The 138,140-nt window shown below is 52.0% G+C and overlaps 8 protein-coding genes and 1 non-coding gene across 18 annotated transcripts; 6 read left to right on the forward strand and 3 right to left on the reverse strand.

Moving 5' to 3' along the window:
- Positions 1 to 10,165: 10,165 nt before the first annotated feature.
- On the forward strand, positions 10,166 to 51,522 carry LOC102516314 (carcinoembryonic antigen-related cell adhesion molecule 6-like). Its single transcript, XM_014550920.2, is given in 11 exon segments — positions 10,166 to 10,261; positions 12,395 to 13,266; positions 37,101 to 37,288; positions 38,209 to 38,568; positions 39,553 to 39,605; positions 39,607 to 39,832; positions 46,002 to 46,122; positions 47,099 to 47,151; positions 47,466 to 47,497; positions 47,915 to 47,956; positions 48,213 to 51,522. Coding segments are annotated over 10 exon segments (1,230 nt in total). The 5' UTR covers positions 10,166 to 10,261; positions 12,395 to 13,201; the 3' UTR covers positions 48,303 to 51,522.
- Positions 10,200 to 13,103, reverse strand: TEX101 (testis expressed 101). Its single transcript, XM_032485905.1, has 6 exons — positions 13,042 to 13,103; positions 12,319 to 12,420; positions 12,051 to 12,191; positions 11,739 to 11,921; positions 10,588 to 10,716; positions 10,200 to 10,429 (listed from the first exon to the last, which is right to left on the reverse strand). Exons 2-6 carry the CDS (start codon positions 12,380 to 12,382, stop codon positions 10,221 to 10,223), a joined length of 726 nt encoding a protein of 241 aa, XP_032341796.1. The 5' UTR covers positions 12,383 to 12,420; positions 13,042 to 13,103; the 3' UTR covers positions 10,200 to 10,220.
- A 3,720-nt stretch (positions 51,523 to 55,242) lies between the features above and the next one.
- On the reverse strand, positions 55,243 to 60,412 carry LYPD4 (LY6/PLAUR domain containing 4). Its single transcript, XM_032485904.1, is given in 7 exon segments — positions 55,243 to 55,445; positions 55,708 to 55,981; positions 55,983 to 56,035; positions 56,495 to 56,638; positions 56,857 to 57,041; positions 59,219 to 59,338; positions 60,274 to 60,412. Coding segments are annotated over 5 exon segments (741 nt in total). The 5' UTR covers positions 56,924 to 57,041; positions 59,219 to 59,338; positions 60,274 to 60,412.
- On the forward strand, positions 58,436 to 65,874 carry DMRTC2 (DMRT like family C2). The gene is made up of 8 exons (XM_032485901.1): positions 58,436 to 62,020; positions 62,108 to 62,265; positions 62,545 to 62,621; positions 62,864 to 63,047; positions 63,182 to 63,308; positions 64,086 to 64,146; positions 64,284 to 64,458; positions 65,316 to 65,874. Exons 1-8 carry the CDS (start codon positions 61,797 to 61,799, stop codon positions 65,426 to 65,428), a joined length of 1,119 nt encoding a protein of 372 aa, XP_032341792.1. The 5' UTR covers positions 58,436 to 61,796; the 3' UTR covers positions 65,429 to 65,874.
- A 4,080-nt stretch (positions 65,875 to 69,954) lies between these two features.
- RPS19 (ribosomal protein S19) lies at positions 69,955 to 77,476 on the forward strand. 2 transcript variants are annotated; one of them, XM_006175048.3, is made up of 6 exons: positions 69,955 to 70,042; positions 70,486 to 70,556; positions 70,816 to 70,916; positions 75,791 to 75,974; positions 76,498 to 76,552; positions 77,411 to 77,476. In XM_006175048.3, the coding sequence occupies exons 2-6, from the start codon at positions 70,486 to 70,488 to the stop codon at positions 77,435 to 77,437; spliced, it is 438 nt and encodes a 145-aa protein (XP_006175110.1). In that variant the 5' UTR covers positions 69,955 to 70,042; the 3' UTR covers positions 77,438 to 77,476. The 2 variants fall into 2 exon arrangements, with proteins under 2 accessions (XP_006175110.1, XP_032341794.1); XM_032485903.1 differs by lacking the exons at positions 76,498 to 76,552; positions 77,411 to 77,476 and adding an exon at positions 76,075 to 76,210.
- On the forward strand, positions 74,293 to 74,429 carry LOC116666134. Its single transcript, XR_004322983.1, has one exon. It is a non-coding gene; the product is annotated as a small nucleolar RNA SNORA2/SNORA34 family (small nucleolar RNA).
- A 3,328-nt stretch (positions 77,477 to 80,804) lies between the features above and the next one.
- Positions 80,805 to 84,322, forward strand: CD79A (CD79a molecule). 2 transcript variants are annotated; one of them, XM_014550921.2, is made up of 5 exons: positions 80,805 to 81,107; positions 82,461 to 82,757; positions 83,013 to 83,131; positions 83,693 to 83,761; positions 83,898 to 84,322. In XM_014550921.2, the coding sequence occupies exons 1-5, from the start codon at positions 81,014 to 81,016 to the stop codon at positions 84,009 to 84,011; spliced, it is 693 nt and encodes a 230-aa protein (XP_014406407.2). In that variant the 5' UTR covers positions 80,805 to 81,013; the 3' UTR covers positions 84,012 to 84,322. The 2 variants fall into 2 exon arrangements, with proteins under 2 accessions (XP_014406407.2, XP_006175111.2); XM_006175049.3 differs by having other exon boundaries at positions 80,814 to 81,092.
- Positions 84,323 to 85,151: 829 nt separating this feature from the next.
- On the forward strand, positions 85,152 to 104,327 carry ARHGEF1 (Rho guanine nucleotide exchange factor 1). 8 transcript variants are annotated; one of them, XM_032485914.1, is made up of 32 exons: positions 85,152 to 85,281; positions 85,471 to 85,560; positions 89,821 to 89,866; positions 89,952 to 90,035; positions 90,531 to 90,644; positions 92,586 to 92,684; positions 92,871 to 92,913; positions 93,126 to 93,372; positions 93,815 to 93,844; positions 94,120 to 94,219; positions 94,363 to 94,459; positions 94,539 to 94,574; positions 94,811 to 94,948; positions 96,066 to 96,171; positions 96,813 to 96,824; positions 97,433 to 97,600; positions 97,883 to 98,028; positions 99,633 to 99,779; positions 100,115 to 100,197; positions 100,411 to 100,536; positions 100,632 to 100,746; positions 100,867 to 100,967; positions 101,105 to 101,182; positions 101,400 to 101,475; positions 101,564 to 101,731; positions 102,264 to 102,351; positions 102,471 to 102,557; positions 102,896 to 102,963; positions 103,050 to 103,136; positions 103,415 to 103,578; positions 103,663 to 103,765; positions 103,987 to 104,327. In XM_032485914.1, exons 3-31 carry the CDS (start codon positions 89,834 to 89,836, stop codon positions 103,744 to 103,746), a joined length of 2,925 nt encoding a protein of 974 aa, XP_032341805.1. In that variant the 5' UTR covers positions 85,152 to 85,281; positions 85,471 to 85,560; positions 89,821 to 89,833; the 3' UTR covers positions 103,747 to 103,765; positions 103,987 to 104,327. The 8 variants fall into 8 exon arrangements, with proteins under 8 accessions (XP_032341805.1, XP_032341801.1, XP_032341800.1 ...); XM_032485910.1 differs by lacking the exon at positions 85,152 to 85,281 and adding an exon at positions 85,308 to 85,355; XM_032485909.1 differs by lacking the exon at positions 85,152 to 85,281 and adding an exon at positions 85,331 to 85,378.
- A 601-nt stretch (positions 104,328 to 104,928) lies between these two features.
- On the reverse strand, positions 104,929 to 110,931 carry ERFL (ETS repressor factor like). The gene is made up of 5 exons (XM_032485916.1): positions 109,915 to 110,931; positions 106,799 to 107,033; positions 106,197 to 106,392; positions 105,955 to 106,072; positions 104,929 to 105,535 (listed from the first exon to the last, which is right to left on the reverse strand). Exons 1-5 carry the CDS (start codon positions 109,979 to 109,981, stop codon positions 105,087 to 105,089), a joined length of 1,065 nt encoding a protein of 354 aa, XP_032341807.1. The 5' UTR covers positions 109,982 to 110,931; the 3' UTR covers positions 104,929 to 105,086.
- Positions 110,932 to 138,140: the final 27,209 nt, after the last annotated feature.

Consider the following 138,140-nt stretch of genomic DNA (forward strand, 5'->3'; position numbering starts at 1 on the left):
TATGAGAAGCTGCAAGAAATTAGACTCATAAAATCTTCTGAAAATATGACTGTCTGAAGGCCTGCTCTACCAGTGTTTTCCCAGAGCAGAGAGTGTCTCATTTCTGATCTCAGCCCTGAACTCCTTTCAGGGTATGTTGAAGGTCAGTGGCTGCAATGGCTAGTGGCTTCATTCTTGTAGAACCAGATGGCAAATGACAATTTTTAGTTGGCAGGGCCTTGGAAAAGAATGTGGCTTTCTATGGGGATGAATGGGGTTTTCCTCTGGTTAGTCCAGGGCCTGGCTTAGAAAGCGCCTTGATGAGCCAGGATGGCACGTGGGCCCTGGGAACACTTGCCCTGCCATTGTCACCAGGGCAAGGTCAGGGTGGGAGCAATGCTGTTTTATCAGTAGAGTAAGAGGCAGAACACCGAACATGACAGGCCTGGACTTTTGTCCCCTGGCTTAAACAGGATCTGCTCCTCAGTGCCCCAGTATGTCTTGGAATGTAAGTTTACTTTATGTGATTTATATTAATGGATTTAAAAATAAAATAAACCCTGTATTATATTATTTATCTCCAATCCATTCAATGTCAAACTCAGCACATGCTAAAACTATCCTTGATGTACCACGAATGTGGCTCAGATAATCGTTAAGCTTCCCTTTGATGTCAGGCAGAATATTAACAACAATAGCAAGAAATCACCTGTGCTCACAGACATGCAATCTTTTTAGACTTTTGATGTTGAATCTGGTGAAGAAGAACCTACAGTTCCAGATACAACAGATCAACAGGTTACAAAAAATTAAGATCCAAAATCAGGCTTCTTTGTGGTCTGGCAAGCTCTTCTATTGCCTGAAGCTCCAATCTTCATGAGAAATGTGTCTGGGTAAATAGCCTATCATTGGAAGCTAAGGAATCCTGCCTAGTCCTGAGGGCACAGACCACACCCACATAGACCTGCGTATCCCTGGTGCTTGGCAGAGTGTAGGCCCCCGCCTGAAGGCTCTAGAGAATAAGCCATGGGCTGAACTGATAAACAAGCTGTGAGAGCTGTCACGTAGCCGGCTGGATAAGAGATGGCCTACTTAATGTATCCAGTATGGACGGCTGGATAGCCAACGACGGGTAAGATCCTCAGAGGAGGACAACCTCAGACAGGCACAGCCGGCTGGATGAGAGATGGCCTACTTAATGAAGTTTTGTGACGAACTTTAAAACAGTCTGTCCTTGATCATGTAACATCCTGTGCTTACTGCAGGAGCCTGGGAACCTGGAGCCTGGGAACCTAAATAGCTGAAGATTATTAACATTGTTATAACTTAGATGATATGTGAGGCACCATGCATGTTCTATATAAATCCTTTTCTAAAAATCAATTAACAGAGAACTGCTTCGCTTCTCTCCGCACGGTGTTCGTGTGTACATGATATCGCGCCACCGACACAGAGGGCTCTGTAATGATCACCAGGCCCTTGGTGATGATGGGCTGGCTTGAACAGAAACTTGCCAGTGTTACTGCAGAGATCGTGAAACACTAAGAGCCAAAGAAGTGGACAATGTCTTTCTTCTTTCAGAAAATGAATATATTTTCCCGTTCATCTACAGAGGTGAAATGCATTTTTATTTGTACTGACTGTAGTTCCATATACAACTAGTGTTCTCTAAATGCAGATTATGTAGGAAGATGGAAATACTGTAGCAGGAAAGGTGAGTGTGCAGCTTGTCCTCATGGGAGGAGCACGTGTCTTCCCAGATGAGAAGGGAATGTCCATGACTGCCTCCAAATGGAAGCCTCAGGCATCTCCTCACACAGCTGCCCACCCACCCCCCACCCCCATGTTCCATTCATGTCCCTTTCTCCTGATAAGACTTAAAAGAACCCTACCAGAATTAATTTTCTCACCCATTCCTCCTACTTTTCAGACTTTGCCCAATGTTCTCTTCCCTTTATCTATCGTGGCGAACTTTATAACTGTTGCACAAGAGCTGGGAGTATTATTTGGAAGCCTTGGTGCTCACTGTCTCCAAACTATGACGAGGATAAAGTTTGGAAGTATTGCTAGCAATCAAAGGGTAAGAGTGTCCGGGGAGGATGGGAAAAGACAGGGGTGAGCCGGGAAGAGACAGAGCTGGATAAAGAGGTGGAGTGAGGTGCCACGGAGAGGAGTGAGAAGGAAAGAGGAGGCAGGTGGGAAGACAGGATGAGGTAGGAAGGTGCAGGAGGAAGAGTGAGGAGCAGAGGTCCAGAGAGGGGGGAGAGGGGAAAGGGGAGGAAAGATGGAAAGAGAGTAAGAGACAAGGGCAAAATGCGAAAGATGGAGAGAGGAGAGTCCAAAAGGGAAGAAGAGGGTTTGCAGGAGGAAAATGGAAGGAGGAGGATCTGGGAAGGATTCGTGACCAGAAAAGGTGGAAAAGAAAGTGAGCGAGGGGCAGAGAGAGGACAACACGCAGTCTTCTGAGCAGGGGTGAGACGGCAGTCGATGGAGAGATAGACCTTTGCCCTCCATGGGACTGACTGGAAAACAGGCAGAATTCATTGCCACTGACCCCATGACCATGTTCCATTGCTGTGCAGTGCGCCTACCCATGGCCTTGGGTGCCGTCAAGCATTTGAAAATCAAGAAATCTCAAGTATGAAAGTGATGCCCTGAGTGACAGAGGTGTAATCCTTTCCCTGCGACGCCACCACGTTCCCGCTGTGCATGGGTCCATCAATTAAACCACTTTCTCTGCAGGTGTGGTCTTTTTTTCATTTTTTTACAGAGAAACCTATGTTTCAAATGAGAGTCTCTCCCAGATACAGAGAACAAACTAGCAATTACCAGTGAGGAGAGGCAATATAGGGGTAGGGGATTAAGAGACACAAACTATTAGGTATAAAATAAGCTATAAGGATGTATTTGTACAACATGAGGAATATAGCCAATATTTTATAATAACTATAAATGGAGCATAACCTTCAAAAACTGTGGCTCGCTATACTGTACGCCTGTAACATGTAATATTGGTGTCCCCAGTACGAGGATCTTTGGTCATACCCTTCCAGTTCTTTCCCTCCCAACTTGCAATTAAACTGTCCATCCTCCCTGGGGGAATGTAATCTTTGGAAGGACAAGGTGGACTGGCCTGTTTGTTCTGGCATCTGTCCTAAGTGCAGAACCTGGCACTGACTTGGCCCTCAGACTGTTTCAGAAGACTTACTGCCCTTAAGAGAGAAAAAAAAAGCAGATATTCTAGAAGAGTAATATTTCAGTTACTAGCTGGTCTTGAATGAGACGTTAAATTCACAGGTGCCGGAAATAAAGAAAGTGCCTCAAAGCCAGAAAACCTACTCTTTATTCTGGTGCATGAGCATGAGATATGTAATAGTGACTGCGGGACCTGGTGATGCCCCTTTAGTCACCGTTCGGAGAGGTCATCGTTCGTGGGTCTTTATGATGTTGGGGTTAGTAATTAAGACTAAAACTAAAAACCAGGTGATTGTAAGGGCTATTCAGTTAAGGAGCCTAGAAAAATCTTCTTTTTAAAAAAATTTTTTTTAATTCTTAATTTTTATAGAAGTGTAGTCAGTTTACAATATTAGTTTCAGGTGCACAGCAAAGCAATTCAGTTATACATATACATGAATACCTTTTTTTCAGATTCTTTTCCATTACAGCTCATTACAAGAAATTGAATATAGTTCCCTGTGCTATGCAGTAGGTCCTTGTTGTTTATCTATTTTATATATAGTAATGTGTATCCATTAACCCTAAACTCCTAACCTATCCCTCCCTTGCCCCCCACCTCCACCTTTCCCCCCAGGTAACCACAGTTTGCTCAGGAAATCTTCTCTTGTGGTTCCAGAAAAGTAAGAAAGAAATTTCAATTTTTGCCACTCTGAATGGATTTTAAAGAGACATTTATTCACGAAAATATACTAAATATCAGTAAGAACAGCAGAGGGTCTGGTTTTTGAGCTCTGATTCCCCACCTACCTCTAGCTCTGGGTGATGAAAGTAACATTATGAGTGGGTGTATCCAAAAAGAGAGGTTCCCTCTTGCCCCATCTCCCAGTCAAGGACTCCAGCATCACTGCCAGTGGGGCAGGCTGCCAGCCTTACTCACCCACCTCAACTCCATTCTGCAAAGGAAAATTTCAGGCAAGTGTGATTGAGAGGCTAGAGACTCTCTCCTCCACCCAAATGTCAATCATAGGGCCAAGGCTCTACCGAAAAACAGCAGGCTGAGGATCCTGGGATCTCCATCAGCCTTGCTCCAGCTTGCTTGTGGTGAAGATTTTCCATGCTGGGAGAAGCAAGCCAAGAAGACCAGAGGCTACCACCCCTACCCATGCCCTGTTTGTGAAGCAGGAGTGGCATTCTGAGAAAAGTTCTCCACTGTCCTTGCCTGTGGCTCTCAAACTGTGGCTCAGAGATACAGATAAGAAAAGAGGGATTTAAAGTTCTTTCCACAACTTCATTTGGGACAGAATGGTGGAGAAGTTCATGACTAAGGGCCCTCTTGTAAACAACGGAGATTTCAGTTGTAAGCAATGAAGAGGCGATTGGCAGTTCCATGAAGTCAACAAACTAAACCCTAGGCTTGCTGTCTAACAAAAGAGAACTAGGGAAAGACACAGCTAACTGGAGTCCTCCTGGGGTCCGAACAAAACCTCAAAGCTTGTCCTCAGAAGCAACCCCTGCCTGAATTTAATAGGATCTGATTGTGAGGCAATTTATGTCCCAGGGCACTGTTAAAAACAATAGAATAATCAGCCAGCAACTAGTGGAACCTAACAGCTGGGTGTGATCACAGCAGAGGCAGACAGCTTAACTGGGAGATCAGGGGAAAAGACAGACAAGACAGCCTTGCTGGAAACACTGTCTTTCCAGGGAGACTGGGTTGTATGCTCAAGGAGATGCCCCGTGACTACCAACATCAGATGCTCTCTGCAGAGATGAAAGACATCACTGAAATAGTCTAACCAAGTCACGAAACAAACAACAAGAAGCCCAGGGCAGGTAATAATCAGTTTTCAAAGCTGGGACAATACATTATATAAAACGTCCAGGTTTCAATAAAAAAAAAAGTTGGACGCATACAATGATACAGGAAAGTGTGACTCACACACAAAATTGCAGGGTACAAAATAAATTTCAAAATCAATTGTATTTCTAAACAGAAACAGACTCACAGACTAGAAAACAAACTTATGGTTACCAGTGGGGGAAGGGAATGGGAAGGAATAGATTGGGAGTTTGAGATTTGCAGATACTAACTGCTATATATAAAATAGGTAATAAGTTTCATATATAAAGGGTACAATCTTTTGACTTTTGACATATGTAATCACCCCAGAAACCTCACTGTTCCCACAATCAAGAGATGAATATATCTATCACTCCAAAAATTTGTGCTCCTTTGTAATCCATTCCTCCCCTCAGCCCCATTCTAGATAACCACAGACCTGCTTTCTGTCACTGTAGACTTCATTCTCTAAAGCTTAATATAAATGCAGTCATACAGTATGGATTCTTTTTTTTTTTTTTGTCTAGCTTCTTTCATTTAGGATAATTATTTTAAGATTCATCCATGTCACTGTCTACATCAATAGTTCATTCCTTTTTTCACTGAGTAGTATTCCATTATGAAGATGTATCATACTTTATTTATTCTTTCACTGTTGTTGGGCACTGAAGTTGTTTCCAGTTTTGGGCTGTTATAAATAAAGCTGTTAGGAACATTTGTATAAAAATCTTTGTATGGATACATGCTTTTGTTTCTTCTGGGGAGTCCTTGGGAAAGGAATGGCTGAATCCTATGGTAAGTGTATGTTTAATTTTTTAAGAAACTTCCTAAGATTGGGAACAAACCCAAGTGTCCACTCTCATTACTTTTACTCATTGTACTAGAAGTCCTAATCACTACAATAAGAAAAAAAAAAAAAAAAGCAATAAAAGGCCTACATATTGGAAAGAAAAAAAAAAACTGTCCCTATTTGCAGATGACATGATTGTCCACTTAGAAAATCCCATGAAATTCACATACACACAAAAAACATAAATGAGTTTAGCCACATTGCAGGGTATAAGGTCAATACACAAAAATCAATTGCGCTTATTTCGTAAACTAGCAATGAAAAATTAAAAACTGACATTTAAAAGTACCATTTATAATAGCTCCAAAAAGGTGAAATAAGAATGAATCTAACAATATATGTTCAGGACCTGTATTCTGAAAAGTATAAAACTGGAATTCTCATACATTGCTGGTGAGAATAAAAAAAAAAAAAGATACAAGAACTCTGGAATACAGTTTCTCAATTTCTTGTAAAGTTAAACACACTCTTTGCCATATGACTGAGCAATCCTACGCCTAAGTATTCATCCTAGAGAAATACAATTTTATGTTTCTATAAAAACTTGTACACAAATTCTTTTAACATTTTTTGAGTTATAGTCATTTTACAATGTTGTGTCAAATTCCAGTGCACAGCACAATTTTTCAGTTATACATGAACATACGTATATTTATTGTGACTTTTTTTTTCGCTGTGAGCTACCACAAGATCTTGTATATATTTCCCTGTACAAATGTTTATAGCAGTTTAATTCATAACTCCCCCAAACTAGAAACCACACAACATCTTCAGTGCATTAATGGATAAACAAATGGTGCTATGTCCATACAACAGAATAATATTCATCAATAAAAAGGAACAAACTGTTGATATACATAACATGGATGAATCTCAAAGGCATAACTGGTCTCAAAAATTTCCATACTGTACGATTCCATTTCTATGACATTTTAAAAAAGACAAATCTATAGTGAAAGAGAACAGATCAGTGGTTGTCAAGGGCTTGGATGAGGAGAAATGTGACTACAGTAGATCAAGAGAGTTTCTGAGGTAAAGAAACTGTTCTGTATTCTGACTGTAGCATTGCTTAATTTATACAAGTGATATTTTGCTGCAAAAGAAATTTCTTACTTTTTTAAAAAACATAATGTGATTTGAATGATAAATGTTGCCCATCCAAAGAATGTGTCTGCCACATTTTGCTTATCTGTTCCCCTAGTAATAAATATTTGAGTTGCCTCCAATTGCCTACAAAAATGCACAGTAGAATCATACAAATTGCATTTCTAAAGTTTTTGGTATAGAGCAGGAAACAGATTAATTGCCCAATAAGTGATAATTATTTTCAAATAGTAAAAGAATCTGAACAGCTGGTTTCCTAGCTCAGGCTCAAAACAGACCTCCCATTCTGACATCACTGCCCCAAACTAGGGTGTGACTACACAGCCACTACAACATCATTGACAAGATAGAGGAATTTTCAGATTCTTACCTTTTTGCAATGCCCATTCTTCTTAAAGTCTTCTGCCTCTCTTCTTGTCTACCCTCCAGAACTTACTGCCTTTTTTCTCCACATCAGCATCAAGTTTAAGGTAATTGACGATGGTTGGTGGTGGTTCGTTTAGCTGTTGGAGAGGAGTGTGTGTGCGTGTGTAGCGGAAGTTTGGCTCACTTCCATAAGCAGTTCTGGAAGGCTCATAACATCAAGTTGCCAGTCACATCTAATGGGTGCTAAGTTATAAAGCAGTTGCAAATGATGCCTGTCCATAAAGTGCTGTTACCTTATCAGACAGTGCATTGTGTGAGAAACAGTCAAATATTGAAGTAAGGCAAGCAGATGTGCTGGGGCTATGCTGAGGGGGCTCAGTGGGTGCCAGAGAAGTCAGGAATGGTCTGCTAGAGTTGGCAGTGAGCCGTGTAGTGGAGACCTCTAGGGTGGGTAGGTGGGAAGAAGAGATGGAATTTCAGAGAGGAAAGAACACAAACACAACCCTGAAGGGAGTAATGAATGTCATGTGTAACGAGAGGCTAAATCCAGGTGGGTGAAGGAGTAGGCATAGGGCAGGGTTATATTTCGCTATGACTGTTGTCTCCCCACACCCTGGTTCTTTGTACATCCCCCTTCTCCCCCAGTCAGTAGGCCTATTACCGTAGAAATGCAAAGAGCCGGAAATACCTTCGTGTTCAGCCTTGAAGTTTCAAACTAGGCTATGTAAATTGAAGTAGAGGTAGATGGAATTCCAAAGGCCCAACCTTTGACTTGTTAGACTTGGAATTTTCAAGTTTCAGTCTAAGAATGAAGGCTTTGTGGCATGATTGTTGCCAAAAAACAATAGATTTGAGAAGAACATATGATAGTGATCTGTATATGGTAGGTGAAAAATTTCAGAGTCTAGGTCCCATTTTTTCCCAAGTATCTTGGCAGAAAAATAAGTCCCTATGAAATTATCTTTTCTCCAGATCGTGGAGGAATTTCACCAGCCACATGGGATGCCTATGCAGCCTCAGATTCCTGAAGCACCTCAGGGGGCTTTGTGAGCAGTTGGAAGAGGCCCTGAAATAGCTGAGAGGGCCAACAGAGCTTACAGGACCTGTGTGGATGTCCACGAATGCCCAGACGGGGTTGAAGGTTTTCCAGTGGAAACCAGCAGGAATGGAAGCCAAGTGCCAGGCTTCAGTAAGAACTTGATCATGAGCAGCATGAGAGGTGAAAACTAGACAGTCACCCCCTGCTCCCCACCAGCACTATAGCAGAGCCCTGGGTGAGGAGAGTGGAAAGGATAAAAAGCCCTGAATGGACTGAACTTAAATCTGAAGTGACTGAGAAAACCCTGACATGACTGAATTTTGTTCAAACTGGCTAAGTTTCTACCAACCACTAAGTAGGATGGGAGATTGTTATAAACAAAATTATCATAAAAACAAATAACATAAATATTTTATATACTTATATTAAAATATTAGAAAGTTTGCACACGAGTTTGTGGCCTGAGAAATGTGTAAATACTGCATAAAACCCTTTGGCATATGATACATATAATTTTTTAAATATCAAAACAATTCATAGGCCACATTTTTGAAAACTGTTACCCTCCTCCATTCACTCAGGAATGTCTTCTGCAACTGTCTTCAGTGCCATTAAAAAGCCAGTGTCCTATGGGAGACACCTACCCGGCTTTTCTGATTTTTTTGTTCTTGATTTTGTGTTTTACCCCAAATAGTATTTACCAGCCATAGCTCTGAATGCTTGGAATTTCCCAGCTTTATATGTCCCCTCACTAAGTTAAATTTTTATTTGTTTGTGCTTCCTCTCCCTCTTTGGAGAAATTCACCAAACTGACACAGTAGAGAACGAACTAGATGCCTAGGAACAAAGATAAAGTATTAGCAGGAGTGGGGTTTTACCTCAAAGAGTTAGTTAGAACTAGAGAACTTTCTAGAAAGAACTTGGCTGGAATATACCGTGAACAGACTTCCCTGCCCTTTGTGAGAGGGTCAACAGTTTGCATTAAAAGCCTCTCCTCCCACCCCCATTGTAGTTTACTGTATGTCAATTAAGCCTCAACACAGCTGTTTTTTAAAAAAAATGAAAAAAGTCTGTTCCCTTTACTCTACCTTTTACTTTGCTCTGTACATTTACAGCTCCTATATCACTGGAGTCTTTTACAATAACATAGACTTTGTGTATTCCTGAGTAATAAGTAAATATATAAGCATAAGAATCTGAAAAAGAATCTCCCCACGCAATAGTTCTAGGCCCACATTCCTCATACTCTACTGAGCCCCAGCTCCCTCCTAAGTTCCCCTGTCCACTGACGAGGCATTGAGTAGGCAGCAGAGGTGGGAAGGAATGATGTGAAGTGGACAAGGGACAAACAGGACAGAGGGAATGGGGCCCATTATAATTGAAGAATTTAGAGTCTGATTTTTCTCATTCTGCCACACTTCCCAGGGAACCCCAAAGCAGATGACTCTGGCCTTAAGAATTGGATTAGGAATATTCTAGAGGCGGATAATGTTAGTCTCTTGTCCAGCTGGCAAGAGAAGGGAGCCCATTAAAATGAAAGAAAAACCAGACTCTGGGTCAAAATATCTAAGTTCTGGTCTTGGCTCTGCCCATAGCTATGTAAGTGTGAGAAATTCACTGTGCTTTTCGAGATTTCTGATTCCCTTCTTGCAAAATGTGTAGGTTGGAGAAGATGGATTTTGAGGGCCCTTTCAGCATTATAACTCCACTTCTAGTCTTGAGGCATACACAAATCACAGCAGAAACTTTATTAGAAATATCAAATACATCCACAGAAACTCTCTGTTCCTCAGATCTCCACCTGTTCCTCAACCTGCTGATGATGTCAAAAGAGGGGTCCAGTGACCGGGACCAGAAGCACCTCCTCAACGGACAAGCAGCAGCAGCAGCAGCTCTAACCTCCAAGGTGAAGTGGGAGGCCACATGGCTGCATTTTCAACCTTTCGGGGAGTGAGAGTCTTGAACGGACATACTTCCTTCAGCCACATGGGGCCTACTGTGTAGACCCCAGACATCAGCCTGCAACCAGTTATGGATGTACAGCCTTTGATCTCCAAAGGTGTGTTGAGGCCTCCTATGGAACAAGAAAGATGGGGAGACACATAGATATTTTAGGAAATCAGAGAGGAATCCCATCTTCCCTATTCCTGGGACCCTGAGTGACAGAATATTTTGGGCTACACTCAGATGTCTCATTTTTTGGCCTCTGAAACCATCAGATATTCAATTTACCTCCAGTGACCTGAAGTTTTCCTTGATAGCATCGATTTGTACCATTGGGACAGGGAAGAGAAGGAGCATTCAAACAGGTCCCCAAAGCCACACAGGTTGGGCAGAAGAGGGTTGCTGACTCGCTGGAAGCTGAAGGGGGAAAGAGAGGGACAATTAAGAGTGAGTCCTGCCTCTAGTGTTGTCTCGCCTTGCTGCTTTCACTTCCTTGAGTCTTCCCTGCTGGTGCCACTCTAATCAAGGCCTATTACTACAACCCCCCCACCGTCTCCAGCTGAACCCAACATGACTTCCAAAGTCTGTGATTGGGTGTGGAGCTACAGAAATGAAAAGGACACAGTTCCTGCCATCTAGGGTCATTGTCTTGATGGAGACAGACATGTAAGTAATTAACTACAATACAACTCAGTAGGCATGGTGTCCAAGGTGTAGGGGCAAAGAAATGGCGGAGTACCTAACTACCTAAAATAACTCAGTTAAGTATTTTCACACAGCTGACACTTGAGTTGAGATGGAGGATGAACAGAGGTTAGCTATGTGAAAATGGGGGTTGGGTGAGGGTAGCAAAAGAAACAACAAGGACAAAGGCCTGGCGGTGGGAGCCAACTTGATGGATTGATTGGGGAATTGTGAGAAATTGCATTGTTGATATTCATCTGGTGGGCACAGGTAGGGCTGGACTGTTTTTTATAGCCAGCATCCATTCTGACTGGTTAAATATTTTGAATACTAGCCCAGCTAGAACACAATAAATGAGAGTGGGAAGAGAAGGCAAAGAGCTGAGAAGATAGACAGGGCCAAATTACTATAGGCCTTGGGGACAAATGGGGGAACTGGGCTGGGGTCATGCAGCAATGGAGAAGCAATAGCTGTTAGTTTGCTGGTGCCACTGCCCTGCTCAGAAACCTCTACTGCTTAATAAACACAAAACCCAATTTACACTCCAGCCTTTACTGATTTCCCTCTGCTCAGAGCAGTTTATGGAACTCAAGGTGACAATTTAGAAGAAGAAAGACGGGCAAAAAGGTCTGAAGTCCTTTTGTCTGTGGCCCACTTGGACCTAAGCCAAGTAAGAACACAAAGAAAGAAGACCTACCATTTTTCAGGGGTGCAGAGAGTTCCTCTTAGCACCCGTCTCTCCCCTCCCAAGGTACCTGGGGTCTCTTCTGGACTCCATATCTCATATAAGTCCTTTCTGTTGTTGCAAAGGGGCTCCTCACAGTAGTTACTGTAGGAGACCACGAATATGCCAGGGGGTGGAGCGTGCTGGACAAACAGTATTTCTGGTGTCCCCTCCGAGCTGCAGCCCTTAGTGGCCAAAATTACCGTGTTGATCCCTGCAGTGAGATAAAAGGGAAGGAAAGTGGGTGGGGGGCCTAAAGTTTGACCTGGGCAAGGGGGAAACAGCATTAATATGGACATAATCACCTCCCCACCTCAAACCCAACTGCCTGTTTCGCATTTACCTGATTTAATCATTAGCACGGTTTCCTGGCACAATGCCCCATTGTCACAAGTCTCAACTTTCTCTGTGGTCCAGTTAAAGGTGTCTCTTGGATCCTCTTCTATACCCTTGAATGTAGCCTTTTGACATTTCAAATTTTGTACTAAGGGGGAGAACGTGAGATAAAGATAAGAATTTGCCCTTCTCTGTGGGCCCCAAAATCACTGCTTTCTCACTAGCAATCTATCCTCTGTGACCCAGCTGCCTCCCCCAACTGCCCCAGTACATACGGGTCAAGGTCGGAGCTCCTAGGAGAAAGAGGAGCAGCAAACCCTGGTTATAACAGGTCCCCATGGCTTCTTTTAGAGACGTTTGGAAGAACTGATCAGGATCTGCGATTTGATGGAGAAGAAACTTTTCAACCAGATGGAATGACGTTAAATCTAGGTTCTGGCAAGTACTGACTTCAGGACAGAGCTTATGGGCATGTAAAACGATGACGTCTAAAGTCAATCTGTCCCTGTCTAGCTTGTGAGTTCAAGCAAGTTAACTAGTTAACAAGCCTCAGTTTCCTCAGCTGTAATTCTCATACACAGCCACCTAGACCAAGGGGTTCAACGGCCCAGTGCCCTGCAACCTCGGGATCCGTAAGTCTGGCCCAAAGGCTCCCTCTCCCTCAGACTCAGGCGTCCAGGTTCAAACCTATGCTCTTTTGAGGCCCAAGTATCTCAGTCCCCAGCCCCCAACTTCATCAGAACCTGGGATTCTGAAATCCCACGCCTGTCCTGCCTAGGGTTCCAGTCACCTTTTCTGGCAGGACACATGATTCTGGGCACCCAGCCTCTCCGTCTCTCAGACCCGCGAGTGCAAGGCCCCAGCCCCCCGCCTCCCCCTCAGATCCAGGAGTCCTAGTCCCCAGCCTTCTTTTTCCTCAGGACCCAAGAATCTGAGTCCCCAGGGCCCTTTTTCCCTTTAAGGGACCAAAATCCTTCCTGGCTTTCAGATGATCTCACAAGAATCTCACGGTGCTGAAGGAACGGCCTCGAACGCCCCACTCGCCCAACCTGTCCTTCACCTACAGTCTCCTCAAGGCACGGGAGGCGGGGCCTATTTACCGGACAGATCATTCGAAGCCCCATTGGTCGACTCGAAAGCATCTGATGAGCTCATTGGATGAGCCTGGAGGAACGCCACACCGCATTGGCCCGGGAGAGGCCTATTCCTGGCAATCTTGGAAGGTACGCAGGCGCGGAATGTCAAGTGTCCGGTAAACTGGGGGGCCGAGAACCCGGTTGTCTTTGCAGCACGAGGCATGAGGTGCGGGGCAGGCAGTGTGTCCGCAAATGACCTGATTTAATTGGGCTATGGCATCTCAACTTCTCCAGCCACACGAGGAGGTCACACCCTTGGCCTTCATCCTCTGAACGTTTCTCCCTGCCTAATTGCGTCTCGCACTTCCAGCCTGGCCCCTGCCCCAGCCCCGACCCAGTGGCCATAGCCACTGGGAGGCAACTTGGCCTCCTTGCCCTTCACTTGCAGTGGTTTCTGCTTAGCCCGGGCCTCATCCTCTGAACACATCATGGCACCAGCCCCTCCGTGGTCTTCTGGAAGACTAAAGGAAGGAAATGCCGGCCTCAGCATTACTTTAAGTAACCTGAATGACAGATTGCCGCCTTATCTAACACACGTGCAGGTGTCAGTACCATGAACAAGATATGTCATTCAGATTTCTTGTTCGTGGCTGAAAATCCTATTTTATATATATACGTACATACATATATATACATTCACACACACATACACATATACATACATATGTATACATATATATGCTTTCTAGATGTAACGTGAAGTAAAAATGCTCTTTGTGTTCTTTCAGACTTAGTACTGTTTTTGTGAGTTCTACGGCATAAAGGAATATATATTTTTAATAGAGAAAATGCCACAATAAGAATGGTGTTGGTACCAGAAATTGACACAACATTGTAAATTGACTATACTTAAATTTAAAAAAAAGTTAAAAAGAAAAAGAAGGGAATAAAAGAATCCATGTTCTAAAATTATTTTTAAAAAAGAGTGATGCTGGTAAAACTCTAAATTTTATGTAAAAAATATTTAAGAACTTTCAACTGGGGGCTGTTAATATTAAGAATATAATTATTAATATTATTATTAACATAAATAGTCACAGTTAATATATATGCTAAGAGGTAGTTCTAGTCCCAAAGACCCTGCTGTCCCTCAGGACCCGGGGCTCGGAGCCACCCTTCTTTTCAGGACTCAGGCCTCCAGCTCTCACTTCCCATGATGTGTAATAGTATGTGGTTTTCCTGGGTCATTGTGTAACTATAAGTGTGGGGCAAGGTCTCAGTTCTTGGCTACAATTGCCAATGCAGGACCAGTGGGTTAGGGGGAACTGGAGGGCAGAGAGGGTGGTTGGAAGCTACATATTCACCCGCTTCGAGTTCCAGTGTCTTGTTTCAGGCTCCTCGTCCTTTCCCATCTCCCTGACTAGCACTTGCCCTGCCTCTTCAGTCCTAACCCCACAACTGGCTTCAAGCACCTGTAGTGAAGTTCATCTTATTTTTTTTAATTTTTTTTATTGAAGTACAGTCAATTACAATGTGTCAATCTCTGATGTACAGCACAATGTCCCAGTCATGCACATACATATGTATATTCGTTTTCGTATTTTTTTTCCATTAAAGGTTATTGCAAGATATTGAACATAGTTCCCCGTGCTATACAAGAGAAACTTTTTTTAAAATCTATTTTTATATATAGCAGCTAACACTTGTAAATCTCAAACTCCCAAATTTATCCCCTTCCACCCCCTTTCCCTGGTAACCATGAGATTGTTTACTAAGTCTGCAAGTCTGTGTCTGTTTTGTAGATGAGTTCATAGTGTCTTTTTTTTCTTTTAGATTCCCCATATGAGTGATACAACATGGTATTTTTCTTTCTCTTTCTGGCTTACTTAGAATGATGATCTCTTGGTCCATCCCTGTTGCTGCAAATGGCATTATTTTATTATTTTTATGGCAGAGTAGTATTCCATTGTAGAAATATACAACTTCTTTATCCAGTCATCTGTCAATGGACATTTAGCTTAAATAGACTCTTGGCTTGTTAATTAGTTTGCTGGGGCTGCTGCACAGACTGAGAGGCCAGAAGTCCAAAATCAAAGTATCAGCAGGGTTGGTTCCTCCTGAGGGCTGTGAGGGAAGCGTATGTTCCAGGCCTTTCTCTATGGCTTGTAGCTTGCTGTCTTCTCCTTGTGTCTTCATACCATCTTTCCTCTATGCGTGTTTCTGTGTCCAGTTTTTCCCTTAGTATAAAATACCTGTTATATTGGATTAGGGTCTGCTGTAACGACCTCACTAAAACTTCATTATGTCTGTGAAGATCCTATTTCTAAATAAGGTCACTTTCTGGGGTATTGGGGTTTAGGACTTCAACATACGAATTCAGGGGCAATTCCCCCCATAAGAGCATGTTAGAGAGACTTGTGTGCAGATGAAGCAATGAGTACAGAACAGCGAGTGCTGCAGGGGCTTCCTGCTACCATTTTGTGAAGTCTTCTGCATTAGTGTCATTCCCGATGGAGACTTTGCTTCCCATGGTGGCTACCTTGATGGCTGGTGTTGGGAGGGTATGAAGATGTAAGATTGAGGGGGTGTCCCCGGAGCGAGTCAAGGGCTCGGAGGCTGACTCGGGGATTGAGAATAGGCCAGAGTGGTGAGCTGAATTCAGGGTACCCTGTTAACACAAGGTGTATATAGTGCATCCCACTGGGTGAGTGTGCGGAGGGAACACCCCTTTCTACCAAAGCCTACTCACCTGACTCTGTTATGAGAAGAGTAAGAATCAGATCTGATTCTTCGGCGATGGGGAGAGGCAGCCAAGGGATATTTTCTGCCTTCAGGCTTACCCTGTCTTTGACATTTTTGAATGATTCCATGTCAAAGAATATGGGAAGAAATTGCCCCCATTCTCAGCCCATGTCTGTCCCTCCAGGTCCCAGGCTTGGGAAGATGATTACATTCTTGAGTCATACTCCAGGCGACCTGGCCACAGAATCCCTCAATCTCAGATTTAGAAAGAACCTTGAAAGTGTAAGCCCCCCTTCTTCACCAAATTTCTGTTTTTTTTTCTAATTGAAGCATAGTTAATTTACAATGTTATGTTCATTTCTGGTGTACAACATAATGATTCATTTATATATATCTGTATGAGTGTGTCTCTGTGTGTATCCTTTTTATATTCTTTTTCATTATAGGCCATTACAAGGTATTGAATATAGTTCCCAGTGCTATGTAGTAGGACCTTGTTGTTTATCTATTTTATAATTAGTAGTGTGTATCTGCAAATCCTGAAATGCCAGTTTATCCCTCTATCCCCTCTTTACCCCCTGGTAACCATAAGTTTGTTTTTTATATCAGTGAGTCTGTTTCTGTTTTGTAAATAAGTTCATTTGTGTCATTTTTCTAGATTCCACACATAAATGATAACATATGGTATTTTTCCTTCTCTTTCTGGCTTAATTCACTTAGTACAACAATCTCCAGGTCCATCCATTTAGCTGCAAATGGCATTATTTTATCTTTTTTATGGCTGAGTAGTATTCCACTGTGTATATGTGTGTGTGTGTGTGTACACCACGACTTCTTTATCCAGTCATCTGTTGATGGACATTTAGGTTGCTTCCATGTCTTGGCTATTGTATATAGTGCTGCTGTGACCATTGGGGTGCATGTTTCATTTCGAATTAGAGTTCCCTCTGGATATATGCCCAGGAGTAGGGTTGCTGGATCATATGATAAGTCTGTTTTTAATTTTTAAAGGAATCTCCATACTGTTTTCCATATTGGCTGCACCAAACTACATTCCCTCCAACAGTGTAGGAGGGTTCCCTTTTCTCTACACCCTCTCCAGCATTTATTGTTTGTGGACTTTTTAATGATGGCTATTCTGACTAGTGTGAGATGATACCTCATTGTAGTTTTGATTTGCATTTCTCTGATAATTAGCGATATTGAGCATTTTTTCATGTGCCTATTTGTCATTTGTATGTCTTCATTAGAGAAATGTCTATTTAGGTCTTCTGCCCATTTTTGGATTGGATTGTTTGTTTTTTTGTTCTTGGGTTGAATGAACTGTTCGTGTATTCTAGAAATTAAGCCCTTGTCAGTGGCATCATTTGCAAATATATTCTCCCATTCTGTAGGTTGTCTTTTGGATTTGTGTATGGTTTCCTTTGCTGTGCAAAAGATTATAAGTTTAATTTATGTCCCATATGTTTATTTTTGCTTTTATTTCTATTGCCTGGATAGACTGCCCTAGGAGAACATTGCTACTATTTATATGAGAGTATGTTTTGCCTATGTTCTCTTCTAGGAGGTTTATGGTGTCTTGTCTCATGTGTAAGTCTTTAAGCCAGTTTGAGTTTATTTTTGTGTATGATGTGTTCTAATTTCATTGACTTACATGTTAAATCAGAGCTTTTATTTCTCCCTTCTGGGAAACAGTTGCTAAACATTTACCAGCACATCACGGGTGTGCCTGGCTTTGTGTTCAAGTGTGGATTTATGTAGAAGGGAGCTCTCTCCTCCTGTTTCAGTATTGAGTCTTCTCATACCAATCATATAGGAATGAAGTGTGTGTCACCCCCTAGATGTAGAGCATTTGTGCAGTGCACACCGTGACCTAGATTCACAATGGTCCTGACTCCTTGTTATCTGTTGTCACAACAAATGATATGTATAAAATACATAATTACTCCCAACTCCTGCACCATCCTTTGTGGTTTCCCTGGATCCAAACTTGCCAACTGTAAACAGCAGTTCCTTTAACAGATTCTACTCAAGTTACCCAGTTTGGGTGTGCCATTCATTTCCTGCTGGACACCTGACCAATTCAATAATTAGGATCAGAAGTGGCACCCAGAAACAAACCAACAAAATTGTATTCTGGGATCACGTCTCCATCACATAGGAGAAGCATAGGGGAAGCATGCAATAATTTCACAGTTGCTCAAATTAGCACTGGTCATAGCAGTGAAAGAAGTGTAGGTGAAGCAAGGTTTGGGGAGTTGAAGAGGGTGTGGCACTTTGTCACTGTGGCAACAGTGGTGCCTAGGTTGATTGTGGAGCCAGCTGGTTTCTTCGGATGACCCTAAAGAGCAAACATGGGGAAAAGGAGCAACTGAAAGATGAGGCTGTCCAAATGGAAACTTGATGGACAATCAGAAAGCTTCCTTGGCAGAGCATCCCTTGTCTCCTGTAGTCACAGAGCAGATAGGGCTGAGGACCAAGCCCAAAGCCTGAGGGAAGTGGTTACAGAGTTGCACTGCCAGGTAAATGTTCAACCCTGCCAGTGTGTGCTAAGGGAAAGGCGCTGGTGGGGAAGGGAGTGTGACCCTCAGACATGGGACAGAGTCCCCATAGGCAAATGCTTGTCCTCCAGACCCACAAGAGTGAGTTTCCAACATAGTCTAGAGAAGCACAGGGCTTGGTCTGTCATAAGCATGCCACACACTGAGAGCATTACAGGACATCACCCGAATTCACTGGCAGGAGTCCCGGAGCATGTGCATGAACAGATTCTATGCCATTTATTCACTGATTGCCTCTCAACTCCACTCTTTACTGCCCTGCTGAATCTTGCAAGCATTTTTCGTCTCCCTGGCACAATGCTAGGCTTTGCCAGTAGAGGGTGCTAGAGGGACACTGCAGAAGGAAGCGCTTGTCTTGCAGCCATGGGTATAGAGATCGCTCCCTAGATCTGCTGTCCTCTTTACCCCTTAGTAACCAATCCCTTCTTAATCCTAATCCTCTGTTACTAGTTAATGATTCTTTATATTGAACTTTCCCTGTTAAAATTAGTTCGTGATTTCTGACTCCTGCCTGGACCCTGACTGATACAGATTCTAAGGATGTGAGACCAAATGGGACCAAGAGGAAGGCTTCATGGGGCCAAATTCTTTTACATGGGTTATAGGATTGAAGGTATTGGTTCACGTATCCAGGAAATATTACTAGTCAGCTAGGTTAATGAGTTAATATCTGGACTCAATGCTACAACTTCTCTGGCATATCGGAGAGAAATAGAGTCCCAAGTTTGGGGACCCGGGAAAGCTGGAATGAGTTTGTCATGAGCAGCCTCCTCAGTCACATCCTTATCCTATCCCCTGGGGAGGCATTAAGAACAGAGGAGGGGACATCAAGAGCTTGGTGGTGGCTCACCTCTGAGGTAGAAGTTGCTTATGGGAATTGCTGGAAAAAGAGGATTGGGAGTGGCCAAGTGGTGACACTGGGTATGCAGAGACAACATGGCCCCAATCACTGGAACAAGCCACAGAGCAAAAATGTCATCAGAGTGTTTTGAGAGGCAGGGATCTGTGGGGAAGCTAAATGACCAAGGGGTCCCTAAAAGTGCAGGAAATTTTCTAGCTCTGATGGAAACATGGGTCACCATGATGAGGATTTGTGACTTCTTTTTGTTTTTAATGGAGGTACTGGGGATTGAACCCAGGACCTTGTGTATGGTAAGTATGTGATCTACCACTGAGCTAGTTCCCAGACCAAGCTAGTTCATAGACCTTGAACCCCATGAATGAAAGGAGAAGCTGGGTCTGTTTGAGAAGGACCCTGTAATGCAACCATGGGTGTAGACAGTGAATCTTCCCTTACACCAGAAAGACTGGGGGTCATTTATCTGGAAGAGCTGAGCACTGGTTAAAGGGAAATAAGTGCTCAGACCCTGGGAGTATTATTTGGATGATGGCTTTGGGTGGATGCTTATTGCCGCAGTGAGCAAGGTCCTGGTGTAGAAGGAATTTTGGCTCAAGTCTCCTTCCCAATGGGTCTCATAGGACCACAGACTCATCCTGTTATTTATGTCATCCCAGAATGTATAATAGGAATAGGTAACTGGTACACCCTCCCCCCTCGTAGGTTCCCTGACCCATGGAGTGAGGGTTATTATGGTAGGAGAGACCAAATGGTGTTTCTCATCTGGTTTCTGGGTTTGGTTTTTTTTTTTTTTTTTTTTGAGGGAGTGCAGGTAATTAGGTTTATTAATCCCCACAAAGCACCATCAAATGAGATGTGCCTATATTCAGGCTCCCGAGAAGCACTGAGAGATGTCCTCAGGTCCACTACTGCATGGACCTATGGTGAGCCACTTGGTCAAGTACTTGGAAAGAATTAAAGCAAAAAATGAAGACAGAGAAGATATGAGAATGGTCCTCTGCAGATGGGCACAGACTGTGAAGATGTTCACATCACACAGGAATGCCCACCAGCACTCATTCCCTGAGCAGGAAGCTCTTGGTACCCAGTGGACGGTGTCAGACAGCTTCTTTCCTATCGGTGCTTGCTCACTGAGCCCATGTGTAAAATGGTCATGTGGGTGGTGGAGACACCACCCTGTGTCAACAAATGGGCTCACTCTCCCCAAGGTGACCGGCCTGCTGACTGTGCTCAGTGCCCAAACCAACAAAGGCAGAGGCCAACCCTAAGCCTGGAAATACCCCATGCTTGAGGGGACTGAGCTTTTCCCGCACAGGGATAAATACATCCTGCAGGGTCTGGTTTGCCTGCCTTGTACTCAATGCTTCTGTCGACACTGTCATTTGGGATCTTAGAAGATGTCTGTTCTGTTGCTGTAGTATCCCATGAAGTATTGCTTCCAACTAGGAGACATATTTTAAGGCAAAAGAAGTGAGGCAATGAACTCACACCCATGGAGCTCACTGATCTTCCAAGGTGCCCCACTACACAGAGACAGTTGGCTTTTCGGAAGGGTGGAGTGGCCATGATTGCTTATGAGGGCACCAGGAGAGAGACAGTACCCTGCCACCCAGAAGGAGATGCTGTATGACTCGAACCAGTGGCCAGTCTATCATGCCGTCTCTCCCATAGCCAGAATGCAAGGGGAGGGTAAGGGAGTGTCCCCTCCCACTAGTATACCTAACAACCCATTTAAAGAATTTTTGCTTCTGGTCTCTGTACTTTGGGCTTGGTGTGGGTGAGGAACCCTATCATGGCTCTAATCAATTGGAAGCCAGGACTGCCCCCTTGCCATTTTGTGCTCCTCGTGCTGCTGAAACAGTGGACAAAGAAGAGGGCCACTCTGCTGATCGCCAGAGGGTATCTGACTACCAGAGAGAGGTTGGCTTGCTGAGTCAAGGAGGACTATGAAAGCCAGGGGACACGTTGGGGGTAATATTTCCTATGACCATGGCCCTGTTCAGCAGAAAGTGGCCAACAGCCAATAAGGACAAGATCATCAAACACTCACTTCCCATAAGAATGAAAATTTGCATCACACAATTGTCCAGAGAAGGTGTTGGCAGCTGGTAAGAAAACATAGAATGGGTGGTAGAAGATGGCAGCTCTGATTACCACCAGTTATACACTTTGCAGCTTTGGTTGATGTTTTTTCCCCATCTTCCTCTCACTGTGGTACATGAAGAATTGGTCATCTAATGCTGTGGATGTATGACTCCTTGATTGGTGTAGTGCACCATAATTAAGTAATGGATGTGAATTGTGTGTCTTCTATGTTAAGGACTCTGATTTTCATCTGGACAAAGGAAAAGACTCTTCTGAACACTTTCTGCTTCCTTCTCTGGATTCACTGTCTCCCCTTCTCCCCTTGTGGGAACTGCCATTGAGATCTCCTGCCTCCCAGCTGTGTTCAGTCCACAGGGAGCTCCAGTAGGAGACCAGAGGGAGGACATTGACTGATAGTGGAGTACTAATTCCCCAGCTCCCTCCCTGTAGTATCACTGTGGACTGGAAAGATTTTCGCCTGATGTCACAGCTCCTGTCAGGCAGCCCTCTCTAAACACCAACCCCTCGAGATTCTAGTAATAGCAATGACCTCTCCTCAGCTTTTCAGGCCTATGATGATGACAGACCCAATGATATCAGCCTCAGGAAACTGTGCAAACCCTCTTGTTTCTCTGCTTCATACCAACCCTTATGTCAAGTTATTCAAGTGGGGTGAGCCCCCTGTTTGTGCTGGGGTATAAGCCTTATTGGTCATGATGCACCTTCACCTCCCAAGTCACAGTGATACCCAAGTACTTTTGGCTGCAGCATCCTGATGGCTCTGCTGCCACCAAGCTAGTCCAATGGGGATGTGGACCAGACCAGTGAAGGAGCAGCCTGAGATGGTGAATCTCTCACCAGATTCCTCTCCTTCTTTGTGCCAGATCTCTGGTTGTCCTGCCCTCCCCTCACATAGAGAAAACCCAGCATTTAGGGAAAGGACAATGTCTTTATTATCACTCACATGTGGCCACTGCTTGACTGTCCAGTCACCCGTGGGGAAAGTTCAGCTGCTTCCAGACCTTTCCATATGTTGTCATCAGGTCATATAGTATGTGATGGGGGGCAAGGCATGGGGGTGGATGATAATTCGTGTAGAGGATGGGGAAATAATTCAGTGTCCAAGACTGTTTAGTTATGAGGTCAGAGGGAGGGTTGGGGACTGGGGGTCAGCAGGAGCTAAGAATCGTGAGAAAATGGGATGAGCAGGGAGGGGGCTCCACACCACAGGGCTAGAGATAGCCCCAGCCCTACCACCCAAGCCAGGTAGGGGGCAGGAGCAGCTCCAGCTGGGAGTAGAAGCTCATTCTCTAGAGGCTCATTCTCGTCATCACGCTTCTCAGCCACGGAAATGACCCCAATATTCTGAATACGGTTCAACAAGTAGCTGGAAGGTTGAGCCACGCAGCCCTGAACGTTCAATGAGGTGCTCAGCCCACCTAGAGAATGAACATGGAGTCAGAGAGGGCTCAAAGTTCCCCACACTTAAATTCCTGAACCCTAGGACTCCTACACACCCGTCTCCCGCCTCAGACCAGGAGATCAAGCTAAGAGCCTGATCCTCCCTCAGACCTAGAACACCTGGGTCCCCAGCCCCTTCTCCCCGTAACTCAGAGTCTCAAACACCCTCCCACCTGAGGACCAATAAAGCCAGGTCCCAGCCCCTTCATCCTTGGGACCTTACCCGCAGCACTCACCTCCCTGGAGAGCAATGTAACCCTTGTAACAGTGAGTGGTGCCGCTAGGGCACCTAACAGTTTCAGAGTTTTCTGGGCAGGATCCAAAAAGCGACACACAGGCTGGACAGTACAAGTCTCCTGAGGCAGGGGCAGCTGGAAAGCAGAGAGAAGGTTGGGGTGCAAAGCTCTGCTCTTAACAGCAGCCACCCTCCTGGAGCCCCAGAGTCTGTGTCTCTGGGGCCCCACCTCTCCATACCCCTGGTCCCACCTAGCCCGCTGGGAACCCGTACCTGGACGAGGGAGGGAGTTCAAGAGGACACTGCTGCTGCTGGCGCTGTTGCACTCGTCAGAGGAGCAGAACCGGGCATAGGAGGCAACGAGCACTCCTGGGGGTCCCGAGTGTATGGAGATAGTCTGGGAATCCTGTGTCCTGGCTTTGCTGCAGCCTTTGCTCCCCACTAGGAGTGATTTGTGTCCTGAGAGATGAGAGAGTGAAAGCTGGGCTGGGGGAGGGGCAAAACCAGGGATTCCTCAGTGCTCAGCAGGCGGAGGGGGACGCCGGTCCCCCCAAATCAAGAGCACAGGTCCTGCTGAGTGCAGGGCGAAGACTGGGGCCAGAGCCCAGATCTGCCTCCCAGATCTGCCACCTCTCAGTTCTTGCTCAAATGTCACCTTCTCAGTAGAGCATCCCCAGAGCAGCTGTTTTCAAATTGCAACCTTTACCTCACTCTCCCTATCTCCTTTTCCCGCTGGATTTCTTTCCATAGCTCTTATCTTCACACCCGTATCTTACTCTTTTTTTTTTCTCCTGCTTCCCCACTGGCAGTAAAGCTGCAAGAAGGCAGATGCAGTGGGATCTACAGCATCTAACACAGTGCCTGGCACGTAACAAGTCGCTCATTAGACCTTGGATGAAGTCATTGAGTTTACTCTGTGCGAGCTCTGTTCTTAGCCCTTTGCCTGGACCATCAGATATATCCCAGCAACTACCCAGCAAACTATTATTGCCATCACCTCACCCCTAGTTTTCTGAAAGGGAAACCAAGGCACAGAAAGAGGAAGAGTTGAGTTTAGAACTGCTGGGATGAGGAGAACTGGGCAGGAAATTCAGGAGAAAGAATCCAGGGTAGGGAGACCCAGGACCCCGTGCAGGGGTCTTGCTGTCCTGCACAGCTCACGTACCTACATCTATGAGCAGAAGTGTCTCCTGACACACCTCCCCAGGATCACACAGCTGCCTCCCATTCGTGGTCCATTCAACCGGTTCCTGAGCCAGGTTTACAGAAGTCCGTAACATGACTCCCCGATGACAGGACAGAAAAGCTGTGGACAAAGAATTACCAGGGTCTGTGTAAGCCAGGGATCAGCTGTGTCTGTCCTTCCAGGGTCCTGTGCTTGGGGAGGTCACACTGTTAGTCACACTCCAAGCAATCTGGCCATTGAGTCCCTCAGTCTCAGATTTAGAAGGGACCTTGGAAGTCTGAGCCCCACCCTCATTCTTTACCCTGCCTTTTTTTTTTTTTTTTTTTAATGGAGGTACTGGGGATTGAACCCAGGACCTTGTGCATGCTAAGCATGCACTCTACCCCTGAGCTATACCCTCCCCTCCTTTACCCTGTTTTTGCTTGAACACCTGCAGCGTCCTTTCTCAACCCCCCTTGAGGACAGCTGTTCTTCCCTGTGGAAATGAGAGAGACAGATGGCTCTTCCTTAGCCTGGACCAATCTCTGCTTCTCTCTCTGGGCCTCAAAGTCCTTATCTGGACATTGAGGAGGGTAGCCTGACATCATATATTCCTTTTAACTGAGAAATCCTGTATTCCAAACAAAAATACTCAACTGCCTCGTGTGCGCTAAGCATTTACTGTGTTCCTGGCTGCCATGATTACTTTCCATGGATTAACCCATTTAAGCCTGCCAAAGAGCTCACCTCACCTGGATCGCCTCATTTCCTCACAGCGACCCCCTCCCTCTGCAAGTAGATGATGTCATCGTCATCATCATCCCCATTTTCAGGCTGGCAAACAGAGGCAGAGGAGTTTTTAAGTAGCTTGCCCAGTGTCCCTGCTAGCTAGCCATTGGCAGAGCTGGGCTCAGAACTCAGGCATTCTGGCTCCTTGGGGTGAAAGATGGGGAAGGGGGGGATGGATGTCCGTCCTGAGCCACTTTAGCCCCTGTGGCCATCGGGAGTCTAGTTGGGAAACCATTAGACCTTCTCTTAAGGCCAGCACACAACCAGCCGTGATGTATCCCATGACGCAGAAACCCCAGGGCTGACCATGCAGCACCCACAAATGTGTAACCTTCCTCCACAACAGCCCCTGCGAAGGTAGGCCACTCATTTCCCCACTTCATGGATGGCAAAATCATGGCTCCCGCTGTCCTCCCAGCCTCGTCCCCAATCTCCCCACCCACCCCATCTTCCCCAGCTTGTCAATGGCAACCTCCTTTCCTACAGTTGCTCAAGTTGAAAACATTGCTGTCATTCTTGACAATTCCCTTTCTCTTACACCCCATGTTGCGCCCAGCAGGAAATCCTGTTGGCTGAAGCTGCAAAATACCCCCAGAACCTAACCACTTCTCCCCACCTCCACTGCTTCTACCAGGGGCCGTACCCTGAGGCTCTCACCTGCTTCCTCCTGAGTCTCCCTGGGGGTACCCTCCCCCACGCCCACCTCCTCTTTACACTATTCTCCAATCAGCAGCTAGAAGGATGCCCATAAAAAGAAGACTTCAATAGATCCTCATCCCACTCGGAATAAAATTATAAGTCCTTAAAATAGCCCCAAAGGCTCTGCAGGATCTCCGCTCCCACCCACCCCCTGCCAACCTCTCCATCCACAAGTCCTGCTCTGCTCCTGCCTAATCACTCTGCTGGAGCCACACTGACCTCTGGATTCTTCATTGAATGTATGGCAGGCACAAACCCACCCCAGGTCCTTTGCATATGCTCTGTCAACCCCGACAGTCTGGGATCATCGCCTCCTTCCTGAACTTGGTGAAACAGGCTCAAAGAGGTGGTAATCCTCAAAAGTTGGTTCAGCAGCAGAGCCTGGACAGAAACCCACATCTTTTTTTCCCTAAGTTTTATTGAGATATAATTTACACGCCATAAAAACTACCCACTTATACAACTTAACAATTCTTAGTAACTGTATAGAGTTGCACAACCACCACCACAATCCAGTTGAAACCCACGTCTCTCTGATTTAGACACTAAGCTCTTAACTCCCGTGCTCTCCCTGATTGTGGCTACCCACTGCTCTCACTGGGACCATCATCCAATTCCTTAGGAAGGCCGTCATGGCTATATAAATTCCAGCTCTTTGGTTCTTCTTCAATATGGGCTCCTGCAGTGGCCCATTTGGGGTAATCTGGGCTCTTGCACCCAGTCCTCTCTCGCCCCCATGCCTTCCAGAATCTGTTCTATCTCCCAGGGACGCCCTTCTGTCCTCCACTTATTCCCTGCTATCTTTTTTTTTTCCTCTGCCATCTTATTGTACCCCAGCTCCTGATGCCTGGCCTTGCTGATGCTCGATAAATATTTACTAAGCTACTGAGCTGAACTTAACCAGGAAAGGCAAATCCATCCCCTAAGATCTGACTTTGATGTCAAAAGCTAGCAGTATATGGACATATATTAAGAATAGCAGGGGAGGGTGTAGCTCAGTGGTAGAGTGCATGCTTTAGCATGCATGAGGTCCTGGGTTCAATCCCCAGTACCTCCACTAAAAAAATTAAAAAGGAATATCCTGAGGCTGGAAACCTTGGTGTCAGTGACATCCAGGCTCTGACCTCAAGGCTCCCAGTCTAGCCGGAGAGATTCAAATAAGAGGAACGTTTGCAGAACTCACTCAACTCTTTCGCTGAAGTTCGGACAGGGAAAGCCCTTCTCCCACCTTCCCAAGGCCCCGCTCCACTCATCACCCTACTCCTCTCCTCACCACGGTGGATGCTTCACATCAAGACAGTCTGGGCTGCTCTCATCCATCAGTGTGTCAGTTAGACTGTGTTTCCATGAGTAAGTGGGGGCCCTTCCTGTGTCCCCATTTGCCTCTTGCTTTCCCTGTTATACCTAGGGCATCCTCCATATTTTCTCTGATCTTTTTTCTCTTTTGCTAGGGTGCTCCTGTACCATGAGTGGGGGATGGGTGAGGGTCGGGTGGGGGTGGTCCAGGGGAAGTGGGAGATCCAAGGTTATCCAAAGTCAGGGGTGTGGAAAAACAGTTCGAATTGGAAGCAACGAGTCACTCCCAGTATGGAAACCAGCAGGCACTCCATTCTGATACTCACTTCTGCATCCCATGGATAAAGTGGTGATGTGCGATGCAGCCCATCCTCTCTGCCCTCTGACCTTCCTCCCTGCTCCCCTGCTCCCCTCCCACCTGGACAGGCTGCCCTAACTTGGTCAAGCTCAGCATCATTGAAAACACCTACCAGTGGGCTCCTGTCCTATAGATCTGTCCCCTGGGCCACACATCCTCTCTCTCCCCTTGGGCTGGACACCTCTCACTGGCAGCCTCACCTGATGCACCTACTGGGAGAATCCTTCCCATCACACCCGCCTGAGTGAGTGATAAACATCTGAGTGACTTGGGGAGCTGGTTTTGTGGGGGTGTTGGACAGGGTCCGAGGCTGTGGGACTGGGCACTTGGTCCTGTGGGGGTGATACTCACCTTGAGGATCACAGGTCTCCCTCAGAGTGATGGGCCCTATTTCCCGAGTCCCATTAAGCAGGTTGCAGCCTTCTTGAGATGTGCATCCCTGGACTTTCAGACGGCTAGAGATGGCCCCTGTGGAAAGAGAGAGGGAGGGAGATGCTGCCGCTGGAATCAGCCAACCCTCTGGGGGAGGCACAGCTCTGGGAAGCCAGGCCCATCTTCCTCTGGGTCCCAGGACTCAGCTACCCTTCCACCCCAGAGACTCAGATCATGGTCCTCAGACCCCCTATTCCCATTCAGTGCCCCACAGGGCCCCCATGTCCCACTCACCGCTGAACAGGAGGACCCCACTGTAGCAGTGCGAGCTCTCGATGGGGCAGGGCAGCTCCGCTGCAGACCCACAGCCTGCTGTAGACAAGCAGACTGGACACCGCACAGACCCCATGGCTGGGGAGGTGAGAGAGAAAGAGAGGGAGGGCTGAGAGGGCTCTGGACTCAGACTGGACGGCTTGCCTTTCCTCCTTAACCCCTCCACTCCACACCCACCCCCCCTGCGCTGTTTTGTTGGTCCTAAGAGTCAACCTCCCTAGTCTCCTGAAATGTGCCATCTTAGGGCTCCTCCTAAGAAGGCCTGGGATGCAGGGAGTTCAAGATATGTGACTAGAGAGAGAGCAAGGTGGGGAGGGACCCTGAGATCTGGAAAGGGGCGCCTGGGACTGAGTACAGGAGGAAGTATGAGTGGAGAAGGGGTGCCCTGAGAGGAACCATTGGCTTCGCCCCACAAGTTCCACTCAACAGTCCGAGAAGACAAGCGCCCGTGTTCACAGAGTATGCCACAGAGTAGAGAAATGCCAACCATCGCTCCGAACCCGACTTAGGATCTCAGACAAAAAAGGGCAGTGGGAAGTTACAAGCCGATTTCACTTAGGAAGAGGAAGTACCAAACCCTGAATAGAACACAGGTAAACCAAATTCAATGGCATAGACAAAAGGGGCGGGCACCGCGTTTGGGCTGTCGCCACAGTCGAGTCAGAGGTGGGTGATTGAGCATCAGACAACCAGTCCAGTTTGCTGCTCCGGGACTGTTAGAAGCCGTGCTAAGGGAGGGAGTGCTGGGGAGGGTGGACGGGGTGGATGGGGTGGGAGAGGCAGGGAGGGATTCTAAATGAACTGTCCCTGTGTGCTCTCCCCCTACCCCCTCAGTCCCGTTGCTCCCCTCCTCCCAACAGCCCCTTTCAGTTCCTCCTCCTCCTCTCCCTCTGGCACCTGTGGGTGGGGGCAGGGCCCGGAGAGGGACGGTGGAGGAGAGATTGTTGCACAGATCCTCCCTGCACACGTGGGTGTAGGATAGAGCGGAGAGTCCGGGGCCTGTCCTGTGCTGGGTGACGCGGGCCTCCTGATTCGCCGCCTGGGTGCAGCCCTTGAGGATCATCAAATTCACTTGGAGTTCTGTACAGAAAGAGAGAGAGAGGGAGAGGTCAGGACTCTGGGGTCCTGGAGGGAGGGTCTGCATCGTGGCCTGGGATGAGAGGCTGGACAGGAGGCCCCTGGGCAGCCAAGGAGTTGCTCCTGGTATTGGGGTTGGGGGGGGGGGCTCTTCTGAGTTTCTACACAGAATGCAGGTAGGACTGGGTGGGGATAGGGGTGTCTGCACAGGAGAGGGTGGGGGTCAGGCGTGGGGCTCATGGGGCCCTTCTCACCATTCTCAATGAGCAGCAGAACTTCCTGGCAGCCCCAGCCATCCTCACAGGACTTCTGGCCGGTCGTCCACTGGAGAGGCAGCTCCGATATGTCCCTCACTGTTTCCGCGCTCCCCTGGTTGCAGGTGAGGGCATGCACTCCTGAGGCGGGAAGAGCAAATCTATCTTAACCCATCCTCCAGGGGAATCCGCTCCCGGGCTGGGGTCCTCACGCACCGGTCAGGGTGTGGGTGATGCCCAGGAGGGCCAGCAGCAGGGCAGGGCTCATGATCAGGGCAGCAGGAACACTCTCCTTTTCTTTCTCCCAGGAAACAGCGCTTTTATAACTTGCCTCACCTGAGGCAGCCTCACCCAAGGAAAAGGGTGGGGAAGGCAGGGTCTTGCTAAATAAAGCCTTGGCCCACCCTCTGAGTCTCAACAGCTTAATGGCAGAGGAATCTGAGTCCTCCATCTTTTCCCGGACCCAGGATCCAGGGCCTCAGCCCCCTCAGCAACATTCGAGACTGAGGCATCCTGGCTCCTAGTCCCCACTGGTCCAGATCCCCAGCCCACTTTCCTCCCGGGCCCAGCTATGTGGGTCCCCACCCCCATCCTGTTGCGGGGTCATTTTGGAAGGCAGTTTCCTCATCTCATAGCAGCTTGGCCACCTTCTGGCCCCAGGTGGTGAAATGACCCAACTGCCTGTGAGGACACTGAGCAGTGGGTCTTGGCTGGTCCCTAAGCTCTCCTTACCCTAACCTCTGTCCCCACAGATTCCTACTTCTGTTTTCTTTTTCCTTCTTCCCTATATTGCTGTCCTTGTTACTCTCTGGTTCACGACTTTCCCTCCTGCTTTCTCTGCCTCTGTCCTCTTCCTTCCCAGCACAACACAAGCCCTAGAATCTCTGCTTTCCTGCCACCCAGGAGGGAGCTGACTTATGGCAGGAGGAGGGGATGGCGGCAGAGACTGAATGTCTTTTGAAGAATTCAGATATTCCTTGTCAAAGCAAAGTTTCTTTGCCGGAAATAGATGGGAAGACTGGTGTGATAGAAGATTAGCTTTTCAGAAAAACAGCATCAACAAACCAAGCCTCATAACATTGGCCTATTTCTATGGTGTAAATACTCCTACCAGGTCTGATTTTAAGCTACCAATCATTTAACAACCAGCTCACCAAATCTCTAAATATTTAACAATTGGCTTCTGCAAACCTGCACAAAGCAGCTCTAGCACACTGGAGAGGAGACAGACAGGGAAAAGTAAGGGCGTGTCCCTGGGCGACCACAGAGGCCAGATGTGAGAAAGAGAGGGGAAAGAGAGAGAGGAGGAAGAACAATAGTAAAGGAGAAAGAGAAATGAATATGTAACTTGCAATTATGTTTACTTTGATATCTTTTTACATTCCATTTTTCTTTGTGTTTGCAAGTTTAACATTTGCTACAGGGACAGAGGCATGTTCCTCTCACTTCCAACTGTGTCTCCACCACTCACATGGCATAGTATAGGTACTCAATCAATATTTATTGGAGCAAGGAAGGAAGGAAGGAAGGAAGGAAAGAAAGACAGCAACAGAGCCATCACTACATTTGTATGGATTGTGCATCCCCTCCCCAGTGATTCACATCATTGCTGTGGGCACCCTCTGGAGTTGTGCATGGCCTAAAGCAATGTCCCTGAAACAAAGGAAGAAGGGAAGGAAGAGTGGGCAAAGAGGTCCATAGGGTCATAGGTGGCCAATTAAATAACAAGAACAGAAATACTAACAGCGATGGAGCCTTGTGCTAAGTGCGCCAAGGCATCCACTTGCAGCACTGCCAGTGCTGATTCTTTTCTTTTCTTCTCTTATTTCTTCTATATCTCTTCTTTTCTCTTTTCTTTTCTTTTCTTTTCTTTTTTCCTTATCTTTCTTCTTTCCTTTTCTTCTCTTTTCCTTTTCTTTCCTTGTCCTATTAGGAGCAACAATTGCAACAATTCCTTGCTCCTCTTATAGAAGAGGATCAGAAACCAAAAGAGGGAGAGAAGCTCACCAAGTCCTCTGATTCAGGCTGTGGCTGAGCTAGGAACAATTCTGGGCCCTTCAGCCCACATTTTGACTGATTTATCCTGCTTTCTCCCTCTGGACTAGCCAATGGGTTCATCAGGTATGAGAAGCCTGAATTATGCTGGAATTTGCTGCAGATATTTACCTATAGAGGACAAAGGAGACTGTGTAGCACTTGGGTAGAGCTTCTCCACATGTATCTCCAGCAAACACCCTTACTTCCCCCTTGGGTCTCTATAAACCTGGCTTTGTTTCTGCATGATTAGCATCATTTTAGTTGTTTTTTTAAAATATATTTTTATTGAAGTATAGTCAGTTTACAAAGTGTCAATTTCAGGTATATAGCACAATGCTTTAGTCATACATGAACATGCGTGTACTTGTTTTCATATTCTTTTTCACCACGAGTTACTAAAAGATACCGAATATAGTTTCCTGCGCTATACAGCATGAACTTACTGTTTATCTATTCTGTATGTATCAGTTAGTATCTGCAAATCTCTAACTCCTAATTTATCCCCTCCCACCCCTTTCCCCCGGTAACCACAAGTTTGTTCTCTATGTCTGAGAGTCTGTTTCTGACATTCTTTTCCATTATTGGTTATTATAAGATATTGAATATAGTTTCCTGTGCTATACAGTAAATCCTTGTTGTTTATCTATTTTAAATAAGCTGTGTGAGTCTGTTAATTCCATACTCCTAATTTATCCCTCTGCCTCCCCTTTCCCCCTTGGTATCCATAAGTTTGTTTTCTATGTCTGTGAGTCTGTTTCTGTTTTGTAAATAAGTTCATGTATTTCATTTTTCAGATTCCGTATGTAAGTGATATCATATATCTGTCTTTCTTTTACTTACTTCACTTAGTATGATAATCTCTTAGGTCCGTCCATATTGCTGCAAATGGCAGTATTTCATTCTTTTTATGGCTAATATTCCATTGTGTGTGTGTGTGTGTACACATCTTTATTCATGCATTCGTTGATGGACCTTTTTAACATTTTATTTTTGTTTGGCTTTTTTGTTTTGTTTTTGTTTGTTTTGTTTGTTTGTTTATTTGTTTTAATGGAGGTACTGGGGATTGAACCCAGGACTTCATGCATGCTAAGTACACACTCTACCACTGAGCTATACCCTCCCCCCGATAAACATTTGTTTTTAGTTACATTCTCCCAACACCCCCGACCTTCCAAACTGCTAAGGCATCACCCTGCTAGCCACTGCTTCTTCTTAAGCTGCTTCACCTAGTCTGTAAATGTGGCTATTCCCCAGAGTTCATGCTGGTTCCTTTCTCTCACTATTCACATCCCCTTCTATCCACATTGTTGGCTTCACTTCCCTTCCATAAGCTGATACCTCTCAAATCTCTAACTCTAGGCAGGACCTTCAATTCCAGGCTCCCATTGGACATCTCCACTGTGATGTCCCATTGGAAACTTTTGTGATGGACACAGTTCATGTTCTGGCTGCCCAGCACATTTCAAAAGCCTTTGCTATACTGTATTTTGCCTTGTATTCCAAGGCAGAATCCAGAAAGCTCATTTCCCCAGCATCCCTTGCAGGAATGACACAGAAACGGGACCCAGGTGTTCCCAATCAAGACACAAGATTGTAAGCACACAGCACCACAAAGCAAAGGGTGCATGACATTTATTGCTTTGAGTGAGGCTGGGTAGTGGTGGTGGTGGTAGTGCAGAAGTTTCTGGACTCCAGGGCCAGCTTCAGTAGTGCAGTGTATGTGTGGTTTCTCTGCCTAGCAGTGTGGCAAAAGATCTTAATTGAAGCTGCCCAGAGACTACAGTTTCGGCATTGTACTGGGCCATGTGGCCTCCAAGCCTGCTTCTCTGATTCCCATGGAGCTCTGTGATCTGCCTAAAATATTCTTCAATCAATTCCTTTTCTGCTAGTTGGAAGGGCATTTCTGCTTAGTGCCCCTCAACTATCCTAACAGTCAATCACCATTAACTGTAAGGAGAACCGTTATTTACTGTCATGAGAGTTGCCTTTACTTATTATAACAGTCAACGCAAATTGTCATACAAATCTTAGCATCATCAATCCCCATGACTTAGCATCAAAAATCCCCATTAATCATACAACAGCATTAATTGAGCCATTACTCTGTGCCCAACCCTGGTAATTCTTAACATGGATTATTGAATTGTCACAACCCCCATTTGAGGTTGGTAATATCATCCTCTCCGTTTTCCAGAGAGGAAGCTCTGCTAATACGTTGCAGAGCTGGGATTCAAACCTAGGTGGTCTGACTCCAGGGCCAGGTGTGCAGGGCTCCTCCCAGGTGTACAAGGTCTCATTCTTGGTCTCAGAGGTATAAGAGTTTCCCAGACCACTGATAACTTGGATTAAACCCCAGTTTTTCCAGCTTCAGTGTTCAGAGTTTGAATTCACAGACACACTCCAGGAGACAAAAAAGCATTTTTGCTGAAATCCAGACATTCTAGGGAATTTATTGCAGAGATGGGGGCATGGTTCTCATCTTCATTCTGCTCCTCTCTGAATATAGATTAATGAATGCAAAAAATGTAAAATTTTATGTTTCTCATATTCCTTTTTTTAAAAAATCATAATATTATATCCATTTCTGTCCAATTTTAAGCTTCTCAGCTCTGCGTCTTTTTCTCTTGGTGCTAACTAAAGAAATAATATACCCACATCTTGAAACTAGAGCCTTTTCTAACTGCTGGCAACAGAAATCTCAGCAAGGTAAGGAGGTGAAAATGTCCCATCTTCCTAGACAACTTTCGATCAACAGATCCTATTCAGTATCCTGAAACAGTCTTCACAAAGATAATTTCTAACAGCTGAGTCTTATAAGACACCCAGGCCCTAGTGGTCTTCACTTGGTCCTGTGAAGGTAGCTCTTAATCTCTCAAAATCTAAAATTCTGATTAATTGCCTTAAATCCATTAATCCATTGCCTTGGACATAAGATTTAAACTGACAAATTTGTATTCTAGAAGATACAAATACCTGTAGGGGTTTGTTTGTTTGTTTTGCTGTGGAAGAGGGCCTTTTGGTGAGGAAACTCTTTTCTTCTAACCTCTTAAGTTCAGAACCTAAGGGCTGTAAATTAAACTGACAAAAGTCAAATTAACAGGAGAAAAGGCATACAATTTTTATTATTTATATGCATGGGAGTTTACATAAAAAATTGAAGCCTAAAGCTAGACTCAGGGCTTATGTACTATTTTAACCAAGGAAAGGAGGTTTGGATTTAAAGGGATGATAAATTGTGGGGAAGTTACTAGAAAATATATAGAGTAATTAATGCGAGATGAGGGTTATTTTAAGGGAAATTTGTTTATGCAAACTTGTCTGTGCTGATTCCTTGTCTCTGGTGATGAGTTGTTCTTTTTCTGGTACATAGTGGGAAAATACCTTCAAAAAGGGAAGTTTATATTCTATCTTTGGCAATAAGTGGAAGACAAATAACTCGTCCTATATTTACTGGTTCTCAGTTGTCTTTAGCTCAAAATAAACCTTATGCCAAAGTAGCAAATTTTGGGGTGTCATTCTCTGATCCTCTTCAGGTCATTGATCAGCCCATCTTTTCTCTTACTTGTGGCTGTAATATAAATCTAATAGACTGCCAGAGAGATTTCTGATTTAAGTGTTTCTATATTAGCATCTCACCCCTTTTTGAAAGAGGGGAGCATGCTTATACACAATCCTCTATACTTTCATTTTAATCTTCCAACCTTTTCTTTGAAACTTTTCAAGTCTATGGAACAGATGAAAGAATTGTACAATCAACGTCCTATCCCCTTCACCAAAATTCACCAATTGTTAACATTTTGCCACATTTGCTTCCTATCTCTCTCTCTCCACATGTGTATGTGTGTGTGTGTGTGTGTGTGTGTGTATACACATGTATGTATCCCCACACCCCCATCATAGGATCTCAGCCTAGCTGAACAGGCTTATGACCGGGGCAGCTAGTAAAGCAGCATTTCTAAAATATCACCTGGGCATTTGCAGTCTTTATAATAAAGTTCCACAGGTGATTCCCATGCCTAGTGGGGGTGACATCCCTGTGACAAGATTTCCTGATGTAGCCCCTGCTCTTTCTCTGAAGAGATAGCCAGATGAGGTGAGAGAGAGCTGTGAGGGAGGCTACAATGCACCCCAACCTGACGTGACTCTGAGGCCCCAGGCTTGGGGTTCTCCAAAGTAGTGTGTTGTGTGTGTGTGTGTGTGTGTGTGTGTGTATGCAAGTAGGCAGAGAATCACTGCTTTAGCAGGCAGAGGACTCAGCACTTCCCAGGGGCCTGAATACAGGCACACCTCCTTTGTTGGTGCTTTGCTTTATTGCAATTCGCAGATACTGCATTTTTTACAAATTGAAGTTTTGTGGCAACCCTGCATCAAACAAGTGTATTGGCACCATTTTCTAACAGCATTTATTCACCACATGTCTCTATACCATATTTTTGCAAAACCTGTAAATTTTCCAAAATTATTATTATATTTGTTATAGTGATCTTTGATGTTACTACTGTAATTGTTTTGGGGCGCCACGAACCATGCCCATATAAGACAGCACACTTAATTGATAAATGTGTGTGATCTGACTGCTCCACCAACTGGCCATTTACCCCGTCTTCCTCTCTTTGGCCTCCCTATTCCCTGAGACACAACAATATTGAAATTAAGCCAATTAATAACGCGACAATGTCCTCTAAGTATTCAAGCTAAAGGAAGAGTCAATCAATGCAGCAAACTTCATTGTTGTCTTAGTTTAAGAAATTGCCATATTGAGCATTTTTTTCATGTGCCTATTAGCCATGTATACGTCTTTGTTGGAGAAATGCTTATTTGGGTCTTCTGCCCATTTTTGGATTGGGTTGTTTGTGTTTTTGTTATTGAGTTATATGAACTGTTTGGATATTCTGGAAATGAAGCCCCTGTTGGTCAAAATATTCAGTATCTTGTAACAACCTATAATGAAAAAGAATATGAAAAGGAGTATATATGTATGTATAACTGAATCACTATGCAGTACACCAAAAACTAACACAACGTTGTAAACTGACTGCACTTCAATTAAAAAAAAATTTTTTTTTAAAGAAATTGCTGGGGCTAGGGAATAGCTCAGTAGCAGAGCACGTGCTTAGCATGCACGAGGTCCTGGTTTCAATCCCCAGTCCTCCATTAAAATAAGTAAATAAATAAACCAACTTAATTACCTCCTCCATCATCAAAAAAAAAAAAGAGAAATTGCCACAGCCATCAACCTTCAGCAACCACCACCCTATTCAGTCAGCAGCCATCAACTGCTCCAGCCAAGACCCTCCAGAAGCAAAACTGATTATGACTCACTGAAGGCTCAGATGATGCTTTATTTAGCAATAAAGTATTTTTAATTAAGGTATGTACGTTTCTTTAGGAATTATGCTATTGTACATTTGACTGACTACAGTTTAGTGTAAACATAACTTAAAAGGCACTGGAAAACCAAAAAACGAGACTCTCTTTATTGCGGTGGTCTGGAACGAAATCATAATATCTCAGAGATATGCCTGTACCCCTGTACGGAGAGAAGGAAAAGAGAAAGAGGGAAGCAGGGAGGCAGGACTGAGAGGGGAGGGAGAGGGAGTGTCCTGGGCACAGACCCCGCCCCCAGCCCACACGACCCATGATGTGCTCCTGCCCCAGGAGGAGGCCCAGCACAGAGAGGGGAAGGACAGCAGAGCTCACACATCACACAGCAGTGCTTGTGGGCGTTTCTGGAGTGGAAACTCTTCTCACAGAGGGAGGGACACAGCAGACAGCAGATACCATGGAGCCCTCCTCAGCCCCTGCCCACAGAGGGCATGTCCTCTGGCAGAGGGTCCTGCTGGCAGGTGAGAGGGGACAGTTTTCAGGGAGTGGGCAGAGATGGGAGAAGAGTCTGGCTGGGGTCTCGTGGGGAGACAGGGCTCTGAGAGGGGACAGAGGGCTTCTGTTTGGACCTCAGTGGGGCAGGGTAGGATGGAGGGATGGGGTCAGCAACAGGAAAATCTCAATGAACTAGAATTGCTAAAGGGCAGGAAAACCTAAATTACTGTATGTTTTACAAGTTAAACAATAAATTTTGAACAATAAATTCCTGAACAATAAATTTTGGAAACTGATGACAATACTAAGCACAGTTATTGTCATGGGAAAAAAAACAACTTAACCAGGGACATTAATATTGTCCATACCGACCACCCTTAGAAATTGACAAGTAAACACCAGGATGTGGAGGGACCTGGGAACACACCTTCCTTCATCACCAGGTGTTTGGCGCCTGTTCCATGCACTGAGGGTACAATAAGATCAGCAGAGTCCTGCTTTCACAGAGCTCACGTTCTGTGGGGAGGAAGACAGACAAGCAAAGAGATCTAGAATGTGCTGTCAGGTGCTGACAAGTGTCATGAAGGAAACAGAGCAGGGGAAGGTCAGAAAGTGAAGGCAGAGGGTCTTTAGAGCAGGTGGTCAGGGAGGGCATCTCCTAACACGCCCCCCCACCCGAGGGTGAGCAGGCGCGTGAGAGCAGAGAGGGAGTGAGCCGGGCAGGCACCTGGGGAAACAGAGGAAATAACAAGATCAGAGCTGCTGAAGTAATGGGGGTCACACTGCCAACTGTGAACCAGTAGGAGACACACACACACACATACACACTATAAAAACACATAGCAAGGCTGAGGGATGAAGAGACCTGCTCAGGACCCAGGGCTTCTTTTTCCCATCCCAATTTATAGGTGAGATTATGAATTGCTTTCTCTCCCTTCCCTCCTAGTCTCACTCTTAACCTTCTGGAACCTGCCCACCACTACCCAACTCAGTATTGAATCAGTGCCAGTCAATGCTGCAGAAGGGACGGATGTTCTTCTACTTGTCTACAATGTGACAGAGGATCTTCTAGGCTATGGCTGGTTCAAAGGAGAAAAAGTAGAAAACAGCCAACAAATTGCATCATATATAGTAAGCTCTCAAGTAAATGTACCAGGGCCTGCATACAGCGGCCGAGAGACGATATACGCCAATGGGTCTCTGCTGTTCCAGAATGTCTTTCAGAACGACACAGGATACTACACTATAATTGTTACAACGAATCACTTTGACTCTAAAGCAGCATCTGGACAACTCCGAGTATTCCGTGAGTGATTCCTCTCTGACCTCTGGGTGCAGGGTGGTGTGATGTCACACAGGACCTACAGGCCTGGACTGTGGCTCCATCCCCCTCTGCATTACTCCCATGTTGGGGTTTGAAAATTTAGTGCAAGACACACACTGGAGAAAAATTTCAAAGGTTTAGAATCCTTTCCTGGAATCTGGACCCTGCAGACACCCTGTGCAAAAAGAAGGACCAGTCTGATGGGAGTACTCAGCAGAGGGAGAGGAGTCTCAGTCCAACCCCCTGGGCCCCTCCCTGTGACCATGACCCTGAGGAAGACCCTGTAGGACTCAATAAGGGCCTGGCTTGAGGGTCCCCTGGGATCCTCACAGAGACACTCGGGTCCCCCCCACCCCCGCAGCCCCAGTCCCAGGGCTCCTGACTCCATGGCCCTGGGGAGCTTGTTCCAGGTCTCCAGGTTTCTGAGCTGGTCACCAGCCAGGGCTCAGCCCTAAGAGCCAAATCTGGGCAGCAGTCCTTCACCTGAAACTCAGTATGGAGAGCTTAGATGGATGAGATCCCCAGGCCATCAGCCAACCACCCTGGGGGACTTGGAGTCTCCAAAGGAAAGTCAGTGTCCCCAGGGAGGAGCAGAGGAGAGAAGATACTCCTGGCAGCAACTTGTCCATGAAGACTCAGCCCGGGGGCCCTCTCATGAAGCTGGTCAGTGAAGAACCAGGACAGGCGCCAGATGGTCTCTGACTCCCATCTTATTGTTTCCACAACTAAATGCTGCTGCACAATTGACACTTGAGGAAGTCTGTGCTTCCTCCCAGACATATAGCAGGTGGCCGTATGTTCAGTGAGCTCAGAGTTTCATGCATTTGTCTTGTGATACACAGACCTGCCTTATTCTTTAAGGACTCAGTTTGGCTTAGAGGTTAAGAGATGACGACTCTGATTGAAGATGCTTTTGGTGGAATCAAAGTTATAAAAGAGGCAATGTTCTCTCTGTTATCTTCACAGCGAAGTTACCCACACCTGTCGTCACCAGCAACAACCTCAACCCCCTGGAGCACGAAGGACACGGTAGTGTTAACATGTGAACCTGAGACTCAGAACACCACCTACATGTGGTGGATCAACAATCAGAGCCTCCCTGACAGCGCCAGGCTGGAACTGTCCGAGGACAACAGGACTCTCACTTTACTCCATGTCACAAGGAATGACACTGGACCTTATGTGTGTGAAACCCAGAACCCAGTGAGTGCCGGCCGCAGTGACCCATTCACCCTGAATTTCCTCTGTGAGTAATCTCTGTTTCTATGTGGCCCAGGTAGCCTGCCCGAATCTACACAGCCAGAGGCCAGGCCACACCCACTCCCCTCAGGTCCAAGTACATGGACCCTCACCCGTGGATACCAGGCTGGCCATGACTTCCTGGCCCAGGCAAATCTGGGCAGGCCTAGCCTTGAGTCAAGACTGGGAGGGAACAGCTGCTCCTGTCTTGAGAGGCTCAGGATCACCATCCTGTGATGGGAGAATCAGGTTAATGTCTCAGACTCAGGGTGAGTGAACATGAGGGGTCTGGTTGGGACTTTTTAAGACAAGGTTGTGACCCAGCTCAGAGGGACACTTTGGCCCTAACACAAACCAGGATCCTTCCCTTCCCTCTGATTGCATCACCCATGGTTTTATGCACTTTGCTGCAAGTGGCAGGGACACCCTGTCATTTCCCCCTCAGACTCCTATTAACATCCAGAGGCAAACCTCAGCCTCTCCTGCCACAAGCTTCTATCCCAGCCACTAATGATCTTGCTTTATCAACGGGAGACCCCAGCAATCCACACAGGAGCTCTGTACCCCCGCATCATGCCACACAATAGCAAATCCTATATTCTGTGACTGGCCTGGATAGCACCACTTATGAAAAGTCAGTCTCTGGCAAGTGGTCCCTGGACTACTTGGACTGACCTTGGGTGGAGATCTCTCTGATTTTCTAAAAGTACCCTGAAATTAGTTATGTACCAAGCTGTGTGCCACAGGACAGTGGCCAAAAAGTATAATTTATAGGAGGATTAAGTGTACAGTCTTTTGTTAAAACCATAACCACTGCTCTCTAGAGACATCTTTCACTGTGATATTCAATCCACAGACCTGGAATAAGAGATTTCTTCAGATTAAGAAATCATTTAGTTGGAAATTCTCCAGGTCCTAAGGTCATGAAAACTAACTGGACCATCTTCATTTTCTACTAAGTTACTTCGCAAAAAGGAACACTTTCCCTAATAATGTAAAGCTGTTCTGGCCCGATACGTGGAGCGCCTGCCTCCCTGACATACACAGATGTGTATATACACTAGATGAGAGGGGCTGGCATTATGAAGTCACAGAAGACCTTAGGAAAGGGTCACATGGAGGCGTGAGGGAAAATTTCTACCTGATGATGAGGTTCCTGGGCACATGGGCTGAAAAGGGGTTCCCGGTGCTGATAGTACAGAGATGTCTAGGGGGACCAGGCAAGGGTCACCCTGAGGTGATCTGGAGGTCAGAGGGGATGTGTAATCATCTTTCAGATTGTCACCTGAATGAAGACTCAGGGCCTTCTTCATAGGTTCAGGCCGTCCTTTGGGTCACCTTTACAGAATTGACTGGATCCCAGGAGTGGCTGAGATCTCTCGGGAAGGAGCTCAGCCCCAGGCCACAAATCCTCTCTCAGCCAGTCACCTCCTCTGTTTCTCCACAAGCCCAGTGGACAGCCCTCCATCCAAGCCAGCAACACCACTGTCACAGAACATGGGAATACCATGTTCTTGACCTGTCTTACAAATGACACTGGGATCTCCATCTCCTGGCTCTTCAATGGCCAGAGTCTGTTGCTCACAGAGAGGATGAAGCTGTCCCAGGGCAACAGCACCCTCACCATACACCCTGTCAGGAGGGAGGATGCCGGGAATTATCAGTGCCAGGTCTCCAACCTGGGCTATTCCAGCAAGAGTGACGTCCTCAGCCTGGATGTGACCTGTGAGTGACCCTCATCACCTCCTATAAGTTATTAAAGTCTAAATCTCCTTTTTCTAGGGGGAGGGTATAGCTCAAGTGGTAGAGCATATGCTTAGCATACATGAGGTCCTGGGTTCAATCTCCGGTACCACCTCTATAAATAATTAAGTAGGCCTAATTATCTCCCCTTCCACAAAAATAAGTAAATAAATCTCCTTTTTCTTATGTGTACAATAGTGTTTATGATGCACTTTATAGAACTGTTGTGAAGAGACAGTCAAGTGAAGGTGGAAAGCATGTAGCAGACATGTATTCAGGCAGTAAGCATTCAGTATGTTACTTGGCTTTGTCATTATTATTGGCTTACTGTCACATTCAACTCCAGATCCCACCACTTGTCTTCCTCACTTGCACCGTCATCTCTGCAGGGGAAGTGACACCACTTCCTCACAGGGATAGGCGGTGGTTGTTTGCAATGAGAAGTGAGAACACTGAGTACTATGCCCTGCACAAGATCAGTTCTCAGGATGGTGTGTTCTGTATCCATCTATTAGATCTCATTGGTTTACGGTGTTTTCACATCTTCTATTTCCTGTATTCAAATTCTGTCTTGCTATTCTATCCAAATAGGGTGTTGAAGTCTCACTCTTATGATAGAGCTGTCTATTTCTCCCTTCAGTTCTGTCAATTTTTGCTTCACAACTTTGGTGCTCTGTTGTTAGGTGCATATATTCTTATAATTGTTATATTTCCTTGATGAATAGAAACTTTTCTTGATATAGAAGGCCCTACTTTGTCTCTGATCATCTTTTTTGACTTAGATATAATTTTATCAGATATGCATATAGCCACCCTAGCTCTCCTTTTGTTGTGTGGAATATTTTTTTCCATCCTTACTTCCATCTTCTGTGTCTTTGTACCTAAAATGAGTCTCTTAAAGAAAGCATAGGGATGGGTCATAATTTTTATCCATTCTATCTTTAATTTGAAGATTCAATCCATTTACAATCCAAATACTTACTGATAAGGAGGGATTTCTGCCATTTAGCTATTTGTTATCTGTATGTCCTATGTGATTTTTATTCCTCTGTTCTTCCATTACTTACTTTTCTGCTATTTAGCTGATTTGTTTTTGTTATTTGCCATTTTGATTTCCTTCTTTCCTTTCCCATATTTATTCTAGTTTTTTTCTTGGTGGTGACTTGGAGCTGACAATTAGCATCTGAAATGCTTAACTACCTAGTTGAAATAATACCAAATGAGATTCTGTAATATACAAACACTGTATATTACATCTGCATTCCTCCCATTTTAGACAGTTAGGGATCATAAGTTTCATTCATACTTATACATTATGTGCCCATTACCATAGATTTATAAATGTTGCTTATGAAATGCCTTTGAAATAAAAAAGAAAAAGAACAATTACAAGGAAGAGGCAATAATAATGGCTTAAATAATATATTTACCTATGGAATTGCTTTACCAGTGTTCTTTATTTCTTCCCATGGCTTTGAGTTACTGCTTAATGTCCTTTCATATCAGCTTAAAGGATTCCTTTTACATTTCATATATGGCACATATCTGAGTAACAGACTCCTTTGCCTATTGTTTATCTGGAAATGTCTTATATTACTCCTTCATTCTTGAAGGGGAGTTTTTCTGTATATAGCTTTCCTAGCTGACAGTCTTTCTTTTAGGATTTTAAGTAGGTCATCTCTGTGCCTTCTGGCCTCTATGGTCTCTGATGAGAAATTGGCTTTTAGTCTTACTGAAGATCCATTGTACATGATAAATCATTCCTCTCTTGCTGCTTTAATCATCTCCTTCTTTCCTTGGCCTTTCACATTTTGATTATAATGTGTCACAGTGTGTACATCTTTAAGTTATTCTTCTTAGCATTCTTTAACATTCTTTGATGTGTTGATTCATAATTTTCAATTTTGAACATTGAAAACTTGAATGCATTATTGGCATGTTTGTCCACTTGAATGGAGTTCTGCATATTCCTATGGCTAGGTTCACTTTTCTTCATTTTTTTCCCCTTCTACTCCCCAGTCTGGATAATTTCATTTTTCCTATCTTCATATTCAATGAGCCTTTCTTCTATCTGCTCAAATGTGCAGTTGAACCCATCAGGTAAACTATTAATTTCAATTCTGACACTTCAGCTCCAGGTTTTCCTCAATCCTGAGTAAATCATTTAACAAAGAGTAAGAACATTTCCTTCTTGAGAAGGAGGTTCTCCTCAGACAGGCCCAATATGGGGATAGCCATCCTCCCACCTTAAGGACACGTTTTAGTCATGGGCACTGATTGTAACATGATCTGGGTCAATCTCAGACAAGTACATTTGGAGTAGGAAAACAGGACAGAGAGGAAAGCAGTTGTGGACACTGTGGAGGAAGGTGATGGCTTATCTCAAGGAGCTGTCAGATGGCATCAGTCAAGGGACTGGCCTTGTCCACAAGGCTGGCATACACTCTTCCCCTTCTACATGACCAGGAACCAGACAGAGATCACCCTCTTCAGTAGTCAAGCCCTTCCCCTCAGAACTCCCCTGAGAGCCCTCCAGCCTGGACCCAAACTGGCCCAGTGATACAGTGCTTGATCAATCAGTGACCAGGAGTTTATGGCTCTCTGAGAGGATGAAGCTGTCCCGAGACCATCAGCAGTATTAGGAGGGAGGATTCAGGGTCTTACCAGTGTGAAGTCTCCCCCAGGTCAATGTCTGCAGTTATGACCCCATCTGCCAGCTGAGTGCTGTGAGTGACCTTCACCATCTTTACTGCTTCTCTCGTAATTTCACTGGAAGTGGATGTGTAATAAATGCAAGTAATGAAAACGTGGGTAGTCTCCATTTAGAGCCTCTAGAACGTGCTTAATTGAGCATGGGAAACCTGGATAATGCTGTCATTGTTTGGTTATTCTTTGTACCAACTGTTTGACTATGGGCAAGACACTCGACCTCCTGAGCCTCAGTTTTCTCATCTGTAAAACCAGAATAGAACAGCTGGATCTTAGAGCTATTGTAAGGATATTTCTAGGAAGTTAATGAGATTAAAGCCTAGACAGGGTCCTACACAGTCAGGGCTCAAGTAATGTTTTATTTTTTGTTTGTTTGTTTGGGGTTTTGGGGTTGTTGGTTTTTTGTTTGTTTGTTTGTTTAGATTTGGCCATCTTTCATTAGTTACCTTAAAGTTCAAACATAAAACAAGGAAGAATGTAAGCCTATTTAAAAATACAAATACTCTAAGCAATAGTTTAAATTATTTGGCCCGCAAAACTATTGCTTAAGAAATCAAGTTCATGGGAGTGGTTATAGCTCAGTGGTATAGCATGCAGGAGGTTCTGGGTTCAATCCCTAGCGCCTCCACTAAAATAAGTAAATAATTTTAATAAAAACAGAAATCAGGTTCAGCTTAATTGTAAGTAAATGTAATTATGTCCGAGGCTGGGATATTTGACTCTTCTTTTGGCTGCAGGTTATACTTCTGTGGCTGGAAAAAACGTTCTTCAATAGCACTGACTAATTCATTTAGTTCTTTCTTCAGCCCCTTGGGATCACTGTTTCTGGGGGACCACACGGTTCCAAATAATATGATTTTGGGCTCTGTCTCACTGGTCCAAATGGTGGCCACGCCTCCACTAGCAAAGGTAAAGGTGATCATTTGGCTGCTTTTACTAGTGGGAGAGCCCAGGGGACATAAAAGCTGGTGGCAGAAGTCTGGGGAGAATTCAGCCGCATGAACTTTCCTGGAGGCTGACATCTTGCCTGGGTCATTGGCACCAAGACCTGGCCCCACCCAACAGCCTGTAGGCTTAAGTCAAGTAATGTTTTCAACGAGTATTATTTTGTTTCTTAACATTCTTGTTATTAGCTGTAAAGTCAAGCAGAACTTGATTAAAAATTTTTTATCACTTCCCAGTTCTATGACCTACATTGGTTGATTTAAGCACTGTGGGTCTATGTGTGCACACCGGGGATGATCCCGCTCCTTCACGGGGGTGGAAGGATCAGAGCAGATGAATGTGCTTGGCACACAGAAGGCAACTGGAAACAGTCAGCTAATATTATTATTACTGATAAGCATTGAGAGGACTGGTAAGGGCCTGCCCTCTAAGATCATCGAGAGTGATGGGAAAGAAGATACAGAGAGAAGGGACATGATGTGAGAGAAGAAGAGACTTTAAACGGCAACTGAACAAGACGTGGAACTCACTTCATGTGGGAGAACGAAGAGATAGATCAAGTCCAAGATTTCAAGTGTGAGGAAGAGAAAATGATGCAATGCCCTGCGGTGAGAAAGTCTGGAAGAAATTGTGATGGCAAAACACACGCTGCACACAGACCTCAGTTGCATTTCCTTCCTCCCTCACCGGGCCCTCTCCCCCAGAAGGTTTCTCTTGGTTTTCCCTCCAACAGAGTCAGGACTCCACTTCCCCTCACTCTCTCTCTCTCCTCCTTTTAGGGCAAGAAATCACCCCAGCTCTCAGCACGGGGGCCATTGTTGGCATCGTGGTTGGGATCCTGGTTGCAGTGGTACTGGTGGCTGCCCTGGGGTGTTTCTATTTCCTTGCAAGGATTAAAAGGTACAATGGCATTTCCCAGATGCCACTTCTGTTCCCCAGTCTGACCCTAGTTGAGGAGGAAGGACACCCAATCCTCAGATTCTGAGCCTTACTCTCCACGGCCTCCTAACTTCCCTGTGGATATTCCCTGTCATCCACTCACTCCTCCCCACCAGATGCTGACCTGGGACGTCTTCTCAACACCTTCCTCATCTATAAATTAGGCTCAGTGAAGGCCCCGCCTGCTCAGTGTTGTCCTGGAGCAGACATGCAGCTGTGTGGCAGAGAGTAAATACTCAGTAAACGGGACCTCTTGCTGTTTAATTAAATACAACCACCCTGATGAAAGGGATTCACAGCATCAGGACTTGAGGGTCATCCTGGCCAAGGTCACACAGCAGGGAGTGGAGCCTGGACAGACTGGGGCGGGGGGGGCGGTCAAATGTCCCCATGTGGCAGATGTGTTAACCATAGCCCCTGACATGTGAGATAGAAAAACGTGCCAGGACAGCAGATCGTGGGATAGTCCTTTACACCTCATTCCCAGGCAGACAGAGGTGGAGGTCAAGGCCATGGCCACATTTTAGCATCCCCTGGTCTGAAGGAAGGTGGTCAGAGCAGCGGCACTGCACTCAGAGAGATCCAAGAGGCACTAGCTCCCCACTTGGCCCTGCTCTCCTTTGTGGGCCTTACCCTCCCACTTAGTCAAAGCCTTTGGTCTAATTCCTTATTTGATCCTTTGTCCCTTCTCTGGCCACTTTCTCCTGGACCTGCTTTGGCCTGTGGGTCCTTCCCCTCTGGGACCAGGACAGGTGTGGCTTCTTACGGATTTTCCTCAGTTCCCCTCTATTGGGCCCTCCTCTTCTAAGCAGCACTGGTGGAGAAAGGAGGTTCCCCCACTCCCTGCTTGGAAAAGGGACCTTCCTTGTCCCATGTTCTGACCCCAGAGCTGTGCCCTCTCCCTGCACTGCTCACAAAGAAGCCTGATCTTTCCTAGCCATAGTTGCCTGCAGAACAACAGAGTGCGCTGCCCCCCAGCGTCCACCCCTGGTGAGTATCTGTTCACCCTGGGAGTGGCCGGTCCTGCCCCATGGTGTCCACCGCTGCCAGTCACCCCCAGGGCCTCTGACCCTTCCCCTGGGGCTTCAGCGCGGGGCACCCCGATTGGCTATTCAGCCTGACCTATGCCTTCTGAGTCATGGGTCATCTCCTTGCCCTCAATGGACCCTAAAATTGCAGAGGGTCTCTCCCTGGGTGGTGCTCTTTCTCTCCTGGTTTTCTGGGAGCTGGACCCCCAGCCTCTGCTGGCTGGGTGGGTCTAAGTTTCCTCACCCCTGGGTGCTAACTCCTGTCTCTGTTCCCAGGACATGGTCCCTCTGGCAGCTCTGTCTCTCTGGTAAGTACATCCCTTCCGTGTCTCTTCACCCCAGGGTCCCAGCTGCACAGACTGAGGGCAGGAGGACTGTCCAACCCTGCAGCACAGCACAGATACCCCTCACCCTGGAGTAGCCAGGACAAGACAAACCCACCCTGGCCAGGACCTGGGCCCACTTCAGGGGCAGGACCACCCACCACCCTGTCCTGAGGTTGCACTGGTCCCCTGTTGGCCTCAGGAGAACCCTGGAGTCCAGCTAGAAGCACAGTGGGCATGGGGATCCTCTGGCAGGGGTCCCAGGATAAGGACGGGGGATACAGCCCAGGTGGGGCTGGTGGTGGGGGCTTCAGGCTTGGAGACAGCTCCTCGGGAGGCAGAGCTGGTCACTCCTGAGGAGAAATGACTCTCCTTCCCTGTCCTGCTCTCTCCCTTGCCCAGGCTTCCCAATCTGACCCTAAGCCAGCTGTTCCCATCTACCAGGTGAGTGTGGGGATGAATGTTCTGGTCCCACGGACCCAAGGGGCCCAAGGAAATGCCCCCTGGTTGTGTTTGGAGGTCCAGGAAACAGCAGCAGAAATGGAAAAGGGATGAAGAGGAGGGAGGGGTCTGGGGCAAGAGAACCTCCAGCACAACTAGGCCCCCGGCAGAGCAGCCCTGGGGGCCCAGGGCCTGGGAACTCCTAGGTCATGTTCTGAGAAGGTTGCATGAGCTCAGAAGCCTCTTCTTTCTTTTACAGGAACTACTACACTCTGACAGAGACATTTACTGTGGGCTCAATCACAAAGCAGATGTGGTTTCCTCATCTCTTCCTAGAAATGCTTCTTAAGGGCGGCAGAGAGGGACCCTGCTGAGACCCCAGACTCCAGGTAGGATCAGGAGGTAGAGCCTAAGCCAGATAACCAGCTCTGAGCCTGGAGGATATTTCGGGAACCTGGGCCCAGGGTCAGGGTCCCTCCTGGAATTTGGAGACCCCACAGGCTGCCCTGAGCCCTGGATGGACCAAGACTCAATCTCCCATCCCCCCCGGAAGTGGGTGCTTCCCAGGTTAGTGAGGAAGTTAGTGTTAGTGAGAAGTTAGTGGCCTGCAACCCACTGGGGCCCCCTGAGAGATCTGAATAAAGAGCTCCTTCTCATTTGCCCTTTTCCTGCCCATGGGATCTTGTCTGGGCAGAAATTCACCTGAAACTCTGCTCCATTCTCTCCTGGGTCCCACAGTGAAAGTATTAGCTCTAAGTTACCCCACATCCCTATCTATTCCCTGGAAAAGAGTTTGGGGTGAGTGTGTAGAGATGGGGTGGGACCGTACTAACAGGAGAGGGAGGATCCCAAGAGCCCCTGCCCAGCCAGGAGGGCTCTCAGCTGTCCTCACACTGGCCTGGGGTCATGAACACCTCCCAGTGTTTGCTCATTGGCAAATGCTCCTTGAGTCTCTGAAACACAGAATGTGGAGCCATCTGAGGGCCACTAGAACAGAAGCCAGGAAGGAGCAGCCATGGGCTGGGCAGATATGATTGGTGAGGCCCCTTTGCAGCCTCTTGGTGTCCTGAACACATTGGCCCTCCTCACCACGCCCTGGTGGCCCCGACTGGTGGCTGCCTCAGATGAACTTGCCTGTCCCCAAATCCAAGATCTAAGATGCCTACTCTGTCCATGGCTTCTGTTGTGTCCCTAGGCCAACCCTCAGGACATCGTACCCTCTGGGGGAACACAGAAGTTATCAAAGTAACCAAGGTGGGTGGGACCCAGAATTCATGCCCTGAGCAAGACCCTCCAGGCACTTCCCGTGGCCTCTACCATCTACTTCCCATGGGTTTCCAATTTGCTCTCTGATGTGGATCTTAGTGAATTCAGCCTTCTCCCCACATGTGAGCCCACGACTTAGTGCGGGGCTCCTTCTACCTAAACTCACCCTGGCTCCCGTGGCAACGGGACAAACTGTCTCTTCCTTGAAGTGTCCCACAGGCCCTCTCCACCCAGGCCTTACCTGCAGCCCCCACCACACACCAGGGTCAGCATTTCTCAGTCCTTCCCTGAGGGCCCTGGGATAGGTGCTGTTCACTTGGATCAAGGTTCACTTGGATCAGGTGCCCACAGTTGCACAAATAAAGTAAGTCTGCCCACTAAGGTGCAGAACCCACAGTTCACAAGAATGTTCTCTCAATGCCCAAGTATCATTTTTCGTAAGATGAGAGGAAAGGAAAAAACCTGCAAAGTTTCGCATCATGATTTAGATATAAATTACTGCTGACTCCACATGCACACAATCTTGGATTAGACAAAGTGACACCTCTTGTGGTTCCTCATTGCTGCTGTAACAAATTATCACAACATTAGTGGCATAACTCACATGAATCAGGGTGTCAGTATGGCTCTGTTCTTTCTGGAGACTCCAGGCTAGACTTTTGTTTCCTTGCCATTCAAGCTGTTAGAAGCTGCCTGCTTTCCTTGGCTTGTGGCCGCTTTCTCCACATTTAAAGTGCCAGCAGCAAAGCATCTTGAAATCTCTTGGTGCTCTGCTTCCATCATCACATCTCCTTCTCTGGCTCTGCCTCTCCTATCTCCCTCTTTCATTTATAAAGTGATTATATTGGGTCTAGCCAGATATCCACTGTAATCTCCCAATCACATGATCCTTAATTTAATCTATAGGTTTATTTTATCATGAGGCATATTCTTACATTCTGGGAATGAATGTGGACACCCTTGACGGAGCTTTGTTCTGTCTACCCCATCTCCCAAGGCCATGGTCATCATCTTTTCTCACTACAAACTGCTCATGGGCAGCCTGGACTTGGTCATCCTTCATGGAAGGTGTCACATCCTTCCATGAAGTCTACAGCACCCTCACTGCCCCCCAAAAAGGAGATGAGGCCAGTCCACACTCCCTGCAGCTCTCTTCACCTCTTCTTTTCTAGTGATGCTCATTTTTTTAGTAATGAAAAGAAAGCAGATGCAAATCAAAGATCACAACAGCCAAGCCCTTGGGTAGTTCACGTTCGTCAGCACCAAGGAGAGTGTCTCTGCTGTGCTCATCCCAGGGGCTGGAGCAAGGAGGACACAAGGAGAAGGGATGGCTGGACATGCTCCCCACCCCCACCCCCCATTTCTCTTCTTTCTATGAGAAAAATACAGTGAGGCAGAATGTTTAAAGGGATAATTTGACTTACTCTTATTTATTAATTGTGAACCCTTTGCACCTGTCTGGATATTAACTTTTTGGTACATCCATTACAACTTCCCACATGGCTGAAGGCTGCACCCAGAGTGTGGCCCTGGGGAAGCCGAGAGCTTACACAGGCCTCCCAGGGAATCTCCCCACCCCTGAGTGTCAGGAAACTGTCTTACCTACAATATGGAGGGACCGTTTCATGATTAACACCTGACCCTCAGTGCCTGACCTTAGAAACATACCTATCACCCAGCCTGGAGCACCCACTGAGCACAGCCTCCTGTTCTGGAGCCCCAGCTGAGCTCCCCAGACAGCAGGGCTGAGAAGAGCCTCTGGAAAACTCTCTCAGGCTGAGCCCCATACCTGGTGTCCTTCTCAGCAGAGCAAACCTTTTTCCCGAGAGACTAGTGGAACATGAAGACAAATCTCCCGGGTAAAACCTAACACCTGAGGGCTTCTCCATCTGCCTGTGACCCCCCCCCCCGCCAACGCCAGGTGAATGAAGAGGAAGACTGGGGCCCTCACAGGCATCCCCTTCTCGCTCATTCCCAATCACATCCCACCCACAAAACCAATGCTGACACTCCAGACTCAGCCCTACCCCTCCCAGTGGCTCGGGCCCCGTTCGTCCCCTTGTGGTATCTAGTGTAAGGGTCACCTCGGTGCTTCTTCTGGTTTGAATTAGGTTCCTTTTGCTCTCATTTGTCTAGTTTCCTGTGGTAGAAACTTAGATGATTGATTTGAGCACTTTACTCTTTCCTAATGTAAGCATTTTGTTGTGTAAATACCCCCTCTCAGCACTACGTAAGGTTCCATCCTACAAATGGTGGTGTTATTTAAAATTCATATTAATTATTTTATTTTTTATTCATATTAATTCTGTGTATTTTTTTAATTTCCTTTGAGACTTCCTCTCTGGCCCATAGATTATTTAGAAATATGTTGTTTACCTTCCAAGTGTTTTGGAGATTTTCCTGCTGTCTTTCTGTTACTGATTTCTAGTGTGGTCTATTATTGCCAGAGATTTAAATTATTTTAAACTTGGTTAGGTTTTAGATATAACACTAAGCCTAAGCAACAGAAAAGGATGAATTGGACATTCCTTCTCTGGGCTATTCTTTAAGGATAGGTCAGCTAGCAACAAATTCTTGTAGTCTTCCTCCATCAGAGAATGTCCTGATTTCTCTTTCATTCCCAAAAGACAATTTTGCCAGCTATAAAATCCTTAGCTGACAGTCCTTTCTTTTCAACACTGAAAAATGTGCCACTCCTTCTGGCCTCCATGTTTTCAGATACAAAATCTACTGTCATTTAAATTCGAGTTCCTTAAGAGGAAATGGGTAGTTTCTCTGGATTTTTGAAAGAAGTTTGCTATGTGTCTTAGTGTGAATTTCATTTAGGTTTATCCTATTTTGAGTTTCACTCAGTTTCGTGAACCATTATTTCTTCAAATACTTTTTTGGGGGAGGGTGTAGCTCAAGTGGTAGAGTGCATGCTTAGCATGCACGAGGTCCTGGGTTCAATCCCCAGTAACTCCTCTAGGAATAAGTAAATAAGTAAACCTAATTACCCCCCCCCAAAAAAAAAAAACTTTTTCTGTCCATGTCCATGTTTTCTTTTGCTCTGCTTCTGGTACTAAAATGGTACCAAAGTTAGAGCCTTTTGTTTTTGCCCCACAGAGCTCTGGGACTCTGCTCATTTTCTTCCTGTCTATTTTCTCTCTATTTTTCAGTAGATTCTATTGATCTGTATTCAGGCTCATTGGTTCTATCTTTTACCATCCCCATTTTACTACTGAGTCCACCAATGCAGTTTATATTTATATATATGTGGAATATGGATGTATCAGTTACTGTATTTTTCAGTTTTATAATTTCCATTTAGTTCCTTTTTATAACATATTTTTCTGATGTTTTCCATTTTTTCAAAGGAATTCATAATTGATTGTTGAAGTATTTCTTATGATGATTGCCTTATAAAATCTTTGTCAGATAATTCCAACATCTGATTCATCTTGGAATTGGAGTCGGTTGATTGTCTTTTCTCACTCAAACTATGAGTTTCCTGTTGTTTGGTATGATGACTGGTGGTTTGGTTTGTTTTTTTCTTTGGCTTTTTTTTTTTTTTTTTTTGAATCTTGGACATTTTTGCTATTGTGTTAGCAGCCTTGATTGTATTTAAATCTTCAGTTTTAGCAAACAGTATCCCTGTTTCAGTTCAGCATGTAGATGGATGCTGGCCTACTTTCATGGGCTTTCATTCCCATGATGGTATAATCACAGAGCCTTTGCACTGCTGTCCTGGTCTACTTTGGTCTCTGGCACTACCATAGCTTCCGCTCAATCCCTGCCTGTTCTGTGCAGAGGTGGAAGGGGTTTCCTTTGGCTGCGTGTGGGCTACCTTTGGCCAGTGGGGAAGCGGGGGAGCAGAAGTTGTTGAGCCTGAGTTTCCTATGCTGATGGAAGGAGGGCAGAGAAACCCTTGTAGGTGGATCAAACCACTGCCAGTGACCTGGTTGTCAAGTGGGGCCTGGGACTGTCTACCAGAGCTTCTTGCTGCAGCTGCTGCAAAGTCGATCACCATCCCGCAGGTGCCTCAGTTGTGGAGCGGAGGTTGAGGCTCCCCACTAGGTCTCTGTTAGGCTTCCCCCTTACCAGTCTTTTAGCCAAAGAGACAAGGCTTTGGGGGGTTTCCATCTATGTCTGTTGGCAGTTCCAAGTTGCAGGCTTCACCCACACCTATTCTCAGGCATTTGGGAGATAAAAAAGAAAAGCCAAAGAACTCACTACCTGTCTGCCTTCTTCTTTCCAGCTATCAGAATTCTGATGTCTATTGAACAATTCCCAGATATTTTGTTGTATTTGAAAAAGAGGAGCAGGGAAAAGTGAGTGTATTAGTGGGGGTGGGTTGGGGGCAAGAGGGAAGCAATCTTGTTCCAGAATGGGAAGCCTGGGTTATCTCTTCGTATTAATTTTCTATCACTGTTATAACAAATCACCACAAACTTAGCAGCTTAAACAGTGAAGTTTATTCTCTTACATTTTTCTGGAGGTCAAAATTCTGATAAAGGTCTCACTGGGCTAAAATCAAGGTGTCAACAGGGCTGTGTTCCTTTCCAAAAGCTCTAGGGGAGAACCGATAGCCCTGCCTTTTCTGACTTCCGGAGTCTGCCTGCATTCCTTGGCTGGTGGCCTCCTTCTTTCATCTTCAAAACCAGCAATGTAGTATCTGGCTGACCCTTCTTCCATCATCCTGTTTCCATCTGACCACAACCAGGAAGAGTTCACTGCTTGTAAGGACTCATGTGATTAGATCAGACCCACCTAGATAATCCAGCATCATCTCCACATCTCCAGGTCCTTAACCTAGTCAGATCTGCAAAGTCCTTCTTGCCCTGTAGAGTAACCTATTTACAGGTTCCAGGGACTAAGACATCACTGGGGAGTCATTATTCTTTGGACCACATTCCTAAACTACCTTTTGATGTTTCCGTAAGTGGATTTCATCAGTTCATTCCTTAAGGAAGATGTCTAATAGCATACATTTTTAAAAATGCCAAACCTCTGAGAACTCTGAGCCAGGAATAGTTCATCTAGTTACAGCTTTGTCTAAAGTACTCCAGAATGCCAGGCCCAGGGCTTTGCAAGGGGCTGCAGGATGGGAAGCAGGCAAGGATCGTTATAAGGCAGCAACTTGGGAAAACAAGTTTGGGGTGCTAATGCTGAGGGGTCCCCCCAAAAAGCTGTGGATACACACTCATATTAACAAGTCACTCTCGGTCTCCTCTTCTGAAAAATGAGGGAGATGATAATAGTATTTACCCCTTGTTATCACTGTGAGAATTAAGAAAGGTAAAGTGCTCAGAGCAGTGCTGGGCACATAGTCAGGCTCAATATTTGTCAGTATCATTACTGCTGTATTGTCGTTGTTACTCGTCCCCATGTGATTCCAGGTCTAAAGAATTAAGTTTCCCCCTTTCCACCTCCGAAGGAACACCTTTAGGCTGATATCACCCCATTCTGATATTTTTCTCTTGATTTTTTTAATATTTTTTATTGTTTTTTAAATTTTGCTTTTGGGGGGATGTAATTAGGTTTATTTATTTTTAATGGAGGTACTGGGGATAGAACCCAGGACCTCATGCATGCTAAGCTTGTATTCTACCACTTGAGCTATATCCTCCCCACCAATCCCCAAGGCCTTCATCTTAAAGGGGAGGAAATGGAGGCCCAGAAAACAGGAGAGATTTGGCCAGGATCTCTAAGTCAGTGGCATAACCCAGGCTAGAGCTCAGGTCTCCAGCAGGAGGAGTAGAAGGGGAATGTTTGGGTTCTTCTTGGATGCTGGGCATGACACTGTCACTTGGCCAGTGATCCTCGTCCCCAGCTCCCTGCCCCCTTCACCACAAGCACTGCCCATTGCCCTTCTCCCACCCCACCCCCTGCCCCCACCTCCCTGGACATGCCTCGCCCTCCTCAGATGTGTCACACCTCCATAACCCTCATGGACCACAGGACAAAGTAGGAAGGCAACTCTATTATAACTTTATTTGGCTACATGAAAGGGGTATGGGTGCTTGTCTTGTCCAGTTGGATAGTCAGTCCCTGAAGGCAAGCAGGAGCCCTAAGAGGATGCCCCAAGCAGGACTCCGACTAGAGGGCTCCGCACCAGCAGGCTGGACCCTTTCTAAGATGTTGATGACCTCAGTCACTCTGATGCTCCCAATATGGTGAAGATCTGCTAAAGCTCTGGTATGTTCACGAGTACAGCCCATGAGGAGGAAGGTGGTATTGAGGGAACCTGTAAGGAAGAGGAGGAGGAGTGAGGGACACTTTCAAGATTCAAATGCCCTCCTCTTCCCAGACACCCCTCACAAACTAGGACACCCACGCTCCCAGCAAAGACTTGGGCACCAGTCACCTTCCCCCCTCCTCCATGGAATGATGTGCTGCAACCCCAATGCCCTGTCCAAATTCCACCTGCCTCCCTCAAGGCTGGGAAGGCACCAGACTGCACCTAGCACAGAGTAGGCTTTTCAGAAAGAACATTTCTTTCCTCTCACCTGCCTGAAATTTTAAGGTGGAACTGTAACACTTGGTGGCGTCCCTGGGGCAAGGCTCAGTGTTGACAAAATTTGGGAGGCAACTCTTAGAGTGCTCGCCCACACAAGTTGGGCAGCCATGGGAAGAAAATGCTAAAGTCTTGGGGGTATTGGCCTCAAGTTTCACAAAAGAATCCATGTTGGTGAGGTTATTGCAGAGATACTTCCGGCAGATGCGGCTGTAGGAGGCAATGGACAATCCGGGCGGTGAAACAAGATAGGAGACTTGCGCAGGGGTAAGATGAGGCTGGGCTGCAGCCTTTAAAACCCACAACTCCCTTTCTGGTCCCTGAGAAGCAGAAGATGAGAGAGCTCTGATCAGTGTCGCTGACCACACCTGGTCCAACCTCCCAACCTCCCCCTCCACCCTGCTCCTCCTGCTCACTCTGCTCTGTCACCAACTTTGCCTCCCCTCCCCCAGTGTCCATCCCCTGCAGAGACACAGGGCCCAGATCCCCAGGTCTCCAGCTGTCTCTCCTCACTCCTCACCCCACAGGAGCCCCTCTGCTCCTCTCTCCCTTGTGTCCCAGACTTTTCTTCTCTCCCAGAGTTCCCCCCTTCTCCTGGGTTCTGCCCTCTTATCCAGCCCCCATCACAACCAGCTGGGTTGGTATCTTGATGTTGTCCCCAAAGATATAACAGGGTAAATAACTGGAACTCAAGTCCAGGGCCCCTGGGTGCTGGCAATGAAGGTGGGGGTCAAAAGAGCAAGCGAAACAAAAAAATGAGCACAGTCACTCCCCTTCACCTGTCTCGATGAACACCAACGTCTCCTCACAGCCCTCGCTCAGCCTACACACCGCACTCCTCATCAGAAGCCACCTCCAGTTATGGAGACTAACAGCTCTGAAGAGTGAGGCTGTTGCTTCATAGCACAGAAGAGCTCGAGCCCCTAAAGAGAGAATGTTATTCCAGTCATCTGCCCCTCACATTGCCTTCTCAGCCCCTGAACTGCCCATCAAGAGCTCAGCCTCCACAGATCCCGCCCCCGAGGAACCTAGATATCCAGCTTTCCTTCCCGCCAGTGACATGAATCCAGCACCCCGCCCTCCACCCCCACCCCCATCCCCACCAACAGGGTCCTTAAGCATCCAGCCCCTCAGGACATACGAGGCAGAGTAGAGATGGCCCCTAGGAGACAGAGCAGCTGCACAGGGCTCAGATGCTGGGGTCCCATGTCCTGTGCCTGGGTCCTCAATGCTGAGATCAGTCTAGAACCAACTTCAGTCTAGGTCTCAAGCTCGGTTCTTGTCAGTCCCTGAATTCGCTGTCCACCTGCCTCTGGGTCACTGTTTCTGGAGCAGAAAGCTGATTGTCAGTTTCTGTGACATAGACTCCCTGAGACCTTCAGGGACACAGGTCTTCCCATCTCCAAAGTCACCCTCCAACCTAACCCAAATACCATGTTAGCTTCTCAAGTAATGACTTTCTCTCTCCTGCTTAGGTCCTGCCACTGAACATGGGGCTGGCTTATTCAAAGGATCACTATTATACAGGCTGTTCTCTATCCAGAGACAATGAGACCAGAACAACAAATGTGTGTGTGGAAGTTAACTGACATATTACTAAATAACTCTTGATTTGAAAAAAAAATTTTAAAGTATTTAGAACTGAATAATAGCAAACATACTACATTTCACACACACACACACACAAGTGTATGTAAAATCTGGTGAAAACTGAATAAGAGCTGTAATTTAGTTAAGTTTAGTTACAATGTCAATTTCCTGCTTATTACAGCTATACAGAATGGCCCCATGCGGGACCAGAGGAAGGATTTAAGGGACTCTGTGAACAATTTTTGCAACTTCTTGTGAGCCAATAATAATTTCAAAATCAAAAGTTTTTTTTAAACTACATGTCAAAATTTGAGAAACAACTAGATCAGTATTTAGATGTAAGTCTAATTTAAACACATTTATCAGAAGCATTAAAATGTTTATGAGTTAACTCAAGAAGTTATATAAGGAGCAACAAAGCATCCCCCCCAAAAAGGGGGGGGTATAAATAAAAATAATGGCAGAAATCGATGAAATAGAAAAACAACAAAAAATTACAAAAAGCTAACATTCATTCTTTGACAAGATTATTGAGATAATTCTCCAGCAAATCTAATCAAGAGGGAAAAAAGTGAAGATGCAAATAAAATACAAAGTGAAAAATAGGAATTAACAGACATCATATGTTCTAAAAGTAATAAAAGTATCATTAACAACTCTACATTTATAAATTTGTAAATCCAGATGAAGTGGATAAATTTCTAAAATATATGAAATGCCAAAGTTGGCATAAGAAGAGCATATGCAATGTCTTAAACCAATGAAAATGGCCAAGGATCTCAGGCAAATTGACAAGAAAAAAGGGATCAAGCCCAGTAGGGAAATGGGCCAAGCGTGTGAAGAGGGACTTCTCAGAAGAGCAAACCAGAAAGGCTAACAAGCATGTGAAGAGACACTGGCGCTCAACAATAATCAGAGAAATGCAATATATCCCAACGTACAGCCCTCAGACTGGTGAGGACTCAGAAAGCTGGAAGAATACAAGCACTGGTAGGACTGCGGGGCTAGAGACCCCCGTGCACTGCTGCTCATGGGAGTAGTTGGGGCGGGGGATAGGGTCCTCTCCTGCCCCTGAAGAATGGGGGAGTTGAGAGTTCGGATCAATGTCACAGGCCCAAAGTATCATTCATCGTATGGAGGAGTCTGGCAATACTTAGTCAAATTAGGTTTACAAATAGCCATTTCTGATCATCCGAGGTACACAGAGCAGCAATTTCCACCTTCAACTACAAAGGAACACATATGAGGATGCAACATTGTTGTGGTGACAGTGAGCTGAAGGCAACGGGAGACCTAGTAAACACCCAGCACGCAGGGGTTGTACACCAGCGAACAGCATGCAGCGCTTAGAAACAACTGGTTAGATGTAGGCATCACGTGCACATGCATGGACATCAAGGCACAGTGCTGATTATTTTAAATAGTAAATAACACTATCACTTGCATAAATTAAAACCTCATGGACATAAAACACTGCACATCTCGCAAGAACACACACAAACCAAAGATATGCATCACCCACCTGAAATGAGTACCTATGGGACAGTTAGGGAATAAAAATTGGGAATTGAGGATTACTGGAAAGAAATAAAACATTGTAGGTGATACAAATTCATAGGCTTTGGACTCAAAGGTAGATCAAGGTTGAAAACTTTACCCCTCCACTTACTAGCTGTGCAATCTTGTGCATCATATTGAACTCATTTATAAAATGTATTAATAACACATTTCATAGAGTCACTGTTGAATATTAAAAAGATTATTAGTATGAAGTGCCAGGCAAGTTCTAAGCTCTCCAAAAATGTTGGTTCCCCTATCTCTCCAGTATCTAAAGGATCAAGGTTAACCTCTTTGCTGGCATTCAAGCCTCACATACACCCCCACCCTCCACCCCTAGATTGGCCCCAAACAACCTTGCCAACTGTTCAGTACTGCTCCCTTGTGCAGCAGTCCAGCTAGAGGTCGCTTCTGCCACACTTTTCTGTCCAGAATGCCTGGCACACAGGCTCCGTAACCAAGAAATCTGTGGCAAACTAAGAGGCCGAGATTTGCAGAAAAGATGGGACACAGAAAGGGGGAATGAAGGCTGATGAAGGATCACACAAAGGCTTTGGGCCGAGAAGATGGCCCACACCAGCCCAGACCGCAAAACGACAGGACCCAACAATCTGAGCACAAACAGGGACACAACCAGAAGAGTGCGATGAAATCCCCAAGGAAAAAAGGACAGAGCAGTGGTCAGAGGAGATGCTACACCTACAAAAGTGAAACCACAGAAAGAAAGAAGAGCAAACTGATAGAACGGAAATCTGCAGGAAGACAGAGGAGGAGCAGCAGAGAGCTCACAATTGGGAGTGGCAGAAAAGTGAGGAGCTGGGCACAAAGACCGGGTTCTCAGGGAAAAGAGGAGACAATCTTAGAGGCTGAAAGACAGAAAAGGAGACAGGGCGAGATGTAGAGAAAAGGGGACAACACAGGATGGCAGGGAAAGTGTGAAATGGATCTAATAGAGGGGCATGGAGAAGGCTAATTACAGAGTGGAGCCCTGAGAATGGCGTGAAATCGGGAGGAAGATGAACACAGAGGGTGGAAACGGCTAAGACAACAGGAAAACTACAGAGCGTCTCAGGAATGGAAGAAAGGCGGAAAGGGGGCCAGGCTATGAGGGAATGAGAGACGAAGAGAAAGGGGGTTGGAAAATCAGCAGGATGGACAGGCAGAGTCTCTGAGAGAAGGAAAAGTCAAATTTAGCAAAATCAGCACCGACACGGACACGGATGACAAGACACAAGGAAAGGGGTGCAAGCTGAGAAGGTGGGACTCGGGAAGGAAACGGGGATAGCGCAGGATGGGGAGCACAAAAGGAGAAGGGTCGATCGGGAGCTGGGACACCGGGAGAGAAATGAGAGAAAACAGGCGTTCACGCAGCGACGAGGACTCCCACCCCCACCGAGAGCGGAATCAAGACCAAAGGCTGAAGACACGCAGCCCTGCAGTGTAGGCGGGAGAGCGAGACTGCGCGTGCGCGAGTGGATCCCGGTCAACGCCGGATAGCCGTTCCTGGGGGGAAGGGCCAGACTTGTCCTAGAAGCCGTATTCGACGCCCCATTGGCCACCTCCCTCAAAAGGCGAAGAACAATCTGGAAAGGCAAATCACACGGGGAGGAAGAAAGGGCATAAGATTCAACTCGACGCGCTATTGGCTGGTCTGATAGTCCAGCGCGAGGAGAAGTGGGCCAGAGGTAAGGGGCGGGCTGTCAGTGCAGGATTTTGAAGCGCATTGGCCGCTAGCCTGGCAGCAGGAGGCGGCGCTTAAAGTTCATTGGTTCTTGTGAGAAGGGGCGGGAAAAGTGTCGCGAGTGCGGCGGTTTCTAACGCCACAGGCTCATTGCCACCTTTCGCCTCTTCTTGACTGAGTCTGACTCCGCTGGAGGCTGTGGTAACCGCGGGCAGACGACGCAAACACGACCCCTCCCCTCCCTGTCCCTTCCCCTCCCTCTCTTGCGCTGGATCCGGGCCCGAAGCAACCGCTTGCCTCCCTCTAGAGCCCCTGGCGCCCCCTTCCACCTCCGCCACCCCGCGGCCCCCCAGCGCGCTCCCCGAGCCCCGCCCCCTCCCTGGGACCCTGGCGCGGGGCGGGGCCGCGGGCCCAGCGTTTATGGGGACAGCGGCAGAAGAGGGTGCACGCGAGGAACAGCTGCGTGGGGAGGTGGGGCGGGCGAGGCGTGAGGCCAGTTGTTGCGTGTGGGGATAGGCTCGTGAAGGCCGGGCGCAGCGGCTGCACGAGCTTGCCCTTGTTTGGAAGGCATGTGGTGCAAGAGAGGAATTCGGGCCGCAGGGAGAGGACTAGGGTCCATATCAGGGCCTGGCACATGGAAGCGGCTCAGTAAACCTTTGCTGAGTGAATGAAAATAATTCTTGAAAGTGGGGGAAAGGATCTATGAAAATAATGTAATTACTGGGATACAAGGGAGTGATCTGATTAAAAGAGGTGCTGGGAGAAATTGAATTGCAGCTCATACATAAGGCTAAGAGTTGAAAGGTGAGCATAAAAATATGTGTAGAAATTGGATAAATGCAGGAGGGAAGGATGATCCCTGTTGAAGAGGACACCAGGGAAACTGCTAGAATGGGGTGTCGGTGGAAAGCGGGTGTAAACTGTTGAAGGGGGCACGAGAGTACGGAAGTATGCCTAAAACTGGGATTTGAGCTTGGGAGGATACAGGTGAGCAGAGGAGAATAATGTTTGGGTTGAAAGAGCCTTAAGAAAGGAAAAAGGAGAGAGGTTCTTGGGAAGGAAGAGTGCCTGGGAAGAAGGATGCCCGAGGAGGAGTGAAAAAGGGAGAAAGCCAGGGGAGAATGAGGGTGAAAGCTGAGTCCGGGGGTGGGCACAATGGAAAACCCTTCCGGTGTGGCCTCTCAGAGACAGGAGGGCTGGTCAGGAGAGGGCCCATGTGGCCATCCTGACCCACCACTCCTGCCCCTAGATCCATGGAACCCAATGAAATGCCTGCTGTCCACCACTGCCCCTCAGACTCTGCCACAGAGGGTGAGACCAGAGCCCCCCAGGGCATGGAGCTGATCCCCAGGAGAGCTGTCAGTCGCTCTCCAACCTGCGCCCGCTGCCGCAACCATGGTGTTACTGCCCACCTCAAGGGCCACAAGCGCCTCTGCCTCTTTCAGGCTTGCGAGTGTCACAAGTGTGTCCTCATCTTGTGAGTATGAGGTCCAGGGAAGGGAAGAGGATGGACCTCATGTAAAAGGTGACTAACTTAACTTTTGACTTGCCACCCCTCCTTTAGGGAGCGCCGAAGGGTCACGGCTGCCCAGGTGGCCTTGCGTAGGCAGCAGGAGGCACAGCTAAAGAAGCACCTGGCTGAGGGACTAATGAGGAGAGGCGCAGCCCCTCCCAAAGTTCTCAGCCGAGTCAAGAAGGGAGTCATTCGAGCAGGGGTCCACTGTGAGTTTCTCTTGCCAGGGCCGGGGCAGGGATTTGGGCAAAGAAAGCATAAGAAGGGGAAAGAGTCCCAGTCCTGCCACTGAACTGGTGTGTGACCTTGGGCAAGCTGTTACTACTCTCTGGGCCTCACCCTCCCCAACTATAAAATGTGATCAAGTGTTGGGAGGATGCAGTGAGATCTGTGGGTAGAAAAGGGACAGGGGGAGATAAAAAATCAGTTTGGGGTTGGGGTAGGATGGGGGGAAAGAACTCACCAAAGCTCTCTCTGGTCCCTCACAGCTGGAAAGGAGAACATAGCACCCCAGCCTCAGACCTCCCATAGGGCAGTCCCACTGGCACTGACACCCCCTGGGAAGGTAAGGAGAGCCTGGACGCTGCTCGTACCCTTTCCTCTGTGCCCTTAACACCTGAGTTTTAGGTCCGGCCCTGACTTCTTATAACATCTTGGGCAAATCACTTTTCTCCCATGAGCAAAATGAAGGGGTGGGATTTGATGGCCTTCCAAGCTCTGAAGTTTTGGGATTCTACTCCCATCCTAGTACATACTTATTCCTTCCCCAGCCTACCTGACTCCAGCCTATGCCCCCTGCCCTTGCAGGAGAACTTCCGGGGGCCTCTGCTCCTCAGCCGTCCCACAGAAGCTTTGCCTTTGCCCTGGACTCCACTGCCTCCAGGCCCTTGGGCCCCTGGACACTGGCTATCTCCTGGCCTTTCCATGCCAACCCCAGTGGTGTGCCGCTTGCTATGCCAAGAACCTGCTGTCCCTCTGCATCCCTTCCCTGGTAAGATGAATTCAACACTAATCCAACAGATAGTTGAATGACTATACCACTGTATCAGAAAGCGAAGAGGAGAAGGCTACAGGGTAGAAAGTGGGAGGACCTCTATACACTGCACATTCTCTTATCCTCTTCAGGTTTTGACCCTGGCTCTGCCCTCCGGCTGCCCACTCATGGGCCCTTCCCAGCCTGCCCAGGATCTCGCCCAATACTGATGGCTCCTCTTTCTGGAGAATCCCAAGGGCCCTCTACCCTGCCCCACACGTGAGTAGGGAGAGAAGGATATGTGTTTATGATGTACTATGCTGGACACCATAGTAGATGAGAAAAAAGAAAAGGTCTCAGACTAATGGGTGAAGCAGAGCTCTCCTAGCTCTGCCATTGCCTGGCTGCGAACTTCTGTACAAGTATCTTTACCTCTCTGAGCCATGTTTTTCTATCAGTAAATTGGAGGCACTATTACTTCTCAGGTTGTCACTGAGAATTAGCAATAATGTATGGACTACACCTAGCATAAGCCCTGGCCTTGACCAAATAGTTGCTAGGAAATCTGCTTAAATAGATAAGATGGGGTCGAACTGCCTGCTGAAATGGGGGCATGGGGTGGGGGACATGGCAAGAGCCTCAGAGGCCTAGGAGAGAGGCCAGAAGCCTTTAGAGAAAGCTTCCTAAAGGTGGCCCAAGCTTCTTCTGGAGTTCCATGGGGACCAGGGAACTAGTGGGGAAGGAAACCAGACTCTGGTAGGACAGGAACAGTCATCTATTCGCTCTAGACATTTTGTCAGTTTTTAAAAAACTGGCACCAGTGATTTCCCATAACTCTCACAATATCCCTGGGAGGAAGGAACTGGCAGAAATTTTCATTTTATAGAAAACAAATCAGGCCAAGACAGAGGAAGGGACTTGCCCAAGGCCACAAAGCCTAATGACACAACAGGCACTCAGATTCCCAGATCAGAATATAGCAAAATCCTGCCCCTCTTTCTATGTGTACATCTGTCCATGTTTAATCCCCCTGCCATCATTTCTCCTTGTTTCTAGATGCTCGACTCTGATACTGCAGCCCTGTGGCACCCCAGACCCTCTTCTGCTGCAGCCACAGGTCCTGGGAAAGAAGTGGGATCCAGCACCCTGGGGGAGGGAAGAGCAGGGGATAGTGAAGTAACCAGGGGCAGAGGGAGCACCTGGAGGATGGGCAGAAGTGGGGTTCCCAGTCTGCTTCTCTCCCTTCCTTTGCAGGCCCCTGGAGCCTCTCGCCTGGCCTGGACCTCTGCCCACTCTGAGAGGCAGCTGCAGCGGGAGGCAGCTGAGGCTCTTGTGGGGCTGAAAGATTCACCTCAGGCTCCCCGCCTGACCCCTTCTGTTCCCCCCAACCCTGCCTGGATCTCCCTGCTCCATCCCTGTGGCCCCTCAGGTAACCTGTTCCCTAAAAGGAGAGGATGGGATAGGCATGACTGGCAAATGGAGGTACTGGAGCAAACAGGGACTAACTAAGGAGATCAGGGTGTCAACAGGTTGAACATCCCAGGCCCCAGGCTTCTCAACTGGAATTGCAGTTGAGAGTTGTTCAGTGGATCCGTCTTATCCTTTTTGTGCTCAAAAGCAAATATTCAGTGCCCTGATGTTAAAGAAAGTGAGGCCCAGAGAGAGATAGGGACTTGCCAGAGGGCATATAGCAAGGCAGTGGCAAACCTGGTCTCCTGACCCCAGCCCAAAGCTTTCTCTCTGGACCCAAGCTGCCTGCTGAAGTCTGGAGAGGGGCCTGCCTTCAATGAACTTCCATTCTATTTGGGGAACCTGGGTGCCTTCAAAAAGCTCAGTGGCAACCCTGGAGAGAACTAGAAGGGACAGAAAAGAAAGGCTGAGAATTATTCTGTCCAAAATGGTGGACTGGGCATGGTGAGCAGGTGAGGCTGAGGCCTGGAGGAGCTGCTGGAACAGGAGGAGGTGAGGCTGAAAGGCTTCTGGTCATGGAGGTCTGGCGTGCCAGGCTTAGCAGTCTAGACTAGCACCCATACATGAAGGGGAGCCAGGGAATGTTTCTGGGCTGGGCGGGGACATATCCAGAGATCCTGAGCTTTAGAAATACAAGTATGGTGGCTGTGATAAAAGGACTGGAGGAGGCAAGGCTAGAGGTGGGAAAACCAGTGAGGAGGAAGTGTCTGCTCTAATCCAGGTAAACAAAGATGGATGGATGGGTTAAAAAGAGGGGGGTTGTTGGGAGGGGAAATGGATATGACTTGGTCCTGCCCCCTTCCTTCCTGCCTGTAGCTTCTGCTGGAGGAAGAGGATTCCAGCCTGTTGGCCCCTCTCTCCGACCCAGCCCAGTGCCCTCTGTGGCTCTGCATATTGGACATCTGGGGTCCATCTCCCTCCTAAGCTAGAAGCTCAGAGGTGAAGGCTTCACTTGGGCAGAAGGCAACAGCCCGTAGGCACTGCATATTTGGTATTTTACTTGCAGATTAATGCATGGAATGTAACGTTGTACAAGCTTCAGGCTTTTAAGCTTTTAGGTGCTTTGTTGGCTTTTGGTTCCTGTGTAGCATGGGCATTTCCTTGGGCAAAGGTGGATATTCTCTTATCCACCTTGGTTCCTGGGACCTTTTTAAATCTCCAGCAAAGAGAGAGTTGTGCGGTTTAAGCTAACCAGTATCTAAATAGATTTTTGCATGAGTTCATGTTCCAGGGTATTTATTTGACACATGATCCTATACATACCTGTGCACTCATGTCTGTCTCCATGCATGCAAAAACAGAAGAGTATTTCTTTTCATTTGGTGTCTAGGTTTGTGTGAGTAAGCAAGAAATAAACCTGTGTTGTTTTAAGCCACTGAGACGTGGAGATTGTTATTGCAGCCTAACCTAGTCTATCCTGACTGACAGAAAAGACTTGTTCAATCCATGTCTCAAAGTGAAAATCAATTATTCAGTAACTACCACAAAGAAATACAAACTTGGATTTCTTGTTATAGCCAAATAAGAAAGAGTGGTAGAGGGGATATAGTTGGTGATTCACTGATTCCATAATTAAGTGACTGCTCTGTGCCAGGCATGGACAGTTTCCAGCTGTCCAGAGGGCCACAAGTTGAAATGCCTGCAGAACCAAGCAGACCCTGTAAATGAGTAAGACCAGAGGCACCCTAGAAAACTGAGAATGCATAGAACTGTTCCAAGCATGTGAAGACCTGCTGAGCTGTTCCAGCTAAGGGGGCAGCTTCCTTTTGGCCCTCCAGATTGTGCCAGGCAGGAATGTAGGTTCGGTATTACCATATCTTCTGATTTTTCAGGAGAAGCTGGAAAATTAGATTTCTATGTAAAACATCTTAATTTTAAAATGTTGGCTCAGTTTTCTTTAAATCCTATTTGAGCCAAACAAAACATATCCTCAGGCCAGCTTTGCCCAATGGAATGCCAGTTCAATCTAACATAACATTTTTCAAATGGGGAGACTGAGAGCAATCAGAACAAGAAAAATCAAGTTAGTCTTTATCAAGGGCTTGTCCAGAATTAGGGAGGTTCATGTATCTAAATTTTGAAGGATCTATAAAAGGTTAGCGATAATTACCATTTATTGAGTACCCACTGTGTACATTTCATATACATCCTCAGCAACTCTATAAGCTATGAATGATTACTCCAATTTTATGAATAAAGGAGCAAGCTTAAAGAGATAAAGTGACTTGACTAAGTATTTTAGGGAAAATTTCTAGGCAAGTATTGGAGGACGGTTGTTTTTCCTTGCCAGGCCTCAAATCAATTAGCAGGTAATTTTTATAATATGTAGAGTGAAAGATCCAAGACTCCAGGAGACAGACACAAGTCCCAACAGTTTTTCAAAAAGTCTTTATTTTTCTACTCAAGATATTGGTAAGTAATAATATGATCTTACTCACATTTGTTTCTTCATCCTCTGCTGTCAAGTCCTTCTCTTTGAACCATTTCAAGCATGTGAAGACCTGCTGAGCTATTGCAAAAACAGGAAGACCTGGAGACCCTCATCCCCATTCCCACCCTTAGAAGGGCCAGACAGAAATTTCAAGGGTTGTGCCTGAGCAATAATTCTTTTTCCTGATGTAACCTACCTACCTACCTCTCTTTTTATTCAAGATAATTGATGGTGATGGAATCCAATTACAACTTGCTCTTTCTTGTCTGGGGCCTTGAGAAGGCGGGCTTCTTCTAACAGTTTAGAGTAACAGATCTGCAGCACATCTCGGAACTCAGCACAAGATCATCAAAGGACTGAAATCTGCTTCACACCTTCCTTCCCTACCCTCATTATAACTTAGATATATGATTGCCCCTTAATAGACCTGCTTAAGCTTTGCTGTGCCATGCTGTCCCAGTGATAGATGATCAAACCCACACAGTCACAGAAGGGAAGCATTGCAATATGCAACATGGCCAAGACCCTGCTACTCAGGGCTGACCAAAGGTCCCCAATACACCAAGGTCACACAGCTGGAAAAAGTAAAAGAGAAAGTGTAATTTGGGGTTAAAGGATGACATGAGAAAATGGAGGAAAGGAGAAATAAAATGATGGAGACTGGCGGAAGGAGCTGGGTGCAGGCCCCTCTTTACAGGCCCTTCTCATTTCTCTGCAGCCCATCTCCCCCTTTTTGTCCTGGCAGGGCTTTTCACACTACCTGCTAGGCCTACTTTGTCTATCATGTTGTTAGGGCTACCTTTTTGGTGCCTGAGAGAGAGAGGCAGAGGCTCTGCAGACATCATCAGCTTTGGGGAAAAGAGCAGATTTAAGAATTGCTCATGCTCCCATGTGGCTGCAGCATCCTTCACCTGCGTTTGTGGGGAGCCAGTGGGCTCTTGGCTTCTGACCAATCCTTGGAGATTACAGCCAATGGACTATGAGCACTGTTTCATATGCCACCCCTTTTCCCATTACAAAGTGAGGAAAGATGTTGCTCAGGTCTGATAGGGTATTAAGTAAATCATCCCCCTTCTAAGCTTCCTTCGTGTACCATCCTGATTTTCTGCACAAATAACCAGTGAGGTTCCAAATTTGAAGCACCATCCCTGCTTCTCTCTCCAAACAAAACTCCTCCCTGACAGACACCTATGTTTTTCTTCAAGAGCTCATTTCACATTCTGCCCTTTGGGAATCCCTGCTCCCTTCACTTTAGCCCTATGTGAGCCTGGTCCACTCCTAACCACATTCCTTGTCCAGTGTTTAACTGACATCATACAGTAGATCATCCCCATACAGTTTTTGTACTCAGACCCTCATTGTCTGGTCCATGTAGGCCTCGTTCTGCACCCCTGTCCCATTGTGTAGCTGGCTCTGCAGCCCCCATAGCATAGATCCTCATGAGAACCTGAGCTCTTTACAAAAGCAAGATTCATCCTTTTTATCTGACTTTAAATCTGTGATAAGCCTCTCAGGCAGAGTTCTTTACATTCCATAGGGCTCCCTGGCCCCTACTTTACAGGCCTGATCACCCTGAGCTATGCCTATTTCTGTCCAACTATGTCTTCCTCTCCAAGAATAAGCACTCTCAGGGGGCAGGGCCTGCATTCAGTTCCTCTCTTGAGTGCTCAGAATAAATGTCTAAACACGTTGTATTGATTACTTAGGAACTGTTTTTTTCCCTACAAAGTTAACGCACTCTAATGCCACCTCTCCCCTCGTCACAACATGAACAATGTCCTGACTGCAAACCGATTTTTATGAGTTGTTTTTTGGGGGGGGTTATGGGTTTTTTGTTTTGTTTTGTTTTTGGAGCAGTTTTTCAGTTCACAGTAAAATTGGGGAGAAAATAAGTGTTCCCATAGTCCCTCTGCTCCCGCAAAAACACAGCCTTCTCCACTATCAACATCCCACATCAGAATGGTGCATTTGTTACAATCGATGAACCTATACTGACACATCATCATCATCCAAAATCCATAGTTTGCACTGGGGTTCACACTGAAATGTTCCTCTTTGCAGCCAGTTAACAATTTTATCAGAGCACAGGCCTGTCCCTTGTGTTCTTGGTTATTGGACCTGGTAAGGATTAAACTAGATAATGCATATAATACTAAATAATGTTTACCAGTGCCTAGGACAGAGTAGGCACACAAAAAATGTTTGTTGATAGAATTAGTATGTGTTCACTATATACAGAAACAGTCACTTTTAAAGGGGGCAAATAATCGGAATCCCGGCTGTTTCCACTACATCTTTTTTTTCTTATTTTTAATGGAGTGACTGAAGCCCTGAGAGGGCAAGTGGACAACCTAAAGCTGCACGGGTCAGTAAGGCAGGTAAATCTAAGTGGGCAAAATAAACCTAAAGGGCTGAGAGAACATACTCAGGCGCTAGGAGGCAGAGCAGCACTAACTTCTTCCAAGGTCCCGCCTCACTCTCTTTGTCCCTGCCCTTATCTGTTCCCCGCCCCCAGAGCCTCCTTCCGCTATCCTAGGCCGTGGTGAAGCAATTTCTGCCCTAAGAGGGGTGGGGCTTCCGTCTTCTGATCTCGCGAGTACTAATGGTCACGGAAGGAAAGGTGGTGGCTATAATTTCTTCCTTGCCCTTCCCCTGGGCTCACAGTTCCGCCCTTACTAGCGCCACTTCCGGCCAGAAAAGTAGTCGTCCCGTTAGGGGTGCCAGCAGTGGACAGCTCTCTTTCATTCCCGCCCACCGGTTGCCCCATAACTTCCGCCAGGAGATACAGTCTGCGCCCGCCGCTATTCGTTCCACCCACGATCGAAGAAAACGAAGCCAGATCCCTCCAGCTCAAGACGGGAGCTCTCCTCTGTTACGCTCCGGGAGAAGGAAGGGCGGGGAAGGAACAAGCCTCCACGCCCGTCCCCTCACGCCACACCACCCACCAGGTTCGCTGAGGCGAAGCCGCATTTGCCCTGAGAGAGGCGGGGCCGCCTTGTCCAACTTCACTCTCGCGAGCTCTCAGAATTCTCGCGATAGCCGACACCCGACTTGTGCGCCCGGGAAACCCCGTTGCTCCCTTTCCCCTGGCTGGCAGCGCGGAGGCCGCACGGTAAGGCCAGTGCTCCTGTTCGGTCTGGGCTCGGGGCATTGGGACCCGACTCCGGAGCCCGGAGCGTCTCCCTGGGGGCTCCGGGGCACCGGTGTGGGGCCGCCCCGCCCCCTGGAGCCGCGGCCACGTGCGAGCGGCAGGCCCGGGCATGCCTGATCCGCACGGTCCGGGAACCGAGACGGCCTGGTGGACCGGGGTGGCCCCCAGAATCGGGTCATATGGTGTTCTCACTAACGGGGACAGGCAGCATTCGTACTACCCAGAGAGACCGTGGGCGTCGGGGAACTGTAGGGCCCACAGACGACAGGGCTTTTAGGGCCCGGAATTGAAGATCTTCCGGCGGTAACGGGAGCGCGGCGGTTTAGGTTGTGTGGGGGCTGAACCCCGACCCTTGTCAGTCGTCTCCACCGGTCCTGTATTCACGTGCTGGATCTTTCCCGCAGATGCCTGGAGTTACTGTAAAAGACGTGAACCAGCAGGAGTTCGTCAGAGCTCTGGCAGCCTTCCTCAAAAAGTGAGTGTGGGGACTGGGCTTTAGAGTGGGTGGAGGCCCTCATTTTTGCCTGACCCTTCAGGCTTGCTCTTCCCTGGTTTAGGAGACTTACCGGAGGTCGCTGGAGCCCACCTGGCCTGGGTTGCGTTTCAGTTTAAGTCTCTTTCTATCTTGCAACACATCGGGCTCCTGTTAACGTACAGTTGTGGTGACGGTAGGGAATTGGGATAAACTTTGTGGGGATTTTTGATTTGTGCCTTTCTCACTGTCTTGATCCCAGGTCCGGGAAGCTTAAAGTCCCTGAATGGGTGGACACTGTCAAGCTGGCCAAGCATAAAGAGCTTGCTCCCTACGATGAGAACTGGTTTTACACACGAGCTGGTGAGGAACTGGGACCTTGGACGGGGCGCTTGGTGGCCCATCTGTGAGCTCTTACTTGTCCCCAGAAGTTACAGGAGAAAGAAACCTTTGACTGGCACTGAGCGCTTTGTGTGACTTTAAATAATTCCATATTCTGAATCTGTCTTTTTATTTGTGAGAGGTTGATGTGAGGACCTGTGCCTTTCTCTGAGTCTCAAGGGAAAACCAGGGACGAATGAGCATTCATACTTTGCCCATAGATGGTTTTCGTTTTAGAGAGGGGCGTTGTGCTTTCAGTGTCTGTGGAGTCTTTTTGCTGTTCAGGTCATCACACTAGACATCTCTGTGTATAACAATTTGTTCCTAACTAAGGGGTTGGGGGATCCGGTCAGGTCACTCCTTGCTCTAAATCTTGACAAATCTCAAGTGCCCAGAAGAAACCTTATGGTCATCCTGTATTGATATGTCAGCTTCTCTTACGTTATTAATTCTCTTGTAATGATTTGGAAGGGTTGGTTTAAGTATAGCTCCTGACTGTACCATGCTAGTGCTGTCTCACCTATCCTTAATGTTTTTAAAGTTTCTCCAAGCTGTCACCCCCATGGAGGCTGACCCTGGGGGATGGGTCTCAGTGCTGGTTGTGCCAAGGTGGCAGCCCCTGCACAGGCCCTCACTAAGGGCTCTCAGCCTCTCCAGTCTTCAGCCTTCCTCCTCTGAAGTGGGGGCTCTATCCTGACCAGAGCTTGTCTCCAAGTAGGAAGTAGGTGGGAAGCAGAGTTTGGAAGCTGGCAAAACTCAAGAACAACCTTGAGAAGAATTAGCGTTGGTACAGTTGCCTAGCACTTCAGAACATGAAGTATTTTGTAGACTGCTGGTGCACTCCATTTCAGGCCCTAGACTGGACACAGAGGCCAGAATGACTCAGCCACAGCCTTGACCCCTGAGGACTAAAAGGTCAAGTCTGTGAGGTGAGCAGTGGCTAGCATCCACCCACCCACTTCTGTGCTTTTAGAAAGAAAAATTGGGCTGGTGAGGGGAGCTGACCTGACTCTCCTGGGCACACAACAGTCAATGATGGACCTGGAGAAGACCACCCCTGTCACCCCATCTTGGGAGGCAAGGCTGCCTGGTCCCAAGTGCTCTTTGGTAATATGCCCCAAGAGTCAGCACGTCAGGGCAGCTTTGGAATAGGGGAAGAAATACAATAGCTTAATCTGTGCCTAAGAAAAACCTCCCAAGTGGGACTGGTGGTTGCTGATTTGCAATTGATGTCAGGGAGGTGAAGTAACATGCTTGGGTTCTGCCAACTAGTGATGCCACAGTCCCCCGACTCTTATCATCACCTGGAGCGGTAGGGGGCAGCTGTTTTCCTTTGGTGGCATTTTGTGCTTTATTTTTCCACTATGGGAAATGGGGGAGAGGCCCTGAGTGATACACACCTAGTTTAGCCTTCTAGTCATCTTCACAGTGGCTGTGGCCCTTTCCCCAGCACCTCACACTGGGTGGGCCTGCTCTGCTGGTCTCCCTTTGGGTTTCCGAAGCTCCCTTCTGATTGCACTTTCCCAGCTGCCCTAGTGGCATAGGGTCGTGGTTCTAGACCCAGGTGTGTGGTGTACATTTTTACCGGGACACGGGCACGCCCATTTGTTTACATCCATGCAGTTGTGGCAGACTGTATGGTCTACAAAGCCTAAAATGTTATCCTGTGACCCTTCGCAGAAGTTTGCTAACTTCTGTCCTAGAGTCTAGAGTGCTCTCACTTAGTTTGGTCAGTTCATACGCTGGATGAGTTGGAGTCATGGCAGGTACTCATTTACCCTGGGAGAAACAGAGGTACAGGCAGGTGACGTGATCCTGGGAGGGTGTGGCAGGCTGTCTCCAAAACTGGAGTCTGCCGTATTTGCTTTTCTTCCTCTGGATCTTGGGGGCTTGGCCTGTTTTGCCCCCTCAGAGGTTTGAGGCTAAAGCACAGTGGGGCAGTGGCCTGTCCTGGGAGGCTGAGCTCTAGTGGTGAGGGGTCAAATTCTAGAGGCACGTAGGAGCCATTGTGGACAGGTCGTGATCTAGGTATGGTGGATGCAGAGGGCAGAGGTGTAGGGGGTGGGGTTGTTTTTGTTTTATTTTGTTCTTTTGTGGTTTTTCCTTCCCTTAGAAGTATGGCAGAGAAAGGTATCTGGGAGGCTCCCTTTCCCCGCTTTATAATTCAGGTCAGGATGGAGCCACAAATGTGAGCTTGAAACTAGCTGTTGAATTGCTGAGCTGCAGACACCTCCCAAGCCTGGCTTGGTCTGCCATGTGCTAAGTGCAGTGTGAGCATCCCCTCATCCTCCTGGTGGCCTAGCAGGATGCACAGCTGGGCTGATAAGAGGGGCTGCATCGTCCTTCCTTCATAGTTTGAGGTGGGGCATTGATTCCTCTTCAGGGTTTCCCAAGAAGAACAGGTTGTCACCCAGGGGTGCAGGAGAGGAGCGGAAGCCTTTGGAGGGACGGAAGAAGCCATTTGTGGCAGCACCTAATTCACAGAGGCCCTCATGAACACCGGCTGGGGTGGCCTGAATTTGCATCCTTATAGCTCCACTTCAGAAGGAGTGGCTGGGCCTTGGTCTCGGGGGCTGGGGAGGGGGTGAGGGGAGGAGAGGTCAGTGATTTTTCGTAGAACTCAATGTTCTGTTACCACTTACAAATTTTGAAGTTAATACTCTTCCTCTCCCTTCTAATGGGTCCAAAAAATAACTACCACAAACTGATGAAGCGGGGGGACCTCATAGTGCCTGACACCATACCAGACAGTCTTACGCAGCGTTAGAGGATGCAAGACTGCCCCTGGAAGAAACTAAGGCTGGACTTTATTGGAGTTGATGCCAGTCCCACTCAGGACTGAAGTAAATTGTCCCCTTTGGTACCACCATGCAGACCATGTGAGGGGAGTAGACTCTTGTCACGGCTGGTGAGTGATGTTGGGGTTCACATCCATCTACCAGACAGCTCACCCCTTTCTATGCTGCGGCTGGGCTGAGCGCTAGTCAGTTTGACCAGACCCATTCCTAGTGTGCAGCCTCTTCGGGTGTCTGAAATTAGGGGTGATCATCTTACCCCTTCCTGAGGCCCTTGCTTTCCACAGCCTGTGGGAGAGCAGATTCTCAGCTGGAGCCAGGGCATGACCAAACAGTGCAGGAGGAATGTTGGTCCTGCCACTGGGCGTTTGTGCAGGTCTTAAAGAGATGTTTTCCACGAGATCATTCTCCAGGTAGAAAGATTGTGAGGGGTGGCTTTTAACAAGTGAGTCGCTTGATTCTGGCAGTGGGTGGGCAGTTTGATGCCTAGGAGGTCAGCCGTGGTATAGGGGTGGGGTGGGGATAGAAAAAAACCAAGGAAAGTGGTTTTAAAAGTGAGCACATTGGCCCTGAATCAAGGCCAGCAGCTTGCTGGAGCTGTTGGTTTCAAGCAGGAGCCTAAAGAAAAGTCTTTTTATGGTCTGTTGGCCATTTCAGAACTTTGGAAATGTAATGGTCAATTCATTAGAAAGAAACATTTGAGTCATTGGTGATAGATGGGGGCTAATACTTACTTGTAGGTGATTAATATTGGGGCTCCAAAATTCAGAGATCCTTGACTTAACTTGTTCATTAGAATTATAATACAGTTGGATCCAATTACTACCCCCAAAAAATTGCTGTAGGTTTTCCACAAAAACAATAGGATGATTCTTTCTGAGTTGTTTATCAAATTATAAAAGTGCATCTGTACAATGGACATTGATTGGGAAAGTTACTTTCATAGTAAAGCACTTGTTGAATATTGATAAATAAATTTAAAAAATAAAATTGAGCAGAGGCCTGAGGCGGCGATAACAGGAAGAGGCTGCTCAGTGGTCCTGGAGCAGGGATGGGGTTTGGGCTCTGCTGCAGGGCCCTGAATCCTGTCGCTGTATCTGGAGGGCAAGTGGGTGCTGAGAACAAGTTGTGTGGAGGAACTTCGGGGTAGGGGGCATCTCACCTGGTGCCACTTCCACCTACCCCCTAGCTCATAACACTGGAGAGTTGTGGACATGGCCTGGTGGCCAGCCCTTAGCAGTAAGCCATTTTTGAAGGAATGAATCCTTGATTCCCTTCTGATCTTTAGGACTAAGTTGTTGCTTGGGCGGAATCCAACGTGCTAGTCTCTGGGGTGACCTGGAGTCCCTTCAAACCCCAGTGGCCCCCTGAAGCAGAAAACCAGACCTGTCTGGAGGGACTGTCTGTCCCTCCACAGCTGTGTGACATGAGGCCAGCAAGTACCCTAGCTGTAAAGGAGCATAGCGCACAGCCTGGCAGACCAGTGTTCCAGGTGAACAGAAGAGGATTTTCCACTGGAGGCTGGCCGGGGTGGCGAGGGACTTGCCCAAGCCAGTGTAGGGGCAAGAACCCCAGTCTGCGGTGGGGGGCAATGCACCTTCCAGGTTAGGAACATCCACTGCACAGGGCGTCAGACCTGCCCCAGCTTTCCAAGTGGTGGTGGGGCCGTTCTCGAACTCTGCCCTTCAGAGCCCCCAGGCAGATGGAGGTGGACAGTCACAGCTTAAAACATTTGCTGGGCTCCACCCACAGAGCTCCCAGCAGCTCTGCTAGGACAGTAAGAACTGAGAAAGTCGCTAGGGAGGCAGGTTCCTTGCCCTGTCACAGCTGTAGCTGTCCCTCCACTACCTGTGCACCCCAGTCCCCTGGGCTGGGGCTGGGTGGCAGGTACTAGGCCTTGGTGTGTGTTCCCCGTTTCCCTGAGTAAAGTGGTGAGAATGCCTTGCCACACACAGAACTATATATGTGCAACCCTAAGTAAGGTCCTCAGGCTGCCTTGGCTGTGGAGAGACATCTTCTCTACCTGAGAAGGATCCTCAAGTCTTCTTACATCCCACCCAGCTTCCACAGCACGGCACCTGTACCTCCGGGGCGGCGCTGGGGTCGGCTCCATGACCAAGATCTACGGGGGGCGTCAGAGAAACGGCGTCATGCCCAGCCACTTTAGCAGAGGCTCCAAGAGCGTGGCCCGCCGGGTCCTCCAAGCCCTGGAGGGACTGAAAATGGTGGAAAAGGACCAAGATGGGTAAGCAAGGGAGGGGAAGCTGGGGGTGTGGGGTGATGGAGGAGCCTTGGGGCCAGATCCCCTATAATGAAGTGGTTGAGGGCCATCCCACTCCCCCCAGGCAGAGAAGGGCCAGGTCTGTCCTGCACAGTTTGCACCTGCCCCTCAGGTGGGTGGCAAACAGCGAGGGGCCTCACCCCGACCTCTGGCTGACTACTCTGGGCTCCAGGAAGGTAATTTAGCGACTGTCTGCTTTCATTAGCCTGCTCGTTAACTTTTCCCAATTGATTTTTCGGGGCTTTTGATCTAATGCTTGCACAAATGACACCCTGTCAGCTCCCAGCGGGGCACCCACTCCTGCCCCCAGCTCATTAGAATTCAGCAGACTGGGAACCTCTGTGGGACTTGGCTGGCGTCATGTGGTCCTATGGCCAGGTCCTTTCTTGGGAAACCTGGCTGATGTCCAGGAGAGGTCTGGCAAGGACCACCAGGGACACTGAGAGCCTGTGGTCACCTGTGGCTGCATGACTGTTCTCTCCCACAGGGGCCGCAAATTGACACCTCAGGGACAGAGAGATCTGGACAGAATCGCTGGACAGGTGAGGGCTGGGTACCTCAGGCCCTGCCTGGGTGTTTGGAGCCTGGGTTTTGTCACATCAGTTTCCTCCCCTGGAGGAGAAAGAACGTTTCTGATTTCCTGCTGGAGCTGCTTGGAAATACAGGTGCCCCAGTGAAGGGAACCCAGGTGCAGGGTGCAGCCAGCTGGACTTGATTCTGCAGGGCTGATCCCTCACACAACTCCATCTCCCCGAGTCAGCCTTCTTAAAAGATTCTACCTGCAATGTTTCCTTATTTTTCATGCTTACTGAGCATCACATGAAGTGGCTCAGAACTCAGTTCTTCATCCAGATGCTGACTGACTAAACACCCTGGGCCAGAGTCCCTTCACCCAGAGCCAGTCTCCCTGTCTGTGGAGTGATCTGCTCGTGCCTACCTGTGTAGGTGGTGAGGAGGATTCAGTGAGCTACAGCGAGAGCCCCCAGGGTCTGACATGAACCCATTGTTGGTTTTCTCTCTCTATCATTGACTCAGGCCTCCCGGGAGCCTTGGAGTGTTTAGTCACTTAGTCAAGTGTCAGAAAAGACTGGAAGGTGTCAGCCTTCTGGGAGTTAGGGGTGGCCCGGAAGGAGAAGGTGGCTCTTCAGGGCGAAGCAAGACCTAGCACAAACATGACTGTCAAGGGCTCAGGGTAGTGGCAGACGTTGGAGAGTCCCACTCCAACGCTCCCTTTCCTTGAACCCCAGTTAACCCAGGATTGTGAGGATTGGGTGAGAGAAATACATGTGAAACCACAAAATCAGGATGCCTGGTGTCCCACCGGTACGGGAAGCTACTGTGAAGTCCCTGAGCACAGACCCCACAACTAATCTTAATTCTTTGTCCATCTTTTCCCACAGGTGGCAGCTGCCAACAAGAAGCATTAGAACAAATGATGCTGGGTTAATAAATTGCCTCATTCGTAATCCTGGTCTGGGTCTCTTGATCTCTCATGAGGAAGGAGCACTGCACTTCAGCTTGGAAAGAGGGGCCGGGGGGGGTTCCTGGATGGCTGTGGAGCTCAATAGGCCCAGAAACTTGAGGCCTGGCCTTTTGGGTTCAGACACTTGTGCCCCAAGAGGGCAAGGTGATGGTGCAATCCCAGGGGCCTTTGTGCCTCCCCCACAACCTGCCTTTGCAAGTCTCAGAAAATAAGAAACTGAAAGTTCAAGCAGTGGCCTCAGCTGGGCCCTTGGGACCTGCTGGAGCAAAGCAGAAGGGGCCTGGGGCTCGGGTGCTTCTTCCCTGGAAAGAGATGTACAAGGACTGACAGCCCTCACTGCCAGTGGCCCTGTGAGTGCTTACCGCTGAAGGTGGCCTCTGCACCTCCCTTCCCTGGCTGACACAGGAGCCCTCATTTCCGGGATCTCCGTGGCCTTAGGTCCTGCTAAAATGAAGTTAGCCCTACAGCCCCAGGGTTTGGGATGCAGTGTTGAAGGTGTGGTCTCGGGCGGGGTCGCTGCTTCCGCCTCAGGGGAGGGATGCGCATGGCGCCTGCGCACAGGCTGAGCTCCCAGGACCCTCAGAGCACCACCTCCATGTTGCTGCATGGTGATTGGTTCTTCGCACCAGCTGGGCGGGAGCTCATCCAGTGATTGGACACCTGGTCGGATGGCAGGAGATACGGAAGGGTGCCCCCCAGGCACGTGCCGAGCTTTAGAAAGGAACCCCCTACCGCCCCCTGTGACCAGAACCCAAATCCCAGTTAAGAAAACTAAGGTGCCGAGCCTGAGTTGGCTAGGCGAAGACCCCCAAAGTTCCCCCATCCCAAGTAATTCCTCAGGTCACACCTATTTCCTTACAGTGCCACACCTGGCTTTGGACTCAAAATGACAGTCAAATTCCAACACTGCCCCTAATCCTGTGCCACAGTGAGCAGCTTATCCGCTGAGCCCTCCGCTCCTGTCTAAAGCAGCTTTCTCCTGCCTGCGGGATTCGGGGAGATGCACAAATGGAAAGATGATCAGAGTCCTACACCCGGTCAGACCTCCCAGCTCAGAGGTTGCTAGTGCTGGAAGATTTGCACTGAATAAACACTAGAACCTACCCATGCAAGGTACTTTATCAATATACCATTTAATACATTGAGGTAGGTGCCGAAAAGCACCCACAGTTTGGAGATGAAAGTAAGTCCAGGTTGGGTAATTTGCCTGATACTCCACAGGTAGGAGGTGGCAAAGCCAGCATTTGGACCCAGGCAGCCCGCCTCCGGCCCCAGGCTCTAGCCATTGCAGGGCATTGTTCTCAAAAGTGAAGGAAAAGGGAAAATGAGGCCCAAAGAGTTACACTCCTGGGCATGGCCTTGAGCCACTCACTCCTTGTTTTGGTCTTAAGTTTACTCTTTTGCCAATTGACGGTGAGTTGTCCTGAAAAATGCAATCCCAAGCCGTCCTGAGAATGGTTCACTCGTACACCGCCAGACACCAGGGGTGCTGGGTCAGCGGGAGGTGGAGGTGCCCAGACAGACCAGCGGGCCTGAGAGGGCCTGCAATGCGGCAGCCGTGCCAATCCAGCCACTGGGGGGCAGTTGAGGGCCTGGAAACTGGCTCAGCCAGGAAGGATGCTCTGACAGAGCTGAATTCCTAAAGGCTGTAGCGTCTGGACCTAGGCTTCTTCCTAGGTGCGGGTCATAAGGAGGAACTGAAGCAAAGAGGGGCTAGTGACCAGCTATACAGCGAGGGGCTCAACAGAACAAACACCTGGGTCCCTGGAGGGAAGAGGGGAGGGTCTGGGGGCCAGAGAAGAGGAACTGTGTCCTAGGAACTGTGCTAAGCACACTGTGTGATATTCTTACAGCCTCACAAGTGGGGTTCTGGGAGGTGGTGCTGGACATTGTGCCCAGATTACAGGAGGAGAAACTGAGGCTGAGACAGCCAGGCAATTGGCAGAGCTGAGATTCAAACCCAGAAGTGTGAATTCTTGAGGCCCACGTTCTGTGTAGGTGACAGTTGCCCTTTTTTAAAACTACGAAATATATCAAGCATGCAAAACAGCGTACATAATAGTGTAACACAGACCCATGAGGCCACCACTCAGCTTAAGAAGTAAGAATAAAACTAAGACAGACCAAGACCTCTGCATACCCTTCCCAGCCACAACCTCCTCGCTTCCCCTAAAGGTAACCCCTCTCTGGCATGGGGTGCCACTCCCCTGCACGGGTTTGCACCTTTTCTGCAGACACATGTGTCCCTAACGGCACATGATGTTTTGCCTTTTGAAAACAAATCAGCCAGATCCTGCCATAGTACGTTTCTTCTCATTTTCTTGTTTCTGAGATGCAGCCTGGTTGACAAGTAAGCGCAGCCTCTTCTCCGGCCGTGTGCTACTCCATTGGCTGACTCTACCTTAATGTATCCATCCCTTCTGTAAGTGGTCTTTCCGTGTTTCCTCATTTTTCCTACCAAAGATCTCCCTGCCATGAATTTTCTCCTAGGTGTCTCCTTGTGTGTGTGAGAGATGGTCCCCTAACTGCTCATAGACTTCTCAACAATCTCATTTCATTCTCCTCCCCCACCTCTCAGGCCCCACTTCCCTCCCACATGACCTGAAATGATGCTCAAAGGAACCCGGGCATACATCAATGACTTGGAATACCTGCTCCACCACCAGACTGAATGCTGGACAAGTGACAGTGATGGCGTCCCCTCTCTGTGACGGCATCAGTTTCCTCATCTATAAAATGGGGGGTGGACTACCCTACCTGCCTGGAGGGGGGCTGAAAGGATGTCAGGAAAGAGCCCATCGTGACCTTGGGTACCGGGAGCATAATTCGTGTCACAACACCAGGGAGATATTTTTATCCTCATCGTTTGGATTAAAAATGCCTAGGCTCAAAAAGGGAAGCCACCACCTAGTCACCGAGCTGGTGGACCTGCCTCACTTACTCCTCATGAACATTAATAGGAACCAACATTTACTGAGCACCTATGTGCCAGGCCCTGTGCTCAGTGCTCTGCATGCACAACCTCTTAAAGTTCGCTTTTCCTACCCCAAGAAGTGAAGACACAGAGAGAGGACAAGTTTTACCCAAGGCCAGTGAGGGGCAGAGACCAAATTCAGGATCACACACGCGCGCACACACACACACACATATACACACACACCTGCTGCTCCCCCTGCATATAGCAGGCACTCCAAAATCTGGCTCAGTCAGACTTCCTTTCCAGTGACGAGCCAGGCCTTGAACCAACCTCTTTCCCCCACCCAAGCACACTTCTCTCAGGGGAATTGTGGTGGCCACAGGTGCAGGGAGCGGTTCCTCTCCACTCTCGGCTTGAAGACTTCGGACAGGGGCTGCCCCCCCCCCCCCCCCGCCCAACAGCCAGAGGGCCCAGCAGTGGGGCCAGTGGAGCCCATCTCCGCAGGGCTGGGCAGGAAGTGGGGCGGGGCTTGGGGCTCGGCCGAGGTGGGATCTGGTACCCCAGTTTGGCTGCCACCCAGACTAACCAACTCACTAGGAGAAGATGCCTGGGGGTTCCACAGCTCTCCACACCTCACCTGTCACCACTTTCCTCCTCTTCTTGATCTCCTCTGCCAGCCTGGGTACGTGGCTAAAAGGCAGGTGCTGGGGGGAACTGGGAGGCTCTTGAGAGGGCGCAGGTGGTGGGAAGGGTGCCGGGATGGGGGTGGGGTGGGCAGGAGAGGAGCTGGCAGGAGGCGGGCTGGAAAAGACCCCGTAGAAACTGCATCTGTCTGCTTGACTGTCCAGCAGGCTTAGGGGAGGCTGGAAGGGGCTCAGCAAAGTTGAAGGGGCGTCCCCTGTGTAGGGAGGCAAAGGCAAGGGATACCTTCCCCACCCCCTCATCCCCCCAGATCAAAATAAGGAACTAAGGTTGCCCTTGGCTGAGCTCCAGAGCTAGGGGCAGGAAGGGGACTGTGAGTAGCGCTCAGCTTCAGGGGGAGAAAAAGCTTTCTCCTTCTCTGCCTTGAATCGCAGTCCCCAGCCCCTACGTAGGGAGCCCCTTCTCGGTGCTGGAGGAAGGGCCGAACTGCCCTCTTCCCCTCCCTCATGTGCAATGCCAGCTGGCAGGGCTGCAACCACCCTGTTTGACCGAGTTGAGAGAGCTGGCCAGTCACCCCAAGTTCCACTGGGAGGGGATTGGAGTCCATGACCCCGAGGTTGCTACCTCTTTCCCCACCTCTTCCTTTTTCTTTCTTCCTTACCTCTCTCCTCCTCCCTCCAGAAGAGGCAGAGCCAGCCATGTGGACTGTCCTGGGGGGGGCAGCCGAGAGCTGGGGCTTCCTGGAGCAGCCAGCCTGGGCCACCCCAGCTCCCTGTCGCCAATCACCTTGCTGAGGCCCTCAGCTAACCCCCAGCCCAGCCCACAAACTGAACTCACTGGGCCCCGAGCTCCACACATGCAAGTTATAGAGAACGAGGGAGTGAGGGGCGGGCCCAGGCTCACAGGGCAAGGCAGGCCCCCAGACTGGCAGCAAGAGGCCCAGGGGCAGGGGGCCAGGATTCCAACCCCCGAGCAACTCCTGCTGCCCTAGGCCTCAGCTGTCCCACTGGTAAAGTGGAATAATGAGAGAACTGACTTCTAAGGGTTCTGTAACGATTATACAAAATACATCAAGTGCCAGGTGTGGGGCCAGGCTGGGGCTGGGGTGGGAAAGTAAACCAGGAAGGCCTTCTGGAGGAGGGATGCCCAAACTGGTTCTGGAAGGAGCTGGCTGGGCAGGGGCACGTCTAGTGCCAGTGAGTTCAGTGGGGACAAAGCACAGAGCGAGTGTGGAAAGGGTGGCAGGAGGTAGCTCTGGAAAGGAGAGAGGGGACCCCTAGGGGTGTGTCACTCACTCCCCCCACATCCCACCCCTCTCCATGCACACACAGCCAAGAGAACTGCAGCTGCAGGGGCCAGGCTGGGCCTGTTTCCCTATTCAAAGTCCCTGACCCATCTGCCTCCGCAGGCCCTGGGTGCCAGGCCCTGTGGGTGGACTGGGGCCCACCATCGGTGACGGTGAGTGTGGGGGACGAGGTCCACCTCCCGTGCAGACACAATGGCAGCAGCCCCAACATCACGTGGTCGCGCATCCTCCAAGGCAACAGCCTCTTGTGGCCCCTTCAGATAGACCCCTCGAACCTGGGCTCCAAAGGCGAGCTGATCATCCAGCAGGTGAACAAGAGCCACAAGGGCATATACAGGTGCGAAGTCACAGAAGGCCAAAATGTCCAGCGCTCCTGCGGGACCTACCTCCGCGTGCGTGGTGAGTGCCCGGGCTGGCTCCGCTGTACTGTCACTCCGCAGCTGGGGACTCTGGCTTCTCATCTGTGAAGCGGGGATGGAGCCAGTGCTGGCATCACGGGCATCCTCATTCCCCATGGTGTCACACACAGGGGCTGATTTTCTCACCAGCAAAGTGGGGGCTTCGGTGGTGGTCTCAGGCCTTGTTGGGGTCAGGGCCAGGAGGCGAGGGTGAGCAGGAGATGCTAGGGCTCTGAGCAGCACCCCCTCCACACAGAGCCTCTCCCCAGGCCCTTCCTGAACATGGGGGAGGGCACCAAGAACAACATCATCACAGCCGAGGGGATCATCCTACTGATCTGCGCTGTGGTGCCCGGGACGCTGCTGCTGTTCCGGGTGAGTCACCCCAGGGACCGGCGGCCCCCTAAGTCTGAGGGTCCCCACCTAAAACTTGGGAGAATGACAGCACCCATCTCACAGGGGCTGGGAGGGTTCAAGGAATTAATATAATGAAAGCATTTTAAATGGTGCTGGGCCCAGAGGGGGAAATCCCTGCTCAGTCTCCCCTCAGGGTTGTCCTCAACAACCCACCACCCCTGCCAGGGATGTCTCACTCTCCCCCTCCCCCCAGGATTGCTGTAGCCTCCAGATGTAGCCAAGGCCGGGGAAGGTGGAGGCTGATGCCCTCCCAGAGTCTCTGATCCACACCAGCCTCTCTTTAGGCCACAGAACAACAATAGCCATTTACTATTATTGGGGTTGTTATTCGTGGAGAAGAATAGGCAGTAGCGACAGCCAAGAGGACGCTGGCTTGGACCCAGAGAGACCTACCACTTACAGCATACGTAGCTTTGGGCATGTCCCCTACCCTCTTGGATAAAGCACCTCCTGGCCTCCATGAGGGTCTGAAAACATATCCCCTCCCCCAACTCACGGGGGCTCCCAATCCCCCAACAGAAACGATGGCAGAACATGAAGTTCGGGGCGGACATCCAGGATGACTACGAAGACGAAAATCTTTATGAGGTGAGTGGAAGGTGGGGACAAGTTCAGGGCAGGTGCGCTGTTGGGGAGGGAACACACGAGGTTCCTTCCTGCAGTCAGCTGGGGGCGGGGCCCTGGCCATCAGGCAGTGTGGCCCACCACCCAGTTTCCACCCCAGGGCCTGAACCTCGATGACTGCTCCATGTACGAGGACATCTCCAGAGGCCTCCAGGGCACCTACCAGGATGTGGGCAGCCTTCACATTGGGGATGTCCAGCTGGAGAAGCCGTGACCCAGCGGGGGCCACCCTGCCGGCTGTGCGCCCAGCCCTTGTCTTACCACACTTCCCTGGAACCCGCTCTCTTTTCACAGTCTTTCCTGGGAGTGTCCTGACTCAACTTCCTTCTAGACTGTTCTCAAACCCTCCACACACCCTAACAATCCTCCCCCTGCCACCTTTCCCCGGTTCCCCCACAACCAGCAGGTAATGAGCCCTTAATCGCTGCCTCTAGGGGAGCTGATTGTAGCAGCTTTGTTAGTGTCACTTCCCCCCTCCCTGCTCTGTCATGGCCACTTAGTGATAATAAATCCTTCCCAACTGCAGACCTTGGCAGGAGTCATGGATCTCGTGGGGACCACCCCTGTTCCTATTCTGGGGCCCAGGAGCCCAGGAGCCCAGCCCCTCATCCCCCAGCCCCTGCCCACTCCCCACACCTGGGACCAGGTAGCCAGTCTTGGCTGCCCCCTGAAAGAAAAAAGAAATGTCTTGGGAGGGCCCCATCCCAGGCCATGTGCCTAAGCAGAGGGGGACACACAGGGGACCAGGGACCTAGGTAACTTTATTTATGCATACTTGAGTCCCCCAAACACAGGGGACTATCTGGTGGGACTGGTATTGAATTCTGCCTATGACCACATCTGTTCTCTGGGAGTGGACTTATAGAAGTGAGATTTGGAGTCTGTGGCCCTAAACTGGGGATGATGGGAAGGCCCAGAGGCAATGACAGAGAGGGACAGAGAGACAGTTTCTGAGATAGAGAGGGGAAACTGAGACAGAGACAGTGATGGAGACAGAGTAAGTGAACTGAAGGACAGTGAAGGGACTGGGCATCGGCAAGAGACAGGAGGAAGAGAGAGAAAGGAAAAAAGGATACACAGAAAAACAGACATGGAGAGGCTGACCCCTGAGACTCTAGGGAAAACAGAGGAGTTGGGGAAATGACTGATGGCGATGCAGAAAGATCCAGATCCAGAGATGGGGAGAGAAGGCTCTGAGGGAGAAAGTGACAGAGAGGAGAGACAAATGGGAGGGAAAGACTCCAACGGAGAAAGGGAGAGACAGAGACAGAGAGAGGGACACGGACAGAAACACACACACACAGGCAAAGAAGAGAGGAAGACCAAGAGACACACAGAGACCGAAAATAGAGTAGGTTGCTGCGCAGACTGAGGCGGACGCAGGGCCCCCAGCCTCGCCAGGGAGGTGTCGGCCCACGTCAGGCCGACGTGAGAAACCTGAAGCCCGCGCCCCGCCGGCGGACAGACGGACAAAGCCGGGAGAGGTCGGGCGGGGGCGGGGCGGGGCGGATGCCCGCGGGTCCCGGGCGGAGCGGGGAAAGGAGGGGCCACGAGGGCGGTGAGAAGGGGAAGGAAGCGGAGGTGCCGGGCGGGCGCGGGGCGCGGGCAGGAAGCGGGGAGGGGCGGCGGGGCGGGGGCCTCCGGAAAAACGCCCCAACTTCCTGCCCCGCCAGAGCCAGGAAGCGGGAGCCGGGACACCGGGCCCGGGATCGCCGAGCCCGACCTCGGGCGCCCCGCCGGTCACGTCCCCGCGCGGACATCAGGTACACCGTCCCCGGCCCCGCCCGGCCTCCCTCCCCTGGGCTGGAACGGGAAGTGGCGAGGAGGAGGGAGGGGGCTGGGTGCTGCCCGCAGTGGAGGGGCCTCCTCCCGGCCCCGCTGAGCCAGCAGCCGCCCATCCCTGGGCCTCAGTTTTCCCATCTGTCAAAGGGGACAAAGAGAGGAGAACTAATATTTGCCGAGTGCCCAGTAGGTGAGATGAGGGCTGTGAACTGGGGGTCAAGGCCTCCCAACTATCCGGCGGAGGACGGATGATCACTCCCACTGTACGGGTGGGGAAATTGAGGCCCAGGGAGTAAAACCAACTCGTCCCAGGGCACACATATCGTGAGACCTAGAGGAGGTGGGATTTGAACTCGCAGGTGCTTTCCGCTAAGCGCCATCCTCTAACTTTGCATGCTTTAGAGCCACCCAAAAAGAAAAACGACAATAACAGCGCCATAGGCCGTTGTGAAGCTGAAAGTTGCAGAGCGCATTTGAAAGCGTTTTTTGGAAAAGTCCTTTTCTAGGCCATGAATTATATTCTGGGGGGTGGGTTGTGGGGAACAGAACAGGAGATCTTTCCCCATTGTACAGATGGGAAGACTGAGGTCCGGGGGGACGTAATTACTTTTTCCAGGTTCCACTGCATGTCAGATGGTAAGGTGTTCTCAAACCGAGGATTTTTGTTTTGCAGCCCCAGCGGAAAGTGTGCGGGGGTGGGGGTCAGTGCGAGGAGAATTAATGTACGAGCGTTGGGAATTCAAATGGTCCCAAATTAGGGTGGCTAGATTAGGGCAGGGAGCCCAGTCTAGGGGCTAAGGGCCGGGGCGACTCGTAGATCTCAAATTGAACCTGGGTCAGGGAGCTGGGACCATCCCTATCTCCTGCCTGGGGGCGGGGACTAGGGGGCGGGACCCAGGAGAGTGATGGGGGCAGTCGAGATACGGAAACGCCAGCCCTCCAAGGCAGGCCAGAGCGGCCCTATCTGGCCAGCGTGGCTCAGTGGAGAGCTAGAGCGGCCAGCAGGAGGAGTAGAGTTTCCTGGGCAAGAACTTGGCAGGAGCTGGGCTAGAGCGGCTAGAGGGAGCAGTGGAGCTGGACGCAAAGGTGGCCTGTGGGGCGGCTAGAGCGACTCGGAGGCGGGGGTGGGGGTGCCCAGAGCCGGCGCGCGGAGGCTTCGGTTCAACCGGCTGCGGTGCTTCTCCGACCTGGAGCAGGTGAGGGACGCGGCCCCCGGCGGGCGTCAGGCCCTGGCTCCGCACGTCCGCCCCAGCATCCCTGACCGTGCACACTGCCACGTCCCCTGTAGGATTTGGGGCCCGTGTACACCCGCCACGTCCTACATGATTTGGGGCTCGTGTAGACCCTCTACGTTCCATGTAGATTACAAAGTTCTACAGACCCTCCAGGTTCCTGCTAGCCCCCCTCCTCATGGAAATCCAGCTCCTTACGGACGAGGGGTTCCCATAGATCGATAGCATCCCCTGTCATCCAGGGCCTTGCAGATCCTGGATCTCGGGGACCCCCACACTCCCCTATAGAATTCTGATCCCCTTTTAAATCTCCAAAAGTCCCATAAACTAGCTATTTTCCCTATGGAATCCCCAGGATCCTTGTAGACCCACCATGTGTCAGATAGACTCTGGGACCTTATTTATTCAAAGGACCCCTTATGGACTCAGCTTAACAACTGTTTTAGGTTCTTTAAAACACCCAGAGATTCTTGGAGACCAAGGTCATCCACTCAATATCTTACAGACCCTGAGCCCCGCACAGAACCCAGGTGCCTGTGTAGTCCCTCACAGGTGCCTGCTCTGCTCTAGGACCCCGATCCCTAAGGACCTTATATACCTGCCCTCATCCCTACAGCCCCATGCATACAGCACCCCCTCTGCTGGATCCCTAGCCTTGTCAGTTGCCTATAGATCCATCTGACCACTTCAACCTATAATTCCGTAGCTTTTGTGGGACCCTCTCACCCCCATCTTCTAAGTAGCAAACGTCCCCAGCCCCACCCCCAAAATCTCTGAGCCTAGGCCTCTGTGGAGCAGCCAAGTCCAATTTGCACTTCTGCCCAGGCCACAGGGCTTGCATACCCCTGACTCCCAGACACTGTGAAGAGACCTGATGTGTCTCACCTTTGGTTCAGATTTGTTTTCTAAGACTGGGGTGGGGATTCCCCATGCTCTGAGGCAGCACATTCTGGGAGTTAAATGTATAAACTCTGGAGCCAGACTGCTAGGATCTGAATCCTGGCTCTGTCTCTTATGAGCTGTGCCTCAGTTTCCTTCTCTGTAAAATGAGGATAATACTAATAAGAAGACTGACTTCATGGGGTCACTGAGAGGATTAAGTGAGCAATACCTAGCAAGCAGTAATGCTGTGCCTGGCGTGGACTTAATGGCACTAAGTACACATCAAGTGTTAGCTGTTATTTCGTATCATTGTGACGAGGGATAAAGGAGATGACAACATATCAAGTGCATGATCCATGGCCTGCCTGGCACCTAAGCGTTTGCTCAGATAACATGTATCCTCTCCTTTGCCCCTTTGGAATCTCCCCTGCCTGTGTCGAACTTTTCCACCCCTGAGTGTGATGAGCAGGGACCTGCCCCCCCCACCCCGTGTCCATGCTCATGCTTTCCAGCCCAGAAGTTGCAGCTGGTGGCCTGGTGAAGGTTTTCCATCTCGGATGGGAGTACTAATAGCACAAGGTGCCTGTGGTGATGAGGGTTCAGGGAGTTACTCCTCGAGACGCACTTAGAGCAGTACTGCAAGTGCTGTGAAAGTTCAGCTCTCATAATAAATAATTACGATTATTTTTACGCCTTGGTTTGCAAATTTATTTATGTGAACATTTAACAATGCTCAAATCTTAAATTACCCAAGCGTGGGTGTTGGACAGATACACTTAGTGAAAAAGGATAAAAATGAGGCCTGCTTGGGTGAACCCATAGGATGGTATTTGGACACTCCAGAAAGCATCATTGTTTAATGGTTGTAATCAGAATCACGGCTGCCATTTATTGAGTGCTAGGGAGGAGGCCTGCGGAAGAGGGAGAAGGGTGGGTCTTCAGCAACTGGAGTTATAAATAGCTTTGGGCTGTGGGGAGAACCCCCCCCACTGGTTCACCCCACCCCTGTTTCCACAGCTCCTTCCCGCCTGACACGGGCTCGAGTGGCGTTAGTCAGACTAATTAAGGACACAGAAGATGTCGGTGGGAAGACGCAGGGAGAAGTGGAGACTCTGAGGGAGACGAGATGGGAGAGACAGCGAGAGATGAGAGAGAGAGAGGAGAGACAGCACATGAGACAGCGACTCGGACAGGTGCGGGGACGGTGGTGGCAGGACCCAGATGTGGGGAGGCAGAGGCAGAGACAGAGGGGGGAGATGGAGCAATAGAAGCAGGAGTGGGGTGTAGTGGCCGACGGGGGAGGCTGGGGAGGGAGGTGGGAGGGGACGCAAAGACAGCGACGGTGGGGAAAAGGAGACAGGTGTGAAGGAGAGAGAAAATGAAGAAATGGGGAAAAAAGGCAAATACATGAGGCAAACTCAAGGGAGAGACAGCCAGGGAGAGCTGGCTGGGGAAAGGCAAGCTGGCAGACAGACGGACGGACAGGTGGACGTAGGGAGAGGGAGATATTTGCACCTTGGGGATGAGCGGTCTGAGGACCACCCCATATTTTCTGGGACTGGAAGGCAGAAAGATGCCAGGTCCCTGAGGGAGGAAGGTTCAGAGCTTTGTTTTCTTATGTGGAGGGAGTTGGGGGTTGGGGGGTTTGCCGTTGTGATTTCCTGTCACAGGAAGTGGGGCTGGTGGGTTCAGAGGCAACATCCTGCCCCAAGCCTGTCACAGGTCAGAGGAGAGCCCCCCACACCCCAGTCATCTCCCTCCTGGCTCCCCATTAACCTTCCCAACTCTGCTTGCCTCCAGGCCCTGCCTCTCCAGGACCCGCCCCCAGCCCCCTCCTCCATTCGGGACCCAAAATTGCAGGCTCTCATGGCCACAGCTCTCAGGGACCCAGGCTCCTAGCCTCCAGCTTCCCACCACCACCACCACAAGGCCCCCTGTCCTTGGGCTCCCCGCCCTGGCTGGCCTCTGAAGGGCTCTTTGTCGCCACACAGAGGCCCCATTGAGCTGTGGAGGCCAGGGTGGGGGGGAGGCTGTTTACTCACCTTCGCACCTGGGCCAGGAATCTGTGAGTAACCGCCCTCGGCGCCTCCTCCCCACCTCTAACCACGGCCCCTCCTCTTCCCCCAGCCCGGCAGAGCCCATGGAAGCAGAAGACGCTGTCGCCCGAGGGGCGGTGAGTGGAGCAGGGGTGGTGACAGGACTTGGGGGCTGTGAGGTGGGGAACACCCTGGGTTGAAGCCATCCCTCCCCTTCCACAGGCCCCGGGGCCCCCCCGGCCTGGCCTGGTGCCCGTCAGCATCATCGGGGCTGAGGATGAGGATTTTGAAAACGAGCTGAAGACGGTGAGAGGGAGGTGGGATGGAAAAGCTTCTTTCTGTCCCAGGGGCCCCAGCCCTAAAGTCCATCCTCAGTGTCCCCTCAGGCCTTCTGTCCTGTTCTCCATCCTCAGATGCTGTCTCTGCCTCCTCTCACTGCCCATCTCTCTTTTCTTTAATCTTCCTGGTACCTACTTCCTCATCCCCCAACCCCATCCTCAAGGCCTCCCATCACAGTACAGACTCTCACCTATTTACTCTAACCCCAACTTTTATTTCTGCCCCCACAACTGCAGCACAGATCCCCGTTCCATCTCTCCTGATTTCTGTCCTCATCACTCACCATTATAACATGAAGTCTCGTCCATTTTCCCGCCCCTGACTGCCACTCTCACGGCAGAGACACTGTCAGCACCCCCACCTCCCAGCTTGGATCCATTGGGATGTGCCAGGAAAGAGAGAAGGTCAGTCCCAAAGACCTTCCTCTGCTCCCCGCTGTCTCACTCTCATCCCCGCCCCCAGAACCCAGAGGAGCAAAATAACCAGTTCCAGAGCCTGGAGCAGGTGAAACGGCGCCCGGCCCACCTCATGGCCCTCCTGCAGCACGTGGCCATGCAGTTCGAGCCAGCACCCCTGGTGAGGGCAGGGCTGGGTAGGCACGGGGAGGAGGGGGCTGGGACAGGCTGCAGTGTTCAGTGAGTTAGACCAGTGAGAATGAGCCGGGAGGGTCTGGAAGACAGATGTAGAACACACAGCTTGAGAGCCAGGAAGCCAGCCATGTGAGCCAGACAATGTTGCAGGTGCCCAGGCTAAATCTCAGCATTCAGTGGGAACAGGCAGGGTCATGCAGAGCCACGAAGAATCCAGCAGCCTGGCGGAAACCATGCCCCCGCCCCCTTCCGGGCCCGTGGCAGTATCACCCATCAGTGACAGCGCCCTTTCCCACAGTCTCTTGAAATCAGATTCTCCGCGCAGCCTCAGCAGGTGCCACCAGTCAGTCCTTCGGGGCTGATGGTTGGGAGAGAGCCGTTAGCCTTCTCAGTTCTAGGCGGCACAGCAGGCTCTGGTCCAGAAATAAGAAAACCACTACAAGCTGCCCACGAGGCAGAGAGAATGTAACAGATGATCCGGAAGCCTTGTATCAGGCAGAAAATACCAAAGGTGTATGGATGCGGAGCCATGCCATCTGGAAAACCCCTACAGAGTCTAGAGAACCCAGCAGGTGACTTAGGGAGCAAGAAGCCACAGTGCTGGCTGGAGGGGACTCCGTGGACCAGGGTCCCATCCCAAGAAGACCCAGTGCAGCTCAGCGCAGGCTGGGAGCTGGGGTTATTCCAGGGTACTGTGTTGTACTGGAAACGCATAGCAGATCCCTCCAGAAAACAAGGAGACTGATGGAAGTGGCAGGGAGGGACACCTGGGGACCCAGAGAGAAGGGTGCATCGACTGACATCAAAGCTTCAGAAACTGGCAGCAAATCAGGAGAAAATTGCCTTCTTTCCAGAAGGGTGGCTGCCACCTCCCCTGGTGCTGGAGGCTCTGACCCTCTGGGCAGGCGGGGTCCCCCTGCTGAGCCTGAGGGTTCTAGAACTCTAGCTCCTGGAACTTAGCCCAGGGGTTGTGCTGACTGCAGTATCCCTTGTGGAATGTGGAAACTGAGGCCTGGCAAGGGCCAGGGGTTTGGCTGAGGTGACCCTGATGACCTTTGGCATTTTGAGATTGGTCCTCATGCTGCTCTCACCTCATTGGCTGGGGAAGCGGCAGGGAGATAGTTGTGGTCCCCGGGGCTGTTTCCTGTTGGCCTCTCTTGGAGGTTTGCTTTATGGGGGGTGGGGAAGGGGCGAGCATAGATGATAGGGGCAAGTCTTTAGCACACTGAGACCATGTCTCTTACCTGACGAGAGCCCCCAGAAGCCAGGACAGGTTGGAGGCCCCACAGCATTGCCAGCGTCACCTAGCACAGGGCTGCTGCACAGGCAGCCTCAGGGAATGCTTGATGAATGAGTGAGTGAGTCCCACTTGTCCATCTGTGTATGTACCCAGCCCCGCTGTGCACTGGGCCTTGTCTAGGATACAGATGAATCAGAACCTCCCGCCCTATCCCCCAACACTAACCTTCAAGTAACTCATGGAATTGCCAGGCAGTGGAGAACAGCAGACAGGCTGCCTGAAATCCAGTCCCAGCTTTGCTGCTTACTAGCCATGTGACCTTGAGCAAGCTCAGTTTTCTCATCTGTAAAATGGGATAATGATAGTCCTCCCCCTGGTCAAACAGGTTAATGCATATAGAGGGTTTGGACAGCATCAGGTCTGCACCCAGCACTCGTGAGTGTAGCTGATGGTGGTGGTAGCAGCAGCATCAGGGAGGAGACAGACCACAGAGAACCATTTCACAGGAGAGAAAATTAGCTGCTGTGGTGGCCCCAGGAAGCTGTGAGAGAGGCAGGCGAGGGCCTGGTGTGGGGATGGTGGGCATCAGGGAGCACTTCCCAGACAGTGTGTGCCCCAAGGCTTTCCAAGGGGCACTGTGGTTCAGGTGGGGTGGGAGGGAGGGCTGTCACGCTCTGTCTCCCCCAGCTCTGCTGCCTGCATGCGGACATGCTCGGCCCACTGAGTCCCAAGGAGGCCAAGAAGGCCTTCACAGATTTCTACCACAGCTTCCTGGATAAGACTGCGGTGAGAGACACCTTCCAGGGGCCCCAGTATCCCCTCCTCTTAGCCCTGGACAGCCACCCTGCTCCTCTCTCCACTGCTCCCTCCCCTCAGAGCACCGTCTGGGACCTGGGCTGCCATCCCATTGACCCCATCACTGCTCCCTTTGCTGCTGAGTCCTCCCCTCACTCCATTCTTTCTCCTGAACAGATTCTTCGGGTGCCGATCCCTCCCACTGTGGCCTTTGAACTTGGTAAGGACTTCGGGATGAGGGAGCAGTCTCTAGCAGGGGCCAAGAGCCCCAGAGAGGGAGGCCACATCCTCCTGCTCCCTGGACAGCAGAGATTCTTTCCTTCCTTCCTTGTGGCCACGGCAGCCAAGGAAGCATGGCTGTCGGAGTCCAAGGGTGGGAAGGGAGTCGGAGCCCAGGGAACTGGCCCCCATCCCCAGCCCCTGTCCCTGCAGACCGCACACGGCCTGACCTCCTCCCTGAGGACGTCCAGCGACAGTTCGTGCATGAGGTGGTGCAGAAACAGCAGCCAGTTGTCAGCCAGCAGCTGGAGGACTTCCGCTCCAAGAAGCTCATGGGCATGACACCCTGGGAGCAGGAGCTGGGCCAGCTGGGGGCCTGGGTTGGGCGAGACCGAGCGAGCTTCGAGGCCAGGGAGCGGCACCTGGCTGAGCGGCAGCTGACCCACCTGGAGGAGATGCAGTGAGCGGGGGCCAGCCCCTCCCCAGCAAGGAACGCCCTCTGCTGTCTGCTTCCCTTCCGTTCCATTTCCGGGCTCTCCTCTGCCATTTCCGGTTCATTTCCTAGTGTTTAGGTTCTTCCTCTGACTTCTGGGCCCTAGCCCCAGCGTTTTAGTCCATCTGGTTTCGCGTCTTCCCTTCCCACCTCTGGGGTCCCTCCTAGTTTCTGGGTCTTGTCATCTGGTTCAGGCCTGAGGTTTGGATCCTGTTCTTGCAACTCCCATCAGCCCAGATGCGAGTCTATCCTCCTGTGATTGGCTTTCCCAGCTGCTTCGGCAGTCCCCTGTCTGCCTCTCCCGTCTCCCTGTCCCAGCTTTGAAGGGGGCAGCAATCCGGACATTGGTGCTGGGTGGACTAGGACCCCAGGCTTAGCAAATTTGTCACAAACTTCTCTCTTCTTACAGACACACCTTATCTGGCGATGAGGAAAAGAGGTGATGGAAACCGAGAGGCTGGGAGGGAGTTTAGGCTCCTGAGCCTGAGGGAGGAGGGGCTGGGGGCCTAGGGGTTGAGCCACATCCTTGGCTCCGTCCTTTAGAACCCTCTCTCTCCCCTTTCCTCAGAGATGCTCGGCAGGAAGTGGTTGTGGGGCTGGGGTGGGAAGTTAGCAGAGGGGAATCTGTGAGGGCGGCAGTGTACCTGCGTCCATTAGAGCGTGCACGGCTGTGCACGTCTGCACTTCGAGGTCCTCACCGTCCCCTCCCTGCAGTGCCGCTGTGGTCAACGCCATCAGCCTGTACATGCGCCACCTCGGAGTGCGGACTAAGAGTGGGGACAAAAAGTCGGGGAGGAATTTCTTCCGGAAAAAGGTGCTTCCCCAAGCGCCCAAACCTGGCCCTTTCCTCCCCAGAGACCCTCTGGGGAGCCTCGAGACTCTGCAACTCTGGGGTCTAATTCCTCTTAGTTGGCGTCTCAGCAATGTCCAGCCCCACCTCCCCCTAACCTTCCACAGGTGATTGGGAACCGGCGGTCGGATGAGCCCACCAAGACCAAAAAAGGACTGAGCAGCTTCCTGGATGCTGCCCGCTGGAACCGGGGAGAGCCCCAGGGTGAGGTGCCTGGCTTCGGCCCTGCCCCGACTTCCCGATGCATGCCGCCCCCACCTCATGGTCCCATCTCTCTTTTCAGCCCCGGATTTTCGACACCTCAAAGCCGAGGCTGATGGTAATGGTCCTGAAGCCAGAGCATCCATCCTGAGGACCTAAGAGGGGAGGGAGGAGGACCAATTGAGTCTGAGGGAGGACGGACTGGCAGCTGGGACTCCTGGGTCTGAGAGCGGAGGAGGGGTGTCCTGGGTGAAGGGGAGGACGAGGCAGAGCCAGCATCTTGGATCCCTGGGTTGTTGTGGATTAGAGTCTCTGGACTCTTATTTCTCTCTTTTTCCCTCAATGTCTTCCCAGCTGAGAAGCCAGGCCTTACAGAACGGAAGGCGGGCCTGGGGGTGCCCTCCCGGGATCGGAATATCGGAGCATCAGGGCAGGACACCCCTGGAGTTTCTCTTCACCCTCTGCCTGGGGACAGCCCTGACCGGGAACCAGGTGAGAGTTTCCTGGGCCACCAGCAAAACCACTCCTTAGTCCTCTGCATGCCCCTCCCTGCTCCTGGAATAACCACCCCCTTCCCTCAGTTTACCCTTTTCACAGCTTTGCTGCCAGGCTCTGACCTCTATCCTGGTGACGTGTTTCCCCACCTCTTCGGACTACATTTCCCATCAGCCCCCACAGCTGAACCCCACAGGGTTTGTTTCCCAGAACCCTCTCTGTTGCCAGTCAGCCACTTAGTGAGCCCTGCTGCCCCCGTGAGCTTCATGCCTCAATCCTTGTGTGGCCCTCAGCCCGCTGGATCTCAGATAGTTACCTGGCCAGGCCTGGGTTCACATCCTGGCTCTGCACTTTACTTGGGTTAGAGCTTGGAAGTCACTCTCCTCTCTGAGCCTCAGAGAGGCTTGGGGAGGATTTGAGCGGTTAAGAGTGGACTCCAGGGTCAGCTGCCAGGGGTGAATCTCTGCCCCACCACTTACCGCTCTGTGATCCTGAGCAAACCCTTCCCACCTCTCTGGGCTTCATTGTTCATGTCTGTTAAATGGAGAAAATGATAGTACCTGCCTTAGGGTTGCTTGGAGGATGACAGGAGATAATTGATGGGAGGTACTTAGCTCACTGGGGGGGTCTAGGAAAGCTGTGGGAAGGGTCAGTGTTATTAAAGTTGAGGCCAGTGGGCTACAGAGAGATGCTCTAATCTATGTGGGCAGAACAAGGAATATGGCCCCCTCTGAGCCTCAGTCTCCTCATCTCTAAATGGGGTACATTCTCTTCCTACAAGTCTGGGTTGAGGATTGGGAGAGTGAGCAGATGTGGAGGCACGAAGGGCAGAGCATCCAGTCTCCACCCAGAGTATGCAGTTGATACCTAGTTTTGAGGCATCTTCACCCACCGCGCCCCAGCCTACCATAGCTGTGTTCTCAGAGGTCATTCCATCCATCCATCCCCTACTGAGGTACAGAGCAGCCACTTGGTGTCCGCCAGGCACTGGCTGGCTTTAGCCCCCAACCCAGATTCTGCAGCAGAGGAACTAAGGTCCCCATGGTGTGGAGCTCACTGTGGCAGGAGTCTTCCAACCAGCCTTGCTCTCCCTGCCCCCTTGCTGCCCCTACAGGTGTAGATGCCCTCCCGGAGCTGGGGGACCCGCCCCCGCAGGGCCCGGCCAGCCTGGAGACCCTGGCACCCCCTGAGAGCACCGAGGAGGGTGCTGACACAGAGAGGTGCCCAGGGTTGGGTGCAGGGGAGGGGCTGGGTGGAGGATCAGGCTTATCTGGGTGCGGGGAGGGTGCGTGGGGGTCGTTGCGCTGCCATTTGCACCTGCCTATCCCCGAGCCATCTCCTCTCTGCCCTGCTCCTCTCTCTTTCCGTCTTTCTCCTTTTTCTTCTACTTTTGTCTTTTCTCATCTCCCCTTTCCTTCTTTCTTCCTCCCTTTTTCCTTCGCTTCCTCTTCTCCTTCCTTTTTCACTGATTTTTTTTTCTCTTCTCCGCTTCCTCCCTCTTTCTCCTTTCCTCCCCCTTCCTCTCCCTTTGATGCTCCTCTCCCCTCACCCCCCACCCCCTCTCCACCCCTCCATCTCCTCCTGGCCCCCTTCCCTCTGCTTCTGCACTTTTCCATCCCTTCCCCCTTCTCTTCTAAGCCTCCAGCCCAGCCGCCTCGCTCCTGCCACCTGGTGCCCCTTCCCTCGACCCCCAACCCCTTTGTGCTCCATGCCCCGGGGGCCCTGTCCCCCTCACAGTTGGGGGGCAGGCTCTGCCCCCTGCCTGTCTTTGTGCTGCTGCTTTGGGGACCTTTGGTGGGTGGGGGAGGTGAGTTGGGTTCCATCTGGGTCAACCTCTGACCCTATGCCCCTCTCTCCCCAGAAGGTGGAAGAGGTGGGTGCCTGGGCCCTGGGTGGGGGGAGGGCTAGCCCCTCCCCCATTTCTCCCAGCCCCTCCCCTCTCCCCATGGGCCACCCCCTCCCCTTCACCCCTGTGAGGGGTGGGTGGGGACATCACCCTCCCAGTCGAAGAGCTAAGTATTGAAATCCCCCTTCCCTCCCTCACCTCCTGGCTCTGCCCCATCCTCCTGCCTCAGGGAAGGGAGGGGTCAGTCTTGTGCTCCATACTGGGTTCCCTTCCCCTCCCCCACCAATTTCAGTATCCCTCCTTACCACCCCCCACTGCCCCAACGCCCGACGTCCCACTGCTCCTTCTGACTCTCTCCTCTCTTCTGTTGCATGTTTGATCTCTGTCCTGGTCTCTCCCTGTCTGTCTCTGTCCTGGTCTCTCCCCATCTCTGTCCTGGTCTCTCCCCATCTGTCCCAGTCCTGGTCTCTCCCCTCCGTCTCTGTCCCTGTCCTTGGTCCTTCCCTGTCTGTCCCTGTCCTGGCCTCTCCCCATCTGTCTCTGTCCTGGTCTCTCCCCATCTCTGTCCCTGTCTTGGTCTCTCCTTGTCTCTGTCCTGGCCTCTGCCTGACTCTGTCCTTGGCCTCGGGGTCCAGGCTGTCGGGGCGTCTGGGGCGCTCGGAGAGCCTGCGGGTGAGTGACCGCCGCCGGCCTTCCCGGGGCAGCCTCGGGGCTAAGGGCCGGGGTGGGGGCCGCTCCCGGAGCGACGTGGACATGGACCCCAGCTCCGCCACGGCCGTGCTTGGCCCTGCCCGACGAGCCACGTACGTCACTCCTCCCCCCCCATCCACTGTGAGACAGCGTGGAGAGTCAGGGAGGCTGGGGTGGGGGTTGTTGCCAGAATTACAGAGAACTGGGTATCGGATGCTGAGGTCATTGAGGGCCTACAGTGGTCACAGGAGAGGGGTAAGAGGTTTCTTTCCAGAGATTTGGGGGCTGGTCTGCAGCGTGGGCCACCCTGGGGGATGGGGTTGGACACGAAGCAGTCAAAGGCTCCTCCCTGGGACCCCCTGAGCCAGGACCCTAAAAAGACCTCTGTCCCACAGCCCTGAGCCTGGAGATGAGGGGGAGCCGGGACGGTCGGGACTCGAGCTGGAGCCAGAAGAACCCCCTGGCTGGCGGGAGCTCGTCCCCCCAGGCACTCTGCACAGCCTGCCCAAGAGCCAGGTGAAGCGGCAAGAGGTCATCAGCGGTGAGTGCCACCCCTTCCAACCCACTGCGGCCGAGGACACAGCGCACATGCAGGGAGATGTCCACCTCAGTGTTGTTTACAACAGGCTGAGCTTGAAGGCAGCCTGTCTCTTACCACAGAGGACTATTTGTTAAGTAAATTCTAGAAGCCTCCACGGAACAGGGACGCAGCAATTGAAATGACGTTTCCAAAGAATTCTTCGTGGCCCAGGCCAGAGCTGGTGTTAAGAGCCAGAAACGGGCTATGAAACTGTATTTCTAGCATTAAGCCTTTGTTTCCTTATTTGTGAAACATGGACAGTGCTAGTTCTACTTCAAAAGACTCCCGAAGTGGGGGAGGGTATTGCTCAGTGGTGGAGCACATGCTTAGCATGCACGAGGTCCTGGGTTTGATCCCCAGTACCTGCATTAAATAAATAAATAAATAAATAAATAAACAAACAAACAAACAAACAAACAAACAAACTTAATTATTATCTCCCCCCCCAAAAAAAGCAAAACAAAAAAATTTGTTTTAAATAAATGTCACTTCTTAAAAAAAAAGACTCCTGAAGCAGAAGATAAGACGGTTGGTGAGCACTGTCATAGTGGTGGACACAGGGTGAGAGCATTTGAATGTGACCCCTATTATTACTACGATCTTGAGCGCTCAGGGGAGAAAAAGATTCCCACAGGGAAAAGTTTGAAAAAATAATCAATATGTTAGTGGTGCTTCGCTTCGGGGCAGAGAGACGGTGGGAATCTCGTTTTCGCCGTGATTCTTTGCTGTGATTTCAAATTGTGCATGTATAGAGTGGGGCTTGGCAAATGTAGAGGACTTTTGGGAGCTCATCTGGAAGTTAGTTTACAGATTACTTAATAGTAGGAAGGGTTCTCATTCAGAACTTGGGGGCCATATCCTTCTGAGGATATGATCTGTCTGGAATGATGGTAATATGCACTATTGTGCTTTCCAGCACAGTAACCATCAGCCACATAATGGCTGTTGAGCACTTAAAGTGTGGTGGATATAACTGAGAACTGAATTTTGCATTCTGTTTTATTTTAATTAAGCAAAATTTGGCGAGCTGTGTGTAGCTAGTGACTACCATGTCAGACAGCATAGCAGTTTCTCTCAGCAGAAAAAACGTGCATGTGTAACACACAAAATCAGACATTTAGTCTCCAGGGACTTCTGGGGCCCCTGGGAACTCAGGCGTGCACCCTCTGGGGGCCCCTGGATCCAAGGCCATCACCCTGTGCATTGATGATCTGGGATCCATGCCCCAGAAACTGACCTGAGAAACTTGGATGATTAGACACAAAACATGTGCCACAGGCAGTGAGGTGACCAACTCGTCCGGGTTTGCCGGGTTCAGCATTGAGGATTCCATGTCCCGGGAAACCCGTGGTACAGGGCAAATTGGGACCAGTGGTCACCCTCGCTGGCTGCCATGGCCAAAGCAGAAAGGCTGTGGGTGAAGGAATTCTCAGTGGCGATTTCAGGGGCAAGTGACTCCACCCAGTGTCCTGTCCCCTCCTCCTCATCCCCCAGCCTGCCTCTGAGACTGTCCCCCCATAGCTTGCACGCTCCCCAACCATGCCTCCTGCCTGGTGGCCCTGCAGAGCTGCTGGTGACGGAGGCGGCCCACGTGCGCATGCTCCGGGTGCTCCACGACCTCTTCTACCAGCCCATGGTGGGCGCGGGCTTCTTCCCCCTGGATGAGCTACAGAACATCTTCCCCAGCCTCGACGAACTCATCGAGGTGCATTGTGAGTGCAGGACTGTGGCCCTACTATGTGCCCCACTGCCGGCTCCCTCCTTGGCAGCCTCAGCAACTACCCTGGAGCTTAGCACGGTCTCCTTGCACACCTATGACAACGGGCAGCCTCTGTTCTAGTACTGGGAACCCCCCCAGAACCCCAGAGCTCCCCTTCTAGGGGCACATCATCAACAAGCATGTGGTGGGGGGAGGGGGCGGCCAGGCTCACCCCCAAGGATCAGACATGCCCAGCTGCAGCCTGACCACCCCCCAGCTCCTGACCAGCTCTGCATACAATCTTGCCGGTCCTGACAGAGCACCCCCTTTCCTCTCTGCTCCCCACAGCCCTGTTCCTCGATCGCTTGATGAAGCGGAGGCAGGAGAGCGGCTATCTCATTGAGGAGATTGGAGATGTGCTGCTGGCCCAGGTGAGGTCGCCCAACCCAGCCTCCCCCACCCCCGCCCACCCCCACGGAATCCAGGCCCCAGGAGGACAGGTCTCAAGCCTCACCCTGCCCCACTCCATGGCCCAAGGGTCTGGGTCCCTAGCCCTGTCCTCCTATCTAGGCTGCCATCCGTGCGAGGCCCTACTCCTCCCAATCCCACCTGAGACACCCTCCCTGGCCTGAATCTTGCTGTAGTTTGATGGTGCCGAAGGCTCCTGGTTCCAGAAAATCTCCTCCCGCTTCTGCAGCCGCCAGTCATTTGCCTTAGAACAGCTCAAAGTCAAACAGCGCAGGGATCCTCGGTTCTGTGCCTTTGTGCAGGTGAGGCGGGGGTCTGGGCCCCAGGGTCTGGGGGCAGATGGGCTGGGGGCGGCGTTTGGTCCCCGAGGCCAGCCCTAGCACTGCCACCCCTGCAGGAGGCCGAGAGCCGCCCGAGGTGCCGCCGCCTGCAGCTGAAGGACATGATCCCCACAGAGATGCAGCGTCTGACCAAGTACCCGCTGCTTCTGCAGAGCATCGGGCAGAACACAGGTAGCAGCTGGCCCCACCCCACCCTTCTGGCTCCCAGCTCTCCTGTCTCTAACCTTGGCTGCAGGACTGGGAGCTTCCAAGGTTGGGGTTCACCAGGGCTGGCCTCCTCCTTGTCTGCAGAAGAGCCAGCTGAACGAGAGAGAGTGGAGCTGGCAGCTGAGCGCTGCCGGGAAATCCTGCATGACGTCAACCAAGCCGTGCGAGAGATGGAGGACCTGCTGGTGAGCCTGGGTGGGGCCCTGGGAAGTGGGGTGTGCCTGGCAAGGGCCAGCTGGCCCCCGGCTTGTCCCCCTCGGGGTCACTGTGGGTCCACCCTAGCCCTCGGCTTGCCCCTGTGACACCCCCTTCCCTGTCCCAGCGGCTCAAGGATTATCAGAGGCGCCTGGATTTGTCCCACCTGCGGCAGAGCACCGACCCCATGCTGAACGAGTTCAAGGTGTACCCCCACCCTACCCCTCCCCTCCCTTCCCCTTCCCTCCACCCTCCCTGGCCCTGGGGCTTCTCTGATAATACACGCAGGAAGCAAGAGGGGCCCCCTCAGTTCTGACCCTCTTCTCATTCCCAGCCGGGCAGCTACTCCTGGCCCCATGGTCGGCCCCCCTTCCCCTGCCCTGCCCTTGCCTTCGCCAACTATCACTCCTTTCTGCCTCCAGAACCTGGACATCACCAAGAAGAAGTTGGTCCACGAGGGCCCGCTGACATGGCGGGTGACGAAGGACAAGGCTGTAGGTGAGCACCAGGACAGTGAGTGGGGGATGCAGGGCAGGGTGTCGGGGTTGTGGGGGCTGCTGAGCACGAGCCTGGCCACCTCCTGCAGAGGTCCACGTGCTGCTGCTGGACGACCTGCTGCTGCTGCTCCAGCGCCAGGACGAGCGGCTGCTGCTCAAGTCGCACAGCCGGACGCTGACGCCCACGCCTGACGGCAAGACAATGCTGCGACCGGTGCTGCGGCTCACCTCTGCCATGACCCGCGAGGTGGCCACCGGTAAGGGCCCAGGCGCGGCTGTCCCCCAGAGTAGGGAGGGAACCCCTTAAAGAGCCGGGCGCGCACATCCTGGCAGAGGGAAGGCCTGGCAGCCTGAGGCCGAGGCTGTGAGAGGGAGGCCCTGGGCTGGCCAAGCTGGGGCGCCAGGCTGGATGGTGGATTTTATTAAGAAAAGTGGGAAACTGCCCCAGGTTTTTGCACAGAGGAGCAACCAGTTCTAACCAGTATTTTGTAAAATCATTCTGGCTGCCTCTTGGGAGTTATAGGGGGTTGGTGGGAGCCAGGAGCCCAGTGAAGGGCCCCAGTGGTGGGAGCAGCTCCTGGGGTTTTGTAGGTAGAGCCAGACTGATGACTCGTTTCCTGATTAAATGAGAGAGGGCTCCAGAGGGGGCATAGGAGGGGTGAATTGGATGCTCGGAGCCCTGAGGGTGCCACCCTTGTGGGGAGCTCCCCCAGCCTCTAGCCCAAGCTCAGGGAAGGCACACATTGGGGTGACCCTGGCTCTGAGCCCCGCCTCTCCCTTCCCCTGCAGATCACAAAGCCTTCTATGTCATTTTCACCTGGGACCAGGAGGCCCAGATATACGAACTGGTGGCGCAGTCCGTGTCGGAGCGGAAGAAGTGAGGGGGTCTGGGTCGTAAGAGTGGGTGGAGGAAGCCCAGGCCCCAGGGTGGGGCTGGGAGGTCCTGGCACAGGGTCTGGGAGCTCTGACTGCCCAAGGGCTGGTCTGTCTTCCCAGCTGGTGTGCCCTCATCACCGAGACTGCTGGATCCCTGAAGGTCCCTGCCCCCACCTCCCGCCCCAAACACCGGCCCAGCCCTAGCAGGTGAGGGGGGCCAGGGAGGGAACCGGAGGGCCGGGGGTGGCTTCCTTGTGTGTCCCCAGAACCTGAGCTTCAGCCTTGTCTCCATGTGAATACATGTGCATCTGTGTGTGTGTGCTTGTATAGTGTGTGGGCTTGTTCGCCAACCCCACCACGGCCTGTCTGTCTCCTCCCCAGGCCTCTCTGTCTTCCACTGGCCAAGCCTCCCTGTCTCCCTGTCTCCCAGCCTCGACCTCTGTCTCTGTCTCCGGACCTTCCTGCCTCCCTACCTCCAGTTTTCTGTCTCCCTGTCCCTGCTGCCCGCCAGGGCTGTGGGGTCACCCAGCACTTGCTCCCCCCAGCATCCGTGAACCCCTGCTCAGCAGCTCCGAGAACGGCAACGGAGGCCGAGAGATGCCCCCAGCTGACAGTGAGCCTAGAGGGACGCTGGGTGGGAGCGGGGTGTCCACAGGAAGCCCGGCCAGATCTGAGCTCCCTCCCCACTCCCCCACCCAGGCCGGATGGAGAGAATCTTCAACGCCCTCCTGCCCTTCTGCAGACCAGGCCCTGAGGGCCAGCTCGCCACCAAGGCCCTTCAGAAAGGTAGCTCAGCCCCTTCCTTGACCTTTAATTCAGCCTCTCCCTGGATCTGTCTCCATCCTTGCTGCCATCCTGCCCTGCCCTGATCCCAACCCCAGCCTCACCTCAGCACCCCCTTTCGCGTCCCCCAGCCCCTTCTGCAGGTCTGGCTAAAGGGAGGTTCACTCCTGCCCGCAGGCCCCTGGCCTCTTTCCCTCCCCTTACCCCCCACCCATCTCTGGCTGACTCCCCAGTCCCAGCCCGAGTCCCACCTCTGACTCTGTCCCCTCACCCCTGTCCAGTGCTGTCCCTGAAGCAGCTCCTGTCTCTCTCGGAAGAAGACAGTGGTGCAGGGCCTCCCCTCGAAGGGGATGGGGTCCCAGGGGGCGGCCCCCTGAGCCCAGCACAGACCCAGGACGTTCGGGAGTTGCTACTCAGCCTGGAGGAGACCATTAAACAGCTGGAGGTAGTGGCCTTGGGGGCGGTGGGGGAAGGAAAGGGCTGACTCAGTGGAGGGACCCTTCTCACTGATGACCAGCCCCTCAACCAGGAAGTGGAGGAGGAGTTCTGCCGCCTGAGACTCCTCCTGTCTCAGCTTGGAGAGAACACTGTCCCCCAGCCTGGCTGTACCTGAGGCTCCTTGCCCCAGGCAGGTGAGTGGGGCACTGGCGAACATGAGTGGGCACCTCAGGAGCTCACCACACCACAGCCCCATCCGATTCTGTCTTTGTCTTCGTGACTCTCCCCCCTCTGCCTCCTGTCTCCATCTCTCTTCTGTCCATTTCTATGCTCTTTCCCCACCCTCCCTTGCTCCCTGTTTCTCTCCGTCTCTCTCCCCATCTCCGTCTCTTCTCCTGCACACCCCCCACCCCAGGCCTTTCTCAAGAAGCAGAGGACGTGAGGGCCACCCGCCACTGCACAGCTGCCGCAGCATCTCCAACCCCAAGGGCCTGAGGAGAGGGAGCCGGGCTGCTGGGGCCATGCCTGGGGGGCCCAGCTGGGATCACTGCCCCACCAGCCTCCCACTGGCCTCGGCCTTCTCTCCCTTCTGCTTGGGGGACTCAGGGCTTCATTTCTGGGGGGTATCACCATTCCTAGGCCATCTCAGTATTGCCTGGGGGGGCCACCCCTCCATTCCCCACCCCCAAGTGCCTTTGCTCTGTTTTTATACCCTGAATTGGAGGTTTATTTTTTAATATATATTATCTAAGGAGAGGTCTCTGTGTGTGAGGGCGGGGCAAGGGTCCTGGAGTGGCATCTGGAACCCTTCACGACGGTCAGGCATTACTTCCTGGGTCGCCCCACCACGTCACCTCTGTGCCCTCTACCTTTCTCCAGTTCATTCATTCATTCCTGGGTTTCAGCAGTGACTCCTCAGGCTCCCCCACACACCCTCTCCTAGCTCCCACCCCAAGCCCCCTTGGTCACCTGTGGTTCTGGGCGACCCACGTCTCACACTCCTTTTCATCCTTTTATTTTTGTAGTAAACTCTCTGGAGGTGGCTGGTGTGGGTCATGGGGAGGGGGGCCCTCCTGGGTGGGGGCTGGGGGCGGGGTTATTGCTCTGAGCTCCCTGTCCCCAGGGGGCCTGGGTTGTGGGGGCGTCAGGACTGGGGCCGGCACAGGGGAGACATGGCCGCACAAACACACAAGTCACAGCACAGGGGTGGGTTGAGGGAGAGGCTGGGCACCGTATTGCACTTCGGGAGTGGGGCCAGGCGGGGACCCCCTCAAACTGGAGCCTGGGGAGAGGCTGGAGGCCATTGTGTTCCCTCCCTCCTCAGGAGGGGGAGGTGAGACCCCCAGTCTGGGGTTGGGGAAGAAGACTAGGGCAGCCATGTGCCTGGGCCTAGGAGCGGCTGAGGGCTGGTCCCCAGTCTCAGGCAGGACATTGAGGGCAGACAGGACATTGGAGAGGCTGCGCGGGTGGCTGCCCTGGTCCCCGCCTCGGCAGAATCCATCACCCCACGCTGGCTCAGCTGCCGACCCCGCCTTTGCCCGCCTTGGCCTTGGGGGGCGTGGGGAGGCCCTCGTCGCCCTCACTGTCGGAGCTGCAGCCGCTGACGTCGGTGATCTCCAGCTCTGAGTCACTGTCCTCCTTCCCGCCCAGCGTGGCCTCTGGACCCCCAGCCCCCGGCAGTGCCAGGCGAGGGGCCGCTGCCAGGCCTGAGGGGCGCTCAGGGCCCAGGCCCTCCCCAGTCGCAGCCAGTAAGGGCACTGTGGAGGGGCTTCCCCCTGCCCCTGTGGAGGGCAGGTGGCCCAGGGAACTGGCCAGAGGGTTGGGGTAGAAGTGTGGGGGGTAGAGAGGTGGGGGCAGCTTGGGGAAGGGGCCGGTGAGGTATGGACTAAAGTTCCAGGGGTGCTCTGGGAAAGCGCGGCCGAAGGGACCCAGCAGGCCAGGGGGCTTGGAATAGCTGGTGGCACCTGGCAGGGGGCACAGGAAGGGGGTCAGACTGAGCCATTCCACTGTCGGGGCTGCCTACCTTGGAGTAGTAAAGGGGGCCACCTCTCTGCCACGTTCTACCCAGTTCTCCCATTGCCCTCCCACTCAGCATCTCCCCCACGTCACATGGTCCCCCCCCCAATCTCCACCTTCCTCGCTGGTTTTCTATTCCTTTATTGCCTCTAAAAGCCCTTCTCCTGGCCTGTCCCCCCATCCAGTTTCCCTGCTCACTGCCTCACCTCGCATTCTCTGGTTTCTTAACACTCATAGACACAGACACAGCCTTGCCCTACATCTCCTTCCCGCATCCTGTCTCCTCCCCATCTGTGTCCGTCCTCTTCCCTCACACATGCAGCGTGCTCCACACCCCTACAACCACCCCTGCACCCCAAGCCCTTACCAGAGCCCAGGAACGGGAAAGGGCTGTCCAGACGCAGTTTGTCTGTCTCGGGGGTGAACAGGGGTGCACGGGCCCCCGGCTCTCCTAGGCGTGGGGCAGAGAACAGGGTCTGCAGGGTCTGGAGAGGAAAGTGAGGGAAAATGGTGCCACTCAGGCTGGCTGCCCCCTCCCCAGGGGGCTTCATGGCTCTGGGGGTTGGGGCACCAAACACCTCATTCTGGGACCCAAGTGTCCTCACTCACCTCAGGGGTGAGGGGAGGAGCATCTGGCCCAGGGGCTCCCCCAAAGGGACCAGAGGTCAGCAGGAGTGGGGAGCCCGTGGTGGCTGCAGCCACATCCAACAACGGGTAATTGACAAGCACAACTTTGCTGAAGTTGAACTTGTAGGTGAACCTCTTCCCTTTGGTCTTGTGGAGAATCCGCTTGTTGTAGTAGTAGCTGTGGGCAGAGGGAGAACAGGGGGTGCTAGTGGCAGGACCTAGGGAGGTGAAGGCCAAGCCCCTAGCACATCTCTGTGCTGGGCACAGAACACAATCTGGGGAAACTGAGGCTCGCAGAAGTCCCTTGGCCAAGATCACAGGGCAAGGAAGGGAGGAGGCAGGGGCTGGGATTCTGGCCTGTGTGGTTCCAAAGCCCTGTGCTCTGGTCCTTCCTTCAAGCCTTTCTTTCACTCACAAGTAGGTACTTACAGCAGCTAAAAACGTGCAGAGCCCTGTGTGCTGGGATCCAACAGGATTCCACCCCAGGAAATTGAGGGAAAGCCCCTAGTAGGGGCAGGAGCCCAGAGGGACAGTGAGGGAAGAGGGGCAAGGCGGGAGTCCAGGCCCCCCTCACCCCTCCTCACCGCAGGGCCCGGCTCAGCTTGTCGTAATTCATGTGGGGCTTGCACTTGCGGATGCCCCAGAGCCGAGCCACCTCGTCCGGGTCCTTGATGACAAACTCCCCGTAGTCTCCCTGCCAGGCGATGACACCCTGGTACTCCTCCTTCTGCAGCAGCTCCAGAATAAAGTGCCACAGCTGGATCTGCCTCGAGCCAGGGGATGACTCCGGCTTGTAGGCCCAATCCGGGAAGGCAAACCCTGGGGACAGGAGGCAGGGGCGCGGCCCCGGGTCAGGGCACCAAGTCCAGGGCTCTGGGTGTTCCTTGGCCTCAGGAACCAGGAGGCGTCCAGCTACCCCCCTGACTCATGGTCTGCCAGCAGTCACCCAGCCTCAGGCATATTTAGGGACCCGATTCCTATTCTCCATATTCCACTTGGTGTCTAGTCCCCAGATTCTCCAAATGGAGGGAGAGAACTTGGTGGCTGCGGGGACCCTGGGTTGGCACTTTCAGCCTGATACCCTATCTACCCCGGCACAACTGGGGCAGAGGGTGGGAGGGACCAGTTTCCTGCATCCTTGACTGTAGGGAGGAACTGGGAGGGGCCGGCTTGCAGGGGCACCCCCTCCGCAACATTCTCCCAGCTACCCCTGAGCCAGGCTCTGCCCCAGGGATCTCTGGTCTCTCCTGCACCCTGAAACGCCCCTGATTCCTGCTGTCTCTCCTGCCTGTCCCTTGCCCTCTGCTCCATCTGTCCCTGAGGTTCACCATCCCACCCCCACCCCAGCTGACCTCACCCTGGCACATCCAGGCAGGGCCTGTGTGCACAGTTCTGTGCCCTTCACATCCCTGTGAACCCTCCCTGCATCCATGTCACGTCAGCCTGAAAGCAGCGTGTCTGCAGACACCCACAGCACACAACCGATCACACAGACGCACACTCACCCTCTAGAGACAGCTAGCTATACCGGGGGATGCAGCTGCACCAGAGTGCCACACTCCTGCTGAGGCACGACACACCACACACAACAGGCCACCAAGGCAGACATGCCACATATGCAGCATCGCACATCCATCCCAACACACACAGTGGCACGTCTCCTCAGGCCCCGCAGAACTAGGACCCACTAACAGCTCAACTGCAACGAGAGACACACAGGACTCCAAAGGCCCAAATAAAACTGGTAGAGGCGGTGAGTGCAGCATCAAGACGCACATGTCAACCTGACAGGCCCACCCCGGCTGACACTATGACAGTAGAACAACCTCCCAACACCCCACAACACACACACAGTCACCCAACTCACACCCACAGCTCACTCAGCACTAGGCAGGTCACGCTCAGATGGGTGTCCTGCACCCTGGTGTCCGAATGCCCAGAAGCTCGGTTGGAAATGGAGGGGCTGGTCCACCCTGAGATCTCACCTCCCATCCTCAAGGCCTCAGGCCCTGGGTCCCGCTTCTCTTGTGCCACATCCTTTGTCCCCTTTCCCCTCCTCAGAGACCCCAGACCCAGGCATGAAAAGAGAAGGCAGTTGGTGAGGGAGGTGACTTGAGTCGGGACACGGGTCCTTGTCTTGGTGTGTGGTCCTGGGCAGCTCCTTGCCCTCTGGCTGATTAGAATTTCAGGGAAGGGAGGCGAGGAGGAGCAAGGTCCTATCCAGGCTCCCTGGTGTCTAAAAGTGGGAGCTGCTGCCTCCCTGCCTGAGGCTGGAGAAGGCCAGGCAGTTACCGCCCTGAAGGGAGGATTTTTCTCTTGACTCCATCGCAATCTAAGAAGACTGGATCTCACCTAAGAAGACAGGGCTCAATCAACATGTGAGCTCTGGCCCATTCTGCACCCAGAACACGGCCCCACAGAGAAGCAGCTGTATCACAGACACACCCACACAACCCCAAAGATGACAACACACAACTGCCCACACACACAGAGACACACGCCCCAGCCAGGAAACTCCACCTGTGCTCAGGTGCACATCCTCAGATGTGCTGTACACGCTGAAACAAACACAACTAGAGGGAGGACCCGCAACCTTGGCGCACGCGCGCGCACACACAGCCCCCAACGTTCAGCCACACTCAGTGACACACAGAGGCAGGAACCACCCCCATGCACCCCAAACATAGACACAGCCCCCAACACAGAGGCCTGGGGGGCACGCACCCACACAGCCTGAAATGCACGTCCCATCCATTTGGCTCAGAGTGCCACACAGCATAAGACCCATAAAGAACAGTCCAAGGCTCTTCGGCCACTGAAGCAGGAGCCCATGCAGCAAGCTGGCAGACACTCCCCCAGCCCTGAGATGTAGACACGCTCAGAGTCCCAAAGATACACGCCCAGTGCAGGGACACTCAGGTAGCCTCAGACATGCATGTACAAGCAGGCGCACCAGCTCAGCAAAGACAGACAGATGCGTACTTTCCCAGTGTGACCCCTTCCTCCAGAAATACTGAAGTATGACACATGGACACACTCTGAGATCCCAAATAACCTGGCACCGAGTCCCAGTCTCCTCTCTCCCTCTCCCCTCCACACACGCGCACACACACACACAAGCCCATTTATGGGGCGTGTGACTTGGACTCAGATGCACATCCAGTCTTACTGTCCACATCCCCGCTCTGGGCGTCCACTTTCAAGCAAGCCGTCCTCTCTTCCAGGCTCCGGCTGGCTGGGCCATGTGTCCACATCCCCCTGGCCTGAGTCATCCTGTCTGTCCAGTTGTCCACCAGCACCTGGCCTAGTGCCCCTTCTCCTCCCCATCCCTGCTCCATCAGTGCCTGTCTGTCTCCAGTCTTTCTGCTCCTCTTTGCCAGCAGGTCCCGGGTGGGAGGGAGCAGACTGCCCTGTACGCGGCCAAGTCCCCAGGTCCTCAGGCCCCTGGATCCTTGTCCCTCTCCGACCTCCATGCCTCACCTGCCCTCCAAAAGGCCCTCATGTCCCAGCAGGCAGGTAGCAGGGACATTCGGCTGTGAAGTTTTTAGCTAAGTTTTGCATTAAGGGGCTAGATTCTGGCGGTTCTGACCAAGACCCGGGGAGGTGGAGGGAGGAGAGTGAGAGATGTAGAAAGGAGATGCCGGCTCGCTGGGAAGGCCCAAGGGCTGGGGAAGAGGGGGAGGAGGTCCGGGCCAGTTACCAGGGGTCCAGAGAGCAGGCAGGGCAGGCGGGGCGAAGAGAAGGTCAGAGACGCAGCTACAGTCCATGGTGGAGCCAGCCCTGCAGAGAGGCCGGGACAGACAGACAGACGGGGACGGGATAGAGCAAGCGGGAGAGACAGACAGGGGTCAGTGGGAGCTGGCACTGCGGGGAGGGGGTGCTTCCCCTTCCACCCAGGCCCCCGCCGGCCAGTCACCGGCCACATCCCGCCCCACCCGCCGCCTCCTGCAGGCAGGCACCCCTCTGCCCACTGGTCCCCATTTTTCCCATTCCTCTCCTGGCCCCGTGTCCCCTCACCTTCCCTCCCAGCCAGTCTTCCCTGCAGCCTCCCCTTCCGCTGTGCCCCATCACTAACCACGGGCTCCCAGCCTCCCTCCTCGCTCCTCACCACTCACTCACTCACACGCGCTGGCTCTCACCGCCCGCCCGCCCCGCACCATCTCTGCCGCTGTCTCTCCATCCCTCGCCTCGTGCCTGACCTCTCCGGGTCCGGCTCTGCGTCTCGGGGTCCCCCTCTGTCTCTCACTGTGGCTGCCCCAGGTCTAGTCCACCCCGAATCTCGCCCCCACCCCCGCCCCACCAGGCTGACCCCCGGGCTGGCTCGTCCCGCTCCCACGCCGCCCCGCGCTCTAATCTGTTGGCCCAGAGCCGGCCGCCTGGCGCTGCCCGACCGTCGGGCTGGGAGGGGACAGGCCCAGCCCCGCCCGCCCTGCCCTCTGCCCCACCCACCCGGCAGAGCAGCCCCTCGCTCCCGCATGAATGCTCCCACAGGTGCCTCTCCTTAAACCTGCGGCTCCCGTCAGACCCCAGCCATTTGGGCCTGCCTCCCCCCAGACAGCCCCCCTCAGACACCCCTTCCCCCTAGATCTGCCTCCCCCTCAGACAAGTCCTCCCTCAAACCCGACTCCCTCAGACACCCCTCTCTTCAGATACCTAATTCTAAGATGCTTCATCCCCTGCTCATCCCGGTCTCTCAGAACCCGACCTGACAGCCCCTCTTCCTCAGATACCCCACCACCCCAGACTCCATCCTCAGACACCCACCCTAGACAGCCCACCCCTTAGGTACTTCAGCCCCTCTTCACTCCACCCCTCCCAACCCCACCTCTGAGAGGGCGCACTTTCCTCAGGCTCCCGTTTTTAGACACAACCCCTCAGATACCCACCCCACTTTGACACAGCCTGAAACACACCATCCCTCTCACGCCTCCCGCTGCTTGCTGACGGTCCCACACGCCTCAGAAACCCAGACACTGTGTTCCCCCATAAACCCACCCCTCCCTCGGACACCGGACCAGACTTGTCCAGTATCCCACAGCCACCCTTGCCCCAGCCCCCAGCCCAGTGTCCACCGAGGCCTCTCCTAGGGGCTACCCTCCAGCCCTCGGGCCCTGCTGAGAACCACCCCGTCCCCACCTCCCCCATCTCTCCAACTTTCTCTGTTTCTCTCTCTCCCTCTTGATCTGCCTTTCTTTTCCCTTCTCTGCCTCCATCCACTATCTCTTTTCCATTTTTCTGTCTCTTTTCTCTCTCTTTCCTTGCCTCCCCTCAACCTGGACTGTCTCTCTCCCCGTCTCTGTGGCCCTGTCTCTCTCCATCACTCAGTCTCCTCTTATTTCTGTCCTCCCCACCCGCCTTCATCCCTTTTCCAGGTCTGTCTCTCCTTGTGCCCCATCCCTTCTCCTGTCTCTCTCTGCTGTCTCCCCAGGTCTTTCCTCTCTTGGTGTCTCTCTGTGCACCATCTGTCTCTTTTCCTCTCTCTCTAACTCTCTGTCTCTCTGCCCCCACCCCAGCCCCATCTCAGCCTGTCTCTTCCTCTCCCTCCTGTCTCCCCACCTCTCTCCCTATCTCCCTCTACCCCGTCTCCCCGCACCTCGCCTGCCAGGTCCACCTCTCCCACCTCCCCGGCTCTGTCTGCCTCTCTGGGCCCCCCTCCTTCCTGCCTCCGCCCCCCCCACCCCCTATCGGCCCCTCTCATTTCCGTGTTGGTTTTGATTTCTCTTCCCGATGCTTTCAACTCCCCGCCGCCTCCTCCGGACACGTTATAACGAGGAGCCGTGGGATCGGCGCTCCGGGCCCTGCTCCCACGCTCCCCCCGCCGTCTCTCTCGCACACGTCTCTGCCATCTCGTGGTCTCTGCCAGCCGCTCCTCCTGTCTCTGTCCCTGCCTCTGTCCTGCCAGGCCCACCGGGACCGGGCCTCTAGCCCTCCTGTTCTGTCCCCTTCCCTGCACATCTGCCCTGACTGTCCGGGTCGCAGCGCCACATCTCTGGGTCCCCCTGGCTCTATCTCTGGGCCCCCGTATCTCTCCGTCTCTCTGCGTCTTCACACCACTCCACTTTTATGTCTCTGGGTCTCTGCGTCTCTCCTCCCCACATCCAAGTCTCTATCTGTCTTGTCTCCTCATCTCTGTCTCTGTCTCTTTCTCCCTGTCTCCGCATCTCTGTTTCGTCCCAGCATCAGTCTCTTGGGGCCCCTTTGATCTCACCCTGCCCCTGGCGCCCCCCTGGCCCCATTGATCGCTGATCGACCGACCGATGGAGGGAGCAGGGCCTGCAGGGCCAGTGCTGTGGGCCGGGCCAGCCCGGCAGGACAGACGGCTGGACAGACGATGCCTAGCCCCGGTGGCTGCGGAGGGGGAGCTGCTGCTGCAACCCCGCCTCTCCCCGCCGGTCCACGCGGGGCGGATGGGGACTCCGGGCAAGCTTTAATTTTTAATTTTATTTTGCTTCCTCCACACCCCCCGCCCCCCATCTCCACCGCCTGTAGCCATGGCATTGAATGTGTGTGTGCGCCTGTGTGTGTGTGTGCGGTGTGTGTGCGCGCAGCAGTGTGGAGAGGGGCTGGGTGGGGAGAGCTGCCTCCCTCCTCTCCCTGCCAAGCAGCTGCACGGACCCACACGTCAACCCAGGCACACGCACCACACTGGCATGCAACACATCACAGACATACATCAACCCAGTGACACACGACACACTGCCACACAACACATCACACAGACACAGGTCAACAGACTGACACACACCACACTGCCGCAACCAACGCACATCACACAGACCCACACAGCAACCCAGGCACACATACCACCATGTCACACACAACGCACAGACATGTACATCAAAATAGTCACACACACCATCATCATGGTCACAGGCATTCACACAGAGACACAGACACATAATTATACACACACAGATATATACACACAAGACACACACCCACTCAGTCCCACAGAGACACATATCACAAGTCACAGACACACACTAACACAGACACACAATCATACACCAAAGCTCACAGTCAGATACACACAGACCTACAAGCACATGCCAACACAATGCCACACAAAAACAGACACACCCAGGCACACACAGCAGCTCAGCCAAGGCAGTCAAGTCACAGGCAAATGACATAAGGACACACAGAGCCACACAGGCATGCACACACAATCCGTCATGCACAGAGAGAGATGCACACACTACACCGACACAGCCAGCCACCGCCAGACCACAAACACGGCCACGTACACACGCAGCGCCGCATTCACACCCACAGGCCGACTGGGCGAGGATGGGTGTGGGTGGAGGTGGGCACTCAGAGACAGCCCCACACTGGGGTCCTGCTGCTCCTGCCGCCATCTGTCCAGCTGTCTGTCCGTCCCTCCATCGGTGGACTTCCCAAGCCCTCCTCTGCGGGTGCGGGTGCGGGTGTGTGAAGCGTGTATTGTCCCAGGCCTGCCGCTGCTACTGACTCTCTGGAGACAGGGCCCCAGCCTCTCAGGCCTGCTGGGTGTCCATGTCTCTCTCTCACTCAGGGTCTCCAGCACCCACCTCTCTGTCTGCCTCTATCTCTCAATATCTCCATCTCTATAAGTGTCTCTGTTCCTTGTCTCTGTCTCTGGGTGTCTCTGTCTCGCTCGTCTCTGTCCCTCTGTCTCTCCAGTCTCTGACCCTCAGTCTCTCTATGTCTCTCTTTGCCTCTGTCTCCTCACCCTCCATCACTCCAGCCCCCTGGGCTTGGGTTTAACCAGTTGTTTTGATTTCTCTAAGCTGCTCCGGCCGCCTCGGGAGCCGCCTCGGGCCTCACACCCCCACCCCAGCCCCTTCTTCCCTCACCCAGCGCCCCCACCTCCCCTTAACACAATCTGCACAAGTGGAATGAAAATTGATTTTTTTTTTAAATTTCATATCTTCTCCGGGGCTCTGTCTAAAGAGGAGAGAGACGCGGCCCAAGACCCTTCTCCCACCACCCCCGCCCGTGCGCACACACACACACACATGCCCAGACACACACACGCACACACACACCCTGCCACTCCATCTGCACCTACTCCGTGGACACACACTCCCCTACACCACACCCCCATGTAGGACACACCTGTGCACACAGTAGAGACACAGAGGTCCCCCATCTGCACACACGCTCTGGGCACACACCACACACATCCTGTCTAGTCTGGGTGCCCACAGCCGCTGCCCGCTGCCACTCACGACGTGAGCGCATGCTCACCACACGCCTGTCGGTACAGACCGCAACCACGTCTGTGCGGACACAAACCTAGGCTCAAGGACCAGCCCGCCACAGGTACCGAGAAGACACCCGTGGCGGTCCCGGGGAGAATGGGGACAGGAAGGGGACAGGCTCTCCTGCCTGGACTTGCCCCCCTACCCCCAGGTCACCCACTCCCACCCCACCTGCATCAACCAAATGCTCCAGCCTGACCCCAGGAGGGGGTGTCTGTACGTGCACATGCCCTGCCTCACACACACACACACACACACACACACACACACACCTATTACTACTTCTCTCAAGGCCACACACTGTCATCCCCACAACAGGCTGGTTCATTTGAGAGCTGGCCACACAAAACACACAGACCCACAGCGCACACAGTGGCACCACACACACACTGATGCTCACACATCATTAGAGATGCAGCCCCACACATTGCTGGACATCAGTCCACACAAGTTGTCACACATGCACCCCCAAGAGTCACACATGAACACACAACCACAAACACACACTGCCTTCAGCACCCTTCAGGGCTGGTCACACACAGGATCGTTCACTTAATTGTTATGAGCTGATACTTCTTATCCAGATCCCCCAAATGACTGCACACATACACACACACACACACACACACACACACACACACACAACCACCGTCCACGTCTGATCCCTGAGGCAGACACAAGCCCACAGGCTCAGAGACACAATAGCACTGCCACACAAGCTCACACAGCTAATGTCTGACCCACAGATTTGGGGGGATTTTTGTGACCATGTCCCAAAGCTACTGCTTCACTGTGATCCTCACACCCACACTCAACAGCCTGGCTCCTGGTGTCCTGTGGAAGTGGCACTCTCCAGGTCCTTCCACCCCATCCCCCTTGGGCTGAGCCCTCTCCTGGCCCCCAGAGATGTGGGCTCTCCTGTCCTGGTCACTCAGGCACCAGACACCAGACACTGCGTGTGGCCACCCAACTCAGAAATTCCAGGCACAGCACAGCTCCAGAGTTCTGGGGAGTCAGATGCTCACAGCTGAGCATCACACCCAAGTCACACATGTGCTCACAAACAACACGTGTGGCTTCACTCAGCCCTGAGGTCTCATGCACCCACACTCGGTCACCTGTGCCCAGGAACACACACATCTCCACACGTCACATTTACATGTGTCGCAACACAAGTCACACAGTCACAGAAAAAGACAGCCAAGCCTCACACACACACACAGTGTCACACACCACAGACACACACAGTCCAGATAGCTTGTACACATGCACACATGTGCATACACACACACACACAGGAACCTCTGCAGAGGCTGTGCAAGACAGACACAGGACAGTTTGGCAGACAGATGGGCACTGGGCTCCAGCCTGGAGAAGGTGTGTCTGTGACAGCAGGTTTGGGGTGCTTGGGAAGCACGGAGCTGGGGCAGGGACAGAGATGGAGACTCCACACCACCCTCGCCCTGTCTCTCCCTTGTGGGCATCTCTGTCCGGGGCTGCGTGTGTCTCTCTGGGTCTCTGTCTGTCTCCAAGAGTCCCAGTCTCTGCACGGATGTCCCTGGGGCTGTGGCCAGCGCGCGGAACAGTGTCAGTGGGGGGAGGGCGGTGGTGAGGGAGCGTCCCTGGGGAGGTGGGAGCCGCAGTGCCACGCACCCCGCCTACCAAACAGCGCTGGGGGAGGGGAGAGGGAGGGAGGCGCAACCGCAGATGCCGACCCAGAGCTCAGGCTGCTCCCCCACCCCTGCCCCTCCCCTCGGAGACCCAGAGAGATGGAGGAAGCACAGGGCTGGGGGAGGGAGACAGAGAGGGAGAGACACCCACAGAGGGGCAGAGACAGAGAGATAAGGGCGGGGAAGCAGCATGGGGCGGGGAAGCAGCATGGGGCAGGAAATAGCTTGGAACAGAGACGGGAGAGATACAGGGAAAAGATGGGAGACCAGAGAGAGTCCCACAAAGACAGAGAGGGAGCGAGAAGCCAGAGAGAGAGAGGCAGAGACAGAGAGACAACAGAGAGACAGAGCGGGAGATCCGAGTTAGGGAAACCCGGGAAAGGGGAGTGAATCTGAGAGGCCTCACAAAGTGAATTAGAGCTGGAGGTCACGGGGAGAGAGCTGCCAGGAGGAGAGACCCTGGGTCAGGGAGGAAGGAGAGGAGGGGGCAGAGATGCGGAAAATTGAGGGATTAGGGCAGAGGCAGAGGCGTGGATGAGGGAGAGCAGGGAGCTGCAGGGTGGAGGGGGAGCGATGGGAAAGGAAAAGTCCAGCTGGCAAGGGCAGATCCCATGTGTGGGTTCACGGTCATGCGACACCCACCCCAGTCCTCCTGCAGTCCTGGGGGTGGGGAGTCAGTGGCCTGGGGGGCCTGACCGAGCTCCTGGCTGCCACCCCAACTCCAAAACTTGCCCCTTCTCCTCCTCCTCACCGCCACCGGGCCCCACCCCTATCTCCAACCCCAACTCCTGCCTCATCCCACCTCTTCCCAATGCCAAGTTGACTCTCAACTCTAGCTGCCTCCACGTCTTACCCCTACACCCCAGGCCTTGCCCCACTGCCTCAGCTGGACCTTTTGGCCCCATGCCTTCTATCAGAGATGGTGACATGATGCATAGGGGCAATGACTGTGATTTGGTGGTGCTGAGGGCATGGTGGAGGGATAGGAAGCTGGAGGCAAGTGTGACCAACTAGTCCCAGGAGCCCAGAGACTGAGAGAGCCCCTCTGGATGGCAGTGGCCAAGGGGCAGGAGTGCTGTGTGTCATGGTCATGGGACTTGGCACCAAGTATGTGCTCAGGAAATACTGTCTAAATGGAACTCAGACTAAAGGGAGCAAGGCGGGGAAACAGAGGGAGAGATGGCAAGTCGAGGGACAGAGAGCCAGAGACCAAGGGACAGAGATGGAGGTGGGGCAGCAAGACCTAGGGTGAGGGGGCAGAGAGGTGGGGGACAGAGGGCAGGACCCCAGTGTCCGGAGTGCCCAGGTGTGCGGCCTGGGCTGGCTGGGACTGGGTGCCTGGGCTCCAGGGATCCCACAAGGGTCAGGGGAGGGCTGGGGTCCAGCCGAGCTGGGGGAGTCTCGGGGCTCCAGGGGCATCGCTCGGTGCTAATTCAGCGCCATCGATCAGACGGGATGAGAGCAATAAATTATTGTGACAAGATGCAATCCTGGCCCGCGCACTGCCGCCGAGGCAGATCGATCCCTGTCCCCAGCCCCACACCGGGTCCCATGCCCAGGCCTCGGCCGGGACGCCTCTGCCCACCTCTCTCTCCATTCCCCCACCACACACACTTCCACTGACAGCCAGGCGGGGCTGCAGCCCCTGAGGAAAGACAAGAGAGAGGGCCCCACGGAGGGAAGATCAGCCCCCATCTGCCCCGGGTCCTCTTGCTCCCTCAGCATCCCATCCTCACCACAACCTGGGAGGTAGCCCATTTCACAGATGTGGAAACTGAGGTTCAGAAAGGGAAAGGAACTTGGCCAAAGTCCCACAGCAGGGAGTGGTGATGCCTGGACTCAAAATGTGGGCCAGTATGACTTCAAGCTCCCCAAGAATTCAGTTGTCAGAGGAGAGAGCCAGGGACAGAGACAGAAGAGGAGAGAGGTGGCAGACAGAGAATAAGACAGAGACAGAGAGTGCAGGACACAGAGAGTCAGAGTGCTATAAAGAGTTAGGGAGAGAAACAGACACTGAGAGAGACCGAAATGGAGAAATACAGAGAACAAAGCCAGGGAGGGAGGTAAAAAACAGAGAGAGACAAAGAGATTCAGGGATAGGCAGATGGAGGCAATGGGCCCATAGAGCAGCGATGGAGAGAGAGGGGGACAGGATAAAACTCAAGTGGGTGGATAGGAAACAGGGAAAGAGGTGCATGGTGTGTCTGGGGAAACAGGGGTGTGTTGGCAGGAGGCTGTGCCGGCTCCATGCAGCTTGTGGGGCAGGTGGGAGTGAGGATGACAAGGTTGGCCCAGGGCAGTCAGTGTTAGAGAGAGGTGTGCCAGCAGGGAGGTGAGTTGTTCCCCAAGGGCAAGAGTGGAGGGAGGACGTGAGGCTGGGGTGCCGGAGAGCTGGAAGGTGATGGGGAAGCAAGTGATGCCAAAGTGACGAGGTGGACAGATGTGCCTGGGGGAAGGAGGTCACCTGACAGGTGACAGGTGTGGGAGGCAAGGGCGCCTGACCTGAGGTCAGATGGCCTCCGATTGACACAAATCTCCAGTACTACTAGTTGCTGAGCCTAGAAATAACTCCATGACTCTGGGCTCAGTTTCCTTCTCTGTAAAATGAGGAGAAGGGTTAAGTGCTTGCCTCATGATGGTCTTGTGAGGATGAGATGAGACAATGGGTACGAAGAACCGAGAACGCAGCCCGTTGCAGGGGCAGGTTCAAGAAGCAGCCGCCAGGGACCTGATATGAGCAGGTGCTACTCCAGGAGTGGTCCGGGGACCAGCAGCAGCACCACCACCTGGAGCTGGTTAGAAATGCAGGCTCGGGCTCCTCCCCAGACCTGCTGCACTGGGATCTCTGCGGTGAAACCCAGGCCTCTGTGGTCCCACCAGCCCTCCAGGTGTCTCCGACGCCCACTGAATTCTGACAGCCTCTGCCTTAAGGGCTCCTGCACAACGCAGCCGGCAGGTGCGGACAGCTGGGAACAGGCGTTATACGTGTTTAACAAACACTACAGGTGTTACTTATGCTCACCGAGAAAGGTCTTCCCTGAGGAGTGAGATGGCTGGCGGGTAACATGTTCCATGAAAAGGGACAAGTCCTTCCAGAGGGGAGCAGGCTGGAGACAGGTGTGAAGGATCTGAAGGTTAGTCTCTAAAGGGGTGGGAGTGACAGGTGGCGTGAGCAGGTGGTAGAGAGGGGGGGCTGGGTACACAAGGTTTGAAAAAGCTTAAAGGAATGAGGACTACATGGCTGTGGGGATGGGGAGAGAAGGCTAGAGGGGGACCTGGTGTTGGAAGTCAGGTGCACATCCGTGGGACAGGAGTGTGGCCAGGAGTAGGAGTTCTCTTTGGGGACAGGCTGGGGAGGCCGGGGGCATGGCAGAAACCAGGCTGAAGAGATGTAAAGCAGAGGGAGATTAAGGAGGGGGGATGTGTGTGTGGACATCTCAATACCTGTTTGCTGAAGAAATAAGTGAACCGGAGCAGGTGATACCTGAGGTAGACAGGTGAGCAATGGGGCAGGTGTGTGGAGATACTGGTGTGACCCTGTGAGGCAAGGAATAAGGAAGTGAGGAACTTGGGAAATTAGGTATGTGGAAAGAGAAGAGAGGTGGATAGATAGTACCTGAAGGACAGGTGTACAGGTGAGGCAGAGACCTGGGGCCAGGGACAGATTCCCTGCCCAAATGTGTATAAGCATGAAGTTGTGCGCTGAGAGACAGAGAGAGACAGAGAGACGGTGAGAACGAGTCAGATACAGGCCAGCAGCAAGTGCGCAGGTGGGACAGGTAGGACTTTCAGAGGACCAGGGCTTAGAGGAGACATTGTGGCAGTGGCAGGGGAGGGACCTGAGGAGGAAGGCTACTGTTGTTACCCGGGGACCACCGCACATCTAAGCAATCAGGTGGTGGTGGGGTTAGGAGACACGTGGGGTCGGCGCAAGCGCTGTTGTCTGGGATGAGTTACCTGAAATGACAGGTGGGAAAGACAGGTACCGGAGAAGCCTCTGGAAGGAGATGTACTTATGTCAAACAACGGGAGATGAAGTGTGAGGGAGTTAGGCGCAGACAGAGAGAATGGTGTGAAGCAGGCATGTCCTCTGGTGACCCGTGCGTGGGAAGCGTTTCTGGAAGGCAGCTGTTGACGGTGGACAAGGTTAGCATTGTAAGGGAGAGGCACAGGTGAGAGCCAGGAGGGTGGGAGGGAGCATTACCTGAGGACAGACCAGGAGATGCGCGTGTGAGTACTTCAGTGCAAAAGAAGGGGTGTGTGTGAGAGAGAGATAAGACGCGGCGCACAGGTACTGCCGAGGAGCGGGGCGGAGATGAAGAAATATGGATGTGTGAGAAGCAAGTGTGTTTACAGCTTTAGGGGACTGGCGGGGCGGTGCAGGTGCAGGTAGGAAGGGGATAATGCAGCATGAAATGAGACAGATGCATTCAGGTGGAAAGGGCAGATTTTGGAGAACAGGTGTTAGCTGGAGGTGCAGGTGAGCTATATCATGGGCATCTTTGGGGCCGGTTTCAGAGGAGAAGTATTACCTGGGGGGACAGGTGGGAGGGTTATAGGTGATGCCTACAGGGGCAGATGAAGGGAACAGGTGTGAAGGACAGGTGTTACCAGAAGGGGACAGGTATAAGGAGACAGATGCTGCCTGGAGGTCCAGATGTGGGGAGCTGAAGGGGGACCATTGAGGTGTCAGGTGTGTTGATAGATGTGGGTGAAAAGGGTTACCTGAGCTCACAGGTGTGTGCAGCATGACTCTCTGGGGAGGTCTGCGGCCTCCATTTCACTCACTACCCTCTCGTCCCTGCCCCAGGGGCAGGCTGCGCTCCCGGACCCCTCCCGTGGCTCTGGCCCTCCGCAGAAGCACCGTTAGCGCTGGGCTTGGCCTGCCGGGCAGCCGGGGCTCCTGAGGCTGCTTGACGATGCGAAGCGCGTCTGGGCCTTGGCGGGCCGGCCGGGCGGGGGGAGCGGGAGTGGGGGCCGTTTAGCCGTGATAGATCCGCGCGCCGCTTGTCTCTTAATCTCCGGAGCGACCGATCGATTCGCTATTTCCCTTTGTTGCCAGAAAATTCGATCCTGGGCCTGGAATTAGGTCCCCGGCTTAATCTGAGCGGAAACCAGCGAGGGGGAGACAGAGACAGAGACACTGGGAGAGACAGAGACAGAGAGACAGTGAGAGATAGAGGCAGAGACAGAGAGACAGAGAGATGCTGAGAAAGACAGAGGAAAAGAGAGATAGGCACAGAGATTCTGAGACACAGCCTAAGAGTTGGACCCAAAGAGGTAGAGAGAGATGCTTTGAGAGACACAGAGAGAGACAGAGAGATAAAGTCTGGGAGAGTTCGAGGTGGGCACAGAGATACTGGAAGAGACAGAGACAGACAATGAGAGACCCAGCCAGGGAAGAGATGATAGAGGGGGCCCAGCATGGTCCTGGGACAGTTGTGGAATGACTGGGACGGAGGTCTGCAGCACTAGGCTACCTGTCCCCAGAAGGACATGGGCCCCGAAAGATCATGGCCAGGCCTGCATTCCCAGCCAGGAAGTGTGCAGACCCCAGAACTGGTCCAAATGTCCTTCCCACAGCCCCTGGGACCCCTCACACCAAATATCCAGACCCCAAATGTCCAAAGCCAAATTGGCATACCCTCAACCTTGAACTCCAGCTCCAAATCCAGACCTCCCAGCCCCCCAATCCAACCCCCAATGCTGACCTCACTCCACATATCCACAACCCTCAGTTCTGACCCCTAGCCCCAGTCAGCTCTCAACCCCAAATATCCAGTCTCTTGGCTCTGAGCCCCCATGTCCCAGATTTCAAGTCCTCAGCCCTGCTCTCTAAACCTCACCAAGACTCTTGCCCCAAATGTCCAGACCCACTCTCAGGTCGGCCCGCCAGCCTGCGCTCTCACCGCCCTCATCTCCCGCGCTCGCCCGCATTCCCCCGGAGCCCGGACTGTCCCGCACCCCGGCCCCGAGGGCGCACCTCCAGCCTCTCCCCCTCCCACCTCCCAGGAGTCGGACGCAGCCCCCACCGCTCCCACAGCCCCCACCACTCGAGCGCGGCGACCCCAGCCCCGGACGCGGGCTCGGGGAGCCCAGCTCCGAAGGTCTCCCGGGAGCGCCTCCCGCGGCCCGGCCCCCGCCCCGGGCAGGAATCCCCGCCCCCCATCCCCGCCCCTGCGCCGGCCGCGGCGCTCACTCACTTTCTGCGGCTTGCGCATCCGCACCGGTCCGGGGAGAAGTGTTTAAAGTTCGGATCCCGCAGCCATGGCCCCCGCGGCGTCCTGGGGAGGGGGCACCGGGGCGGGGGACGGAACGGGGAGAGATGCCCGGAGCCCCAGGGGACGAAGCCAGAGGGAGCACGAGCAGGGAGCGAGAGTCACTGAGAGACCGGAACACCGAGAGACGGCCAGAGACCCAGAGACGGGGGCGAAGCAGAGACAGGGAGACGCAGAGAGAGAGAGACCCCGACACAGAGACGCGCAAAGAGAGATGGAGACGCGGGAAGCTGGGGACGGAGCTCCGGCGGGCGGTGGCGCAGCGAGCGAGGCGCGGGGCAGCGCGGCCGGGGCGGGGGCGCGGGGGCGGCCGGCCTGCTGCGCCTCCTCCCGCTCTTCCTCCTCCTCCTCCTCCTCCCGCTGCTCCTCCGCGCGCGCCGCGCGCCTCCCGCCCTCGCGGCCGCCCGGCCCGGCTCTGCGCGCAGATATATGGAGGCGGCGGCGGCGGCGGGCGGTGCGGGGGAGGGGGCGGGAGCGCGATCGATGGAATATAATTTTCCTCAAACTCGGAAAATAAAGTTCAGAGCTGATCAAATTTGAAAACAGATGTCGAATCGCGACTCTAAATAAGGTTCGATCCCGGGACTGAAGGAGTGGGGGCTGGGGGCGGGGGTGGGTGGAGAGGTGGAGACCCCCCTCCTCTCCCCTTCCCTCCGCTGCCCGCCCCGCCCCTCCCTTCCCGACGAGGACGCTCCGACAGACGGACTGGCATGAGGTAGAGGCGGCAGCTACGTGGCCAGGACTCCTGATGGACACGGAGAACTGGACCTGGACACGACTGGCGCACACACAGTCTGGGTAGCAGACACACAGACACGGACATGGGGACAGACGGACACAGTAACATCGACAGTGCAAACACACACACAGGACACGGCCTATGGACATATGGACACACAGCTGTAGCACACACACACACAGAGAAGCATATACACAAACAGATGGACACACACAGCCTGCACACACAGATCTACCCTGACCCACAGCCACTCCCTGATCCACTGAACTACAAACTGTACACATGGACACACACAGATCCATGGTGACATACAGCTACACTCCACCCCTGACACACAAACCCTCTGACACATGAGCCCAGGGTATGTGGACAGACACAGAGACAATCACAGACAGAACCCAGGGCAGGCACACTGACACTCCCCTTCACATGCCCACGAGGTCACAGGAGAACACACACACACACACACACACACACACACCTGCAATGACAAAGAAGGGCTCCGTCCCAGGATCTGATCCCATTGAAGTAACAAGTAAGTAGACACTGGCCTCAGGGCCCGAAGAGCAGCAGCCCCCAACCTCAGAATTCAATTCCCACCCTGATGCCCTGGCCCAGCCTGGCACTCCTCCTTATGATCTACTCTCCTTTTCCCTCTCTTGCCCCTTCCTCGCCCCTTCTCCCTTCCCTCCCCCACTGCTCTCTCCTATCTCTAAGGTCAGGCTCCGCCCCCAAGCCCCAATGCCACATCCTCAGAGGATGGCCCTTGGAGTTACCTGCCTCTGGAAGGGAAAGTGTCTGGGGCAAGACAGTAGTGGCCAGGATAGCTCTGAGAGATCTCCCCAGCCCCACGGACCCCCAGGTGCCAATACTGAGGTGCTGAGGGGATGAGGAAGACTTCAGACAGGCTCCAGGCTCCACCCTCCTGATCCCCACACCTCACTTGAGCAAGTCACTAAACATCCCCCCCCACCGTCATCTCAGTTTTCTCATCTGGAAAATGGAGCAATAATGTCAACTACATGCCAGGGTTAAGAAGGGAGTGGGGAGATCACTTGGCCCCATGCCAAGTCCCAAATAAATACCCCTGCTGTCAGCATTGCTACTTCAAAATCATGTGAAAAATGCTGCTAGAAAATTAGAACGCCTTCACTTGTCTCTGCAGAGACCAACACTCTTTCAAGAAGCTAGCAGGACGCCCCTGCCCTGGGTGTCTCTATCCCGTCATTAAGCTGTACTTGAGACCCCTCATGAGAGCCAGCATCCTCTGGATGTCTAGAACAACCCAGACTGTACACAGCATCCCGGAAGATAGCTCACCAGCTAGATCTGTACCTCTTAGATGTCTGTGACACCCACCAGGCTGTGGGGACATCTTTCTGGCACCTTCACAGTGGGTGGCTCTGACTGCCACAGAAGAGGTTCCAGAACCTCATCTGCACGTGGCATCCTTTGGGAGAGAGACAACACCCTTCAGGTGGAATTGACACCCTTTAAGAAAGCTAGAGCAGGGTGTCGAGAACACCAACTGGAATGTATTTTATGAACATTAGATGCACAAAAGGACACGTGGGGAAAGAGAAAGAACACCTTCTGAGCAGAAAGAACTCAACTGGCTGCATGTTATACCTTTCAGCAAGACAGCACACCCTCTGGGAAGATGCTGTTTATTACAGAGCATACAGCACCCATCCTTGCAATGTTTGTGGTACCCGCAAGACAGAAAAGAGCATCAGTCAAGAGGACTATCACACTCTTTATCTCCAAGCCGCCACACCTCTAGGAGAGATGAAGGCATCTCAGGGTGTCAGAAACACTGTTAGGTTGTAGGTAACACATGCGAGGGGCTTACAGTGCTCAATAGGGGAGTATGAAGGACCCCAAGGAGAGCTGTAATGCCCTCAGTGGCCAGGACCAGATAGGCTGTACGTCACACTGGTGTACATCACCCATCTGACTGCTCAGAACTCCCCTCCAGAGAAGACACCTTCCTGATTTCTGTAACACCTTTTGGGCTCTGCATCTTTGGGCAAGCTATGTTCCCTCTCTGAGCCCCAGGTGGTTGGGAAGATGGACATCAGAGTGTGCCCTGCTCTGTGAGCACACAGTAGCTGCTCAATAAAAGCCAGAATTCTTGCTGTACAGCATTTCCGAGGAGAGGGGGAGCGTGACACCCACTGTGGCTGTGTATTCAGTGTGTTTACTCGTTAGCAGTATCACCTACACCTACTTGACTTGAAGGAAGCATCTCACACTAGGGGAACCATTAAGCTGTACTTAACATCCCCGGGGAGGCTGCAATAGCAGCAGACTATCATTAACACCCCGCTGAGAGGGAACACCCTCAGGGTGTTTAATGCCCCGGGCAAAAGAGAGAGGGAGAGGAAGAGAGAGAATACCCTTACCAGCCTGTAGCACCCAGTGGACTGAACTTACCACCCGAGAAGGAGAGACATCTCTAGTGTCTGTAACATCCATTAGAATATTTTTAAACCCCCAAGGAGTGCAAGGACCCCTTTGTGAGTACTAACTCATCCCTTTAGATTGCAGGTAACACCCTTGAAAGAGGCCTCCAGGTGCCTGAACATCACTAAAGGTGACTGAGAGTGAAACCAGGAAGGGTGTAAGCTGACTCCCTCCCCTCAAGAATCTATCTCCCTAAACTACCCACTGCCACAGCCCTCCCTGAACCATAGGAACACAAGATTCCCGGGTGGAGGTGGGGGATGGAGGATGGGCCTGGGCTGAACAGGGTCTGTGCACAGTTACAAGAGCCATGGCAATGAGCACGTTAATGGCATTTGCTCTGAGCAGGCAATGGCCCAAACTCTACACATAGATTAACTCTTTTACTTCTCTCAGCAACAGCCCTATGACGAAGGTGCTGATATTAGCATCGTCCCAGTTTTACAGGTGAGGAAACTGAGACGCAGAAGTCCTTGCCCGCTGTTGCTCGGCTAGCTGGCGTTGGAAGCAGGCCAAGGCAGCCTGGCCAGGGCAGGAGGAGGGTGAACTGGGGGGAAGGGGGCTGTCTGTGTTCCTAACCACCTGGCTATAGTACCCTGCTGTGTACACTCCTGCAGATTAGACTCTGATTTTCAGCACTGATTGACATCCCCCCACCCTACCCCCTAGGCTCTCTGAACTTCTTCTGACACAGTGTGCCACCCCCACTCCCACCCCGGGGGTCCCTGGCTGACTCAAGTCTCCCTGAGGGCAAGGCCTGTGTCTTATTCATCTCTGGATCCCCCCTGAGGGCAGAGCTTGGCACAGGGAGGATTAGGAAGGGAGGGAGGGGAGGGTGGGGTAGAAGGGAGGGAAGGGGAGGCTGTTAAGGGGAGCAGGGAGGCTAGGAGGGGAGAAGCAGTTAAGAGGGGTTCCGGGAGGAGGACAGGCAGCCCTGAGTTCCTAGGAAGGTGGCAGGGGGAGCAGGGCTGGAACTGGCCCAGGCCACACCCAGGGTGTGGGGGAACACGGAAAGAATCCAGAGCCTAGGGAGTCAGGTCTGCTGGGGGATGGGGAGCAAATCGCATCCCACCCCTCCCCACCCCTCCCCCCGCACCCCCTGGAAGGTGGCGGGAGGATGCAAGCAGGGGATGACAGGGAGAACAGACAGGCAGCCACACAGGCCGTCGGGAAGACCCGTGAGGCAGCCAGCCAGGGCATTAGCCTGTGTTGGGGGTGGGGGAGTCAGACAGACGGACAAAGGCGGAGTGTTGAGAAGACTGGTGGACAGATGGGGGGAGGGGTCCCAGGAAAAGGACGGACAGACTTAGGGCTGGGGTGGGGAGGACAGACAGACAGACGGCGGGGGAGACTGGCCACGTGCCAGGGGAGGACGGACAGAGGACATGCAGGGAGCTGGCGGACAGATGGACACCGGAGGGACGGCCGTGCAGGCGCGGCCCGAGAGGCCGGGGCCAGGCCGAGGGCGCGCGCGGCGGCGGCCAGAGCAGGGAGGCGGAGGCCGGGCTAGCGGCGGTGTTTGTGGAGCTGTCGGCTGCGGTGGAATTATGAAAAATAGCAGGCATCGGAGCCGGCCTTCAGCTTCGATTAGGGGAGATGGGACATGACAGGTGCGATCAATACGCAGCCGTTCTATAAAGTGTCAAGTAATGAATCAATTTCGACTAAATTTTCCATTTTTCAGAGGCCGTTCTCCGAGAGAAGAATATCCTCTTTTGTAAAGATATTATTATCGATTTCGGCGGCAATTTGACATCAGGGGTAGTTAATTCCACTCAGAATAAAATTGAAAACACTTGAGAGAGAAAAGAGAGAGGCGAAGAGTGAGACAGAGAGGGAGAGAGGGGGAGGGAGGGAGGGGCTGGGAGGAGAGAGAGATGGATGGACAGAGAGACAGAGACGGAGAGACAGAGAGAGGGACAGTGAGAGAGACTGTGGGGCGGGGGGGCGGGGGGAGACAGAGATCTGCAGAGACATGGAAACACAGAGAGAAACAGAGACTGCAAAGCCTGGAGTTATAGAGAGGGAGACAGAGACAGAGAGAGAGACATTCCGAGAGACTCAGAGATAAAGAGACAGGATGCGGGGGATAAGAAATCAAGACAGACAAATTGAGAGCGTCTCTGAGAGAGAAACCCAGATGTCAGAGACTTCCACAGAGGTACAAAGAAATGGACAAAGACGAATTCAAAGAAAGAAAGATGGAGAAAGAGGCAGGAGAAACTGACAGAGACAGACAGACAGAAAAGATACTGAAAGTGAGAGGAGAGGAGAAACTTAAGGATCTGGGGAGAGAGACTGAGGGGAGTGTGAGCAACAGAGAGGAGGGAAAAAGGAAAGGAGAGAGGAGGGGTGGGGGGCAGAGGGGAGGAGTGGGGAGAGAGGCTGCAGAGGGGGAGGGGGAGGGGCAGAGGCTGAGCAGGGTCCCTGGGCCTAGGACGCACAGAGAGATGGCGTCTGGGGAGAGCCTCCTGCTCTGCCAGTACTGTCCCCCAAAGTCACTGAAGCAGGGGGGAGTGTGTGTGTGTGTATTTATTTGTGTGGCATAGTCCAAACTACAGGTCTGGTTGAGATGTCGTGTGAGTGTGTGTGTTGTGTGTTTGTGAGCTTCTCTGGGAGGCAAGGGGTCTGACCCTGGGCTCCCGAGGTGTGCCTGGGGCAGGGGTCTCTGTGTGCCCTTGCGTGTTATGATGAAATCCCATTACTTGTGTGTTTCCCGGAATCCATCTGTATGTGTCCCTGTCCCTGTGCCTGCACACGCTGTGGGTCCCTGGCCTTGCAGTCCCATGGGTCTCAGCAGCAGGCAGTGGTGACAACATTTCTGGTTAGTGCCTGTCAGTCCCCCAGCTGAAATCTCCATTTATCCCTGAGCAGGTCACAGGCTGCTTGGAATTGAGGAAAGAGGGGGCTGGAGGATAGGATCCCTGGGTTCTGAGAGAGAAGGTGACTGGGGACCCCAGCTCCCAGGTCTGAGGGAGGAGGAGGTTGAGGGGCTGCACTCTGGGTCTGAGGGAGGAGGGGGCTGGTTGGCTTGGATACTCCTGAACCAGATGGTCAGCAGACAGGCAGTGGGACTGGCTGGGAAGCTCCTCAGCCATCCTGTCAACCTCCCCACCAGAAAAGCCTGTACCTGCTGCCCCCTAGTGGACATGAGGATTGGTCCAGCCAAGGGACTGGGAGCTGACGGTCAAGGAACCCCGGGAAGGGAAGGCAGAAGGACAGACCCCAATGGGAACAGAGACTGAGAGATTTGGGCAGAGAAACAGGTGGACACAGACAGGAAGAGAGATGAATAGAGGACAGTGAAATAGGCAGATAAAGGGACGTGGATCTGGCAGAGGACTGAGATCTTGGTTGAAAGAGAGAGGGGGAGAGAGAGGACATGGACACAGGGGCTGAATTAGAGAGGGATTGGGAAAGATGGGGGACAATGGGGGTCTGCCCACAGAGCATGGACACAGAGTAAGGGTGACAGAGAGACTGCTGTTGGACAGAGAGAGGCTGGTGGGAAGACTCAGATACAGATAGCACGAGAGACAGGAGCCACGTGGACAGAAGGACAGCATGACAGTGGGACAGTGAATAGATCTAAAGAAGAGAGATGAAGGGAGATGTAAAGAAGAAGAAAAAACCCAGGGAGCAGGCAGAGAGAAGTCAGGTGGACAGAGTGAGATGAAGGAAGTAGGGGGGGACATAGAGCAAAGGACAAACAGATGGACATGTCTCGTGGACGGACAGATGGACAAACAGTCAGACACACTCAGAAAGATAAGAAAGAGGTAGACAGAGAAAGACAGGTGGGCAGAGGGGTACAGAAAGGCCTGGGCCCCAAAACCCAAATGGACACCCAGAGCGGGAGCAGAAAGCAGTAGGTGGGCGGGAGGCTGAACCCAGGACTGGGGGAGACTGGCCTGGCAGAGGTTCCAGGCTGAGGGACTTCCCGAGGCACAGCTTTGGAGTGGTGCTGGGGACAGGGCTCCCCTGGTCGGGGTCTCTGCACGCCACCCCCCTCCTAATACCCCCCCACCCGGCGGGCTGCCCGGCGGAGGCGACAGATTGAGCGATGAGACGCATTACGCACTTAATCCGCCTGATTGAATGTTTTGCTTTCGCCCAAATTGAAACATTAAACAACACGGGACGAGAAGAGGCGGCCGCAAATCACTCATGAAAGATTCATCTTCTCCCCGGCAGCCGCCACCGCCCGCCTCCACCGCCGCCCGCCCCAAGCCTGGAAGCCTTGGGGTGGGGGTGGGGGCGGGGGCCGTGCCCTGCCCACTCCGTAGGACCCCAGCCCTCCTGGCCCAGGGAAGTTCTTCCCACTGTCTGGCCTCCATCCCACAGGTGGTGCCAGAGACCAGGACCCCAGATCCCTGGATCAGCGGGGACAGTAGACCTTGACCCTGCCCTTCTCGGAGGGAACCCCTTTCGCCCCTCTGGGGTCTACCTCTCCAGCTCCCTTCCTGGCCCAGCCCAGGACCTTGGGGTGTGGAGGGGGCTACTCAGTGGGTCTAGGGCGGCGGGGATGAGGTCTGAGGGCCTCCTCCTATGCAGGAGCCTTTCTGGTTTCTGGATCCAGCAGCAGAGGTGGCATGGGGTGGGGCAGGGGAAGTCAGTGGGAGGCGGCGGTAGGTCAGGATGCGTGGGGAAGTGGGGGGAACAGGGAAGGTTCGTATGTTTTCTGTCACTCTGGAGTTCAGTCTGTGGGTCTGTCTGCCTTGCAGGGATAATGGTACTTTCTGTCTCTGTCTCACTCTGCCAGTGATGCTGTAACCGCTGTGTGACTGTACCTGTCTCTGTGTGTCACCTCCCCCATGCCTATGTGATCCTGTGTGTGTGGCTGTAACTCCTGGGCCTGTGTCTGTCTGTCTGTCTGCCTGTGGGTGTCTGAGTGTAACTTTCTTCTGTTCCTCTTGTGTGTAGTAATTGTGTGTGTGTCTCTGTGACTTTCAGGATGTGACTATATGTGACTTCCTGTGTGCATGTCTGGGAGCCTGTGTGCCTGTGTCTGTCTGTCTGCCTGGGTTTGTGTCTCTCTGTTGCTTGCTCTGGGTCTGTCTGCAGGTCTGTGTCTGGATCTGTTTTGTGCATCCCTGGGTGTCTGTGACCCTGTGTCTCTCTCTCTCTCAATCTCTGGGGCTTCCTTTCTCTGTCTCTAGCTGAGAGGGCATCTGCTGGGGTTGGAGACGAATCACCAGAACAGTCAGGGCCAGGGTGGGGAGAAGCAGGGGAGAGAGGAGGCAAGAAAGACAGAGGGAAAGACAGGACAGTGGTGACGGTGACGCCCGGGAGCAGGGAGCGAGCGTGAGGGAGCTGGGGGGGCTGTAGTGGGCGCCACGGCCGGAGCGGGTGATCAATATTCGATTTAGGTTTTAATTCCGGGGCTTTCGGAGCCTGTCAGCCCTGATGTATGAGCTCACATCGGGGCCGCCCAGCCAGCCACCCCACGGATGCCCATGGCCTGGTGGCCTGTCCTGGCCCCAGTTCCCTTGCCCGGCTGGCTGTCGGCTGTGGAAGAGGGGGAAGGGGAGAGAGGGGCTGGGGAGGAGGAGGCCCTGTCCAGGGACAGAGGGAGGGGCTGCACACACTCGTGTGCACGAGTTCACCTGAGTTCACAGTTGAGTTCACGCCTGGTCACTCACTTACCTAGTGGACCTGCAGGCCTGCTCCCACCCGCCTGTGCCCGAGGGAGATAGGAAGGGAACCCTGGCCCCGGCCCCAGAGATCTCCCCAGAGGTCCTCACTGTCTCAGGGACACTAGAGTCCCGCAGCCCTCCTGTCAGCACCGATCACACACATGGAGACACTCACAGGCTGACACACATACTGCTGGGCTCACGAATACCTGTGCACGTGCAAGCCCGGACACACGAGTCCACACACAAAGCCCAACAATCAGGTGTCCAACACTTACCCCTGGACTCAAACACACATTCACACAAACTCTGGCACCCATGTCCACATACACATTCTGACACACACGTGTCGGCACACAAAACTCCAAGATGCACACCGACACACGAATAAAGGCATCCCATTAATGGAAGGTGGGAGCAACGTGGGGAAACTGCCTTCTGGCACAAGAGATCGTAAGAGACAGAGACAGATGCAGAAACTCTGAGACAGAGACTGACAGTGACAGAGATGGAAGAGACACAGGCAGGTAAAAGGAGCAACAGAGAAAAACTCAGAGACAGAGATGCAAAGAGAAAAGCTAGGGGAGGCTGTGAGGAGAATTGCCCGCCCCCACCCCACCCCCATCCCACCCCCGCCAGCAGCGGACGGGGATCAGTGAGGGAGGGGGATGGGGAGCTCTCCCTTCATCTCCAGATCCTCCCCCCAACCCTGTCTCTCTCTCAGGAAGATGGATCCACCGCCCTCCCTGATGACAATGCTGTCTGTGCAAACTTTAATTAACACTTTGAGTTAATTAGTTCGAGATCATTTAGGAGTAAAATGTTTTTATTAGGGAGGCTGCGAGCCTGTTGATGGATGGGGCGCGATTCGCTCTTCCGCCCGCCGGGGACAGCCGGTAAACAGAAATCAATCAGGGGCCTCCCAACCCAGCACCCACCGCCCCCATGACAAGCTCCCAGCCTAGGGCCCAGGAGTCCGGGCTCCTGGCCTTCTCGGACCCCGAGTTCCGAGCCGAGTCGACCTCTCTCCCAGATCCAGGTTTCCGGAACCACCCCCCCCAACCCGGAACTTTCTTTTCCCCCTCAAACCTCTGAAGGCCTTGACTCCTCCAGCCTTGGCAGGGACCCCCCCCCACTCTCACTCCCTTCCCAGTCTCTTGGGCAGAGAATTAAGGATCGATTCGCTATTGGGGGGCTCCTTTGGCTGCTAGTCAGACCATTCCCTCAACTCCCTCCCACGGTCCCTGACTCCGCGTCCCCAGAACTTTCCCTTCGTCATCTCGGCGTCTCCGTCTGGCTGTCTCGTTCGGTCTCTGCCAGGGCCTTCTCGGTCGGCCTCCCGCCCCTCCCGCCCGGCTGACGGCTTCATCAGGTGTCCGGGCGGCGGGGGCGGGGGGAGGCCGGGCCGGGCGAGGGGGAGGCCCGGGGACGGAGGGGGCGGGGGTTCCGGGGCCGATAAATCTTCATCAGGCGGCGGCGGGGGGGCCATTAGGCGCTAATGGGAAGATGGAGGGGCCTGTCGGCCGCGCGGGCCGGGCCTCATTTGTCCTGCTTCCCGCTCCATTGGCCGCCGCCCCCGCCCCGCCCCGCCCCGCCCCCGCCGCCGCCGCGCGCCCCATTTCCGTTTCAAACCTTTGGAAGGGATGGGGCGGGGTTGGGGGGGAGAATCTGGGGGTGGGTGGAAGAAAGAGGGAGCTGAAGTGCGGGGACACAGTTAGAAAAGGAGGAGGGGTTGCAGGACGCGGAGGGAAAGGGGGTTAGGCAGCAGAGGCAGAGTTTAGAACGTGGGCGACTGAGATAGAAAGCAGGCGGAGGGGGGAGCAGATCGCTGTGCGGAGGGGTCAGGACGTGGAGAAAGTAAATAGAACTCCCCGGAGGGAGGAAGAACTCGGGAGGGGCACATAAAACGCGAGAGGGGACTTGGAACGCGGGAGGGATGGGGATGGGAACGTAGTGGGGAGGAGGGCGCGGGGCTGGAATTAGGGGAGGGGTCGGCCTCCGGGGGCGGGGGCTCAGGGAAGGCCTACGGGCGCGGCCCCCGAGGCAGAGGCGCGGCCCCCACCCATCGCCCGCAGCCGCCGCCCGCTCCCGGACTCGCGCTCCCCGCGCGTCCACTCTGATTTCTCGGCCCATTTTTCTTCCTCTCCTGTCACTACGGCGCTCGCCCTCCCGCCGCCGGCTGCCCCGCCGCGCTCTGCTTCCCGCGGGAACCCCCCCGCCGCAGCCAGCCCCGGGGGCGCAGGCCGGCTCTGCACCGCAGCGCCCCGACTCCCTCCCGCCCTGGCCCCCTCGGTGCCCTCCAGAACCACGTATGCCAGGCGTGTGACCCCCAAATCAGTCACTCCAGAAATGGATTGCCACCCCCTCGAAGATCCACAGGAGAGGCCCGGCTTTGGGGGTAGCACTGGGGCTGGGGTCCCCTGACCTGGGGACAGGTCTTTAGCACTTCTGTCCCCAGTCTCAGATTCCCCCAAAGGAGGCGGCTAGAAACCCGCAAACCAGGCATGTGAATCCCCACCGTCTCTCAGAAACCCCCAAGCAGACTGGAGACCCCTAGGATCAGCCTGATAACCTTGACCTGAGTCACCCCAGGCCATATAAAGTTACCCAGACTCAGAAACGCCAAGGACAGTACCCACAGCCCAGCCGCAGACATCCCAAAATGAGGATTTGGGGCTCCATTCACCCCAAACCTCCAGCCCAAGACACTGATAAGGAAGATGGGCCTTAGATCAGCCACCCCAAAATAAGTCAGTAACTACAGGCTCCCCCTAAAATAGGCATTGATTCCCCCAGAATCAGTCACCCCAAAATTAGGCATCAGAGGCCCCGAAGTTGTTATACTTGAACCTGACTTTCCTCATTGGCCCCCAAACAAACATCAGGACCTTGAGATAAGTCACCTGTTGTCTAGACAAATGGTCCCCCAGCTGCTGTCACCGCACTCAGGGCATAACCCCCATTCTCAATACAAACTAGGACTGAAACTCAGTCACCCCTAAACTAAGCAACTCCAATCCTGACATCTGGATCCCCAGACTCAATCAACCCAAGCTTGGGATCTGGGCCCCACCCAGCTTAAGTCTCCCCCAGACTAGACAGCTGGCTCCCCAGATTGTTCCACTAAAACAGGAACTTCCCCACCACCAGCAAGTCACCTGACAGTAGTCATCTGGGTCTCTACTGCCACCCCCAAACTTTGCATCTGGACCTGCTCACCGGTAACCCTAACCTAGGCATTTGAACAATCAGCTTTAACAGCTTCCCCACTTGGCATCTGGAACCCCTCATCAGCTGCCCTTAAAATGCACATCTGAGCTCCCCCATCAGCTCCCCTCATAAGAGTGAGGAACACCTCGGCAAGTTAGCCCATGACCCAGGCAGCTGGCCTCCCACCCAACACATCCCCAAAGACAGGACTCTGACCCTGAAGCCGTGATACCCAGACTACACCTCTGGTTCCCAAACTTCAGTCACCTCGACACTAACCATTAGTATCTCTCAGGCTGTTACCCTAAAAGTAGCCAAATCAAGTCAAGAACCCCCAAATCAGGCATGGAGAGCTCACCTTCAAGGTCAGTCCTCCTAAAGTAAACACGGGCATTTAAATAATTAGAGGCCTCAAACGCAGAATTTAAGGTGCCTGCCTCAGAAACCCTTGCAGTGGGTTGTGGTGGCCCCCCAAAAGATATATCCATGTCCTAACCCTGGAACCTGCTAATGTGATGTTATCGGGTAAAGAGTCTTTGCAGATGCCATGAAGTGGGGGATCTCCAGATGAGACCACCCTGTGTCACCTGAGGGCGCCCTGAATCCAGTGATGATGTTGATGTCCTTATGAGAGACAGGAGAGAAGATGAGACACACAGAGGAGGAGGCCATGGGAAGACAGAGGGAGGCAGGAGGGCTGCCAGCCACCAGAGGCTGGAAGAGGCGAGGAAGGATCCGTCCCCAGAGTCTTTGGAGGGAGTGTGGCCCTGCGGACACCTTGATTTTGGACTTCTGGCCTCCAGAACTGTGAGAGAATAAATTTCTGCTGTTTTAAGCCACTTGGTTTATTACTAGCCACAGGACACTAATTCAACTCCCCAAAACCAAGCCTCTGTATCCTAAACTCAGTGACGCCCCCCAAACTGGGGATATGGACCCCCATAGTCAGGTGCCCCAAACCAGCCGCTATTCCCCAGACCAAACTTCTGGATCTCAGCCCAAGTAGCCACCACAGACTGGGGCATCAGGGACTCACGGCCACCCCTAGATTTATTGACTAGATCCCAAGGCTCACTCAGCCCCGAAACGTGTTTGTGGAGTCACAGCTGGGATGACCATGAAAAAGAGCAGTGGGACCACCCACAGGCAGTAACCTCCAACCTCTTCATCACCACAGCCTCAACAGACACCTGACATTGAGACACCTCAAAAAGAGGCAGCTGGGCCCCTGGGATCAGCACCCCCAAAATAAAATAAGCACTAGATACCTTTGAATATGAAAATGAATATACGTATGTATGTGCATGACTGGGACATTGTGCTGTACACCAGACATTGACACAGTGTAACTGACTGTACTTCAATTAAAAATAAAATAAAATAAAATAAAATAAGCATTAGAGCTCCTCTAGTTGCTAAACCCTAACTCAGCATCTGGGCTCTGAGGTTAGTTCACCCCAAACTAAGTATCCAGAACCCCCCTTTAAGCCACCCTTAAACTAGGCAGGTAGGCCTGCCACGATCTGAGCCTGCCTGTCAGTCACCCCTTAACCCCAAATTGTATGTAAGTATTAGGAACTCTTAATCAGTAACCCCCAAACTAAGCAGCTATTCCCCACTCTCAAATGCCCTCCAAAACTAGGCTTCTGATACACAAAGAATGAGAACCCCCCCACCCCGGGAGGCATCTGATGATACAGGCAATTGCAGGCAACTAAGGGGGGGGTCACAGCCAAATTTGACATCTGAGCCCCAGCTGTCATCCCAGACTGGCACCCAGTTGGTGATCACAACCTCAGCAGGAGGACCCCTCTGAATAGACATCTGAGCAGTTTGCCTTGGCTACCCCCAAACTAGGGCTCTGGGCCCCAGCCCCAGAACTGCCCATCTGGACACCAGGGTAAGTCACCTCTAATTTGGCATTTAGGGCCCCAGCCTTAGTCCTCAAATTAGAACTCAGGCCACAGTCTCACTCACCTCTAAATTTACTTGTGGGGCCTCACTGTCATAAAGCCACAGCAAGTCACTCTCAGAAGAGGCATCTGAACCCCACAGTAGTTGCCCACAAGCCCGGCATCTGGCCTCCCAGTGTCAGATACCCCCAAAAGCAGGGTGGGGAACACCCAGGCTCAGTGAGCCCCAAACTTCAGTCAGCCCTGAAGTAATCAATGGGACCCCAAAATGAACAGATGGGCTGCCAAATGTGATCACTACCAAACCCAGACTAGTCACTCTCAGCTGGAAAGCTGGGTGTCCGGACTCACCCAGACTTGACAGGAGGCTCCCCCAGTGTGGCCACCTAGGCCCCCGACTGTCAGCACTAAGGCAAGTCTCTGTGGCCACCTCTGGCCCCCCACGGAAGTCCACACTGTCACAGATCTAGAGCCTGGTTTTAGGCACCCCAGATCAGGAACATGGGCCCACAATCACCAGAACTTGGCAGGAGGGACTCCAGTCACCCCAAATTCATTATCTCTCCAAAGTAGGCATCTGGGTTCCCAGTGTTCATCACCCACAACAATGCATCTCGACCACCATAACCACCATGTGCCCTCAAACTGGACTTTGACCCTCAGGACCCTGTTGTGCTTGATAAAGGCAGCTGAGCCCCTCAAGCCAGAAAGCCCCTCAGCCCACTGTGCCCTAGCCTCAGAGACCCCGCCAGCCCAGCATCCAGCCCCGTTCTCAGCCCTCCCCACCCTGGGTATCTCTGCCCCAGTGTCCATCACCTCCACACCCATGTGCAGAGATGTCCCAGCCTTGAAAGTCATTGGCCCTTTGTGGCACTGACATCCCCAAACCCAAACACCTCTCAGGTGGATCCTGGGCCCTGGGGCCCTGACCTCTCCAGTTCCACATGTCCAGACTTCCAGCTTCAGTAACCCCCAAGCAGGGCTCCACACCCCAGGCCACACTTCCTCAGAAATCCACTTATCCGGGGTCCCCAAGCCTGCGGGCAGGAGACCCCTGACTCAGTCACCCCAGGAACACGCAGGCATCAGCACTCACACTTGGCATTTGGAAGGCCCCAGGAACCCAGGCTCTGCACCCCAACAGAGTACCCTCGGTCTGTGTCATCCACAGGAGGCAAGCTGGTTCCCCCATTGCAATTCCTTCCAACCATCCACCAGAACCCCCAATTTGTTACCCCCATACCATCACCCCCAAATATACTGTAAGAACCCCAACTCTTTCATCCTGAAGTCGGTGGCTGGCCTCCCACAGTTCTTGTCACCCTGAACAGAACCATTGTTCACACAAATTGGTCCCAGACTCGGGGACAGGAGGTCTCTGTCACCTGGAACTGAGAGACGGTACCCACCCCAATGCGTCACCTTTGGCATCTGGTCTCGTCACCTCAAGCTAGACAACTGATCCAAGTACCTGTCTCCCTCAGTGGACAACTGGACCCCAATCACTATCAACCCAAACTAGACAAGAGACCCAGCTATGATCACCCCAAATTAGAAAACAAGACCAACACCTGTCACCCCTCTGGGCAACTAGACCTACAGTCTCTGTTACCCCAAACATGACAATGGATGAATAAGATCTGCCACATCAGACCAGACAACCAGCATGCAAACTCTCTCCACCAGTTAGCAAGCTGAGCACCGGGCCCCCACCCAGACTACACCACCAACTTCTGGTCTTAACCAGTCTGCCACCCCCTAAACACCCTGG

This window comes from Camelus ferus, chromosome 9, assembly GCF_009834535.1.
Source record: "Camelus ferus isolate YT-003-E chromosome 9, BCGSAC_Cfer_1.0, whole genome shotgun sequence".
Classification (NCBI taxonomy): Eukaryota; Metazoa; Chordata; class Mammalia; order Artiodactyla; family Camelidae; genus Camelus; species Camelus ferus.

What these genes read in the sequence shown, in the direction of transcription:
- TEX101 (XM_032485905.1), bottom strand. Translation starts at nt 12,382, where the DNA reads ATGGGGACCTGTTATAACCAGGGTTTGCTGCTCCTCTTTCTCCTAGGA. An exon ending in CGTGCTAATGATTAAATCAG is followed by an intron (nt 11,922 to 12,050) that starts GTAAATGCGAAA and finishes ATCTCACTGCAG; the next exon opens with GGATCAACACGGTAATTTTG. An exon ending in AAAACTTCAGGTCACTGGAG is followed by an intron (nt 10,430 to 10,587) that starts GTAAATTGAATA and finishes CTTGTTCCATAG; the next exon opens with GAGGCCTCAACACACCTTTG.
- DMRTC2 (XM_032485901.1), top strand. Translation starts at nt 61,797, where the DNA reads ATGGAACCCAATGAAATGCCTGCTGTCCACCACTGCCCCTCAGACTCT. An exon ending in CATTCGAGCAGGGGTCCACT is followed by an intron (nt 62,266 to 62,544) that starts GTGAGTTTCTCT and finishes GGTCCCTCACAG; the next exon opens with CTGGAAAGGAGAACATAGCA. An exon ending in CACTGACACCCCCTGGGAAG is followed by an intron (nt 62,622 to 62,863) that starts GTAAGGAGAGCC and finishes CTGCCCTTGCAG; the next exon opens with GAGAACTTCCGGGGGCCTCT.
- RPS19 (XM_032485903.1), top strand. Translation starts at nt 70,486, where the DNA reads ATGCCTGGAGTTACTGTAAAAGACGTGAACCAGCAGGAGTTCGTCAGA. An exon ending in CTGGCAGCCTTCCTCAAAAA is followed by an intron (nt 70,557 to 70,815) that starts GTGAGTGTGGGG and finishes TCTTGATCCCAG; the next exon opens with GTCCGGGAAGCTTAAAGTCC. An exon ending in GTGGAAAAGGACCAAGATGG is followed by an intron (nt 75,975 to 76,074) that starts GTAAGCAAGGGA and finishes CACTCCCCCCAG; the next exon opens with GCAGAGAAGGGCCAGGTCTG.
- CD79A (XM_014550921.2), top strand. Translation starts at nt 81,014, where the DNA reads ATGCCTGGGGGTTCCACAGCTCTCCACACCTCACCTGTCACCACTTTC. An exon ending in GGACGCTGCTGCTGTTCCGG is followed by an intron (nt 83,132 to 83,692) that starts GTGAGTCACCCC and finishes ATCCCCCAACAG; the next exon opens with AAACGATGGCAGAACATGAA. An exon ending in AAGACGAAAATCTTTATGAG is followed by an intron (nt 83,762 to 83,897) that starts GTGAGTGGAAGG and finishes TTTCCACCCCAG; the next exon opens with GGCCTGAACCTCGATGACTG.
- ARHGEF1 (XM_032485914.1), top strand. Translation starts at nt 89,834, where the DNA reads ATGGAAGCAGAAGACGCTGTCGCCCGAGGGGCG. An exon ending in AGTTCGAGCCAGCACCCCTG is followed by an intron (nt 90,645 to 92,585) that starts GTGAGGGCAGGG and finishes TGTCTCCCCCAG; the next exon opens with CTCTGCTGCCTGCATGCGGA. An exon ending in GCTTCCTGGATAAGACTGCG is followed by an intron (nt 92,685 to 92,870) that starts GTGAGAGACACC and finishes TCTCCTGAACAG; the next exon opens with ATTCTTCGGGTGCCGATCCC.
- ERFL (XM_032485916.1), bottom strand. Translation starts at nt 109,981, where the DNA reads ATGGACTGTAGCTGCGTCTCTGACCTTCTCTTCGCCCCGCCTGCCCTG. An exon ending in AAGCTGAGCCGGGCCCTGCG is followed by an intron (nt 106,393 to 106,798) that starts GTGAGGAGGGGT and finishes CTCTGCCCACAG; the next exon opens with CTACTACTACAACAAGCGGA. An exon ending in CTCCTCCCCTCACCCCTGAG is followed by an intron (nt 106,073 to 106,196) that starts GTGAGTGAGGAC and finishes TTTCCTCTCCAG; the next exon opens with ACCCTGCAGACCCTGTTCTC.